The following is a 144,179-nucleotide window of genomic DNA, read 5'->3' on the forward strand; positions in this document are numbered from 1 at the left end:
GAAAAAAAGGAAAGAAAAACCCAAATCAATATCATCAACCATGAACCCCATAAAGTCATTTTACGTACACTGAAAAAGTTGCATTCAAAATGGCTTGGGTCTAAGTTGAAGATATTACAAAGAGCAATTTGTAAATTGGCAATATGGGCGTAATGCAGCCACAAGCGAGTTGGAATATGCATTTGTTGAGGTACTTTTTTTAGATTATTTTTTATTCTTGTTTTTTTATTCTTTCTAGTACTTCGGCAAAATGCTCTTTATTGTTTTGCAGTGCAAAAACTTAATTGCTGACGTTGGGGATATGATGAGCGTCCAAGTGATTGTTGAAGGATCAATGAATAGTTCGAACCCCTACTTCTCAAGCTCTTGGCGGCGGACTTCGCTGTAAGTGTTCTTCTAGTAAACAACCACAACACAATTTTTAAATATTATCTATGTTGTTTTCATTTTTTCCATCAAATCATGATTCATGATTGCCACTTTTACACTTTTTCATGGAAGAATATGATGTTCTTATTATAGATGGAACTATTGTATAATGGAATGCCCAATAACAAGACCTCTACATTTATATCTATGTTATCTCTCTCTCTCTTTTTGTTCTTTTTATCCCGATGATGTATTCTTAAATTTTATCTTTCATTGACAACATATGTCTTGTGTCAGGGGGTTTCATTCTGGATATGGGCGTACACTTCATTGCTGGATTACGGATGGTAACTGCCTTTGAAACATTTTTCCTGTGAGAAAAATATTTGAGTTCTATCCTAATGGCTATCACTTGCCCACAGATTAACCATTACCGTTTTTGCTCTTCTTTAAATCCAAAATGTTTATAATCTCAAAATTGACAAAACCTATAAAACCAGTACAAGTCTCAAGTACATAAGATGAGGTGGTGATGAATTACAAGCGTGACTGTCGCAAAGGCTCTGATTTGTGGAAGAAAAAAAAAAAACCACCTTTAGTCATGCATGGCATTTATGTTCCCTCCCCGATGGCACCATCCTTGATATGATATTTTTAATTTGGAAATGCTAGTTTCTTGTATTTGTAAACAACTTGTTGGATGTGAGGTGGTATCAGTTTCAGCGACTACCTCCTATGTGGATAAGTCTTTACCTCCGCCAGATAACATATCCTCGCTCTTGTAAGTTTCAATTGCTTACTGCTAATTAATGAGTCACCAACAAGTTTGAAAACCTAGAAATTAAGAATGATGACATTTTCCCCTCCTTTAGCCAACTGGAGAATGGATGTTCTGGTGTTTTCGTAATGGTGTTTCTACTTGATTTACATCGTAAGCAGTTTTCTTTTTTCCAGGTTAATCTTGTAAGAACTAAAGAAAACTTACCAATATCCGTTCTGCTTGCAAAGATGAAAATGTGAAGCTATCTCCACCTCGACTTGTACATTGAGTTCCAATTGTATATATTTTAGTGTTATTGTGAATTCGGTATCCAAGATGTAGAATTCAGCTCTAGAACGTCAAGACACGAGTAGGCTGAAAAACTTTATTAGCTTTTCCTAAGTATAATTACTCACAATAACATCTAATTTTAAACTTAAATGCAGAGATGAGTCTTGAAGAAGTGATAAGATATGTTGCATCTTGATGAACTTATTAAGGTAGTTTATGCTTTATTCATTCAAACTGTCTTTTCCATCTTCATTTTCTTTGGAAATTCTTGCCAATGTACTCAACTCGTAATATTCTGATGCAAAAACTACACACTTAATTATTGCATTGTGCCAAGACCATATTGAAAAAAAAATGCAGCAAAATAGAAAGGAAAAGAAATTTCAAGAGGTAACTTATGGAAGCTCATTTGGGACTTCCATGTCCATGAAATTACAACATTAGGTAGATGTCATTTATCTTGTTTGTTAATTTCCAATTTCTTTTCTTGGGGTTTGTAGGCTACTTTGGTTGATTCCTTTCTAGCAGATCTTGATGAACTCTCTGATGAAGACAAGTTTCAGGTTTGTAACGGCGTTTTACTTCTCCATGTAAATGAAGTAATAATTTTGTTGGTTGTATGTAAGTGAAGTCTTTAATTTGTTTGATTTAGTTTAGTGGCTTTAATTTGTTTTGTTAATTTGATGGCTTTAATGGTTGTAATGTTTTGCTTATTTCTTTTAGCCTCTCACTTTTAAAAAATTGTTTGTTTCATTTCCACCACTCAAGTCAGGTAAATGGATTGAGTTAAGTTACAAGACTCTGCACGAATTTCTCATAATACTTAGTTATCCAGATACAAAATTTAGGATACCTATATTATAGTGTACTTCAGGAAGCTAATGAAGCATTTAATTATTTATGTCTCTTTAGGAGTCTCACATGTAACTTAAGAATTGAGTAATTAGTCAGTTGACTTCCTTACTTGTTGATGATGCAAAAACTATACAACTTTTTCTTCTATTCCTTTCAATTTGTATTGAACAAATGGAGAATCTTACAAGGGTATTCTTTGTCACGTGCCACATAGGATAATGTTGGGCACTTCATTCCAGTAACAAGCTCTAGCCCTAAATTGTTGCAAGCCAGCAATGAATGGTACATTGATATATGTATGTTATGACACAAACCCCTTCAGTTGCCCAATCATCTGCATTCCACAAACTGGTATATATTCTCATTCATTGCTTGTTTGGAAAAGCTATTCCTTGAGTATCGTAGTTGCGCAAAACTCTGATTGAAGAGCAATTTGGCTAACTACATTTCAGGCTTTTTTTTTTAATCATGAACCTAAGTACTTGCTATAATCTTACTCTCTGTTTTAATAATCTGAGAGAATTGGTGCATAATTATTCATAGTTCATCTTTATTTGTGATGATTGCCTAATACAAACTCTTGAACTTTAAGGACTAGGAATTGTCTTAGCTTTTTTGTTGTAAGGACTAGGAATAAGGATATATTTGTGATATTGGCTTTCCATTTTTCACTCTTTGATGATTTGTTATTAATCAATTTTAGTGGTTATATATACTAAAACAAACTATTGAATTGCAATGATAGGTAATGCTCAATGTTGAAATTTTCTATAAGAGTTGTACTCTCTTGTCCTATCATGGATGCTTATATTCATGTTGTCTTTGTAGGTTCAACTGGAGTCGACAACTTCATGAGTTTTCTTTCAAAGAACATTTCCAGAGACGAACATTCTCGGTTGGTCGTTTATGCTTCTGCAGAAAATCTTGTTAGATGTATTCTAATGCTATTTAAAATATTTTTTGATTAAGGGCTAGGATTCCGTACATGTGGATTGTTGAAACTTGTATGGAGATGTACAAATATTATAAATTGTATTATAGTGTATATATATTAAAGTGTTGGCTATTTTTTTCTACATGGGTGTCAATATTATAAATTCAAAATTGTCATTCTCAGCTACATTATTGTCATTCAAATGGTTCGTGTAATGGTGGAGCGGCAAGGACAACAGGAAAAAACTGTAGTAAATTAGAGAAATGTGCAACAGGAAATAAATGACGTAATAAATGAATTTGTGACAGTTATTACTTGTTGTAAATTGGAGAACGATGACAGTTATTTAACAAAATAAATTGTCACGATTGCTCTATATGTGACAGGAATAAAATGTCGTCAATAGATAAACAATGACAATTTTTTTTTTAAAAGAACTGTCACGATTGCAATATATTTGACTGCAAAAAAATGTCGTCAATAGCAAAACAATGACATTTTTTTTTAAAAAAACTGTTGCGAATAACATATTCATGACAATTAAAAAATGTCACAATAAATGAATTCGTGACATTTATTTAATCGTCGTTAATACACAACTGATGATAGTTATTTGTTGTCATAAAATAAAATATGACAGATATTTGAAGTCGTTGAATGCTGATTAACGACATTTATTTCATGTCATAAAATAACCTATTGCGACAGTTTTTAAAAACTGTCGTCGAAGGACTTTCCATGACTCCCGCTTCTATGACTGAAAATAACTGTCGTGAAATTTGTTTACGACAGTAAATAACTGTCGTCGTAGACCACTTTTCTACTAGTGACTCTACCATAAGACGAGAAAGGAAATGAATTTGACATCTTGTAATATTATGTTTCCAGCTCTCAACTCAATTTTGTTTCCAGAATAATGTAGGCTAATATATTGAGTCAACGAACTGAGGCCACTCTCACTCATACAAATTAAAGAAAATTCTCTTGTGAACAGAAGTCCATCGTGTACTTAAGATTAAGACTAAGTCACCAAGGTCATCTATTGAAATATAGAAACTTAACTAATTAACATAGTTACATATAGTGGTTACTATTTCATATGGTCTGACTTTGTGCAAACTCATTGCATAAGATACCTCGATTCGCATGTCACCTACACGAACACATTGAATTATTGCATTTGTTTCAAATATAAAGTGAGTCATATCCATAATATTATAAAACTAAGTACTAGAATAAGGGTAAGTACCCAACCTCAAAATTTTATCACCATCCTCCTTTTATTTTAGATGTAGCTCATGATCCCATATGGTATTGTGCCATGTATATATAGGAGGGACATCACCTAAACTTGCATAGAGAAAGAGGAGTTTGAGAAATATGTAATCTTATAACAAGTAAGATATACAAGATTTATCTTTTTACACAATTGAATTTAAACTGAAAGTATATGAAATAAAATAGAATACATACAAAACTACACAAACCAAAATATCATTTTAACATACTGACCCTACCACTATATAAAAGCAATGTAATCTTTGATGTTTACCCAAGGTAAACTTTCATATATATAAAACAACTCATATTTGAATCTTTGAAATCCTATTCTAACTAAATCCAATAAAAAGAAAATTCCATTTTTTTTGGTTGTTGTTTATATTCCAACCTAGTTACACATTTTTTTGGCAATTGACTTGGTCAACCGAGTTTTATGGCTTCCATTACACCTATTCCATCTTAAAATATATAACAAAAATAAAATTAACTTTTAATCCCTAATTTTTGTGATTTTAACGGTTTAAGTCTCTTTTGATTCACATTAATTTTTTGTTTTGTTTTTTTTTATAAAAAAATTATGCATATTTCTTGCATCTTCATTTGCATATTTCTTAAGTATTAAACGTTGAATACTTCCTCAAATTTCATAAAAAAAAATAATTACTTTAATAACAATAAATATGTATATACATATATAAGAGTGGAAAAAAATAAAAATATATAGAGGTAGAAGTAAAAATTAATTATAGGCTTAATTTTGAAAAAACTTAATAAAATAAAAAAGTTGGTATTTAATCCATATACTAACATATGCATGTAGTTTAGTATGTGAATAGTTATATGTATGCTTCTAAATCTATAACAATTTAATCAATATATAATTGTAAAATTTGTTATATGGTAAAATTTGTTATATTGTAAAATTTGTTATATCAAAATTAGAGGATTAATTTTTATTATTTAACAATTTAAACTTTCCTAAACAATAAGTCGAGGGTAGGGTGAAAATATGCAAAAACAAAATTGTTATATATATATTAGTTTAGAAACAAAAACAATTATAGTTCAAAGATTAAGAGTACATGGATTAAATGGTTATATATAAAAAGTGAAGGGACTAACTAACTATTTAGCAAAAGTGTAGAATTCTCAACCTGAAAAAATTAAGTTGGCAATAAAATTTGCTATTTTTAAGCCTACACACAGATAGGTGGCTTGTAAATATATCCTTTTCCCCAAATTGCATCTTTCTATATTTTATAAACCAAAACAAAAAACCAACACCAAAAAGAAAGAACATAAAAAACATAACAAAAAAACGGTAAGAAGTACCATATTCTTGCATTGTTTGATCTTGTTATTGGATCTACGATTTTAGAATCAACATGGCGGAGTTGCAAAGGTCCGCCGTGTCGTTCCGGCGACAGGGTTCCTCCGGCTTGGTGTGGGACGACAGATTCTTGAGCGGCGAATTGAAACCGACCACGAAGCGCCTCCATGAAGACCAACACAACGTTGTTTTTCTTTCCGGTGAGTTGAGGCCTTCTCGAAGCGTCAGATCCGGCGGTGCCCCTACATTTGAACGACACCGATCTTCTGCCGCATATAAAATGGACACAATATCACCGTCGCCGTCGCCGTCGCCGAGCAGGGGAGATCCATCCTCACCAAAGTTCGCCGGCTGTGGATTCTGCGGCGTGTTTGGTCGCCCCGTCGGCGGAAATCGCCAACACAAATCTAACAAGCGTCGATCGGAGTAATTCTATTTTTATTAATTTTCTTCCAATTTTTCTTTTTGTTTTTTTGTTTTTGTTTTTCAACAATCGGAATTATGGAATGTTTATTTGGAAAAGAAGAAATTACCGGAAGAAACAAAATGGAATTGAATCTGAAAATGAAATGAAAAATCCAAATTTGTTTTGTTTTCTTTTTTTTTTCTCCATAATTTACATATAGTTTTTGCAGGAACAATTATAGCAGCATACAAGTTAAAAACTATTTACAAATTATAAAATAAAACTCAAATGTGTTAAAAGAAAATCTAATCATTTTACTATAGATATTTTCAATTTATTTGCTATATTTTGAAAATGTTCATTTTTATAATATATTTATTTGTTAATTGTTTTAAATGGTAAACTAATGTATTTTTAGATAAAGCTAAGCATTTTTTTTTATTCATGTTTTAATTCTTTTGGAAAAAACTAAAGAAATGTTTCTTTAAGAAAAATGTTCAATTAAATATAATTAATTCTCTACTTTGAGTCTTCATTTAAATGGATAAATTGATAACTTTTGTTGCAGTATTTTACATTTTTACATTTCATATTTTATATTTTGTTATATGCTTCATTTACTTAATTCTATGTATCGAAGAATGTCATAAACCTTATGATCAATGAAATAGCCTTCATTTCTATCTTCAATTTGTCAGTTTGAATCTTCATTAAACACTAATTAATTATTTTTATAATCTATAATTTTAAATTTAAGCTCATAAATACTAGTTTTATACGTGTGTTTTAGTTGCTATCTAATTAGTTTTTCAAAACAATTTTACAATCAAATTTGAAAAATGGAAAATGCTTACCAAAGTTAAACGAGCCTTGAAAGTTATAAAGTTGCCTTTACTACATTTATTCAAGTTTGGCATAGTAAACAAATGAATTGGATTCATCAAGTTTTTTTAACGATTGAGATAACCATTCACCTTTGTTGTATATATTAAATATTAATAGTGAACTGATAATAATAAGAAAAATATAAATAAAAAGAGAGATTATTTTACCTAAAATCAAGACTCTTAAAACCCTTCTTTGATTACTAATTTTGATTTTTAGATTCTTAAATTGTGTCAAAAGGAGAATAATATCAATTACCAACAACCTCAAGATAATAGATTTGATATCCACCACCCACTTTTTAGTTTTTAAAAACCAAGCTAAAAGTTTGAAACTTGAAAAAAACAATTTAAAGAAAAATATGAATTTTTGTTTTGAAGTTATGCATCTTCTAATATGAATTATAAACAAATTTAATAATACATAATGGTTTTTTAATAGGAAAATTTTCAAAATAAACAAACTATTTACGCATATTTGTATTTTTGTATTATTCTTGAAAAAAAAAACTCTTTTTAATATTTATATAATACCAATTAGTATTCACTAGTTATAGTTTCAAATATTCTGCAACAATCAATAGAAAGCTATGATACCAATTAATATATAATACCAAATGTAGTTATGACTTCTTTCATTACAGACAAAACTTGAGCAACATAATTATATGATGATCAGTTTTACTTTTAGAGTTATCCACCTATTTGTGTTCTGTGTTAAATTCACCTGTTTTTCAAAATTTTTAAAAAAATTAGCAAATTTATTGGATAAAAAATCTCATAAAAAGCTATGATATAATAAATTTGTAGGTTGGATTTTATTTTAGTGGATTCTAGCTAGCGGGCATATAATATATATATATATACGATATTCCTAGTCATGTTTGTTTAGTTCATCTCAACACTAACCATGCATATATTAGGAGAAGTCTATTATAAAAATCTCTCTCAAATTTGAAATTTGTAATGTTTCAAAAATCTATTTGAGATTTGAAAGGTTTCAAAACTATTTTTAAATTTAAAAACAAAACCCTAAAAATATTAAAATATTAGTTTCTGATAGAAATAACTAAAATTTTATTTAAAAAGGTTTCAAAAATATTATTTAACAAAATTTCAAAAATATCAATATTGTTGGTATTTGAGCATTAAAAGATTAAAAGTTATTGGTTGTGACAAAAATAACTTTAAAAATTGAAAAGAATAGTTAAAAATGTTTGTGAGTAATTTGTTTGAAGTTTTTTCTTAAGTTCGAACATAAGCAATTTTAAAAGAAATTATATAAATATCTTCATTTTTTTCTTAGATATACTTTCATATTTCTTTTAATTTTAAAACTTTTAGTTTATATATCAAATAAACTTTATTTCATATAATGAATTTGCCAAATGAGAGAAAAAATTATGTATATACTACAAGGAAATTGCAAGAATTCACCCTATCAAAAAATATTAAACAAATTCTTGTTCTAGTCCCTAAAATTTTCCATCTTTTCCCAACTTTCAAAATGCTTCCTACGAGATATATTCCAATCACATATAGCAGAAATGACCGATGAGTATTGGATAAATGAATATTAATTGATAAAATAATTTACAAAATACTAAATAGTTGGCTACGTTTTGGAAGCTCGATGACTAAAATGGATGTTTTGAAAGTTCTAAGGCTAAAATGGAATTTAAATCAACATAATAGTAAGTTCAAGATCAAAGACAAGCTAAATAATAAAATGTTGCGACCAGAAAACAATCTAATCATAATTAGAAACATGGATGTATGTATTTGTACACCAAATCATAAAAAATAACTCCAGATTTCGATCTAGAGACAATTAAAAACTTGAACAAATTTGATAATTAAAGAAACAAGGAGATGGCCATATGATGACCCCTTGTGCATAGACTTTTTACATTACATCCTCAATTCCTAGGATCAAAACAAACATAAATATTAAAGACTTAAGAAGCACATACAGTCAAGTTTGGCTAGTGTATCAATAAACAATATGTATGGAACACTCGGAGAACACGTGTTGAACACTAGTTAGTACAGTAGATGTGTTAGACAACAAGTATTCCAATGCAATAAAGGTCAAGATTGGTCACACACACATATTAAACTCTTGGCTTTGAATAAGTTTTGAGTGAAGGACAAGCTTATTTTTAAGCATATAAATACATAAACTTATTGACTTTGAATTTCTATATAAATATGATACATACTTTTTAAATTATATATATTAAAACTGTGTTCTAGCACTATCCTATATTTTTTAGAAAAAAATGACACGTCACCATGTCTATGATTTATTGACCCATGTCTAGAATTCGTATACGTGCTTGTTTGTTGAGAACTTCACGTCTTCATTAGATGGGAGGATAGCCATATTATAGTGGTTGTATATGTAATATAGAGAACCAAACCTAGTACTCGAGATTTGTATAATAACAGAGAACTTTCATTTCCACCGGCTGACTTGACTATCAGGGATAGAGTTTTAGGTGGTGGTTGAGCGTGAGCTGATATGCAAACATCATACCCTTCAAATAAAGCTCCAGGACATGCTTTTGCCCTGAGAACTGCAGCTTTTAGGCTGGCTCGATACTTCGATATGTAGTCATCATCATTTAGTATGTAAGGCAACTCGTCTGCAGATCAATAAGGAATTAATCAATCACAAAAATTAGGTAGGATGAAAAACATAAGTGGAAGAAAATACATTACGCTTTGATACTAGCAAGCCATTCGAACTTACCAACAAATCTGCCTTCCCGGTAGCTTTCCTTTAACCAACTGGAGGAGAAAATCCAAGCTCTGAGTAATTTGCAATTAACTTGCAATTTTAGTAACAAGATATAGTAAAAATTATGAGCAAGAGCACACTGACACGCTTGAAGCCACATGGTAATGCATATGCTCGATAATCATTGAGAACATTAACAGGAGAAAATAAAGTTAAGAACAGTAGCTTGAAGAACAAAAAACATTCTACAACATAAAATCTTCAAAAACACATTGCTTAAAATCAAGTTTACTAATATAAAAGGTAAGATATTACGTTCCACTCTCCACACTACTGAAGTTCAACATTTCACATGAAAGAAATGAAATACTACTCTCAAATATAACTGAAAAAAGCATAAATGGGTAAAGAAAAAGCATAGAGAAATGCAAAAGAATCCTTGGCTTTGATATATTGAAAGGTAAAGAATATCAACCATAGATGCTCGGGAGAAGAACTCCTACAAATACACACTTAACGCAGATTATCATTCGCTAACATGAGACCTTCTAGAGGAATTCTGTTAGGATACTTCCTAACAAGAACAAGATCTTAATTTATTATAATGAACTATAAGAAAATACAAGATAAAACCAAGTATAAGGCACTTGGAACCTCCCTCTTGAGTACTCTCACCCAAGCCCTAGATCACTCCCCAGAATTCTCCCCTCACTTACCCTCCCTCCATTTATAATAAGATGTAACCACACTTACATAATAACTACTAGTAACTTTCTAAATATCTAATTACCCTTATACCCCTAACCTTATACTAATCTAGGTATCTAACATTACCCGATCCTTCAAAACACCTTGTCCTCAAGGTGTGCTTACAAACATGATCAAGGCCCCTTTCTCTTTTTTTTTTTCTCTTTTTAATTGCAAACAATCCCCAACATTCTGCTCTTCAATGTTGAAAAAGAAATCCTCCCCTTCGGCTTTGAAAAACTCTCGATTCCAATAAGGTCCATTGACTTCAGCCCACAAAGCAGCCCAATGTACTTGAATTTTCCTTTTCCAAAACACATTGTCTTAGTTAACCCTTTGCATATCACCAACAAGTGTTTAATTTTCAAACTCTTCATCTCTAGTGGGCTAGGCCATAATCAAAGTGTTGCGTCAAGACCAAAATCATACTGCCGCCGGTTTCATTCCTAGGACCCACCTACATACACGTTTTTCTTCCCTCCTATTTTTGGAACTCTCCACCCACTTCATCTACAAAATGATGTGCCCCCAATGTTTTATTTAGAATAAGTTGAAGCTCATTTAGAGTAAGTTGAAGCCCACTTGAAATAGTAAAACCCAAGATTGTTACTTTTGTCCTAATCCTCTTGCCTACCAATTTCTACCACGTCATTGGCACCATCATGTGTGCAGCAACTTCTTCCTCGTCACGTGATTCACCCCTATTCCAGACCACCTTCTCGAGCCTCTGTAGACCGGTAACTGTCGGCTTCTTCTTTCTCCATTGCAACCAGGCATTTTGTGTTTCTTTGAGCAACAAATTTTTCTTCACTCGAGTCTTCATTTCGACCTCCTCTATAGTTTCTTCTTGGTCACTCTTTGCCATCCTCTTCACCTTCGTTGTATAACCGTTGCAATCGGGTTTTCCTCGATTCTTCTATGGATTCAGCAACTTCTTGGAATCCATCGATTTATGGACCTGAAGATTCCAATCCGTTCTAAATAAACACAATCCAGATCAGTGCCACTGAACACAGGCATTTCAACCTTATTGAATTTGCTATGATCGTTCGAGTTTTCATCCTTTTCAAACTTGTTTGTTTTACCTTCTACCTTGATTTCCTTCAATGTCTTACCTCCACCTTCGATGATACTCTCAATCGTTGGTCCTTTGCTCGACGATCCTTCCATTCTTCCGGAGATTGTCGAATTATCCTTCTGCTATTCCTTCGATGCATTTAGCAACCGTTCTTGTTTTTCCAACTAGATGACCAGTCTTTCGATGCTTTTTGGCAAGCATAACAAGTTTTCTTCAATTGCCAGCAACTTGTGTAACTCCACTTGTATCCCCGAGATTTCCTTATCAGAGGTCTCCAACTTCTCTTCGATCCGTTTTTGTGCTACTCTATCGTTCTCCCAAGTAAAAACACTCTGATACCAATTTGTTAAGATACTGTAAATATACGGCAAGTGTATCTTACTTTATTGAATTACCTCAATGAATTACAGTATAGAGAATAAAAAATCACTCACATCTACTTCCTAAAGGCACACTCCAGTGAGGATCACAACAAAGAACAAGAAAAACTAAGAACAAACCGCAACCATGAAAATGACCAAAACAAACAATAAAAAGAACTTGACTTGGACCCTCTACTTCTCCCGAGCACGAAAGACGGCAGCCTCTACTTCTTTGGAATATTTTGTCCCCTTTCTCCCTCCTCTTTCCTCCCTTTTATTTTGCTTTACTAACAAACTAATGGGAAAGATCTCCTCCGATATTCTCTCCTCCTATAATCTCTCCTATATTCTCGTGTGGGTCAATATTACCCTTTTTAATTCTTCTACTGTATTTAAATAATATTGGAGACATATACTTCCTAACAAGAACAAGATCTGAATTTATTATAATGTAACTATAAGAAAATACAAGATAAAACCAAGTATAAAGCACTTGGAACCCTCCCTCTTGAGTACTCTCACCCAAGCCTTATATCACTCCCCAGAATTCTCCCCACTTACCCTCCCTCCATTTATAATAACATGTAACCACCCTAGTTACCACACTTACATAATAACTACTAGTAACCACACTTACACAATAACTACTAGTAACTTCCTAAATATCTAATTACCCTTATACCCCAACCCTATACTAATCTAGGTATCTAACAAATTCCATAACATAATGTATTAGGGGAAGAAGGAAATCGAGGATAAAAACACTAGCTAGCCAACAAATATCTTTCATTAGTGAGCTTGAGCCATTTTACACGTAAAATGGGAAAAGTAAGCCTGAAACCCAAATTAGCCTAATGGTTGTCTTAACAACCACTACCCACCATCACGATAGAAACAACTGAAAAGGAAAGAGCATGATACAATCCAACTCAAACATAAGAATTGATTTTGATGTTTAACTAAAAGTAAACAGGCAGTAGAATAAGAAACTATGCCCTTTTAGATCTAGAAGGTTCACAACAATTTCCAGCCTAAGCACAACTACGAGGCAATGGAAGAATAACGGCAAAGGCCTTGTGTGCATGGAATCGCTAACTTTGGTGCAAATGAGATGATTATCGGTATTCAAAGGCCAAAAGGACACATAGAAGAGTGTTCGTCTAAGGTTGCAAGACTAACCCTGAAAAGAGAGCAATACAAAAATTTAGAGTTTTCCGCACTTTTCCTGTAATGACATGAGTGCTTGTACTCCCATCAGCAGTGAGAGAACCACCAAGCTCCTCAATCATCTAAATCAGAAAACAACTGCACATTAGAGCAGTCACAATTTGGAATAAATAGAACTTTTTATTGTTAGAATCTTAGAATATTTATGAAAAGTTTATGGGAATATTTTTCTTAATTCCTAAATATTTTCCTTTTTTATTCCTCTGTATATTCTATTTATTCTCCCTTGTACCTATTGTATTTTTCATCAGAAAATAATAAGAAGAAAAATATAGTGGTTTTTCTCCTGGTACACAGGTTTCCACGTAAAGTTGTGTGTTTGTTTGTCTCCCTTTCAATATGGTATCCGAGCAGGTGGTCCAAGAAGGTCTTGTGTTCAAGCCTCGCATTGTCGTTTCCTCCCCAATTAAAATCCATTTCCAGTTGTTGGGCCTTTCAAATATTTCAAGCCCACAAGTGAGGAGAGTGTTGGTGATATATAATTGAATTTTCTTTCTTTTTTTAAAAAAGGATACGTGTCTCACTATTATTAATATAAAGAAAGAGACAAAGCTCCATGTACATGATGATTATACAAAGAGCAAAAGGGGAGAGGGAAGATCAACAGGCGCATCCGGGCATCTCTGTAACGACCCAACTTTTCTGGGTAAGTCGAGGTCGTTAATTTTTGACAAAAGACTTTGGTTGATACAAATTGAAACATAAGTCAATTTAAAAACAAAACATGTCAGGCCTGATTTTCAAATATTCAAGAAAAAATTAACAATAACACTATTTACAAATAAAAGTTTGTAAACTAAGTTTTAGTACATCTTAAACCTTAAAAGAAATCATAAGCGGAAGCAAAATAACACATTCCCTATGGCAATCACGCTTCCTTCCTGCCCCTCGCCGGTTTGCCACCTTTATTTCCTTTGCCTGAAAATTAAACATAAGAAGGGTGAGTATAACAATACTCAGTAAGAGACCCTCTACTGGTCTCGTCAGGGGAAAATAAATTGTTAAAGTTCTATTGGGACACCCTGTACAGTCGCAGTCTTGTGATCCCGTAGGATACACATTTCAGTCTAACCGCCCGAGGGACATACATATCAGTCTGACGCCCCGAGGGACGTACATATCAGTCTGACGCCCCGAGGGACGTACATATCAGTCTGACGCCCCGAGGGACGTACATATCAGTCAAGTGTTCTGCAGAAACACATATCAGTCAAATGCTCCCCGAAGGTGCAAAATAAATTGGTGATCCCGTGGGACACCTACAAGGTAAACATCCCAATACAACCCTAACAATTTATCCCCTCATTCCATTCAACCCATCTTTCAGTTACTTCAAATCACAAAGTCCTTTCTTTCAACATCCTAACAGTCAACTTATTTTACTACAGTCATATGTCTGTCAATAATATGCTAATACATCAGTCAATCCACTATAGAGTCAATGCACCCCTCAGTTCACCAGCACACAGTCATACTTTAGCGTAATCATACACCCAATCTAAACGAGAATCTCATACAAACACAATCTACAATCTCCGTGCTGTCCACATACACACATTTATATATAGATTCCATGACAATCACGACATACATTCGACGTCAAGTCTACTTCAATTCATATACATTCATATATATTTTCAGTCAACCCCAGTATACATTCAACACACATACAGTTCACAATCACAGTTCACAATCACAATTGAGTCCAGTAGAAAATCCCTTACCTCAAGGTTATGTAAGTTTTTCAATCGGGCTAAATTCAATAAGTCAAATTCCAAGTAGAATGAAGCAACAATTCCAATGAAGCTCACGTTGGAACTTAGATATCTAAGCACGACCTCTTCAGTATCACCTTAAAATCAGCATTACCCAAATCAATTAACCAGTTTTTAAAACTTACTAGCCAAGAACAATATTACTATATCCACAATACCAATCAACTCACAACTTGGAGGTCAAATCCACGATTAGAAGGCAGAATTCACGCGCGGCGACGTTTTTGCAAACGAAGGCAGAAGGGTTTTGGACGTTCAACAGCAGTTACGCGCGGACGGGAGTAGCCCGGCAACGTAGCCGAACTCGTGCGATGCGGCGTGACCTGCATCGGCGAGGCTGTTCGTGACTGAGGCGTGCGACTTGCCTCGCGGACGGAGATAGAGACGGCGGAGACGGTTGCAGAACCGTGGCTTCGACAGAGACAGAACCGGCTGAGACGGTTGGGCAGCGGCGGAAGAGCAACGGCGCTGCAGATCTGGACTGGCAGCGGCGGCGGTCTTGCTTCGCGGCGGGGTTGCGGACGGAAGAAGAAAATGGAAGGAAAGGATCGGCGGCTGGCTGCGGTTGGCTGCGGTTGGCTGCGGCGGGACGGGAAGAAGAAGATAGAGGTGGTGGTTGTGGCTGGGCTGCGGCTGGCCACGAACAGAAGGAGAAGAGGACGGTTGGGGCGGTTGCTGCACGAACGGAGAGAAGGGGAAGAAAAGAAAAATGAGGGAGGGGTTGTGTGCGGCGCTCGCGCGAGAGGAAGAAGGAAGGAAAAATATATTATTTTCTTTTCTTTTATTTTCTTTTTTATTTACCTTTTCTTTATTTAATATAATAACTAATAATAATAATAATAAATATATAGTATTATTATTATTATATACATTTCTAATCCCCTTTCTCCCTTAGCTTACTTTTTTTTTAAAAAAATAAATCTTGAACAAATCGAATAAATTTTCTTAAAATAAAATACCTTCGAGTTTGGGCCGTTACATTCTTCCCTCCTTAAGGAACTTTCGTCCTCGAAAGTTTTAATCCTGAAATAACTATGGATAACGAGTCCTCATCTCTTCTTCTCGCTCCCATGTCGCCTCTTGAATTCGACGATTCCGCCACAAAACCTTTACTAATGGAATGCTTCTATTACGAAGCATCTTTACCTCTCTAGCCAAAATCTCCACAGGTTGTTCTACATAGCTCAAATGCTCATCAATCTCGAAGGGTTCATAGTCCACTACATGAGATGTATCAGCCGCATAGTTCCTCAACATCGAAACATGGAAAACATTATGAACTGCAGAGAGAGATGGTGGTAATGCCAAGCGATACGCCACAACACCAACCCTCTCTAAGATCTCAAATGGTCCAACAAAACGAGGAGTTAACTTTCCTTTCTTCTCAAAACGCATAACACCCTTCATAGGTGCTACCTTCAAGAATACCTTTTCTCCCACATCGAACTTAAGGTCTTTTCGCCGTACATCCGCATAACTCTTCTGTCTACTCTGCGCTGTTTGCATACGTGCTCTAATCTTTTGAATAGCCTCATTAGTAGACCGAACTAATTCAGGTCCCATCAACCCTATGTTCACCAACCTCACTCCAACAAACAGGGGTTCTACAACATTTGCCATACAAAGCCTCAAAATGGTGCCATACCGATGGTAGCCTGAAAACTGTTGTTATAAGCAAACTCCATCAAATGTAGATGAGAGTCCCAACTACCTGGAAACTCTATAACACAAGCTCGTAACATATCCTCTAAAACTTGGTTCAAAACGTTCAGTTTGACCATCAGTCTGTGGATGAAAGGCTGTACTAAAATCCAATCTCGTACCCATAGCAGTCTGAAGTCCCTTCCAAAACTTGGAAGTAAACCGTGCATCCCTATCAGAAACAATCGATACAGGCACTCCATGCAGTCTCACAATCTCAGTTAAATACAACTCTGCCCACTTACTAGCAGTATAGGTGGATTTCCCTGGTACAAAATGTGCCGATTTCGTAAGCCTATCGACAATAACCCAAATCACTGTGTAACCCTTCAGGGTTTTAGGGAATTATATAATAAAATCCATAGATACATTCTCCCACTTCCACTCTAATATACTCAAAGGTTGCAACAAACCTGTTGTTTTCTATCTTGGTGCTTTAACCTACTAGCACACTAAGCACTTACTAACAAGATTTTCCATTTCTCTCTTCATATTACGCTAGTAACAAACTCTTTTCAAATCCGGATACATTTTTGTGCTACTTGGATGCATGAGAAATGGGAAACTATGAGTCTCAACCAATAACCTTGTCTTAATTGCATTTTCTGTTGGCACACACAATTCTCTCTCAAACATAAGTTCATCATCAAAGGATATGGAAAACTCCTTAACTTGCCCTACTTCTACTAGGTGATGCTTCTCAATCAAATAAGGATCAATGAATTGAACCACAAGAATTCTTTGTCTCAAGGTCGGATGTACTGACAACTGAGCTAACTTTGAGGTGACTTCCCCCACTGAAACTACAATCTCAGCTCTCTCGTGGTTTTTGTCTAATGAAACCTGTCTGGTAATAAGTGCTGTCAAAATGTGATACTTTTCTACGAAGAGCACCAACTTCCACATTCGCCTTACTTAGATGGTACAAAATCTCACAATCATAGTCATTTACTAATTCAAACCATCTTTGCTATCTCATACTCAACTTCTTTGAGTGAAGAAGTATTTTATACTCTTTTGGTTAGAAAATATCTATATCTTTTCATCATACAAATAGTGCCTTCAAATCATTAATGTAAAAACCACAACTGTCAATTTCATATCATAAGTTGGATAATTTTCCTCATGACTCTTCAACTGACGAGGAGCACAAGCAACTACTTTAACTTGTTGAATCAGAATACCTTTTAAACTTTCCTAAAAGAATCACTATAAATTACAAAACTTTCTGAACCATCATGTACGGTAAGCACGGGAGTTGTACAAGCTTCTACCTAAGATCCTGAACACTATCCTCATAGGCTTGTCCCAAAAAAAAAACGGAGTCCCTTTTCTTAGTTAACTGAGTCAAAGGAGTAGCTATACGAGAAAATTCTTATACAAACCGTTAGTAATAACCTGCTAAACCCAAAAGACTATGAACCTCACTGACTATGAAAAGTCGAGGCCAACTAGTAACAACTTCAATCTTTTGTGAGATCCACATAAATGTCACCTCTAGATACCACATGGCTTGGAAAGATACTTGGCCTCATCCAAAACTCACATTTTGAAAACTTTGCATACAATTCGTTGACTCGAGCCCCTTTAAAACCATGTTAAATGCTCCTCATGCGCTGTCTCTATTTTGGAATAAATTAAGATATCGTCAATAAATACAATCATGAAAGTGTCTAAGAGATCGTTAAACACTTTGTTCATCAAGTCGTAAACATTGTTTGAGCATTTGCCCACTCAAAAGACATCATAATGAACTCGTGATGTCCATATCTCGAACGAAAATCTGCCTTAGGAATGTCACTGTTCTCTAATCCTCAACAAGTCATAACCTGAATGTAATTCAATCTTAAAGAACACGGACTTATTGCAGTTGATCAAACAAATCCTCATTCATTGGTAAAAGATATTTATTCTTAACCGACACCTTATTCAACTTTCTACAATCAAAACATAAGTGCATCGACCCATCTTTCTTCTTAATAAACAAAAATTGGTGCACCCCAAGATAACATACTTCGTCGAATGTAGTCCTTGTCAAACATTTCTTTCAATTGCACCTTCAAATCTTTCAACTCTGTTGGGCCATTTTGTATGAAGCTTTAGATATAGGAACGAGTCTAACTCTATCTCAATAACAAGACCAATTTCTGTTTAGCGCACGATAATCTTAGAAACTCTTCTAGAAAAATATCATAATACTTTTTCACCACTGATTCAAATAACAAAGAAACATCGACTTCTCTGGTGTCTACCACACTAGTCAAATACAACAGGTACCCTGGTCAAGCAACTTACTAACCTTCATAGCTGGGATAACTTTTAGCGAAACGATAGTTCCAACCTCTTTGTACTTGAAACTAACCTCTGGAGAAGGATTAGAAACTACATTTTCGCTGACACATTTTATGTTTACATGGTTAAACTACATTCCAATTTTCAAACTCCAAACTAGTAACTTTTCATTCACGAGAAAACTCAAAATTGTTTCTTAAAGTCACATCAAGACAACCATGCTCATCTTCCTTGTTTCTTTTCCAATACCTCCATTCTAAAACCATTTAATGTGTTTCGTATAAACTTGACCGTGTATTTAGTCCTCGTTAAAACCACCTATATAACTTATTTTTCTTAGATTTCCAATCACAAAACAAACAATTTCGCTAACAACGTCTTACTTTTCTACTACTCGACCACTCCTTTGAACACCTCTACATGGCAACATTTTTCCTAAATTTCACCATTAAATCCTTCACCATTAAATCATAACATTCATGTAATTCTAGTTTAACTTAGGCAAGGTCATATACATAAACCATACATATAAGCATAAAGCATACCTGACGAGAGACGAAGGGTCGCGTTTGCCATAGGGACACAAAAACATAGACTTACATCGTAAGTCAGTCTACAGAACCTAAAACTTAGGCTCTGATACCAACTGTAACGACCCAACTTTTCTGGGTAAGTCGAGGTCGTTAATTTTTGACAAAAGACTTTGGTTGATACAAATTGAAACATAAGTCAATTTAAAAACAAAACATGTCAGGCCTGATTTTCAAATATTCAAGAAAAATTAACAATAACACTATTTACAAATAAAAGTTTGTAAACTAAGTTTTAGTACATCTTAAACCTTAAAAGAAATCATAAGCGGAAGCAAAATAACACATTCCCTATGGCAATCACGCTTCCTTCCTGCCCCTCGCCGGTTTGCCACCTTTATTTCCTTTGCCTGAAAATTAAACATAAGAAGGGTGAGTATAACAATACTCAGTAAGAGACCCTCTACTGGTCTCGTCAGGGGAAAATAAATTGTTAAAGTTCTATTGGGACACCCTGTACAGTCGCAGTCTTGTGATCCCGTAGGATACACATTTCAGTCTAACGCCCCGAGGGACATACATATCAGTCTGACGCCCCGAGGGACGTACATATCAGTCTGACGCCCCGAGGGACGTACATATCAGTCTGACGCCCCGAGGGACGTACATATCAGTCAAGTGTTCTGCAGAAACACATATCAGTCAAATGCTCCCGAAGGTGCAAAATAAATTGGTGATCCCGTGGGACACCTACAAGGTAAACATCCCAATACAACCTAACAATTTATCCCCTCATTCCATTCAACCCATCTTTCAGTTACTTCAAATCACAAAGTCCTTTCTTTCAACATCCTAACAGTCAACTTATTTTACTACAGTCATATGTCTGTCAATAATATGCTAATACATCAGTCAATCCACTATAGAGTCAATGCACCCCTCAGTTCACCAGCACACAGTCATACTTTAGCGTAATCATACACCCAATCTAAACGAGAATCTCATACAAACACAATCTACAATCTCCGTGCTGTCCACATACACACATTTATATATAGATTCCATGACAATCACGACATACATTCGACGTCAAGTCTACTTCAATTCATATACATTCATATATATTTTCAGTCAACCCCAGTATACATTCAACACACATACAGTTCACAATCACAGTTCACAATCACAATTGAGTCCAGTAGAAAATCCCTTACCTCAAGGTTATGTAAGTTTTTCAATCGGGCTAAATTCAATAAGTCAAATTCCAAGTAGAATGAAGCAACAATTCCAATGAAGCTCACGTTGGAACTTAGATATCTAAGCACGACCTCTTCAGTATCACCTTAAAATCAGCATTACCCAAATCAATTAACCAGTTTTTAAAACTTACTAGCCAAGAACAATATTACTATATCCACAATACCAATCAACTCACAACTTGGAGGTCAAATCCACGATTAGAAGGCAGAATTCACGCCGCGACGTTTTGCAAACGAAGGCAGAAGGGTTTTGGACGTTCAACAGCAGTTACGCGCGGACGGGAGTAGCCCGGCAACGTAGCCGAACTCGTGCGATGCGGCGTGACCTGCATCGGCGAGGCTGTTCGTGACTGAGGCGTGCGACTTGCCTCGCGGACGGAGATAGAGACGGCGGAGACGGTTGCAGAACCGTGGCTTCGACAGAGACAGAACCGGCTGAGACGGTTGGGCAGCGGCGGAAGAGCAACGGCGCTGCAGATCTGGACTGGCAGCGGCGCGGTCTTGCTTCGCGGCGGGGTTGCGGACGGAAGAAGAAAATGGAAGGAAAGGATCGGCGGCTGGCTGCGGTTGGCTGCGGTTGGCTGCGCGGCGGGACGGGAAGAAGAAGATAGAGGTGGTGGTTGTGGCTGGGCTGCGGCTGGCCACGAACAGAAGGAGAAGAGGACGGTTGGGGCGGTTGCTGCACGAACGGAGAGAAGGGGAAGAAAAGAAAAATGAGGGAGGGGTTGTGTGCGGCGCTCGCGCGAGAGGAAGAAGGAAGGAAAAATATATTATTTTCTTTTCTTTTATTTTCTTTTTTATTTACCTTTTCTTTTATTTAATATAATAACTAATAATAATAATAATAAATATATAGTATTATTATTATTATAACATTTCTAATCCCCTTTCTCCCTTAGCTTACTTTTTTTTAAAAAAAATAAATCTTGAACAAATCGAATAAATTTTCTTAAAATAAAATACCTTCGAGTTTGGGCCGTTACAATCTCAAACTAGGTTGACACCTCCTTAGTGCCCTCAAAACATCCAAAAAGCGACAACACAAGATCAAAACAAAAAGCCACAAAAACAAAGACAAAAAAAATGATAAAAAGAATCTTTCCAAAGCAAAATCATAATCAAAGGCAGCATGCTGAGAACAAAGAAGAATAAGCCTTGATTGGTTGAGGAAAAACTGTTTGAAGCAGAGGGCTGATCCGGATGTCCTGATCATCAAAGACTTCAAAGTGGAGATGCTATAAAGGCTGGCCAATATAACACAATATCCTACGTCGAAGATCTTCTTTTGCATTACATTTTTTAAAATTTCCAATCCATTCTGTTAAAGGCCTTTTCAAGGTCTAATTTAATGATCCATCTTTTCTTTTTTCGGATACTATAGACCTCCACAGTTTCTTTTGCTATTAAATTAGGATCCAAGATTTGGCACTCTTCCAGAAAGCCACACTCGTTATTGATGTACATTTGATACACCTTATACACGTCTGATACACCTAATACCTCTTGATACATTAAGTCCATTTATGAGTTAGTTTGATTAGATTATGTCACATATACATGTATTACCATTAAGGGACACTTGCGAAAATGGCAAAATAAGTTATAATAATTAAGTCCATAAAACTCATACTTTATTATTTGAGAAATGACAAAAACAAAGACCAACTCACACATCAAGAGGTAAAATGTCACAAATGCCCTCGTTATTGATGTACATTTGATACACCTTATACACGTCTGATACACCTAATACCACTTGATACTTCTTACTGATACACTTGATACATTTGATAGATAGAATTCATGCACTCGGTACTCATTGATACACACGATACTTTTTGATACACACCTGAAACATCTTCATACATATAATACTTCTCGTTCCACATAATACTTCTCGTTACACTTGATTCTTCTTGATACACTTGATACCCCTGAGGCCTTGATACACTTGATTAGTTTGATACACTTAAAGACTTCACTTATAAGTTTGATACACTTGATATACCACTAATAAACTTGTTATATTTCATTGGTACACTTAACAAATTTGATATGTTTGATGTACATGCACTACAAGAAATTTACCCTTTGTCGATGACAAATATCGTCAGTAAATCTTCAAAAACTAATCGACTTTTCTTTTGCCAACGAAATTAAGCTGTCAACACACACCGTCACGTAGGTCTGTCGGAAGATCCTCCATCGATGGCAAAAAATAAACTGTCAGCAAAAATAGGAACTATCGATGAAATTGAACCATCAGTGTGCGTGTGTGCATGTCCACGTGTGCTTGGGTCTGTGTATGCGCACATACATGTGTACGTGAGTAGGTGTGTGCGTGTGCATTTTTGTGCGTGCGATTTGGTGTGTGTGTGCATGTGTGCACGCGTGTGTGTGTGCGTGTATGGGTGCACGCGCGTGCAAGTGTATGTATCTGTGTGCGCGTGTGATTGTGTGTGAATAAGTTGATAATTTTTAATGTTGAGTTTACCCCAATTTTAATTAAAACAATAATTTAATTATCTTGATATTCAAACCATTAATATTATTGTGAGATAAAGATAGTGAATAAGTTGATATTTTTTAATTTTGAAATTCAATTAAAGTTATTTTGATACAAAATCTATTGCTGAGATTATCAAATTCTGAAAAATAATAATTTTGTTATTTTGAAATTCAATTTGGTTATTTTGAAATTCAAATTCAATTAGGTTATTTTGAAATTAGTAAGATTAATAAAGTTAAAGTCTTGAATCCATTAGTTGAGTCCCGAGATATTAAGAAAAAAGTATGATATGAGTTTATGTATCTTTTTCAGGTAAAAAATAATTAAAATCTGATAAATGCATAATATAAATTAATTACAACATAGAAACAAAATAATTTTAGTTGGAGAATGTGGATATTTTGGTATTTTATAAAATATTATGCACGTGCAAAAAATGTTATTTGCTAAAATTAAAAAAAAATAGTTTTGCCATTTTTCAAAATGACCCATAAAAATGTTGTTATGTCTCTTATGATAGAGTGTATATCTACTGGTTCATATTCGACCTGTTTGTTGCTAATAGAATTGGATAAAATCGCATTATATTGAAATAATTACACGAATGACACTTTTAAGCCAATATTGATAGAAATTATAGTTTAATTAATGTTATTAAGTCAAATGAACATGGTTTAAAAGTCCTTCTAAACACAATTAATGTAGTTGTTTTTTAATTTTAACTCATTTATACATCTTTATGCATATGTGCGTGTGTACGTGTGCGCGTGTAGGTAGGTATGCGTATGTGTATGTGCGTGCGTTCGTGCGAGTGTCCATGTGCATGTGTTTGTGGGTGTGTGCATGTTTGTATGTGTTTGTGCGTGCGTGTGTGTGTGCGGGCTATTGCGTGTGTGCTTGGGTGTGTGGGTGTGCTCGCGCGTGCGTGTTTGTGCGCTTGTGCGTATGTGTTTACGTGTGTGCGTTTGTGAGTACGCGTGTGTGCGTTTGTGCATGTGTGTGTGCTTGTGCGAGTGTGGATAGGTGTGTGTGTGTGCATGCGTGCGCGTGTGCATGTGTGTGTGCGTTGAAATTCTAATACAAAGTCTATCGTTGAGACTCTCAAATTCCGAAAAATAATAATTTTGTTATTTTGAAATTCAATTTTGTTATTTTGAAATTCAAATTCAATTAGGTTATTTTGAAATTAGTATGATTGAATAAAGTTATTAATATGTTGAATTAATTAGTTGAGTCTCGAGATATTAAGAAAAATATTATGATATGAGTTGATGTATCTATTTCAAGTAAAAGATAATTAAAAGCTGATAAATGCATAACATAAATTAATTACAACGTAGAAACGAAATAATTACAGTTGAAGAATGTTGATATTTTAGTATTTTATAAAATACCATGCACGTGCAAAAAATGTTAGTTGCTAAAATTCAAAGGAAAAAGTAGTTTTGTCATTTTTTAAAATGACCCCTAAAAACGTTGTTATGTCTCTTATGACAAAGAGTGTAGATCTACTGATCCATATTCGATTTGTTTTTTGTTGGTAAAATTGGATAAGACCGCATTATATTGAAATAATTACACGAATGACACTTTTAAGCCAATATTGATAGAAATTATAATTTAATCAATGTTATTAAGTCAAATGAACATGGTTTAAAACTCTTTCTAAACATAATTAATGTATTTGTTTTTTAACTTTAATTAATTTACACATCTTTGTGCGTGTGTGCATATGTGCGCGTGCGTGTGCGTGTGTGGATGGGTGTGTGTGTGCGTGCGTGTGCGTGCGTTGTGCACGTGTGTGCGTGTGCTTGTGTGCGAACAAGTTGATATTTGTTAATGTAAAATTTCTCCCAATTTTAAAATAATAATTCAATTATCTTGATATTCAAGCCATTAATGTTATTTTGAGATAAAGATAGTGTACAAGTTGATATTTTTTAATTTTGAAATTCAATTAAAGTTATTTTGATACAAAATCTATCGTTGAGATTCTCAAATTTCGAAAAATAATAATTTTGTTATTTTGAAATTGAAATTTAATTAGGTTATTTTGAAATTAGTAAGATTGAATAAAATTAAAATCTTGAATCAATTAGTTGAGTCCAAGATATTAAGAAAAAGTTACGATATGGGTTGATGTATCTTTTTCAGGTAAAAAATAATTAAAAGCTAATAAATGCATAACATAAATTAATTACAACGTAGAAACAAAATAATTATTGTTTGAGAAGGTGAATATTTTGGTATTTTATAAAATATCATGCACACGTGCAAAAAGTTCTATTTGCTAAAATTTAATAGAAAAAGTAGTTTTGCCATTTTTCAAAATGACCCATAAAAACGTTGCTATATCTCTTATGACAAAGAGTGTGCATCTACTGGTACATATTCGACTTGTTTTTTGTTGCGTAAAATTGGATAAGACTGCATTATATTGAAATAATTACACTAATGACACTTTTAAACCAATATTGATAGAAATTATAATTTAATTAACGTTATTAAGTCAAATGAACATGATTTAAAAGTCTTTCTAAACACAATTATTGTAGTTATTTTTTAATTTTAATTCATTTATACATCTTTGTGCATATGTGCGTGGGTGTGTGTGTCTACGTGTGTGTGGGTGTGAGTGTCCACGTGTGCGTGTGGGTGTGTGTGCGTATACGCGCGCGTGCGTGTGTACGTGAGTGGGCGTGTGCGCTTTTTGTGCTTTTCTTCCAATTTTAAAATAATAATTTAATTATCTTGATATTCAAGTCATTAAAATTATTTTGAGATAAGGTTATTTTAATATAAAATCTATCGTTGAGATTCTCAAATTCTAAAAAAATAATAATTTTGAAATTTTGAAATTCAATTTGGTTATTTTGAAATTCAAATTCAATTAGGTTATTTTGAAATTAGTAAGATTGAATAATGTTATTAAAATGTTGAATCAATTAGTTGAGTCCCGAGATTTTAAGAGAAAAGTTATGATATGAGTTGATGTATCTATTTCAAGTAAAAATTAATTAAAAGTTGATAAATACATAACATAAATTAATTATAACGTAAAAAAACAAAATAATTATAGTTGGAGAAGGTGAATATTTTGGTATTTTATAAAATACCATGCACGTGCAAAAAATGTTGTTTGCTAAAATTGAAAAGAAAAAGTAGTTTTGCCATTTTTCAAATTGACACCCTAAAAACGTTGGATTTTTGTGTATTCCCTTGGGCTTTCTTGTTCAATATTTAGTCAAATTGCAGTATACATAAAATTTGTGTTTGTTACGTCACAAGATTTCATTCACTATTTGTGTCTGTATTATTTTATATTTTATACAAGAGACTCCGTTTGAGTGTTGAGCTAGTAATGGGAGGGACTACCATTGACCCCAAAATTACAAGGTTTCATGTTGCTTACTGGATCATTAATGATTCATCTCTATCTTTGGCTCATCGAGTGGTGGAGTTGGAACCCCCTGAAAGTGTAGATTTAGACTCTCTACCGTTTGTCAAGAGCTGTTAAGTATGCAAAAATGGCCTTAAGAAATCCTATAAACTCTCTGAACAGGAGACATTCTAGTGTAAGAAGAAATGCTCAAGTCCTTGAAGAAATTGAGGACACAACTCCAATTCCTAGCATGCTTTCTCCCTAAGACTATGCTGGTCCTAGGCGGGGAGTGGCATTTACATCCCAGAAAGACACACATGTATCACCTCGTGTTGGCCACTTCCATTGCAATGCACAACTCTGACATATATAGTGCCGACATTTCCTTCCTTAAGCTTGAAAAAAGGTGATTTGATGTCCATAAAAAATTAACTGAGCAGTTAGATATTTTCTAATAGGTATCTCACGTAATTTGATGCTCATTGATACTGCAGTACTGTGTCAGGAACGTATTGATGTAAAATCTTTCAGTTTTGATGGATCTTATTACAAGCTTTCAACTCTTCTTAGCACGACTTCTGACAGAAAAAAGGTTTGATATATCTTTACACGATCGCATATCACATATGAACGATCGCATATCCCATCTGAAATATCGATCACCCTTGGTAAAACAACCGCTTAGATATTCTACACGATTGTTTGCTTAAGGATACACGATCATTTTGTAACAATTTTTTTTTATTATCCTTTTTTCTTTCTATACTAGAATCAGAATCAATTGTTTGATGATATTAACAACATGTATGATGATCTTCGTGATGATTCTAGTCATCACAATCTGGACAAGAATGATGACCATCAAAATAACAAACATGTGATCATCCATGAGAATCCATCTGTTCAAGAGTCACATCTTCAAGAATCTACTGTAGAAACTCAACAGTTAGTTTTTAATTCATTATTTACTGCTTTATATTGTTTAAAATTGCTTAGATTATAAATAAACAACAATAATTTTTTTTCTTTTCTGTGTAGGGAACAAAAATGAACAACGCCTCAACATCAAGAGCAGTCAGGCAGTGATATTAGCATAGATGGCAGAGATGCACATTTGATATTAACTATAAGTAATATAGCAGAAAATATGGAAGGTCATACTCAAACAGAAAAGGGACTGCTAGAAATGATTGAAAATCTTCCGTTGGTAAGCCAACCACTTCCACTTTGTGAGATGCTACCATTAACTACTGTCAAAGGTCTTGCATTAGTTTAATTGGTATGTGTGCCCTAAAGGGATAAAAGCTCTTGGCAGTGAAAGACTTTACAAAACCATTCATCAATTTTAATTTGAAAATTCCAAAATACAGTACATTGACAATATTTAGAATCAAAGTTCTAAATAAAGAACTAAATATGCTTTTAAATTAAAAGATACATAGAACTTACTCTTGTTGACGTCTCTGAATCTATAATCCACCGAATTGGGGACACCACCCGTTGGAGACCTTCCTATCTTCGAAGATGAGATTGGTTTGTGGAAAACAATTGGAATGAAAAAAAAATTAGAGAGAAACTATGTAACACCCCCAATATCAAGGTATTTCTCTCAAGCTAAATTTTTTAAATTTTATTAAGATTTTAAGGAATTTGGTTGTGGTGTGGATTTAGCAGGAAGTGAAGGGGGCTTTTATGAAAAAATATACTAATACTAAAGGTTAAATAATAATAATATATAATAATAATAGAATTAATGTTATTATTAATTTAAAATATCAATTTTTTATTGATTCACGTGCAACCCCATCTCTTTCTCCTTCACTCTTCCTCTTCCCCGTGCCCGCCGCCGCCTGCCTCCCTTAGCCATTTTATATTACTCTTGGACGTCAGCCGGCACGCCGTGACCGATCACTTCGTCTTCGTTGAAGCCGAAGCACCGTTCGTCGTGAGTTCGAACTCTTGGCATCGCGTCTCACCTCTGTTTTCCAGCCAAGCTGTGATTCATTCTCGCGTAGCTCCTTCGACGTTCGCGCCACCACATTCTGCTCCAGGTGACGAGGAACGTCACCGATTGACCTATCATCTCACCGGCGTTGTTACTTAGTTGAAGCAGCCGTCGACCAGACCTGAGCCCGTCGTGTCTGTCGAAGTGCCGTCGCGTGGCTCTTCACCTTCCAGCCATGGGTTGTAAGCTGAAGTTTGTTTTTCGTTTGTTGATTAGATCTGATCTATTACACGCGTCGATTCCAGTTATTCGAAGTTGTTGCCCCCATTTTACTCTAATTTTTGGGATTTTTGTGGTAAGTTGTATTGGTGAGTGTGGTGGTTTTACATTGTAATTATCCTTGGGTTGTAGTTTTGGATAATTAGTTCAATTGTTAATTGATTCTTGAAGGTAGCGTTTGAGTTCTTTGGATTCACAACTAAATTGTAGATTTGTTGGAGTTCGATTCGCCAATACTTTGGTAAGCTAGAATTTACATTGAGGAAATTAAATGAAAGAAAGTATTGTGAAAGTAATTGAGTTCCATATTCTTATTATTAGGTTTCCTTCGTTCGAGAAATTTGAGTAACATTAAAGTAAGGGGTTTCTATTACTGGACTCTTTGAAAGTTTTGAAATGTGTTGACTGTTTGGATCTCTGGACTTAGTATGGTTTACCAATATATGTAGAAGTAGATATGATGACAAATGTATATTATGCCAGACTGGTATAGAAGTAGATACGATGGATAATGTATTTGTAAACTGAGAAAGGTGTTATGTATATATATATATCTTGACTGTCTGGTGTGTTGTTATAGTATCAACTGATTTTTGTGATGATAGATTGAATAGATTGAACGTAAGTGTGTTAAGTTGGATTGATGATATGATGGAGTAGTTTGACTATACTAGGAATGGATTGATTAAATGTTTATAACAGACTAAGGGAAAATTGTTAGCTTTGTCGATTGGGTAGTGTGCCTTGAAGGTGTCCTACGGGATCACCACCTGTTGTGTATTCTTCGAGAGAGACACTAGAATGACATGTGCATTCTTCGAGAGCACTAGACTGACATGTGCTTTCTGCAGAGCACTAGACTAATATTTGTGTCCTTTAGGGCATTGGACTGATTATGTGTATTCCTACATGATCACAAGACTTTTAAAGTGCAGGGTCCAATAGGAAGTTAACAATTTTATTTTTCTTCTAACAGGATCAGTAGTGAGTCTCTTAGTGGGTATGTTTATACTCACCCTTTTATGTTTAATCTTTTTCCGCGAAACTGCCATAAGGAAATGTCCTTCAAATTGCTTCTACTTTATATTTTTTTTATTTTGGTTTTCTTTAGTAATTGACACTGTTTTGGGTTTCATGATTGAACGACTTTTATGTTCTTGAACTTTCTTTATTATCGATACTTTTACACTTTCAAAATTTTATTTGAAATAGAGCCCGAATAAAAACTCTTTAATGTTGTTAAAAAATATATTTTTTTAAATTATAAAGTCTTATGGTTAAAGGACGAATCTAGTCTTAAAGTAATAACTTCAGCTTAATTCGAAAAATTAGGTCGTTACAATCTATTTTGCAGAAAAGAAAATCATCGATTTTATTTTGGTTAAGAAAAGATGTTTTTCTTCTACATATTTATAACTCTCTTTCTTTCATTGAGTAGGAGACGGGGTAGGAGAAAATCATAGGATTCTATTAACTTAAAAAATTAAATTAATAGAAGTTTCAAATCAACTAACTAATTAACCATTAATCAATTAGTTAATAATTAAATTAAATATTTCATTTAAATCTTATTGAATGAATATCTCTCCAATACCTTATAGTTTTATATATTAATTAAATCAAATTTAAAAATAATATATAAACTAAACTATTAATTAATTCTTCAATTAATTAATAACTAAATTAAATATTTTATATTTAACTTAAGTTAAATTTGAATCATATTCAAATATAACTTTATCTCATAATTAATAATTTTAATATGAAACAAATCCACATTAAATTAATATTTGAACTCATTCAAATATTTTATCTCTCATAAATTAATTTTGAACTTTATCTAAAATTAAATTTATATAATAAAGTTTCATTAACATATAAACTTTATATTATAATATATCACTATATATTATACTAATTATACTAATTTCCAAAGTAAATTTGAATATTTCAAATTAGAACCAATATAAATAAATCACATTATCATTTTGTATCATCCATTACTTTGTATTCAGTCATACTAATTGGATCAACCTAATACATAAAACAAATATAGAAAAATTAAAAAAAAAAAAAACATGCACAAATAGAGACAAATAGACATTGATAGCTATCTATCTCTATCTATCTGAAACAAGCACACATAAATTGTTATATTTCTCTATCGGATGGACAAAAATAGCAGTCTATTTATATCTACCTGAGATACAAACATTAAAAAAAAAAAAAAAAAACCTTACCAATAAAATTCTTGACTTTTCATGTTATTCTAAATGCAACACGTTCTCAGCCCAAGAAGTCAAACAACTCTTCATTGTAAAAGTAGCTTTACTTCTTTCATCAAACCACTTTTGCAATACATCTCTAATTGAACTAAGCATGGTAGCTACAGGTGGTTCTCTAAGATCTTTAAAAACTAAATTTACACTGTCTACACAATTTGATGTCATCATTCTATATATGAAACTCATTATACCTGAGATAGATTCAACCAATTTATCAAAGAACCTTGGAATCAACATGTATGATTTAACCGTGTCACCTTTTAATATCTTTACTATGTGTTCTTTCGCCCTCCAAGCTTTCTGCTAACTTATATTAACTCCAAGATTTGTACATGCCTTATGCACAATTGCTTTTGGAATGAAACGATCAGTAGACATGAACCTGAACTCATCTATCAAGCAACTGTCAATTACTGTTGAAGAAGCTTGCATGTGACAACTAGTATTCAATGAACAGTCATGTTCATAAATGTATTTTCATAGCATCCACAACTCGCTCTTCTTATAACGAGATGTCCTAATAAACCATTTGCACTCTTCTAGTAGGCATCTAAATTCAAGAGACCTCAAATTTGATATTGTAGTTCTAAATTGAAAGTTGTTATTCACTTCTATTATGCCAAAACACTTTGAAAGCATCTCTTTACTTTCAAATAAACTATTTTCCTTCAAATCACCATGATATGAGATGTATCTTATAATTTCATCATTTGAAACATAAGAAGAAGAACCTACATTCGTTATGATATATAAACTAAAAGTTTTAAAATTAAAAGAAATATGAAAGTATATCTAAGAAAAAAAATGAAGATATTTATATAATTTCTTTTAAAATTGCTTATGTTCGAACTTAAGAAAAAACTTCAAACAAATTACTCACAAACATTTTTAACTATTCTTTTCAATTTTTAAAGTTATTTTTGTCACAATGAATAACTTTTAATCTTTTAATGCTCAAATACCAACAATATTGATATTTTTGAAATTTTGTTAAATAATATTTTTGAAACCTTTTTAAATAAAATTTTAGTTATTTCTATCGGAAACTAATATTTTAATATTTTTAGGGTTTTGTTTTTAAATTTAAAAATAGTTTTGAAACTTTTGAAATCTCGAATAGATTTTTGAAACATTACAAATTTCAAATTTGAGAGAGATTTTTATAATAGACTTCTCCTAATATATGCATGGTTAGTGTTGAGATGAACTAAACAAACATGACTAGGAATATCATATATATATATATATTATATGCCCGCTAGCTAGAATCCACTAAAATAAAAGTTACGTATACACATGAATATTCTTTTATTTAAGCCACATAAGAATATGGAAAGAATGTGACTCATATATGTGTTTGAGAACAAATTTAGTGAATTGCATATTCATTTATCACTAAGAAAATTTAGTACCTTTTGAATATAAAATAAAACATCCAAATAATCCACCTTGATGTCTCTACAAAAGTGGTACAACTCCTTTCAAACCTAATTGCATTTTATTTATTGACAACGACATGATTTGAAAATAAATTAAATGATATTACAATTGCTTATTTGTCAATTGAAATCAATTCAAACTATACAAGATGTGGAAAACTTTAAGTTTACGTGGAATCACTCTTTAAAATACATTAAAAAAATTAGGAATAAGATGAAAAAGAACAAAATTGAAGCAGAGAAAGATCAACAAGGATGACTTAGTGAATTATGGATGATTAATTTCTTTTTTTAAAAAAATTGTTCAGATCTGGAAAAGATGAAGTGTTTAAAATGAGAGATGGAGCTAGGTGAAAACCAAATTCAATTTAGGCTGCTGGATATTGATAAAAGATGAAAATTGAAGGGTGGAAATTTATACTAGAACAAATGTGTCTTTGAATAGCATCCAACATAGCATGTATATTTCAATAGCATTTTAACCATAGCATGTTTTGTATTAACTTTTTTTTGCGTGTTACGCTTCTACGCAAACCCTTCCCCTTTCTCTCCATCTCCACGGAAAAAAAAATCCCAAAACCCCCATTTGCTCTCCATGGCCACAAAAGACACCTTTGTTTTCTTATCAGATGACGACGACCTAGGAACTTGACGGCGGACCATAATGTTTCGATCGGGAACACGGAAGTTCTTTAGTGATCCACGCAAACGATGACCCACACCAACGTGAACGTCGATTGTTGATGACTCACGACAAACAACAGTAGGTGTTCCACGGCGGTCGGATGTACTACCAATTGTGTAGTGCTAGTTACTTTCGGGCTTCCTTCATTCAAATTTGTACTTCACTTCTCATTAATATATCATCTTCATTTACTTAGAGCTTCCTTCAATTCCTTAATGGCCATTGTGAAAGACGATCCCAACTGGGATGGGTTGCTCAAATTGAGTCTCCCTTATTCCAACAGAACTTGCCTTAATCATAATCTCAGGTATTCTCTTTCTTTCCATCATTAAAATGTGTCGATTAATCAAGAACTAATGTCTATTACTCTCCTTTCATGTCTCATGTTTCTGTTACTATTAGATTATTTAAGCTATTGTGATGCTTTTGCATTCTATAACTGTTGTGGATGTTATTTTTATAGATTATTTTTGTTGCAATCAATAAGAATCATTAAGCTAAAGGGATGAAGGAGATGGTATTTTCTTAAGACCCATTTCAATAATCGAAATTGATTTGCTGGGTTTAACTAAATTTACATATACATATGGAACTAAATTAAATATATATGTTACATATATATTTATGTTGCAGATGGAATTTGAAGTTGGTGGATAAATAATATATATCTTAGAATTTGGCATTTTGTTCGGGTACTATTCTTGTTTGTACTCTTTTACTTGATGGATTACATTTTCTTCAATAATTAAGGTCTTTAAGGATAACTATTAGGAATAGAACTTTGCTTCACCGCATGTTTCTCATTTTCGAATTTAATTCCCTCAATTTAGGATATGGTCCCTTCAAGTTTTTTGGTTCTATCAAGTTGGGATATAATCTCGATATTAAGATTCAATTTCTTGGCTTTTGAAGACTTCATACTCTCTGTACTATCTTGGCTTAGAGGTGGCTTATGAGGTAAGAATTCTTCCATTTTTGAGCTAATACGAGGTACAGAGGTGAATTTTTTTCACCATTGTTGGAGGTTTTGATATTGAATTGTTGATCTGTGTCGTTCTTTGCTCAAGCTGGCTTTCTCTGCTCTGCTTTGAGGAATTCCTTTTCATCATTTTCTTAGATGTATCAATTCAGACTTTGATAAACTGAAAGCCACTCTCAAAGGTTCTATAAAATTAAGGTATAATTTTTTTCCAATGAAGATTCTACGGGTTGAATATGATAGCAAATTGTGTTTTTCATAATTAAAGTTGCTTAGATAAACAAGGATAGCCAGAAAAGTTTAGGCTAAATCATATATTTCTTTGTCCCCCTAAACCTATGTGCTAATTTAGTATATAGAAAGATTTAATCATTTAATATCCTTGGCTTTGTTCAAGTTTGGTTACTAAGTAAGGACAATCAAAATCCTTTTACTAAAAGTTAATTGCTTAATTTCTAATCCATTTGCATTATTCAGTTTGAATTTAGTGATGATCCTTTGGTTATGTTACTTATTGTACTTGGCGTTTAAAGTTGACTCCTGATGTGTTTTGAGTTTCAATTGATAGTTTAAAACGAGTTTAGAATAAGCTAGGCGATAAGACCAATTACAAAGTTTTAAGTTAAATAGCGTCCTATCTGCACTACTTCCTACGTTTTAGTTGTCTTGTGGATCAAGGTGTGACACCCCTGCTATACCGGACATTGTCAGTTGTCCTCCCCAAATTCAATTTCTAAAACCAAACAGATTCAAGTAAGAAAATAGCTTTACAGTGCAGCTCACAGGTGATATTGCTGATAGATAACAAACTGTAAGAAAGGTTAGACACATAAAAAACCTTCTGAAGAGTGAACCTGTCTAAGAGAACTATTTGTCATTTTGTTAGCAATCAGGGATAAAGAGCCATCTACTGTTCTGATTTTCTCATTACTGGCACAAGGGGTAGAAGAGACAAAGTGCTTCGAAGAATCTATCAAGTGGTATGTGGTCCTCAAGTCCAAAATCCAGAAATTCTTCCCATCAACACTAATGACCAAGGGACTGAGGCATACCTGACAAAGCAATGGCACAAAGAGTAGGAGGATCGGTCTGGCTAGTAGTAGGGCCAGTTGACTGACAGGTGCTGGCAATCTTCCTAACATCGGTACGCCCTGAGTGCTGGTTGGAGGAACGTTTGTTACCTCTTGGGGCCCAACCATGGAGTTTCCAACACTCATCCTTGGTGTGCCCATTATTTCAGCTTGCAGTGCTCACATACTAGGAGAATCGAGCACTAAGGGCAACATAGTTAGTTATATAATTTGAAGGTACATTGGGGAGCAAAGTTACCAGGTTTTTTGAATACATTGGTAGATCGGTCGATTTAGATGATGCACTAACTTCAAAAACAAATCTACTGTAGGTTTGGTTAATCCCAGGACCACAAACATATGGTTGTCCATAACCGAAGGGTGCCAATGACTTCTCCACTTCAATCCTTGATCTTTTATGGATTTGGTTAGCTCTGATCCCATAGAAGAAAGGTTGAGGGTCGACAGATAGATTTGCATTGTTGTACAAATTTGACGGTTGCTATCTGGTGGTAATGGGTGGCGCATGCGATTGCGAATGATCGAAAGGGTGGGATGGTTGGACAGGCAACGACGTGTAGAAATGGATGGGATGGGCAGTAAGATGAACGAACGACGGTGTGTGGTCCCATGCGCCTAACAGAAGCGACACAATGGGGTAGTTTCTAGCCAAAAGGTTGCATGGACGGCGGCGGGGGTTGGCCCACTATGTAGATCGACGGCTTCTGAATCCGGTGGAGTAGTTTTTCCATAGCGGTGTCCACGGCGGCGACGATTGCAACTTCTGTTTTAGTTTTGGTGTTTCCTAAATTTTATTCTAGGGTTTCATTATTGCTTCTCTCTTATACCATATTGAAAGCAATAAACACGAAACCAAGGCTTAGGTGGAAACCCGAGAACCAGGAGAAAAATCATTATGTTTTTAGTTTTATTATTTTTATGATGAATAATACAATAGGTACAAGGGAGAATAAATAGAATATACAATAAAAGAAAAAAAAAGAAAAAAATTTAGCTAGGAATTAGAAAAATTATTCCCGTAATCTTTTCATAAATATTCTAAGATTCTAACCGGCAATCAAGTTTCATAGTCAGTTAAAATCTTATTGTACCCTGCTATTCATGAGTTACACATATTCATAATTTCATTTGAACTAATAATTAGAAGCTTCATTGATTTTACCATACAGGTAAGCTAGCAAGGCGCACACACACCAATAATATATATTACAAAGTTACAAAATTGGTAAACCAAACTAGGTCTTTATTAGTGAATTAATTAGTTTTCTTTCTGATCTTTAAATGCACAAGATATCTAAATAATAATAACAAAAAAGAATCAGTTGATTGCAATCAAATTCATAATTTTCCCTTTTATCATTTTAAATAAACGTAACCAGGATGATAATGATTTGATGAACATGTAAAACAACATACAAAATAATAAAGGAAGACAATATATATAGTTTAGTTTTCATGTCCAGGCGTTGCATGGGATGTTGATGAGAAGTTGCTGGAGTTGCATCCTTTGAACGGTGGCGCTTTGAATTTGTTTTAGCTTTTGTTGTTCCTCTGCTTGTTGAATACTGCAGAAACGAGCTGCGTTGGTGGCCGTGGTAGGGGAGTCACCACCTCCTGACACCGGTAAGATGGGGAGGTTCTCACAGTTGCAAATTTCGATCATTAGGCCATCGGGGTCGTGGAAGAAGAGCTGGTCAACGAAGATCCCCTCGTCTTCCACCTCACACTTTACGTACTCGATTCTCATCTCTTTCAATTGCTTCTCTGTTGTGGACATGTTTTCACTCTGTCATTCATGATAGAAACTACGTTGAGATGACATATATGTGTGTATAGTCGAGTGGTTAAGACATCTCTATATTTTCCTTCTCTAAAAGTTTATTGGTTTAAACTCCAATTGTCATGATCATAGTTTAGTGATCAAAAAATTATAAAATGAAATGTTTCAACTTGGTGAATTGTGTAAAAAATATAATACCCCTAAACTTAATTATAAAAGTTTGGTAAAATGCCCTTCCTCTTGTCAAAATAATGTAAAAGTATTTTTAGCTGCTGGTTAAAAGTTTTATTTAAAAAATACTTTCAACCTTTCATAAATACCCTCCCACTTAAAAGATGTTAAAAAAATACTCACATTAATCCAATTTTACACCAAAGTTTTTAACACAAAAAATAAAAATTAAAGTTTTAGGTTAAAACCACAATTTAATTTTACATCGAATGTATTGATATTTTTACATTTTCATGTGTCCGATGTTGATAAAATGAGTGAATTGTTATTTTATTTACAAATTTCTTTTTTGAATTTTTTGTTTATATAATATTTCTAGAAATATCAATCAAAATCAAAGTTTACTTAAAATTAAGACTTCAATATATCCATCAACATCGATATTTTAAATATGGGTTAAAACATAAAATTTCACAAAATCTCATAAAATTTGAAACAATAATTAGTCAAATAAAAAAAATCTCATAATGATAGATCTATCAAACTACCCACTCTGTGTTAATTAATAATCAAAGACATTTTTAATTTGACATTTCACTTACAATCACACATAAGTTAAAATTTTGGTTGGTGAGAAAATGATTGTAAAATTGGAATGAATGAAAGTATTTTTTTTATAAAAATAATTAAGCTCAAAGGTATTTATGAAATATTTTAATAGTTTAGGAGTATTTTTAAACAAATTAAAACGATTTTCATCACAAACTAAACGTGAGAGTATTTTCGAATCATCTTTAGATTAAATTTAAAGGCATTTTTAAAACTTTTAAAGTTTAGAATTAGGAATATTTATGACAAAAACTAGAAGGTTTAAGCGCATTTGGTGTAATTTAGCCGTAAAAAGAATAGAATGAGTTCTTCATCGTGCATGTAAGGGTTAAGTCTTAACAATAGATTGTTTTTTATTATTGTTAGTTAAAAAGAACAAAAAATTATAAGCACTACTTCATCAATATTTTAATTTCATTTTTTATTATAAATTTAATATTGATATTTTAATAAATCAAACTACAGTTAGTAACTTTACAAAATTTGACTCGTTGCTTAGCTAGGGAACTGAGTAATAATATTTCTTTCAAATATAGGTGAAAACTATATAATAGGGAAAAAAAAAAAACTAAAAGCAAAATTGGTTTATGTCAAATACTTTCTTTTAAGCTTTTCTCTTAATTGAGAATTGCTGTGAAAGTTATAAGAAAAAAGAAAGAGAAAATAGAGAGGGACCTGAAATGAAAGATGATTGTCTTTAGGGTTGATGACTCTTTTCTTGGGTATGTTATCAGGTTCATCAGATTGAAGAAGATGTATTCCCATCCCATAGCTGTACAACCTATTTCATTGATCATCAAAATAAATATAAATATAAATATAAACAAACACAAAAACTTATATTTAGTTTTTTCTTCATATAAAATACCATGCACCATGGAAGGTAAAGGAGGCAGGTCTTTTAACAGGATAAAACCCAAGAACTTTCTGATAAAATTCCAAAGATTTCTCCACTGAATTGCAAACTATTGAAATGTGATTCATAGACTTTAGAAGAAGAGGATTGTTCTTCATCCTTCTTTACAACAAAAATAAAATAAAATATATCAAAGAAATTCAAACTCAAAATGTTGCTTTTGTAATCAAAAACCCAAAAAGAGGAAATTTAAGAATAAATGGAATTTGTTGTTGGATTGAAATTTCTGCACTTCCTTGGGGGTTTATATATATTGGATTGAGTTAGAGAGAAGCTTTAATTTGTTTTTATTTTGATTACTTACTTACTTAGTTAATTATTATCCAATTTGCATAAGTTTTTGTATTGTTTATGAACTCCAAGCTAAGTCAACAAAAGAGCTGGAAGAGAGATGCAATTATTTAATTTAATGTCATATTTCTTTAATCTTGACTTTGTCAAAAAGTATGATGAATTTGTTTGCTTTTAGTTTTGGGTTTGGAGTGGCAAATGCAATTTTTTTGGGGATAAAGTTTCATAATTAAAGGGAAAGAAAAGTCTGAGTTTCTTCATTTCTTCATTTCTCATTTCTCATCATTCATTATATATCAATATCATCTAAAACCATGTAAGCAGCACATGTATATATATAATATATTGTTGAAATGTCTTAAATTCAATATGTATTATGTGTGGTGATATGAATAATCAAGTACAAAAATTTTGTTGTCGATGAGACTTTTAAATTTTGTAATTTAGCATAAATAGTTATTTACGATTTTTATCCTAAAACTTAAATATACATTTTTTTAATGTAATTATGGTTAATTAAGATTTGAAGTCATTTAAAAAAATAAAATTATAAAAAAGAAGTTGGGGAATAAGGTTAAGAAGGTGAATTTAAAATAAAATAAAATAAAAAATTAGTGAAGAAACTCAGTCAAGAATTAATTGGTCAAACTTAGTTCAATGGATTGTTTAAAAAATGTCAATTAAATTTTTTTTCTTCTAAATATTTAGGTTTTGGATTTTTCTAAATGTTGTTCTTGTTTTGTCCATTCTCCGTTCGTATCATCCCTTGGAAGTTTATGTTTCCATAGTTTTCTCAGATTATTTTTCTAACTTACTTTTGCAATCAAAATTTTTTTTTTTTTTTAGTTTATTCATTTGTTTGTTATTTCCATTTGGTGATATTCTGTTGTGAATTATTATATTTATAATTTACATTATTAAATAGATTTTTTTAAATAATAAAATAAAATGTCTAAAATGTCTTTATCATCTTTTTTATTGGTTGTCCCCAATCCACGATTCTACAAAATAAAAATATGAAAAAATTTCTTATCTATTCATGTAAAATTAGGGAGACAATCTCAATTTAAATTCACTTACTCATATTTCATGTTGAATTGATCAACAGAATTAGACTTCAACAACGGAAGTGTAACTAAATTCATCGAAAAATTCAAACGATGAGTAAACGATCTTCCAAGACTAGATATATCACATTTCTTCTTAGATATATTATTCTTGGTCTCCTCCTTTTAAAGGAAAAGAGAAAGAAATTCTCTTGAAAAGAAATGAACAACAAAAATGACTTAATAATATCTATCAAAATAGTTCTTTGTAACCTATCAAATTAGTAAAGTTGCTAAGAACTTGTTTAGTAGTCATTTTATTTTTTTAAAAAAATCATCTTTATAAACAGTAATTCTTCTCAAATTTTGAAGAATAAAAAAAAGTTACTTTCAAATAGTTGTATTTATTTTTTATAATTTGATTAAGAATTTTGTTAACGTAGTTATTTAAGAAAGATGCAAATCATTATAATATATAAGAAGGAAATAGACTTTAATTTTTTTAAAAAAACCAAATGGTTATTAAACGAGATCTAAACGACCCGGCTAAATTAAAATTAGAATTAGTACAATATTAATTCATATATGTTTGTGTTTATATATAGTTCATATTTCTTTCCTAAGTGTGTTATACTATCTTACTCTTCCTTCTCATGAATTGAGATAGGCAAAGTACCAATAAAATCAAAACGGACATGTGTTTCCCAAAAAGAAATTTTCAACACTTTCTCTCTTTGGTTACAAAAATGGTCCTTCCCATGTGATATCATGATAACAGGTTAAGAATTTTGTTTACGTTCCCATTTTATGAATTTGTCTTTTTACGGTGACGATGAACTATCTCTGTTATGTGGACTATTTTCAATAAGATGATAGTTAATTTCGTGTCTAAAACCAATAATGATATGTTAAATTTTTCTCTCTTACAACCAAATGTAAGCATTGTGGTTGTAAGCATTGAGAAAGGTTTTCTCGGTAAGCCAAAATCAAATAATATAGAGACTTTGTGAATTATAAATTTGAACGCATAGTTGTTTTTATGGGTGTGAAAATTATACAAAGAAGGTGGGTGAATGTGGATGTAATGAAAAAGACATTATGTTTATAGCAAACGGAGAATAAATATATATATGTTGAAGCCCAAACAAATTCACTTTTCACTGAGCAATGTTTACAAGCACTCATGTTTCAGTCTTTAATTAAGACATGGCTACTTCTTTGAGCTTAAATGTTACCTGTATTTGTATCTCTAGTCTCTAGATATACATGTTGAGGTTCAAACCAAAGACTCAACTTTATTTCTAAACCTTCTAAGCCACTTACTCTCTCGAGTAATTAACTACCAATGCTTAATTTAGTTTCTCAATTAGAATAGGCATTGAAATAATAAGCTCGAACTAAACCAAATAAACTTTCTATTCATATGTGTTAATTTTTCAAAGCGTTGTTTAGTTTTCTTTTTTCACTTCATATTAAACACATTGATTGTACTCATAATGGTGCTAAAAGAATAAATATTAATGAATGAACTGGAAATGTATTTAGATTGATCATATGGAACATTTTATTTTCACTAGATATCTAAATTCAAAATACAAATATACGAGCTAAACTGAACTAAATTATTGGCATAAGATAATTGGATTTTTTTAAAAATATAACATGGTAAAATATTTACATTGTATAGGATAATTTTGAAAACGAAAAGAGTCCACAAGTCCACAATGGAAAATACCAAAAAAATTCCAATCAACACACGGTTAATCAGCCACACACTCGCACAAACAATCTTCTTCTGAATGATCGTGTACTATATAGTCATGATACACGATCGTGTAGTTCTTTTTTCACGATGGAGAAAAAAACTTCAAATTTAACCATCGTGTTGACCACGCTAAATGATCGCGTTGATCATGGCAAATGATTGACAACACAATTGTGTTGATCATGGAAAACATTTGTATTGATTATGGCAAATGATCATATACTCCAATGTAAATGACGTTGAAAACTCCAAATCTAACAATCGACCATGCTAAACAATTGTGTTGACTATGGTAAACGGTCATTTAGATCATATCAATATGATAGTGTAGTTCTTTTTAAACGATGAAAAAAAGATTTCAAATTTAAACGATCGTGTTGACCATGACAAATGATTGTTTAGATCATGTCAAAATGATATTTAAACGATCTTGATATTCTTGAATATGAGAAAGATGAAGTAACTTCAAAGAATATATATTGTCAGAAATGGTGAAGATTAAATAGAAGATTTAAAGAGTAGAATAAATCATTAAAAAATATAAGAAAAAAAACCTGAAACTTTTTTTAAATAATATGATTTTTAAAAGATATATCAAATATAGGTTAGATGCCACGTCCACGACTATATATATATTACATGGGGCTCATAATTTATTCTATTTCATTACTTATATATTATTTGTGGATCTCACATCTTCTCACTAGTACAAAAGTGGTCTACGACGGCAGTTATTTACTGTCGTAAATGAATTTCGCGACAGTTATTTTCAGTCATATAAGCGGGAGTCATGGAAAGTCCTTCGACGACAGTGTTCCAAAACTGCCGCAATAGGTTATTTTATGACATGAAATAAATGTCGTTAATCAACATTCAACGACTTCAAATAACTGTCATATTCTATTTTATGACAGTTAATAACTATCATCATTTCTTTATTAACGACGGTTAAATAAATGTCACGAATTCATTTATTGTAACATTTATTAATTATCATGAATATGTTATTCGCGACAGTTTTTTTTAAAAAAAATGTCATTGTTTAGTTATTGACAACATTTTTTTCCAGTCAACGATTGTGCAATCGTGACAGTTTTTCGATAACGTTAAATGTCATTGTTTGATATTGATGACATTTTTTTGCAGTCAAATATATTGCAATCGTGACAGTTTTTTTTGAAAAAAAAATTGTCATTGTTTATCTATTGACGACATGTTATTCCTGTCACATATAGAGCAATCGTGACAATTTATTTTGTTAAATAACTGTCATCGTTCTCCAATTTACAACAAGTAATAACTATCACAAATTTGTTTATTACGTCATTTATTTCCTGTTGCACATTTCTCAATTTACTATAGTTTTTTCCTGTTCTCCTTGCCGCTCCACCATTACACGAACCATTTGAATGACAATAATGTAGCTAAGAATAACAAATTTGAATTTATACAAGTTTCACACCAATGTACAAAAAAATAACCAACACTTTAATATATATACACTATAATACGATTTATAATATTTGTACATCTCAATACAAGTTTCAATAATCCACATGTACGGAATCCTAGCCCTTAATCAAAAAATATTTTAAATAGCATTAGAATACATCTAACAAGATTTACTGCAGAAGCATAAACGACCAACCGAGAATGTTCGTCTCTGGAAATGTTCTTTGAAAGAAAACTCATGAAGTTGTCGACTCCAGTTGAACCTACAAAGACAACATGAATATAAGTATCCATAACACATTCATTTGTGTACCAACATTACCACAACAAAGAAGAAAATGGAGGATTACCATGTAGTAATTTGAATGTAAAAGAACCATTATATATATCAAGAACTTATTTCCAAACCATATACTTGATGAGTGTTTTTAGAATTTAATATCAGCAACCAAAAGCTATAAACTAATTCAAGAGCGAGCTTATGTTGTAAAATAATGGCTTAGAATAAATATAACAGAGGAACGTATGAATTTCATTTGCCACATGGTCAAAAACATTCCTTGACAAAGTTTTGCTTATGTTTCAAAATAAACTAAGCTTGGGAAGATCCACAAATTGCTTAGGAGCAAAGTATTTTTAGTTGCAATGGACTAAACCATTGCATATTCGATATCAATATCGTACGTTTTAAATTATACGTACAGTCAATGAGTAACTAAATCAATGTCTCAACAAAATACAGAACACAAACAAGAACTTCAACACTTGATTCCATGAAATGAAAAGAAGCACGTGAGGACTACATTAGGCAAACACAGCAAACAACAAGTTGAAAAATGGAAGAAAAAACCCGTGGATTTAAAGTTGCCTTGGAAAGATTGGTAGTTTTGGGTGATTCCTTTGCGTTGCATGAAGATAAATGGACTTCTCTGCTTGGTCTTGATCTTTTGTTGGTATATTTTCAAAATTTCTTTATAAGGGTATATTCAAGAGATGATATGCTTACTTTTGTTTTAGAATTGGCTTATCAAAGATAGTCAGTTGAAGTGGAAATAATAGTTTTTGAGCAAATCCTGTATTGTGAAGTGATGCAGAGTTCTAGTGTGTTACTCAAGTAATAGGATCAACAATTTTGGGTGTGTTGTGAAGTGTGTTGTGATGGAATACCAGATTTTGTTGTGTTGTGTTGTGAACTTTTTTAGCAATTCATAGATGATGGAATACCAGATTTTGGAAGACCAGGCAAGTGATGGAATATCTTTGAAGGGTCTATCTGCTACCCTTTCTCTCCAGAATACACATACCAAAAACATACCCCCTCTCACTCTCCCCTTCTCTATTCATTTTACTACCCCACTCATGGCGGTCCCTCTTCATATTCTGCAAACGTGTTTTTCTGTTTTCATTGTGTATTGGGTCTTGTATTTAGTTTTCATTTTGGGTGTGTTGGGAAATAATAGGCTTTCGTGAATGGAAGCTAATTTAAGGTCAAGACATGTTTGCAAGCTCTGTAATAAGAGTTTTGCTTGTGGGAGATCCTTGGGATGTGATATGAGTTCTCACTTGACCAATAATATAGCTGATAATGATAAGAAACAAATGGTCACTACAAGAAGAAGTGGAAGAACCAGATTATCATATTACAGATGCCGAACAGAATATGGTAATGGACATCAAATCTGATAATGAAAATGAAGTTCCTAAGAAGAAGAGAAAGAGATCAAGGAGAAGAAGAACGTCCAACCAAATGGCCACTGCAAATTGAACAACTTCTTGGGTCGTTCCTAGTCCTTAGAACAAAAAAGCTACGACAATACATGTACGACAATTTGTAATCCTTAGAGTTGAACAGTTTGTATTAGGCAATCATCGCAAATAAAGATGAACTATGAATAATCATGTACCAGTTCTCTCAAATTATTAAAACAAATAGGAAGATTACAGCAACTACTCAGGTTCATGAACAAAAAAACTCCTACAGGGAATGAAGGGTTCATGTGAAAACATACATGTATCGACGTACCATTCATTGTTGATTTGCGGCAATGTAGGTCTATAGCGTCTTACTTGAATGAAGTGCCCAGCATTATCCCATGTGTATGACAAAGCTGTCCATATTTTGGAAAACCGCAGTACTGAATTACAAAAACCAATTAGACAGCACAATGCAAAAACATACATCTCTAATCCCCAATCCATATATTAAACATTCAAAGCTAGTGAACCTAGGACACAAGCAAATAATCACCTTCGACAATTATTTGATTGCAAGAAGATTCATATCCCAATGCAGTATGGCACCAAATAACAAAATTCCATGAGCCAGTCACATATATATCGAACTCTTCCTAAGAAACAAAAAAGCAAACACACATTCATATCCACTTACTTAAAAGCAAGTCACATATACTTAGATGTGATAAAATAACCATTCACTTACCCCTTTCATGCTTAAGTTGTTCAAAACAATGTGCTTAACATTTTCTTGTGTGTCGTTCGGGTTTAACAAAATTATTAAAAAAAATCCCCACAAAATACTTCAAAAAATGTTGTTTCCTAATCTGGTGCTAAGCACGATGTACGTGCTTAGAAAGGAACTCCGCCAATTCCGATCTAACTTCATCGATTTCATCTTGAGAGTACGTAGGAGGTAAACTTTTCATCTGTAAATAATAAAGTGGTTAAGAATTATTTTCATTCCAAACAATGACATAAAGTGGTTTTAAAACTCTAATACTTACGACATCTACAATCGAAGTACTCCTCGCAGAAATTATGTCCCGCATGAATCGCATAACATAGTACCGCATTCTACCACCCCATTTTGTTTGGGACACTGGATGTAGAATACAAAAAATATGTATGAAACGTTTAAATTAATAACTTATTTACGACTACCCTACTGGTTAATGCCACATACCTTAACAACCTTCCAATTTGGTTTTTTTTTCTTTGATATATTGAATGACCTACCACATAATATAAGATTGTTACATAATTAAAATAGTTGCACACATAATAAAGACATTAACGACAATAATATGACCTACATTTGAAGCACTTCACTCATGTCTCCGTCAATCCGATTCTTCAACGGGTCAATCCAATATGCAGCACCCTTTGTAGGATTAACAACGACCAATGTCCAGTGATTGCTAAGAACACATTTCCACCATTATAAATTAATATTTTAATAGTGAATTCAAATCGTGAATGTTAATGAAAATGTCATTATCATGCGCTTACCCAGAGTTGTATGGGAACAATACTACTTGGTCATACTCGGCTCCGAGAAGTCGAGCATTCAACAACTGCGCACGCGATTGTTTGTAACTCGAGTAACTTACAGATCCGGCATCCATGAACTTGAACAAGCTTGAACTTCGTCCTTGTACCATAATTGTGTGAAGGTACCTACACAATGAAATGACATTACAATTAAAAGGAGACCGCAACCATCAATGACGTATATATATTAAAAGGAAATCTTACATCATGTAAGCATCTAGGCATGATGTGCATATTGGCTGCATTGACGAGAAATCCCTCAGTGACTCAACCATAATGCAACATTTTCTCTTCACACCGAATAGCTCTGAAGGCGTGTTTAGTTGAATCGATGACCCCATATGTTCAACGAGTCTAACCAAACACCGGAGTGCCACTGGAGCACGTAGATATGCTGCACTAGAGAATGTGGACGGATCCGTATTGAAGCCCACAGTTTCCTTCTATCACAAAAAGTTCAACTACTGTTAGTATAATTTGATGCATAAAAACTCCAACACAATAAGACAGACAATTACCTTATCATTCCTAGTAAGAACAAGATGTCGTGGCCACATTAAATGTGATCCGACTTCATGCGTCAGTTTGGTGACTCCTTCCTTTGTCGGTTTCGGAATCACACATTGGCCATCGAGGACAACATCCACTGATACCTTGATGTTCTCACCGTCACCTTCAGCATCAAATATTGTCCCATGTGCAATGATAGTATCTTCAGTTTCAAACGCAAGCATACACGGAGTTCCAACCTACGTAGAATTATATGTTAAATATGTGCACGTAAAGTTAGTCAATACGTTTTCAGGGTTATGTCTAACTTCTTACAAGATTAAACACGTATATAGAATTGTTGTGGAGCAGTGTGCCTTAATTAGTAAAGTATACTTTAAACTAACCTTCAAGTCACTTGATCTTGTGTCCCCCACATTTTCTTCTTTGTTCACTTCTGTCACAACGTCAGCCGCTTTATCTGGTACTGAATCAGAGGCTACGTCTTCAGTCTCATCATCTGAAACCCCTTCAATTGATGGTGTTCCTTTCGAACACATACTAGGGTCTTGTTCTTCTTCATCTCCTTTCGCACACTCATCTTTTTTCATTCTATGCAACTCCGCTTCTAGCTCGATAATTCATTTGGCCATTTGATCACGTTCCTCATACACTGTCCTCTCCTCATTACCTTCTTTAGATTCCATTGAGGTATGGAAATATTTTTTCTTAGTCACGTACTTCCCCACGCCTCGAGTATGCCCGGACAATCTTTCCCTCCCAACGCTTGGGTGAGAACATCGTCACCATCAGATAAACTACGTCCCTTCTGGTTGCCCATTAGATCGTCCTAAAATATTGCACGAAATGGAAATTAAAATATGTGAAACCATAGTAACAAAAGAAAAATGGAAATTATAAGTTGCCAAATTTTCTCAACTTGTTAACTTACAATGAGATTGGCAACGTCCATCGTCTCTTTATCTGGGAACTCTCCCTTACGATCCAACCGTGCATGTTTCCATACTATCGATCGATCTATTTGATCTGACGAAGAAGATGCACGCTACATAAACAGTATATGTTATATTTGGAATCTAACATCATGAAAACAAAGAACATCTTTAAGGGCAGTTACTTACCAACTCCTCAACCAAATTTGCATACCCCTTGCGAGATGTTCTATGGTTGTATTTGTATAGCTTCCTTTTCAGTTCACCATCTTCACTTTTTTTCTGTAGAAAAAGTTGTATAACCTCAATTAAATTAACATATTTGTGTAACAAATTGTACATAAAAATGTTCTTTGGTACATAAAGTATAAGAAAATGTTTGGATATCCATACGTACTTCAAAATCTTCCTTCAACCGTGAAGCCACAAATTCATCCCAATGGTCTTGATCGATGAATGATTAATCCGCTGGTGGGTGTTTTAATTTCTCCACATCGTCCTTAAATGGAAGTACGTACGTAGTTGTTAATCTCGACTTGAACCCATGATAGCATACTCCCGCATTTTGAAGTATGCTTCTCTTCGACTTGGGTCAAGAATGAAGCCGGCCTACAAAAAAAAAAATCAAATGTATTAAATCTGTTGAAGTTGGTAGTTTAACCTAAAAACACTCAATAAGAAGCATTTTTACCTCAATCAATTCATAAATTTTCTCTTCATCTCTATTGGAACAGCATGCCAAGTAGAGTACGTGATAGGAACGTGAAACCTTACGGTCGTTCCAATAAAACTCTTCAACTTCGTTGCATTCGGTCCAATCGGTTGACCTAGTTCATTGTACTGAATAACCATTCTCGTCCCTCACTACTAAAACGTGTTATATCTTTCATTCCCGTAGGGCCACGTTTCTTTTTCTGGCTACTAGTTTCCCCTCTTTGAATGGGTGTAGCAACCTCATCATCATCTGAATGAACCATTACTGCAAACATACATGTGATTTAAAACATAACCCAACACACTGTTAGTAACAATACTCATTTAATATTTCATAACACTTATAACAATTAATTGTAAATGTGAAATATGAAATAACCAAAAAAGTGTTAACATAACTAAACATTAATAAACCCTTGGTTCTCAAAGAAAATAGAAAACGATTCATACAAACTTAATTAGGCAAAATTCACACTAAATAAGGTAACGCACATAACACTTTCAAATTAGAACATCTACTACATAAAATTCTCCGAAATTTGAAAACAAAGAAAGTATTGAACATGAAAAGAAAACTTGATAAAGGTACATTCTGAAGTAGTCATCTCTGAAAATGGAATAGTCCTACAAAGAAGAAAAAACAACAATGATTAACTCATTTGTGGGGATAGTCAATTGGTAACCCATGTGTCTTCACAGTCAGGTCTAGCACATGTTTCACCACCTTCGTCAAAATCAAAAGTTGTGTGGTAAGAAGAGAGTGGGGGATAGTGAGGTAAGATGTCACTTATGTCATCATCAACACATTTGTGGGGAAAGTCCTTCTCGGGTGGCATCACAACAACGACCATCTTGCATCAACAGGATCTGTGACATAGAATACTTGTCTTCCGTGTGTGGCAATAATGAACGAATCTGAAGAGTGGCCAATTCGACTAAGGTCCACCAGTGTGTAGTTCAGATCGTCCTTCCGAACACCAGCATTATTTTCAACCCAATTGCATTTGAAAAGAACAACCTTAAACATATTGTAGTTGACTTCCCAAATCTCTTGAATGGTGCCATAGAAAGACATGTCACAGACGACCGGGTTTTTGTCCTTCGCACTTGACACTTGCATTGTTGTTGCGACTAACATAATCCCACTGTTTTGCACCGTTCAATAGTCATCACGAGATTTTGTGTGGTAAGACGTTCCATTAATTATGTATCCGTCGTACATCATTAAAGAAGGGTGGGGTCCATGTACAAGCCAACGTATGGTGTTCAAGAGAACCTTCCCTTCCTGTAGTTCACTCATCACCTATTGAATAGAACAATTAGTCGTTCTAAATATTGAACAATTAGATTAAACGAAAATAAATTTTGATTGTGTACGTACCCGATCCCTAAACCATGCACTGAAGGATCGATTATGTTCAACTTGTAGCCACTGTTCATTTTTGCTCTTCTGCGATTTTCCATCTTTAATTGATTGAAATGTTGCCTACGAAATGTTTCATACATTAAATTGGTGGCTTGAGGGTAAATTAATGGCAGTATATACTCATACGAATGCTTACTCAACGTATGGGTGCACTTCTCCAATGTTCTGTAAGACATGAAGATGTGCTTGCTTGAGTTGTTGGACATCGGGTCGAACGTATGTTCCTGCTGATAGCGGTCGATCGCTTTGTATTTCTGTCCTTGAATTGAGTGACCCAAGTCCAATAGGATCTAATCCAAAAAGAAAATCTGAACAGAATTCAACTGCCTCCTCGCATATGTTTGCTTCTGCAATGCATCCTTCCGGCCGAGCTCTACTACGAACATAACTTTTCAACACTTTCATGCATCGTTCAAATGGGTACATCCGTCGCAAATATACTGGTCAACAAAGCTTTACTTCTCTAACGAGATGAACGACAAGGTGAACCATGATTGTAAAAAACAAGGGTGGAAAATACTTCTCAAGATTGCATAAAGTCAGAACTATATCTTCTTGAAGTGCATCAAGATCTGAGACAGAAAAACTTTTGGCACAAATCGCATTGAAGAAGAAGCACAATCTACTAATAGCGTACCTCACATTCTTCGGTAGGACTGAACGTATTGCAATTAGAAGCAGTTGCTGCATTAAAACATGACAGTCGTGTGACTTAAGGCCGGTCAGTTTTAAGTCATCCAAAGAGACACAACTACTAATATTTGCTGAATAACCTTTTGGAACTTTAATTTCTGACAAAGTCTTGCAAAATCGATACTTCTCTTCTTTTGACATTGTATAACATGCCGCAGGGATATAAGTTCTATTACTAGTAAACGTTGGTGTCAATTCTGGTCTAATTTTCATTCAACCAAGTCAAGTCTAGTATTCATCCCATCCTTACTTTTTCCTGGTATATCAAGTAAGGTGCCCACTATGTTCATGCATACATTTTTTTCAATATGCATTATGTCTAAACAGTGTCGAACATGCAAGTGTTTCCAATATGGTAGTTAAAAAAAAACAGGTCTTCTTTTCCAATAGTCATTGCCACCTTCATTATGCACGGTCTTCCCACACTTCTTTCCACATGAAAATATCATGTCTTTCATCTTAAGGTACATGGCCTCCCTCGACAAGAGTTATGGAGGAATTCCATGCTCTTGCTTCCCATTAAATTTTTTTTTTTTTTTGTAATTTGTATGGATGATGTCTTGGCAAATACTTCCTATGTCCCATGTATGACATTTTTTTTCCATGTGGCAATCTTATTGAAGTAGTCTCCTATCCACATATTGGACAAGCCTTATATCCTTTCACACTAAAACCACATAGATTACCGTATGCTGGAAAATCGTTGATGGTCCATAATAAGACAGCCCGCAGTGTGAAATATTCTTCCTTATATGCATCGAAACAACGAACTCCATCCGTCCACAACATTTGTGGATCATCAATTAAAGGTGCTAAGTACGTAATGATATCGTAGCCCGGTTGCTTTGGACCTAATATTAACATTGTCAACATCAAATGTTTTCTTCTCATACACAGCCATGGTGGAAGGTTGTATATTGTAGTGATGATGGGCCAACAACTGTACGTCGTCGACATATCTCCAAATGGGTTAATTCCATCAGTAGACAAACCCAAACGGAGATTTCTCGGTTCTGACCCAAAGGTTGGCCACATGTGGTCTATCAACCTCCATGATGGAGTGTGAGCCGGGTGTCTCAAAATACCATCAACTTGTCTATTTATCGCATGCCAACGCAAGTTCTTAGCATTTTCAGATCTCTTGAACATTCTTATAAATCTTGGAATTATTGGAAAGTACCACATCTGCTTAGCAGCCACACCACTTTTTTCTTTTTTTGAGTTCTTAGCGATCTTCCACCTTGACAAACCACACTTAGGGCATTTGGTCAACTTTTCATATTCTTTTATGTACAAGCAACAATCATTAGGGCATGCATCAATCTTTTGGTAACTCAGTCCTAGGGCACCAAGTGTTTTCTTCGCTTCGTACAAAGAACATAGAATTTCATTGTTATCAGGTAATAGATCACTTATTATTGACAGCAATTCAAAGAAGCTAATATTCGTCCAACCATACCTAACCTTCAGGTTATACAATCTCACGAGGGCTGATAACTTTGTGAATTTCTTACATCCTGGGTACAAGGGTTTCTTAAGCATAGAAATCAAGCCACAAGAACTACCTATAAGAATAGACTCATTAACTATTGACCAACTAGTTATTTTCTCACGAGGGCTGATAACTTTGTGAATTTCTTACATCCTGGGTACAATGAATCGTATCTAAAAATAGATACAAAAAGTATAAATTGTAGTGAGTCTATACACGTCCAACAACCAGCATCTTATTATAACAAACTAATATACTTTGTGCTAGAAAGAAGTACTATGCCTAGCAAAAAGATATTGTGCAATCAAATGATCTTCGAAGCACAATATTGAATTCATTTAAGTGTCAAACATTCTTTCAAGTGTTTAGTGTGTGAACTTCTTGATCCCAATAGTTTTTATTTGAATTGGTTGACAAGGCCTGAGAACCTTCTTCCATGACATTGTTTATTCTTTCTGTGATTAGTATAAAATAGCCTGTTACCAAAGAAAAGCTTTGACCAATATAATAGAACTAGCTACAAAAAGAATATTATGAAATCATACACTCGCGAATAGCTACAACGTTTACAATAATACATCATTTGTATGAAACAATTTTGCTAGAAGTAAGGGTTAATAATGACATGAGAAAAAAATTGAACTGAAAATTTAGAAAAGAAAAAAGAAGAGTGTAACTTTTACCTTGGGAATGACATCAAGTCTTTTCAACTGCACTGCTTTCTGAAAAAAGTCAATAGGTGTACAATATAAAATCAAATAAAATTTGCTTTATTTTAAAATTTTACCATGCATAGAACTCGAGAAGAAGTTACAAACCAAAAGATTACATAATGAGTGCATTCCAATATCAACCACCTAATCACAATAGCCAACAATAATACAAGGGAAGATAAGATCATGGTTGATTGAACAAACAAACAACAAAGTTCAAGAACTCTATTAGATTTTCAGCACCCACGGTCTAAGTCATTAATAATATCAACATGAACAAGACTATTCAATGCATCTTTGATGAAAACTAGTAAAGAATTGTGTGTGCAGTTCAAAAAAAACCAAAGCCTATTCGACATTAGGTTTTTCAACAAATACTTAGTGAACTAAAATCAGTTGAAAAATTATGTTGAGATGATTGGTGTACAATCAACTCTAACAGTGAGTAAAAACAAAATGTGAAAAGACAGAAGTGTGTAAAATATGGAAGTAAGAACTCATGTGAGAAAGAATTGTAATATTCTCCAAGTAAGTAATAAAATTTCCTCAAATCTTCCTGTGGACGTAGGTCTTTGACCGAACCACGTAATTAATCATCTTGTGTTTCATCTTCTCTTCTCTATATTTCTTCATAATCTTCATAGATCTTGTAATTTCCTCATCACTGTGCGTGTGGTTTTTTCTTCTGCCGAGAGCACCTTCTCCGTTTTTTTCTTTGTATAATTGTTCTTGATTGCAAAACGGAAAGTGCCTTCAAACCTGCATGTTACAAAGGTAAAGTTAGTGAATAGTAAAGTTGAGGTGTTACCTTCAATTGAAACCACATGGAAACCACTAATAAATTGGCATCAGAGCTAGTAAACTTTTAAGAAACTAATAAAGATTCATGTTCTTGATCTTGATCTTGTTTTTCAAAGAAAATGTCAGTCACACGATATGACATAGAAATTTGATGGGAAAGGGGACTTTTCATGGTGGAGAGCAAAAATTAATGCAATCTTGGATCAACAGAAATCAATGAAGCCCCTGACAGATCCTACCGAACTTCCTGCCAATAAATATTGCCGAAGAAAAGGAGAATATGGAAACTATTAATGCCTATGGAAACTTGATATTAAATCTTACTGACAATGTTCTGGAAGAAGTCATTGATAAAGATACAATCTGGAGGAAGCTAGATGAGTTCTATCATGTTAAAGATCTCTCAAACAGGGCTTTTGTGAGGGAAAGATTATTTACTTACAAGATGGTAGGATGCAAGAAATGTTTGACGGACAACTTTAATGACTTCAAAAAATCTCCTCGAAATGCAAAAGTGTTGTTACAATTTCGCCAAGAAGGAGTTGTAAGTTGAGAAGGTTTAACGCCTAGACAGAACGTACCTGTGTACCCTTTCCTTGTATCGCACATAAGGTACTAGTATCTTGCCTGATCAAGTGGCCTAATGATCACCTAGCCAACTGATCTTGCCTATTGTTGGGCCTAATTAAAGTTTTGGGCCTCAGTGCACGAACTGTTAAAGAATGCTTGGAGGGATAGGAGGACAGCCACGTTGGTGGCTTTAGAACCGTACACGCGTGAGGGTAGGGTTTTTAACCCTGTACGATGAAGAAAAGAAAAAAAGGGAAGGAAGAAAGAGAAGTGTAATTACCTTTTCTTTATTCTTCTTCTTCTTTGTATTCTCTCTATTGTTCAAACCCTAATTAGTTTTCTTTATGGCCATTTGAGTAGATGATGCACACACAAAATGAAGTTTTTGGAGAGGAGAAGAGATGAAAAACACAGTTTACGTGGTTCGGCAAATAGAAGCATCCACGGGGAAGGATCAAACGTTTATTGAAGATGAGTATACAATATTTTCTTTCTCTTGCTTGATAGATTTTTCTTTTTGAATAAGAGATTAGATTTTGATTAAACCACACCTTTATATTTATAGGTGTTTACATTGACAAGTTAGTTAGAGAAAGAAAGGCATAAAAAAAGTTATGTTAGAGTTGCTTATTTGTTGGATTTCACTGTGTTTTACACCTACTGATCATCTTTCCAACTGATCTTGCCTACTGATTACCTCACCAATTGATCAGAACGCCAACAAATCAAGACGCCTAGTGGTTAAAACCCCTGGTCAAAATGCAAACTGCAAAACAGAAACTGGTTAGGAGATGAGTGAGTCACGAATCTCACTCTCTTTAAGGCGTTATGGAGATCTACTCCTTTGCGCAAAATAGTTTTGATTGCCTCGTTATCCCCGGATAAAACAACCTTGTTCTTCGATTAGTTTTGCATTGGAACTAATCGGAATTAACAACATTGGTAACAGACACTCTATTGCTCGGTATACTGAAAGAGAATTTCGGGAGGTATACTGAAAGAGAAATTTATGAGAGGTATACTGAAAGAGAAATTTATGAGAATGAAATCGTTGTGAAGTTTTCTATGTAACTTGAAGAGAAAAATGAAACCATGTATATAGTAAGCATGGAATGACTCCAACGGTCATATTATTTATGACGGGACAAAATTGATTGAAATAAAATAACATTTATTTTGAAACGGTTTCAATTTTGGAAAGTTTAATTTACCAAAAACTTTTATAATAAGAAAACGGTTTAGCAAAAAATATACTATTACTCCTCTCCTCACCCCGTGGAGGGTGGCACATGTGGAAAAATATCGATAAATCTACTTTTGCCTATCTTCTCACTCCTCTCAAAACTTGGGTGTCCTTAGGGATCAAACTTAATCCTCTCAAAACTTGGGTGTCCTTAGGAACCAAACTTAATTCGTCCTTAATTCGGCTTATTCGAGTTGGCAATCCAAGCAACACAAAAATATGGGTTGGGTTGAGAATGTCAACCCAACTCGTTTATACCCCTATAATGAAGAGCTTAAACTAACATACCTTAATGGGTCTTTAACTCATATAGCCTAAATTGTTATATGATATTATATGTAAAAACAAAATTACTAATAAATTTCACAAAAGTCCTAAATGTGTCATGGGATACGGTTTAATTGATATAGTTTTGGAAAGAAGTGAAGCCCAAATTAATTTAATATCAATTTCTATTATTTAATTGATTTATAACAAATATCTAAATGGAAAAAATCATGGGATACGGTTTTGGAAAGAAGTGGAAAACCTTTCCTGCTTTCCTTCTACGAAAATGATTATCTACTCATTCCAACGTACATAACGATTTTTACTTCGAAATTTTAGAGAGTTCGGAGGTGGAGAAGAAGGCATTCGACGACCGACAGATACAAAACTTCTCGAACATAATCTAATTAAAAATTTCGAGATTAGTATTGTATATATTCAACACATATGAAACATTGGGTATATTAGGTATATTTTAGATATTCAATTAAATAGGCAATCAAATGAAAATGTAGTTTTGAATGTGATACATTTTAGGGTTTATTGAGATTTTGACGGTGAAGAAGAAAGCTTTCGATGGCCGACAAATACAAAACTTATCCGACATAATCTGGCTAGAAATTTTGAGCTTAGTATTGTATATATTCAAAACATATGAAACATTTGGTATATTAGGTATATTTTAAATATTCGATTAAATAGACAAACATACGAAAATCTAGTTTTGAATGTGATACATTCTAGATTTCATTAAGAGTTCAACGGTGAAGAAGAACTACATTTTGGTCATCCTACCAAAAAATAATATAATTATATGTCAGTATATAGTATTATTGTATATAATAAGGGGTATATATATACTAAAACACAAAACATAACTATTATAGATTGCATATATATTAAAGTATAATATAATCAAATACATGCATATTTTTTCTTTATAAATGTATTTGCATGTATAAATACATTTATAAAGAAAAAATATGCATGTATTATCATGTCGTTTACTACTGTTTTAGTAATATTTACTATATAAACAAATAATGTAAACATAAATTCTGTAGAAATTATGTATAAGGTATTATTGTATATAATATGAGGTATATATACAAAATAACATATATAAATTCGGACTTCTTACCGTACATAATTATGTATGTCATATTGTATATATAATGTGGTATATTATATGTGTAAGGACTGCCGACGATGGATGAAATTTTTCAGATTGTTCACGTGATGGAGATGAAAGATTGTTAACCGTTATAATTAATTAACATAAAATTTTATATTAGAAAAGATTTTGTGTTATACTTTATTAAAACAATATTTTCAAACTTTTACCATAATGAAATATACAAATTTATATAAGGAAGTTATGAAAATAATAATGACACTCAAATATTTCTCTACGACGGCACTCAAATATTTCTCTAGGATGACACTCAAATACTTCATTAAAACAATATTTTCAATTTATTATCATAATAAAGATACAAATTTATATAAAGAATAATGGAAATCATAATAAATTGAAAGTACCCTGAACAAGAAAATAATTTAAATATAATTACGAATATAATATATAATTAATAATGATTAAAATGTTAGTATTGTCCAAATACTATACGGATTCCTAGGTAAGAAAATAAATTACACTTTAGGACATTTGTGAAAAATCATAGTTAATTTAGGTCTTTCGTCTAAATCTTTCTACCTTAATAAAAGACAGGCCCCAACGCCCCACACATGGCCCAAACGAAAACGTTGTTGATGCTGAAGAACTAGTCAAAGTTAACGTTGAAGAATGGTCACTACTATAAAATTGGTTTTACTTGACGCTTAAAAACTGTCAAGTATCTATTTACTTGACGCTTTTCAATGCATCAAGTAATCCAGTGTCAAGAATAAGGGAGGTTTACATGACAGTTTTTAAACGCCAATTAAAGCCAGTTTACTATGCAGGTAAAAGACGTCAAGTATATGAGATTACTTGACGCGTTTTACACGTCAAATAATCTAGTGTCAAGAATAAGAGGGTTTTTGTTTGACGGTTTTTACGAGTCAAGTAAAATTATACTTGACAGTTTATAAACGTCAAGTATATAAAATTTGTTTGACATTTTCTACATGTCAAAAATTTGTTTACTCTTGACACGTTTTGTATGTCAAGTTTTTTTTAAAAAAATAAAAAATTATATATTTTTAAATATCCTCATAATTTATCTTGCACCTGTTTTCAAGTTCAATAATGTCGAATGTATACAAGTAAAGCAAGACAGTGCACGTACAAATGTGCTAAAAAGTACCATTGAGCATATACATATATATAATTGGTCATTACGTACTTACAACATAGAAACATATCGTTCTTATTCATATTACAAAACGAGTGATGAACATCATTCTTAATCATAAAACACAAAGCATGTGTAATAACAAGAAATATATACATACCCTTCTCCAAGCACCACAATACTTGTAGATGACTCAAAACTAATCAAAGTCTCACCGATTATCAACTCCTTGAAATCTACAAACAAAATAAGAATAGAATTAAAACGAAGAACTTTAACTTCTAATTTTAAGAATTTGATAATAGACTTATGAACGAAATCTACAAACAAAATAAGAATAGAATTAAAACGAAGAACTTTAACTTCTAATTAATTCTAAAAATTTGATAATAGAATTATGTTCATGAAATAGAAACAAAAACGTAGTATCTCTAACCAAATCAACCCAACACACCATGGTTTCTATATGGAGCTATAAAAATTAATACAACCAAAACAATGTCTGAATACCAAATTTGATAACTAGCTGTACCCTAACACAAATCTTAATCTACTTGCTAATATTATTATTATGGTTATTATAATGAAAACTCTCAAACAATAATCTTTCAATTTCCCCAACTAAACCATCCACTCCATAATTACTACAAACTATACCACTCCACAATCCATTTCAAATCCCCAACATAAACCACTACTACTCCTCTATTATTCTCATAATGATCAAATCAAATGGTTAATCAAATCAAGATAAGATGTTGTCACTTGTGAGTTGATGTTGCTTCTACTATCTGACATCTCATATAAAGTTGGTACATATTTGATCAGCCAAAGAAAAAAACAAGTTGTTGGTATCTAAATATAGACTGATACTACATATTTGAAATCCTTTTCGATTGGTATCTAAATATGGACTAATACTACATATATTTGGAGTCCTTATGAAGTGGGTAACTAAAAAATAACAATGTTGAAATACAATAGATCAAAACTCACCAACAAAAAAAATAGTGAAAACACTAAAAACAAGTTGTTGGAAGCTAAGAATTTATTGTAGTTAGAGGAGGAAAGCGTTGTGGTTATTTTGGTATAGGTTGAAATCACACCGGTTTGGTTCTTCCACCATCACGCACAAGTGAAACCGATGCACTACTTGAGGTTTGAAGCTGATTAACAGAAGCTTGAAGGAGAATGGTTGTGTGGGATTATGATTTAGATTGAATAGTACTTTTTATTAAAACAGAAGAATAGTCCTTTTTAATAAAAGAAGTTAAATTACTCTCATATTTGAAAATATTGCAAAACACACAACTTTTGAGAATTATAGCTAATGGCATGATATATGTGAATTTATTTTCTCTTGATCCTAAGTTACCTTAACTACTTCTTTTATTACATTGTATTTAATCACCAACTTTATTAATTAATCCGTAATTAATTTCTCAAAATTATATAATTTTCCCTCTTTTTATTTCCTTAAAAGATACTCAGCGTGAATTAAATTAAGTTCCTCCTTCATGCATATATATTTGCATAAATTTTGTCTCTTGATTTGAAACTCTCCAAAATTTTATCTAAAGAATCTTTTGCTTTCAAATTTTGATTTGAATTTTCTAAACTCATATTTTATCACATTTTTAGATATTTTATATATCTTTTTTCTGCTAAATCTAACTAAATCATATGATTTTTAAATTATTTTTATCATTATCTCTCTTATAATTTTATTCTAAACATAAAAGTAGAAGAAGAATACATCCCATTTTTGTCATTATATTCTTCTTATTTTTAAATTGGGAATCGTTATTATCTATTTTAATTCTTCTTTAAACTTGAAATATAGAGTCTAGTTCATAATTCTTGTCTTTACGTCGTAATCAGGATCAAAACATTGATGAATGAGTTAAACTTTGTAGATTTTATAAACTTTAATTTGCCTTCAAATCCCTAATACATTTGTTTCGATGTTTAGAAGGTTGGGTAAAGCTTTTTCTTCAAAAGAACAATTGAAGCACCACTAATTGAAGATCTCACTCTTCGATAATATTAATGGAGTAGCTTGATAATATAAAGAAAAACTTTTTAAAATATGTTTTGTGGTCGAAGTGAGGAAATGGAGAGAGTTTGGTTCTATTTTGGGATTAAAGGTAGCAGAGAGCTTTTGGTTATTCCTTCAAGGTTGAAAGTATGGATTGATGCGGGAAAGGTTTTTGCTTTGGGAGAAGATGAATTGGCTACCGAAGATTCTAAATTTTAAAATTTATTCACACATATTGGGCCAAAACCTCTCATTTCTGGTAAGCGAAAATTAAAAGAGAAGTTAAAAAGAGAAATCAATAAAAAAAAATTTACGTACAAAACTTTCAACTTGAAGAAAAACTACGAACAAAGAAATAACGAATGAAAAATTAAAAAATAATAAATAATTTTGTCATCCGATTTCAATTACATGAATATTCTCTCATATAACTTTCCTAAATCTTTTTATGTTTGACAGCTCCATTTTTAATATTTTGCTAAAAAAAACTCAACAACACTGCTCCAACCCATTAAAAATATATGTAGCTAATTTTAGGCGATTTTAATTAACGTGTAATTAATAGTCTTTCTTAATAAGGTAATAACATATCATTTGCTTAGTTGGAGATGATTTGGATTTGTATACATTCATAATCATTGAAATTTTCATTGGTTTTTGTCACTTTCACAAAAAGAAAAAGTTTGTAGTTAAAATTTTGATACTCCTCTGCTCAACCTAAAAATTAATTAAACGCTCGTCTCAGAGAATTCTTTTAAAACCTTTACCATCGATTTGTCTTCAAATAAATAAATAAAAGATAAAAGGTGTATGGTTTTACTTAAAATTTTAGTTCAATTTAAAGTTTACAAACTTGAAAGCACCAAAGAGTGCTTATGTTTGTGGATGAATATGTGCGTAATCATAATAAAATTATATGGGCAGATCAACTGTAATAAATGACGATTACAAATTTAATTGGATTACATTTAGTTGGGTTTATCCAAAACTACACATTTTATTAATTTAATTTTTACTAAATCAAAATCATGAGGTTAACGATAAATGTGTCAAAATTCATAACTTTTTCTCTAAAATTGTAATAATAATAGTGACCATAACCCCAAACCATAACAGTAACGATAATCATATGACGTTATTTTCAAACACAATAATAGAATTGATCATCTTTTGTTCGTCAATAGTATTGCAACTTTTGTTTATTCGCAAATGAACAACACTAAACATAGTCATACGTGATTTAGTGCTTAAACTACCAACCATATTGATTCATTCATTTCGATTGAATTGAGATAAACATGGTCTAGTTTTGAAATTAATATTATAATTGTAAGAGATAACCATCCCTTGAAATCTAATTCAAAAGCTCATGTGGTGGTTTGTGCATTGATGATGTTTGCATAACATTCACTCAACTCAATATAATCTTATAAAAAAAACAAAATTACATTACAATCATTCTCTCTAGAGGGAAAAAAACATAAAAAAGTTTATACAATAAATAGGAGCTTCCAACTTCCACAGAAGAGTACAGATTAAATATCATTGAATTATATATATGTATGATCATAGGAGAATTAATATATGGAGTGGTCCTAGTGTGTTATTAATTAATTAAAATCATATTGCTCTTTTGTCAAATAAACATCTTTATTTCTACAATATGACAAATTTGTTATTTAGGGGGACAAATTCCTCTTCTTCTTTTTCTTCTTTTGCCTATATATATATGTGTGTGTGTGTGCGCTATATAATTAATGTCATGTTGTTTAGCAACTTAATTACGTGTTTTGGAATTTATAAATTGAAAGTGACCAATTGGAAAGAGTAGACTATAAACAACCAGTTATATCTTAGCCATTAAAAATTGGTCACGTCATAAAACATGATTAGTATGTTATTAATTGTCAATATATTTTCTAATACTAAAAAGCTATTAAATTTAACGAGTTTTTTTCCGTTCCAACAATATTATGAGTTGGAGATTGAACATCTAGCTTTAAAAATAAAAAGTCATATCAACGTACTAAGTCTAACAAATTAATTATATATAAATATATATAAAAGATGTTCTTAAATATCGTAAAATGAAGGGACATTTTTAAAAATAGCAAATAAAATAAAATATTTACAAGCTGTAGTAAAATTTTGGATTTTAGCACTCAGTCTTCTATCATTATAGCATATGAATAACTATAAGTGATAAAATTTGTTATAGGTTGTAAATATATTTTGTAAAATCTACCGTTTTAAAAATTTCTCTAAAATGAACCAAATATTTATAAATATAACACAAATTTTTTGTTGAATACTAATATATTATGTTTTTTTGTATTTGTAAATATATTTTTAGTATTGTCATTTAAAATAATTATCATACATAACATAACATGTCTGTGTAATTATCTATAAATATGTGACAATATAAATTAGCTTTACTAATTAGTATATTAATTTAAATCTTTTATTTGAATGATATGCCATATAGACTTTAAATGTCATATTAACCAAATGTAATTTTTTTTTTTTTGAACATTTAACATACCAATATTAAGAAAATTGATTGCTTTATCCATAGAGCAAAGCAATCCATATGCAAGCAAGTGTTTATGTTATTGGCATCCATCCAAACTATTGTTGGTTTCCAAATTTATAAGAAAGAAAAAAAACTTTTGACCTTAATCCACAATATTATAAGAAATTTTATGCGTTAAATGCCCACATTTCATTCCACTAATAAGTATTTGACAAAATTGTTTCCATTTAGAATTGAATTAACATATAATTTGGAAATTAGAAGCCAATTAGCATTTAGGCAATGTGATTTTATTCCTTATTGTTGACTTTTATTATTGGTAATAAGTCCTCAATTACGGAAACAATTAAAGTTGGCAATTTCCCATTAGAATTTAGAACGGCAAAAAGAGGGAGAAAACGAAAAAGAAATCGAAGTGTGCTAAAAGGAAAGGCATTTTAGAAGAATTATCTCGCACGATTCAAAACCCATATTCTTTAGTTTCTTCCTTTCACGCAACGAATAACCCCTTCACTCATCATCCCCATCAAAATCCTAACATTCTGTTTGACAGATCTTCATCATCGTCATCACCCCAAGAAGAAGAAGAAGAAGAAGAAGAAAGCAAGCTCGCAGTGAATTGGGAATATCTTGTATTACCCTTTCTTGCTTTCTTCTATTGCACAGGCTGCTCGGTTTTATCTTCATTCAATACTAGAAATTACAAAACGAAGGAAATTGCATTGTGGGTATTGAAGCTTTAACTCTAATCGTGGGTTATAGAGAATTTGAAGCCTTTGTTTTTGTAGAGGGGTTGGAATACGAAGAACCCCAGGTGGGGTTTGTAGCACATATTCATTTCGAGGATCTTTGATTCTTTTCAGGGACATTAACTCGATTGGAATTGGTACTTTTTCCATAGTCTTATGTCAATCAATTCATGAGTTCTTTGATTTGAAGTGACAGTTCTTTGGCTTTTAATTTTGGTACATTTGAATCTCGGAGGTCATAGGTGGAGTTAATCCGAGTGGTAATGGTGTAAAGTTATGTGGGGGATTGGAATTTGATCGATTTCGAGTTGGAAGAGCTGTTTTTTTTTTTTTTCTTTTCTCTATGTCTTTTGCTTAACTTTAATTTGTGTATCACTATGTCTGGGGGAACACCCGTGGCGGGTGGTTATATGAGGCAGAGGCATAGCCAGGGATATGCTTCTAGTGGTGATGATATTGAGGATGATGCATGTTCGAGGTTTCAAACTATGTCATTTCATACTCCAAAGAGTCGGACGTGGATTGAAGTTGTAGAGAATGTCCTTTGGCTTGTTTCTGCTGCTTTCATTGTATACTACGGCGATAGGCATTCCAATATGATATATCTCTTATGGCATGATGGCCGAGTAAGAAGGTGAGCACTCAACCGTATGCACAATTATGATTGCTGCTTCATCATTCCACTTAACTACTTCAGTAATTTGTCAATGCACTATATCTAATTACTTACATTACTGGATTGATGGTTATTTCGTTTACTTCTCAACTGTAACTTTGGTTTGTGATTACACAAAGCCCTCTTCTCATGGTTTCATAAACATGCACCGGGGAAGAGATGGTTTGGAATGCAAAATGTGAGATTTGTATGAGATGAGTTGATCACCTGACCAATTTGGAATAACATATTGAGAGTTGTTGACTGGCCATGCCATAAGCTTATCATACTTCCAAAATGGAATCTAGTATGGAGAATCATATTTAGCATTAGGATAAGCTTGTAGTTATATCGATTTATGTATTTTTGTTCCAAGAGCAGGTGAATGGGTGGGTCAGATTTATTTTCTCTAATTATTTATAGTGCTGGAGTGGTTCTAAGCTACACATTAAATCTCTGGATGCTGTTTAGTGAGGATGCCTTGTGAGGCGCGTGCCTCAAAATCAAGAATCTTGATTGCTTGCTAATTTTATGCATATTTTTATAAGGTTTTTATAGAAAATCTTCTGATCAATCTTTGGCATATTCATTATCAACGTTCTCAGAATAGTGCATGTTGCTTGATAGGCTCTTGTACAGAACATCTTAATCAGATTGCATTTACTCAAAGTTCTTTGTGTTTAAATATAAAAGAGAAAGAAGACACATTAAATAGCTATTATTTAAGATTGATAATGCCTTCTAGATTGCATCTTTCTCTGGTATTAATCCTAGAAATCGAATGAATGGTTCGTATTGAGACTGCTTTGGTAGATTACAATCCTTAAGTTTGTTTGTAGAGCTTTTTCCAAGTTCTGGTGTGCCCATGTTTTTTACCAGAGACCAATTCTGGTCGTTCTATGTTTGAAGAAGTTTTCCTTCACCTCTTTTTTCCAAACAAGGTGAATTTCATTAGCATTTGTAATTCTTGGTAGTTCATAGAATATCTAGCTAGAAAGGAATCCGAGGATTTTAAGAGGTCAGAGGAGTCTTGAGAGCTTGGAGTTTGGCTTCTAATGCCATTTGCTTGGGCTGTCAGGTCTTGTTTTTTGTTGCAATATTCCTTTATTGATTCTCAATAGTTGGGGTTTCTTCTTGTAATGTTTTAATGCCTTCTCCTTGCTTGGGCTTATGTTGTTTGTTGGACCCTTTTTTGTAATCTTTCATTATTATTACTGAAATTGGTTTCTTTTCATTAAAGAACATCAGTATTCTTGGATTCGCTTACATCACTTGAATCTGATTCTCTTGAGCAGACTTCCATTATACCTTGGAATGGTGGGGATTGGTTTAAACATTGTCATCTTCATTTACACCAGTATGTCAGCCTGGAGCATTAGAAGGTTTGATGAAAAATGGGAATTAGCAAGCTTATCGGTTTTACCAATTGTAACACTTCTTGGGCTTATCTCATTTTGCTTGTAAGATAACCCCCCAACATTTTATGATATTGCAGTCGATTAACACTCATCATTCCTTTCTTCTCTAATATTTAAACACTTCATTTCTGATTTGTAGGTTGTCATTTGCTCTTTGGCCAATATGGGGTTTCCTGACCCTTCCTCTTCTGGTACTTATCACATGCTTTTGGTTTTGGCATTTATCTATTACTAGACTTACAATATGGCATACAATGACTACTACTCCTATTTGGTGTTGCTGCACAGTTCACAATGTTCATGGCATGCATGGTTGTATTTCCCAATATTATGATCGGGAAATTTAGGCCTCAGAGTGATTTTCTCCGTACAGATTAACGAACTTGATCAACATGATGCATAGATGAAAAGATTGATTTTAAACCACAGATTGCTTGAACTGGGTTGAGATAAGAAGAGAAGGTTCTGATTTGGATTGCATAATTCATCCCTATCATAACTCTCCATAAGCCAACTGCCTTCTCCTCAATCGATTCAAATTCAGACATTGCCAGAATTCTGGTATTAGCTATTTTGGTATGACCACAACCGGAGCACTATTCTTATATCGTTACATCTTCCATTGGTGAAGTACATTTACTTTGTCATGTAGTTTAGCTGCCTCATTTTTTTTCCATTGGAAAGTAGGCGTGTGGCGTGCCTTATTATTCTTGTAGGTGATTCATTTCATTTTAGCATCTTCTTTTGTGTTTTGTGCTTGTAAGCTAACATAACTTCACTGGCATTCTTAGCACAAGGAAAGGGAAAAAGATGAAGTCTCATTAGACAATATGAAGTGGTTGAGTTTGGTAGGACTGTAAAGTTTTGGGAAATACTGTTTCAGTGAAGTTAGTTGAATGAATGATCTCTTTATCATTTTTATGCTTTTTTTTTTTTTTTTTGCTCATTTCTGCTATTGCTAATATTCATTTTGGGGGTCATTTGATATTTGTTACTCAGAAAACTGAATAAAGAGCTTCTTAGTTGTTTTTAGTATTGGCAAAACTTCCATATCCAGCCACTTCAAGCTTGTCTTTACCCTTGATTGACATCCATTACTTTTATGACCAAATTTGATCAAATTGAGTGTACTAGAAAAGCTAAAGCAAACCCCACTTCTTTCCACTTTTCTTGATCCTTATATGGCCTCAACCATGCGTTGTTCCCCTTGTTGGAAGCTTTATCTTTTAGTATCATACACTCCAAAAGGGAAAAGGCAAAGCAACCTTCATCTCCCATTTTCTTCTTGCCTTGAATTTCTACTATTTTATTCGATATCTGGGCGCCCAAGCAGCAGGGGTTTCACTCCTTACATTAAGCTTATGATCAATGTTCCTAATCTAGGAAGGCGTCACCAACCACACGCTAGCTCTTGAACTTTTCAATTCCAGACTTAAACTCGTCACACACTAAGGATATCTTTGGTCCATGGAGTAGGAGATTGAGGGAGCGGAGTTGTTAAACTCCATTTGTTTAGCCCTAGGAGTTCTTAAACCAATTGTGAGCTCCTTGACTGAACTGCTCTCCAAACTAAACACCCCAGCTCTGTCCCAAACGCTCCCAGAATGAAGAATATCCTTAAACATCCGACGAACAATCTCTACCTACCCTCAAATTTGAAAAGAACGCAAAACCCGTCAATTGTATTTGGATGAAGAACAGGAAAACGAATAATAATTAAAACAAGAGCAAACTTTTTGTTCGAGAAATTAGGAATGGCATGTGCATATTTGAAACGTGTTGCTAGAGAAATGACAATGAGAAAGAAGCGGAGAGATTCAATCAACATTTCACCTAATTGTTGTATGGTTTATTGTTTTGATGTAGGATTTTTGACAAGGATGCAGATGACCTTATACGACCTTTCATATTCTCCCTTTGTTTATATATTTGGTAAAGGAATCATGAATAAGTTGGATTACTACCAGACAAAATTACTATTAAAAATTTGTAATCTTTTCTAAAAATTTATTTGCTTATAAGCATTGTCTTGAAACCAACCAAAATACAAAGGTGTCTTCCTATGCTTCATTTTATGATCTTGTGTTATATGTCATGTTTTTTTCCTTCAAGAACGTTAAATTTTGCTATGCAGGTCAGTCAAGCAAGCGTTTGGTAATCACCGTAACACAAAATTTTTCTTTTTCATGTTTGGTTCAGTTTCATTTCTTTTTTTCTTATAAAGATTTCGAGTTGATATTTGGGAAAATTTATTTCATGAATTGTATGTATCGAAGAAGTGGAAGATTTTTTTACATTGTGATACCAACCTTTTTAATAATGTTCTTATATGAACCTTTGTAATCTGTAATGTAACTAGGACATACTAATGTTAAGCTTTTTTTTCTAATAAAAAAAGCAAATGTGAAATTGAGAAGTATATAGAATTTATTTGATAAATTCCCCCCTTCTTGGTAACATTCTCTATGTTGTATTTCTAACTCATAAAAAAAAGTTATAGACTAGTTTGCTTGGTTTTTTACTAATAAAGCTTTGTTTATTTACCACTTTTTTCTTTTATCAATGTGCAATGGCTAAGATATTTTGATTTTTCTTAAAATGTTCTTTTAAGCTAAGATATCAAAAGGGCTTTAAAAATAGAGGACTGTCTCTTTTTAAAAAGTATAAATGGAGGGAAAAAACTTCAAAATTTTTGTTGGACATTTCCTAACCAAGGTCTTATATACTCCACTCTAAAATCTTTATACTAAAGAAGAAACTATAAATAAGTTTGACCAAAATTCATGTAGCAACATGATAGGAATGTTCAAAAGGCAAGATGAGGACATGAAGATGATTTTTCCTTTTTTCACTTAATCTTCATCCCTGCAAAGTTCTTTTTTCATTTAATCATCAATTCATTTTAGTTTTTAGTTTTATAGATATTATTATCTTAATTATTATTGAATAAAATAAAATAAGTTCATTTAAAAGTATCTCCTTCTAAACGAATAATTCTTAATATAAGTTCTAATATATTTAAAGTGGAGATGTGTATTATACCTTTACCTCCCATTTAACTAATTGATAAAAGTGTCCCTTACACATTGTTATTCTCATAAGGTAACATAACATCACAGTAAGGTATTGGTGTATTTAAAAAAAAGTTGTATTTGAATTATCCCTCTAATGTGATGCTTTGATGAAAAAAGGAAATAAAGAATAAGAAGAAAATGGGCAGTATGAGTTGGAAGAATTTACAAAAGGAGAGAAGAAGTAAGATGAGATGAGAGAAAAGAAAGAAAGAAAGAAAAGGAAAGAGGAGGGAAGAATTGAAATGAATTGATGATTGAAAGAGTTATAAGAAACACATGGTTTGTTTCAATAACTTTTGTGAGACAATGATCTTCTTTCCACCCTTTCTTTCTACAACAAGAAGATCAAGATGTGGACTTTCACCACCCACAAACAAACTATATGTTAAGGACACGTTGTTTTTTTTATTTTTTCTGTTCTTCCTTTGAAGTTGACAATTTTTAATTGAAGAATATGAAAAATGCATGAAACTAAAAATGAAAAATATTGGCCTCAACTTTTAAAATATTAAAAAAAATGATGATGAAATGGAGTTTTAAACGAAAACTATTCCGGATATGGACCATGTCACTCTTTTTCTTACAACACACCCGAAAAGAAAAACAAAACAAAACAAAAGAATGTAGACTTTGAATAGCTTTGTTATTAACTTATGATATAAATATAATGCAATGACACTCCATTTTCAAAGAATCCACACCATTCATGACCCTTTTGTAATGAGGAATGAGAGGTTTGTCCCCTCAAATGACGAAAATACCCTTTGTGGAGTAGGAATTGGGAAAAGTTGTGATGTGTTGGTGGGTCAACTCGTAAAAAGTCTTCCTGTAATTTGAAAGATGTGCTTGAGAGATTGTGGGGGCTATCGATTTCACTTTTCTTTTTTTTTTGGAGTGTCTGTCTTTTGAGTATTTGACCCAGCTGAAAATTTTCACATTTTTCCATACTTTTGCCCCTTCTGATCCATAGTCTTCTTTCTCAACTTCTTTGCAAGAACAGCTATCAATCTTCCAAGAACTCACCCATTTGAGGTTTTTCTTCAGCATTTCTTCAATACAACAACAAACCCAAGTTTGCAATCATTCATGGCCTCTACTTCTTCATCCCCTTTAATGGTTTAGGTTTGCTTTTTTCAGTCTCTCTCTTCTTGAACCCACTCTTGTGCTTGGTAGGTTGTGCCGCTGAGGAGATGGGCCCTAAACTCCACTGAGGTTTAATGGCGACAGGGGTCTCTTTCTTCTCCTTCAGTGGCCTCTTTGCTCCCATTTTTCAGCTGTCTCGCATTTAATTTTTCCATGAGAGTGTTTTTTTGAGCTAGATAAGATTTGGGGTTTCTGATTTTTTGTCTGTAAACCTTGTGGGACGAGCTTTACACGAGGTTTCTCTGGTAGATCTCTGATTTCTGAAATGGGTCTTTGAGATAATGCCCAAATTATGCTGGGTCTTTATCTTCTACTTTAATTTACTGTGTTTCTGATGGGCTTTTTGTCTGCATTTTTTTCGCCTTCGTAATCCCTAGGATGATTTGTGAATGTGGAGGTGGATTTTGGATGTGACAGGTGATGATCTCTTGAGTTCAATGATTAATTATGTTAAAAGAAGTTTTTCTCTACTTGAAGCCTGAATTGTGGATTTGCCAAAGTGGGATATAGAAGTTTGAAGAGTCAACCTGCTGTGACTAATCTGTATCGGACTATTTGTGATGCATTTCTTGTTTTGGAACGGTTGTTGTACTGTTAGATAAATGTAAGGTTGGCTAGTGGTTGGACTTTGAAAATTCATCCGGTGCTGCAATTCCCCCAAGGAAAGAGATGGAGAGAATGATCCAACCTCCATTGGTAAGTTCTTTATATCTGTAAATTGGCTCAATTGGTTGATTTTGCTGCTTTCTTGTTACACTTTCTGGCTCGTTTCTGTTGATTATTATGTATTCGCAATGGATATGTTAATGTAGTATGATCCTATCTGCAGTGAAATTTTCGAGAATGTTCATGATTTGATTTCTTAATCTCCTATTTTGCTTTTTATCATATTTGCTGGTTGATCCCGAATTCTTCAGCAGTTATAGTCAGTAACTTTCATGTTAGCATAGTAGAATTATCGAAGGATTAATGGTGTTTTTCTTTGGGAAATTGCAAGCTCTCATTTGTTACCGATTACCATACTGGTCCTAGCATTTCTTTCTTAGGCAGCAGACGTTTGAAGCTAATGTAAACAAACTCATGAAGTCTCCTAATTTGTACTTTGAGGAGTAGTTCAGTTCAGGTAGAAATTAGAATAAGTGGAAAAAATAACAACTCACATTTCGAAGTTTTTGTGTTTAACTGCTACAATCATCATATACATCAATCTTTTAGAATTAAGGTTAAAGTTTTTTTGTCTTGTATTCATGTTATTGTGTTTCCTACATCTGTTAGGAGAGGAAGTTAGAAGAAAAGGATTAGACTCAAATCCAGCCGGAAAGACAGCTTACACCAAAAGCCAAAATTGATTAGATGTAGATTATCTCAAAACTGTACCAATTTGCTCCTATTTGAGTTTTTTGAGAAAGGGGACTTATGAAAGAATGAAATGTCCTTAAGAGCTAGTGTTTGCAAATCCACCCCAAGGTTATGAAAGTTGATATGTTCCAGATTAACTTTCATGACCATATGAGGACTTCTTCATATATAGACCTTCTTTCTAGCTATTTCTTTAATTCTAAATAATGGTTGTCACTCTGATTCTCAAAGACTTCTTCTACTCTTTCCTTCAAACTGATTTCTACCCAAAACTTGGTATATTGGAAGGTCTAGTCTAACCAGGGAGCAATTGGAAGGATTTATTTCACATTATCGAAAGAGAAAAAATCAATCATCTTTGTCTACCAAGTCACTTTTAGCTTGGGTGTCAGATATACTTTTTATAAGGAAGATTTTCATTATATAATGAATATATGAAAGATTACAGAAGGCAACAGATAAAGCGATTCCCTTAGAAGTTCGGACGCAAGTTACAAAAAGAGCTCGCAGTTTTCTGGGATTGAAGGAAGAGTTTTTGTAGTCTGAGTTATTACATTTCTTTGTTAATTTATTATAGCTTTATGCATTTACTTTTTCAAACTGTCACTAGTTATATGGATCTCTGACGCTGCTTCATTTCAATATGGCATCTTTAGCTACCTGTAGGTTTTTGCAACTATCCTTAGTCTTTATTCTCAAACAATTGGAAAAGCTGTTCTCATAATTTTCTCCGCTTTTTGCAAATTTGTTTGCCTATACGGGTTGTTTGTGTAGTCCCTCCTTTTCATACAATGATTTTTGTTAAAATTTAGTATGTTTTAATCATTGTCACCAATATGTTTTCACAAAATACTTACAGTTTCTTTCTTCAAAACGTTCTGAAAAATCTTTTTGTGATTGGATCTAGATTGATCAAAATGTTTGAAGGTTGGATTGGTATCCTTTGAAAATTCTATTAAGATGAATAACCATAAGTTTTTTTGGAAATGGAAGCTGTAAGTTATGTGTTTGTTCCATAGAATCAATATGATGCTCGTAATACATTTTGGAAACCATGCTATCTGATAAATAAGATTCATTAAGATGACTAGAAAAGTTGGAAGTTCATGCAAAATTAGGTATAATACTGGTATTGGTGAAGCTGCAAAATACTGCGCTTAATTGTTCACATGGATTCCGGTACTATATGTTCTATTATCTTTTGTAGGGTTAAAAAGCACAACGATTTACTTTCACTTATTGATGGTTTCAGGTTGATACAACAGCTTGTTTATGTAGAGTAGATGCAGGCCTCAAGACCGTTGCCGGGGCTAAAAAGTTTGTACCTGGCTCAAAGCTTTGTCTACAACCTAGCATCAAACCATCAATACACCCAACTAGACCAAAGCCGGCTCGCAGTGACAGGAGCAGGAACCAATCCCCCCTGCTTCCTGGACTACCTGACGATCTTGCAATAGCTTGCCTAATCCGTGTCCCTAGGGTTGAACACCGTAAACTTCGATTAGTTTGCAAAAGGTGGTATCGTCTTTTGGCTGGAAACTTTTTTTACTCGCTCCGTAAGAGTCTAGGAGTTGCAGAGGAATGGATTTATGTCATTAAGAGAGACCGAGATAATAAGATCTCATGGCATGCCTTTGACCCCGTATATCAGCTTTGGCAACCCCTTCCTCCTGTCCCTAAAGAATATTCTGAAGCTCTTGGGTTTGGCTGTGCGGTTCTTAGTGGTTGCCACCTCTATGTGTTTGGTGGCAGAGACCCAATAAAAGGAACAATGAGGCGAGTCATTTTTTACAGTGCCAGAACAAATAAATGGCACCGAGCCCCGGACATGCTTCGTAGGCGACATGTCTTTGGGTCATGTGTGATAAACAACTGTTTGTATGTTGCAGGTGGGGAAAATGAAGGTGGCCACCGATCTTTGAAATCTGCTGAAGTATATGACCCAAATAAGAATAGATGGACATTCATTTCTGATATGAGCACACCCATGGTGCCCATAATTGGAGTTGTTTATGAGGGCAAATGGTATTTGAAGGGTTTTGGGGCTCAACGTCAGGTTCTAAGCGATGTTTACCAGCCCGAAACAGACAGTTGGTGTTCTGTTTATGATGGAATGGTTGCAGGTTGGAGGAACCCAAGTGTCTCCTTAAACGGACATCTTTATTCTGTCGACTGCAAGGACGGCTGCAAACTTAGAGTCTACGACGAAGTATCCAACTCCTGGAACAAGAGTATAGATAGCAAGCTGCATCTGGGCAATTCTAAGGCGTTGGAGGCAGCTGCTCTTGTTCCACTCAATGGAAAGTTGTGCATTATTCGCAATAATATGAGCATTTCTCTTGTCGATGTTTCAAAGTGCGAAGATGCTGATGGTGCTCCTGGTGAACATTTATGGGAAACCTTAGCAGGAAAAGGGCAACTCATAACTTTGGTCACAAATCTGTGGTCCAGTCTTTCGGGTCGAAGTCGCCTTAAAAGCCACATTGTTCACTGCCAGGTGCTTCAAGCCTGAAAATTTTCTTTCTTAGGCTTCTGGTGTTTATATGTTCTATTTTTGGTTTTCCTCTTTACATATCTTATAATCATGCTTAGATGTCAGACATGGAGAATCAATGCTAGTAATCAATCAATACTACTTCAAATAGTTTTGTCATATGGACAATTTTATCCTCTCTGTCTTAATTCTTTTTTTCTTGTCATTTGTGAGAAAGAAAAGGGTAACAAAATTGTCCATTCACTATAAAATTATTTGTAGTAGTATTGAACTTGTTAGAGAATACTATTATAGAACTTGAAATATTTCTGCAATACAGTATCAAGTGATTCAGATTGTGACAGGCAATGAGCCTTTCTTGATAAATGTAGGTACATACCGTATACAGATCATGTGCATTAGAGAGTTCCCAACTTCTCTGGAGATTCTGCTCTTGTAAACTGCTGTTACTTGAATTTAATATGAAACATTACAATCTCGTTGTCGGAAATCTGGTCTACCTTTTATATCATGACTAGATTACAGATATAGACTGAATGGATAAGATTATAGTCAATAGGTCACAACACACAATCACATTTCATCTGTAATGTGTGTCATGATCTCATTTGCTCCGTCCTCGATGTTTTTTTTAATGGTATGGGCTCGTTTTTGTTGACAAGAGGTTTTTTTGTAGTTTGTGTCAAAAACCCTGTTTAGTTTTTATCCTTTGTATGCTATTGTATTCTTTCAGTTTTTCAATGAAAGTTAGGTTTCTTAGATAAAAGTACATTCATATTTGAACGGTACTAACCAGAAAAGTACAATAGTAGAGGAGGGGCATCAAAATATACCTAGAAGACTTCAAGATGAGTTGAATTTTTTCTTATTTTTATAGATAAAATGGGTTGTTCATGTATGGTTGGATGAACTGGCTAGGATGAGTAGCCCAACTTATTAGCCGTTGAGTGGAGAGAGCCCTTAGTTGTCCTTAAAGATATATTACTTCGAAATAAGTTTTGGTTATAAACAATTATTTGGCTTTTGAATTATTGTTGATCATATATTTAAAAACATGAAAAAGTTAAAATGCTTTTACTTGATTCATTTGTTTCCAAATTGGTTATTTTAATTTTCAGTAAAACCAACGCTATACCTACTCCGTTAGTCTGTCATGCAGATACTAAGTGTACAATAGTCATATGGAACAATTTCTATTATCGAGTTGACTATGATTGATTTAGTAAATGTTCAAATTGATCTCAACTGTCGAAGAATACAAACAAATCATTGGTTGGTTTATTTGATCTTCGATCCAGCTCATATTTTTCAGTCTACCATGCCCATCCTTAATAAATATAAGTACAGATGTCTGTTTAACCCACAGGATTGGGAGACTCGGCTCGAACAGGGTGGGGAATCCTTTCGCAAGGGGAATGGGAAGGGAGTGGGGAAATTTTTTTTTCCTTTGGCAACATGGGGCCAGGCACGAGGAATACATTCCCTACCTCGGCCCCAGCCTCGCCCCGATTAAAAATATAATTAATTAAATATAATATAAATATTTATTTATTTAATAATATGTAAAATAGTAAAAAAAACTTATTTTGATATTCTTCGTTTTCCTTATTTTCTTTATTTTTTTCTCAATTCCAATTTTTATGTTGTAACCTTGTGTGTATATATATATATATATGTTGTGGGTTGACTTGTGATTTGTAAATTTTTCATAAAAAAGTATATTGTTGTGTCTTAAGATATAATTGAAAGCTTTGTTAGAATACTCATAGATTGATCTTTGAATATTTTTTTTTTATAGATTTTTGAATTTTATGGATGAATTTCTAAATGTATCTTTTAATAGTTGAAATTTTATTTTTATAAATAGCAGCTAGAATTTGACATTTGATTTTAAATAAGAAAATTGATAATATTCTATAGAAAATAAAACAACATTAAAAATGTATATACATTTCGAGTTGTTGATTGAAAAATGAGATTAAACTTAAAAAAGAAGAAAAACGGTGAAGGAAATCTCCGCCCTCGTTCCTCACAAAAAAGATTGGTGGATATGGAAAATGTGATAAAGCGGTAGGGAGGGAGATAGGGAGTGGCATCCCGACCCCGCCCTACCTTGTGGACATCTCTATATATAAGCTCTTCTTTCCATCCATCTAACCACAATTACATTTATAGTTTGATCCTTTACAGGAACTATAATTAGATAACCACAATTAGATATAAGCACTCCTTTGTATGATTTGACCGATAGTTACGTTTATAGTTCGATCATTTGCAGGAACAACTTATAATAATAAACTTACAAAATAAATTTGCTTGCCATAAAAAGTTTTGTTATTCCTGCCTGTGTTTTACCTTAATTGTTACCTGAACATAGAGGTAAGCATCAACACTCAACATTCGAACAATCGTAACAAAACAAACTAATACTTAGTGGTTAGTTTTATGAAAAAGTAATCGGTTTAAGGAAGAGAGTTCGAAAAACCGAACAAAGCCGATTGAATTTATATCATCGCCGATCGAACCCAACTGAAATTAAAAAATATTTAAATATATAATATAAGAAAAATTGTCAAAAATGGCCAAATATACAAGTGTAATGCAATTTTGTCCTTTAGTGATTTCTTTTTTCTATAAAATATAGTTTGTATTTTTTTATTATTCTTGAAAAAACTCCTATACATAAATATATATTATTATATTATTAAAAAAATTAAATTGAAAGACTAGTAGTACCAGATTAGCTAGAGAACTCAATCTTTAAAGCTTTATGTCCTTCATCTTGGTCGGAAAACATCAAGATTAGCCTCGGAATTCTACTTTCTTCATCTTGATTGGAAAAAATCAAACTGATTGGTTTAAACGGTTGGCGGCTGATGGTCGGTTTCATCTCTTGTAAACCAACCGAGTTGGTTGTCGATGGCGGTTTTTGTAAGAAATGACCTCTGCCGAATCGATGATGACTCCTACTTGAACAAATAAAAGCTATGTCTTGGTATCGGTAAGGACAAAACAGTTCTCTTACACCTCTCTCTTACCTTTTGCTTGGCTTACTCTGAAGGAAACAACAAAGAATTGAAAATCCATACTGTCTCAGAGAATTATCAACACAATTTAGCCTTTTGAAAATTATCTCTTAGACGGGATCTGTCTTGTAGTGGTCAACAATTGTCACATAATTTTTTTAAAGTTAAAGTTCAAATTTTCATTCATTTTCTATGGTTTTTTCTTTTTTGAGAAATTCATATATCTAATTTTAATGGTTAAAAAGCAATGATTACAACCCCTTTCCTTTACTCACAGCAAGAAAAGTTAAAAAAAATAAAATTGAACAACCTAATATAGTTCCAACTTAGGTTAGATTAAAGTAATTTCAAAAGGTTTGGTGGTGGGTGTTTTGGAAGAGTTAATATCTAAACATAAAAAAATTAAATATAAATCAAGAATGAAACTGAAAATTTTGTCTAATAGATATGTAATTTTAAAATGGTCTAAAAAGTATTAAATTGAAAAACAATATAATATAGAGTTTAAGAAAGTCCCCAGAAATTAAATGTGTGTATATATATAATTTATATAATATATATATTCCGCTAACAATTAAAAAGAAAAGGAAAAAATAAGGCATCGATGCCGTCCGTACACAAATAGCCTAGCTTTACCGAAATTGAAGCCTTTTCTTCACTTTGCACTTCCCGTTCTCAAAGTCGCACTTCCAGAGCGTGAGTTTTAGGGTTAGGGTTTTAGGTTTCACTAAAAGCTCAATGGAGGAGATAACCGAGGGTGTCAACTCTATCACATTGACAGCTGATTCCCAGAAGAAGAATCGAATTCAAGTCTCCAACACCAAGAAACCCTTATTCTTCTATGTTAATCTCGCCAAGGTTCCTTCCCTTTTTTCTTTCTCTCCTCTTCCAATTCACTTTCCCTCTTCTGGGTTTTTTTTTTTCTTTTTACTGTTGGTTCAGATTCTTAACACTTTTATCATTTTAGGGTTTTATTTGGTTTTGCTTCTCTGGTTACCGATTTTTTATTTTTATTTTTATTTCCCCCAATTTATGTAGAGGTATATGCAGCAGTACAATGAGGTCGAGCTTTCTGCGCTTGGAATGGGTAGGTTTTCTTCAATGGTTTTTGGCTTAATATGAAGGCTTTCCATCTCTGAGAAGTGCGGATTTGCTTCCTAGTGTTTGTTCTTTTTTGTTTATTATCGTTAGCCCTGCTCTGGCTGTTTAATTTGTTCTACTGGTTGACATTGGATTATAATTTATGCATTACATGACGGGGTAGACTTAAATTTTGCTTTGTTTCCGGTGTTTTCTTTATTTGGGTTTTGCGTTGTCTTTATAATGAAACAGTTTGTGCCTTTCCCACTTTCTTTAATTTCTCCTCGTGTTTAGTTGTGGCTTATTAATGTATATGTGGTGCATTTATTTTCGTTTGGTTTACGAGTAATAGAATTAAATTTATTAGTTCGTTTCATCAACTTTTAGAACTAAATATTCAAATTCTTCTATGGTTTCAATGTGATATTTGACAAAAAGAATTGGCTACTCTAACTTATGAAAGCTTGTGAAGAATATTCAGTTTAAGAGCCTGGGTTAGTGAATTTTTTCATGTGACATGCTTCATAGTCTTACATATTTGTTCAAGTTTGCTGCTGAGGCATGTGAATACTCTGCATTAATGAAAGTCTTTTCTAATTTTCTCATGTGGAAACTCAAACTCATTGTTTTTTATGCAACTAATCGGACATTTTTCCTATTTTCATTTCAGTGCAGTCTATTGATCCTTTGCTATGGTGATTTGGGTTACTAACATGTTAATAATCTATGTCTACCTTTGCAGCCATTGCAACTGTTGTTACGGTTGCGGAAATTCTGAAAAACAACGGATTGGCTTTAGAAAAGAGTAAATATCGTCTTCCCTTTTTCTCTAAGAAAATGTCATTGGGGCTATTTCGAACTCTCACAAAATTTCTTTATATTCTGTAGAGATTATGACTTCTACTGTTGATATCAAGGATGATTCTCGGGGGAGACCAGTTCAAAAGGCTAAGGTATACATCATCCTGCTTTCTTGCTTTGTTGGAAAATTTTCGCTCATGTATTTAGGCATATAAAAGTACAATTTCGTGATTTCCATCCCAATGTATCAGATCATTGACACTCATATTTGGACCCTAGAAATTGAATAGCCGTTTATTCACTGAGCATGCAAATGAACGATTGAAAGTGTGCAAAATTGCTTGTGTTTTCATTTGACTAGACAAGTCTAACATTTTTCATGACTGATTTCCACCTTCCAGATTGAGATTGTGCTGGGAAAAACTGAAAACTTTGATGAACTGATGGCTGCTGCTGCAGAGGAAAGGGAAAACGAAGATGGTGAAGAGCAGAGTTGAAAAGCTTTTTTTTTTTTCTCTTTTCTTTTCTGTTCTTATCCTGCTTGTGGATGAGGCTAGTTCTTTCCTTTATATCTGATATCTCTGTTCTTAATTACGTTAGTAAACAAGTGGTTCATTTACTGATGTAGGCTTTTTAGTTGTGGGGAACCGTTGACTTTTTTACCATGGGACATCTTTATTTAAGAGAGTGGAAACATAATCTGAGTTACCCTTCAAAATTAAGTTGATAGTCTTTATTTTCATGCTTCAATCTTTGGTAAATATGCATTTGTGATGGGTCATCTGCTTTTGCTATTCAAACTACATAGAAGTATGGTCTCTTTAAACGTATTATCATTGAGCTTAGTTCCCCAAAACCTGTTAACCACTTAGGACCAACCGCATATGTTCATATCATGAGTCTTATTTAGACATGTAAGATCTAAAGAGAGTACTTTTGTGAAACATGTTTTGTCAATATGTTCTCACATAGAGTTCCTACAATAGATCGATTGAGACTCCCACCTTGGTACTATGAAGATCCAGTTCAGTACAACAGGGATCTTTCCGACGCTGTGCAAAAGAGCTTATTTCTTCATAGTGTTCTCGGTGTGGAGTGAAGTTGTGAATCGTAAGACCTAAAGTGTAAGGATGTGATATAATATAAATTTGATTTTCTTTTACCCCTTGTGGTCACAATTTGTCGTGGTGTTTACTTGAACTGATTAAAAAAAAATTCATAATTAGGTTTCAGCTTGAATTTTTTTGATATTTTAACCTTTTTGATTTATTCTCTCATCAATCAATTTAGTTTAACGGTAAAGCCTTGGCTTTCTATGCTAGTGTGTGAGAAACTTTCTATTCAATTTTGTGAGTGATTCTTTTAGTCTATCATATTTATGATATGTATTAAAAATTTAACTCAGAAGTGGAGGATGTTGGAAAAAAATAATCGCTTGTACACTTGGGTTTTGGTAGTAAACCAAGCACTTTGTCTAGAGTCTAATGTTTGGCAATAGAAGTATAAAAGGTCGTGGAAAAGTGATTAATCGAAAATTACGATATTATTTTATATAGTTTTTAGCAGTATGATTTTCAAAATAGTATTTTTCGTAAATTTGATAGTTTTAAAATTACATTGCCATGAAAGATTGAAAATCAAGCTTTAGGTAATTGAAGACGATAGTCCCGTCGTCCCTAGGATAAAAAGGACATCTCCATTTTCAATTGCTTACCTCTTCCCTCCTTTCAAAACTTGGGTGCACTAAGGGTCTAAACCAATGAATCAGACAAAGGATATATGAAGAGATCTTCACATTGGTAATTAAGCAATGTGGGTGGAATGCAATGAGAGAATAAAATAATATGTTTTACAAATTTTTCATCCAATAATCGCTCACTTGAATTTTTTTCTTCATCGATGAGTGTGTGTCTCTATAATATTGTGTTTAAGTACATGTGTATGGTGACTTGAACCTTTACGTAGTGACAATAGTTTATAGTATTGTAAAGTAACTCATAGTTTTGAACTTTACTTCTAACGTTATTGCACACACAACATTATTCGAATGAAGTTCTAAAATAGCTCGTGCTTTATGGCCTTGCATGTATATCCCAATTTAGTGAACGCTTTAGGAATTTTGCCAATATTTCATAGGAAGAGTCCCTCACTTCCACATTCACAAAGTAATCTATCAAGAGTACTCTTGTAGCTAGGCACCCTACTTGATATCAAGTATATATTTTATTAAGAACAAAGTTCAACTTCCTTATACGCTTCAGGATGTCATGTTAATCACTGAATCATGAGAATGAAACTTCTAATTAAATAAGCATGATTCTCGTCATATTATTTTGATCAATTATTACCCATTGAACTTGTTTCTTGGGATCTCTAGTCTTTCAAGTTGGGTTTACTTCACAAACAATTCATTTTTCTACAACCTTAAGTCCCATTCTTTCTAAGGTTTTAAAAACCTTCTCTCTTGCTAGTCCTTTCGTCAAAGGATCAACCCAGTTGTCATCAGATAGGACATAATCCACTATCACAACACTAGTAGTGAGAAATTCTCTAATGGTATTGTGCTTACAACGTCTTTGTCGTCTCTTACGGTTCTAATAACGATTCTAAACTTTTACGATAGCTGCAATACTATCACAATGGTTAGTATGGTTGGTATCGATCTTTCCCATGTGAGAATCTTTGATAGCAAGCTTCGAAACTAGCTTGTTTCTCCACTAGCCGTAGCTAGTGCTATCATCTCTGACTCCATTGTTGACTGGACTAAAATTTTATGTTTCTTGGATTTCCATGCAACAACTCCTCCTACTATATTAAAAATATAGCCACTTGTAGCTTTTGAGTCATCTGAGAGGGAGTTCCTGTAAGACCCGAATTTTAGATATCTTAGATTTTTCAAAGAAACTTGAAATGTTTAGTTTTGAGAAAATTTAAGACAAAGAAGTAGGCTTGAGAAGTGTTTTGGTAAGTATGTTGTGATGGGTGAAAAGAAGGAAGATCATGTTGTTGAAGTTTAAGAGTTAAGAGGTTAGAAAGAAGGAAAATTTATGGTTAGAAAGGGTTTTTAAGTGTTTAAGGTTTGTGAGAAAGAATGATCATAGAGGTTGGGCGTTTTAGCTAACTTCAGAAAAGAGTTTCTCCCAACTTACTTGGACATTTTTACTCAAATTGGTCTTTAAAGTTCAGAAATTGAGTCTAGTTTATTAAGGAAGACTGTTGGGCATTTTAGATATGATAAAGTTGGTGTTTTGGATAAGAGAAGACGAGAAGGTCAGTTCACGAGTGAATCTGAGTAAGATGCACTCTCAGAGGGTCACATAATGCATAGTTTGACGTTTTTCTCTGAGTAACGAAAGTTTTATTAACTTTGTAGAAGGAAGTTTTATTAAAAGAGTAACAGAAGCATTATTGATTTTCACCACTTTTAAAGCTTTCGTTTTGTGAAGTTTTCCCTCTATAATAATCATTTGTGATTTTCTTGAAATACAAAATTTATAGTTACTTATTTTCTCTGTCTTGGCCATGACCACAACCACGACCTCAACCTCGACCATATTGTTTGAAAATACAACATTCGCTTCAGGAAAAGGTGTGTTGCTCCAATTGGTCGAAATTCATTGTTTTTCATTAATAACTCATTATTTTGTTCAATCACAAGAATGCATTATATAACTTTAGAATGCTTTTTAAAACCCCCCTTTCTCAATATTGCTACCGCTAGAGCATTGCATATCCGAGACATAAAGTGTGGAAAATGTTTTCTCTAATATATCTTTAGTAATTTTTTCTCCGCATAATAATAATTTTGAACAAATTTTAAATAATGTGAAATTATAATCACTAATTAATTTAAAATCTTGCACCTTAGGTGCATTCAATCATATCGAGCTTTAGGAAGAATCATGCTTTTTTTATAATCATATATTTCTTTTAAACTTTGTCATAGTTTATAGAAATTTTTTAACGTAAGGTATTCAATCTTTAGTCCTCCATGAAGACGATGTCAAAGGAGAATCATAACTTTCGTCTTTTCTTGACTTGAAGTCACTTTTCCTTCTTTAATCGTTTCTTCAAAATTCATGGCATCAAAATGAATTTTAGCATCAAGCACTTGTGACAAATAATTATCACCATTGATATCAAGAGCTAGAAATTCTAATTTGGTAAGACTTTTCAAAACAAAACTTTTGCAAATGATCAAGGTGTAGAGAATTGTGTTGATAACATATTAAAATAAAAACAATGAAACTAAACAAGAATAATGAAACAATACAAAAGAGAAGAATAGGTCAGAAGAGAGAAAGTATAGAAAATAATTGAATGAATTTTAAAATCTGGAAATGAATGAAAGCTATAATGATAATTAGTAACCGATGTAAGTTATGATATCTACACATTTATAATAGATAATTATATTTACAATAAAAATGAAATTATTAATAAGTCTCTTCGATCTTAAAAACTTTGATATATTGAAAAAGTGCTTTCTTGAATGGTGCTATCAAACTGAAGAAGTCTATGTTGCTCAGCCAAAAGGTTTCGAGGATCTTGCCCATCCTGACTATAATTATTAACTTCATAAAGTTTTGTATGGTCGATGAATAAGTTATTTCTTATCAGCATCATTTATGCACTTCAGTTTTTGACCTGATCACTAAGACATGCCTTCTTCCTACCATTACTGAGGTTGGTCCCTTTTATCCTTGGCTAGTTTGAGAATTTATTGTCAATTTACCTACTGATCTTAATGACCTTGGGGCTGTGGAGAATAAAAAAGTTCATGTTTGTGGTCTCTGCTTCAATATCTCTCTGACCCTTCTTAATTCCTTTTTGAAGATGACTCTGACTGTTGGTTTTTTAGTGACTCTTTCTACCCTTGAACAATTAGCATTGGAGCTATCTGCGGGTACTGTTCGTTCATGGCCTACTGATGGTTAACTGTCTGTCATTAAGTTGAGTATTAAGTATGCTATTTTGCACAACATTGGCATTGCAAATTGTATCCGTATTCACATGACTCCACTATCTAACACTCTGGCATAATATTTTTTAATTGGTACTGGTTCCAAGGTTAATGTTAGTGATTTTGTCTTTCGGCATGTTGTGTGACATGTTGATATGTTTGGTATCAACATTCCTATATGGTTCCCTCGTCTGCTATGTGGCTTTTTGTTGTCACATCATTACTGATCCATCCATCCTCACTGAAGCTGATGTTGTTGTCCCTGCTCTCAAAGTTTTGCCTATCAACTATTGGTTGTTTCAAGAGTCTCATGTGTCAAATCTTCCTGCTAGTTTTTGGTCTCCTCTTTCTTGCCCTCAATCTTTTGCTGCTAATATGAGGATTTCGTCGAATGTATCATTATCTTTTGATTTGGGAACTTGGTTGGTTCAGTCATTGTTTGAGGAATCACATTCTTTGAGTGTTTTCATTCAAGACTTGCAAGGGATAGTCTTTGGTCTGACTAGTCGTCGTGTTGCTATTGATTATGTACTATAAGCTCAAACGGGTATTCAATCCAAGATAGGTGAACCTAAAAGAGGGAATGTTAAGATGTTGAGAGTCCCACATTGAAAAATCCAAGGAGACCCACAGTCCATAAAAGATAGATGAACGACACCTCTCATTACCAATTGGTTTTGAGATGGAATCCCATACATCAAACATGCACTTTTGCCATCCAAGTTTTTTTATAGTATTGTTTTTCAATAGAGTTGGTCATTGGAGATGAACAAAAAAGTTAGTGGTTGGAGTTAGTTGCTCAAGGTGATCATGAGAGTTGCCCGCCAATGTGATCTTTGCTAAAGTTGGTCGTTAGCAGTGATCTTTGTTGTTGGTATTGATCGTTGTAGGTGGTTGTCAATGAAGTTGATCATCAAAGGCGATTTTCGTTGAATTTTATCATCAAAGGTAGTTGTTGGAGCTTGCAGTTGAAGACGATCGTTGAAGTTGATTATGAAAGATGATTTTTGCCGGAGTTTGTAAACATAAGTGGTTGTCGAGGCAGAAGTTGTCGCACGAATTGTTTTTGAAGTTGGTTGTGAGAGTTTGTTTGTTGAAGTTTGGAATTGTTCATGGGAAGGTGGTTATTTGTTGGTTTTTGTTTGAGTCTGCTATAGGAGATGGTTACCGGAGCCTAAAATTATTCATTGAAGTTGGTCAGGTTAAGGTGGTTGTTGAAGGTGGTTATTGAAGTTTGTCATAGGAGGGGTTGTTGAAATTTTTTGTCGGAGGTGGTTACCAAAAGTTATCATCAAAGGTGATTGTCGAAGCTTGAAATTGGTCGTCATAGTTGAATATTGTGTGAAAGTGGTCATCGACGTTGGTTCTTGGAGTGTGACAATGGTAATCATCGACGATGACTGATAAGTAAACTCATTGAAAACATGAAAGAAGAGAGAATTATGGTGAGTTGATATAATATACCAACTCAACTTCACTAACATTAAAGTTGGTGGACAAAACAATGAGTTGATATATTATACTAACTCAACTCTAGTGTGCTAAACACCTCTGGCAGTTCTAGAACGATAACAAATATAATAATAAATGTGACAGATTCATAATTTATATTATTGGGATTTTAAGTGTGTTAGTAACGAAAAGTTATTGAGTGATGGGTAATAAATAAATATAAATGTTAATGCATCACGTTTGTTGATTACAAATTTTAGAGTGGAACCTACCTTTGTTCACATTATTGAAGAATTGTGGTGAAATTTGATTAAGAAAAGGTTTGGAATGAAAATTAATTTACCCTCAAATTGAAATATAAAGGTAAGAACAATTTAAAATTTGGTGAAACGATGTGGTGATAGAGTTACATTCTATGGACTCAGCTAAAAAATGGCCTATAAAATGCCACTTTAATCAGTTCCAAACGCGTCCATCGACTTAAATACGGTTCTCAATTTCCCAAAATTTCTCCTTCCATGAAGCTCTACAATCCCTAGATTTCTCAATTCGGAGCCATCCATTTCCATGCGGTTTCATTGACGACATCTTACAGTTTTTCAATCGTCTTCTTCACCACCATCTGTAAGTCCAATTCCTCTTTATAGATTCTTGTACTCATTGAATTTCAAACTGTAGATCAGTTATGTAATTAATTACTCTTCTTCAATTTCTTTTCCCCAATCTCAATATATAGTCTCCGATTAGAGATGTAATTATTTTTCCCCCCTTCTTCTTGAAGGGAATTGCGTTTAGGTCTTTACGATTTTTGTGATGGAAGGTAATAAAGATGATGCTTTGAAATGTTTGAAAATTGGGAAAGAATCTTTGGAAGCTGGGAATCGTACCCGTGCCCTAAAATTTGTGAATAAAGCTCTTCGTCTTGATCCAACGCTTTCCGTAGACGATCTCTTATCGGAACTTCAGAACGGTTCCAGTGAGGATTTAGGTGGGGATGCTGGTGAATCTAGGAATAGATCGTCTGATAACTTTTCTTCCAAACCATCCGATCAGCCTTCGATTCGTCGGAGAGTTCCTGCATCCGGGTCTTCTGAATCTTCGACGTCGGCAATTTATACAGAGGAGCAGATTGAGATTGTGAGGAAAATTAAAAAGAAGAAGGATTATTATGAGATTTTGGGATTGGAGAAGAGTTGTAGCACTGAGGATGTTCGAAAGGCGTATAGGAAATTGTCTTTAAAGGTTCATCCAGATAAAAACAGTGCTCCTGGTGCTGAAGAAGCGTTTAAGGCTGTATCGAAAGCGTTTCAGTGTCTAAGTAATGAGGAGAGTCGGAAAAAGTACGATGTTGTTGGGTCTGATGAGCCAGTTTATGAGAGACGGACTACAAGACATGGTGCACATGGATTTAATGGGTTTTATGAAGGTGATGTTGATGCAGAGGAGATATTTAGAAACTTTTTCTTCGGTGGAATGGCGCCTACGACAACACATTTCCGTACTTTCAATTTTGGTACTGGAATGGGAAACAGGACAGCTGATCAGGGCTCAGGTGGTGGTTTTAGAACTCTGATTCAATTGCTTCCTGTGCTGTTAATATTGCTTTTGAACTTCTTGCCATCCTCAGAACCTATATATGCTCTTTCCCGTTCCTACCCTTATGAATTCCAGTTTACCACTCAAAAGGGTGTCAATTTTTTTGTGAAATCAACAAATTTTGAGGAAAAGTATCCACCTGGTAGCCCGGATCGTATAGCAATTGATCGTCACATAGAGAGGGATTATTTTAACATTCTTGCTCAGAATTGTCGTGTTGAGATGCAGCGTCAGCAATGGGGATTTATAAGAGAAACTCCATATTGTGATATGTTACAGAAGTTTCAGACAGCTGCTTCGTGAATGAACTAAAGGTTCATTCCATCCCTATGTTTATGTTTTTTTTTTTATCAGTTATAGATGTATAATCATAATTGCCTGAGAATGTTTATCAAGTTTCTATTACCGAATCAATTAACTTGTTCTTCCTTGGTACCTCTCTATTTGTTTGGAATCTAAAAGCCATTTGCAACATGACATTATTTATTTACTATGCTAATACTTGACCTAACAATTCATATTTGTATATGGCTGGATATCGTTTCAATGATTCATTTCGACTACTGGGAACCAAAGCTTTCTATGTAGCATGGTGGTAAGCTGCTAGTGATTAGTGAATGTAGCTGCTTTAATTATTTGCCACAGTTTGAATGTGTTTCTTGCTATATGTCAGCCTTTTCTTTTATTCGAGATGAAACAATTGCAGATTTTCAAATGTAAGTTCTTTCTCCTGAGTTGCGCATTTCTTCAAAAACGGGCATAAACAGCTTACACGTTTGTATAAAAATATTTTTTTATTGTCATCATGAATGAGGTTGATGGATATGAATGGTAATTTGTTTCTTATGTCTTTATAAGCTTCACTTCCATTATTTTTGATGAGTTGTTCTACAGGGAATTTCTCTTTGAAATTCTTTAGTTGACTTTACATTTGATATATATGTTAGCTGTTTTTTTTTTTTTTTTTTTTTTTTTTTTGTGTATTTTAACTGACACTTCTTGTCCATTGGGTGTTGAGAAAACTAGTTAATGTTATTGTATGTTAATGTTCTTAACACTCAACATATATCTCTTCTGCAGATGGCTTCTACTGTTGAGTTGTAACTTCAAAGGCGATATTGCTTTGTCTGCCATTAACTCAATCAATGTGTACAAAAAAGTGAGCGTTTTATTTCAAATGTTTTGCTTCTGCATCGGAAGTTACCATCAAATGTCAGTCTGATAGCTTACGGATTAAGATGGTTGAGTAAAACACCTGGAGACCATGCTTTAGATAGTGTGATAAATTTTACAGTATTGAATTAATACTACTAAGGTGTTGTGGTGATATAATTTATTGTCTCAACTTTGAACTTTTGTTATATCAATGTCGTCTATTTTATTTATTTTTCAGTTTATTTGGATGGATAACAACAATTGTTAAAAGGCAATTGTTGGAATAAAACTGAAGAACTTCATTGAGTAATCATTCAAATGTGTAATTCTCAGACGTAGTAGTAAATCAAAATACTAAACGAACTCTTTTATTATATCCACTAAGTTCTTTAGTTTTCTATTTTGGGTCTAATAGAGCTTTGGTGGACTAAGACCTTACAACTAGAAAAGGGGGCAAAATCAGAGGATGTGTCTAGAGAATTGAGATCTACTTGATCTTCTTTATGTCACATAGGAGTAGAAGATTAGTTAGAAATTTCATCTAGTAGGCGTGTGAATATTGGAGTTGGGTAACAGATACCCATGTCTTGATGAATATAAGCGCAATTGAAATTCTTGGGGAGTTATACATTTGTGTATTGAGAAGACCATTTACGAAGCTCGATCTCTTCTCCGGATGAACCATATAGCCAAGACAAACCATGAACCAGAATAGAAGAACTTGCCCCACCCATGAGTAAATATTTCGTTTTGAGATATTTCGTTTTGAGATATCAGATGTCGAAGAAGAAGGGATTGATATATTCAACATGTTTTATTATGAATCAGTAGTTTATGAATTTACTTAACACAAAATTAAAATTTTAATGTTAACGTAATTGTAATTTTATATTAAAAAGATTCCCACTGTGTTGTTGTTGCTACTTATTAAACACAAGTTCGAAAGATTAAGGATTTAACTTACATTGTTGTATGTGTATTTATTAGAGATTGTTTTAAAAGTTCAAACATTTATTTTATATTTCTAAGTCCATTATACACATGATTAAAAGCTCAAGTATCTATTGGTTAGTTTTTAAGATTTAGACACTGAAGGACTTAATCATAATCATTTTTGGGGTGTTTGAGTCATTGATATGAGTTAGTTTTGGTTGAGTTTTTAACTCAATTTAATGTTTGATCTACCAAACGGTAAGAACAAACAAAAACTTATAAGATAGAGGGATTTGTCAATTGATTTCCAGCACGAAATACAATAACACTTAGCCTAACAAGAAGGTTGTACTAAAATACTAACATTCTTCTGCTATGTCATCTCCAAGGACCATAGCCAACTACTCTTATGGTGAAGTGTAAGGTTTGCTTGGCCACTTCTCTTGTAAACCTTAATAGGAGGCGAATGATGTTGGTGTTAAATAACTTCTAACTTCACCAATTTCAATGTTTTCAATGATTCTTTTTGTCGACCATCACCAATGTCTAACTCTTATGACGATTATCATCAAGGATATGCTTCAACAACCATTTTCAACGGCCAATTCCAACAATCATAACTCCACAAGGGACTCCACTACCTCTAACAATCATTGCTTGGATGCAACTACCACTTTTGGGGACTAACTAATGTAAGACTTTGATTGCTTTTCAATACCAATATGCACGATAATTTCTAACCTACAATGTGATGTAAAATGCCATAAAAATTCCAAACTCCTTGATAGTCTACTTTTTATTTTTTATGTTACACTTATATGTCTCATGACAAACGTCACAAGTACAAATTTTTGTCATAAGTACAAATTTGTAAAGTGATTGCTAAAAAGTTATAGGAAAATGCATTATTTCAAAGTAAAACCTATTATTTGAAACTCCCAACCAACAAAACATGCCTACTTCTAAAAGAAAAAAAGCAATTTATACCTTGTTAAAGTTGTGCAGAATTATTGAAGAAAAGTATTTTGAAAGAATTAGACAAAAAAACATGAATTGACTATGAATTATCTCAAATGTACTAAACTATAAATTATTTTTTAATTAGAAATTTGTATAATTTTTTAACAATACAAACTTTATAATCATTATTAATTATATATTATATTCATAATAATGTTTAAATTATTTTCTTATTCAAAATACTTTCAATTTATTATGATTTTTATAACTTCCTTATATAAATGTGTATATTTATTATGATAATAATCTGAGAATATTTTGTAGTGAAGTATAAAACAAAATCTATTCTAACATGGAAAATTATGGAAATTAATTAATAGCCATGAACAATCTTTCATCTCCATCACAAATTTTTACCTAGTATTCAATCGTCGCTGACAACCCTTTATCTCCATCACAAATTTCTACCCAGTTTTCAATCGTCGCCAACAACCCTTTATTTCTAGCACGTTAACCTTCTAACCTTTCCTTCATAAATTTCTAATTTTCGACACTGTTTACTTCATCCTTCACATTAACCTTTCTTTTTTCCATAGATTTCATAGCCTTCAATATCATTGTTCATCTTTTCATATTTGGTCAGAGTTTTATTATATCATTTCATTCTCACTAAACTTTTGGTTAGTATACTTTTTCATTTTTTGTTATTATTCTACATTCCATTAATTACAAGAACACATATATAATACACATGTATAATGCACATATTATACAGTAAGTCATCCGAAATTTTCGCACTGGTAAATTTTCATTATTATATTCTATACTGCATAATTAAAGCAATAGTAAACTATAATATATAGTGATAATATATCAAAAAACTGAGTCTGGGTATCACCGTTCGACTTTTGAGGGTAAAAAGCTTTAATCTTACTCAAAATGAGACCACCCAGTAGTTAGGTGTGAACTTTCGAGACCTTTGACACTGTTCTAAGTTGGGTTGTTTCTTTTTGGACCATAGCATTGACCTTTTTTTCGACGTTCGGGGATGAAACAAAAAAACTGAGTCTAGGGCACCACCGTTCGGCTTTTGAGGGCAAAAAACTTTAATATCACTCAAATTGAGACCACCTAGTAGTTAGATGTGAACTCTCGAGACCTTTGACATTGTTCTAAGTTGGGTCGTTTATTTCTAGGCCATAACATTGACCATTTTTTCGTCGTTTTGGAGTGGAACCAAAAAACTGAGCCTGGAGCACCACCGTTCGGATTTTGTGTGCAAAAAACTTTAATATTACTCAAAATGAGACCACCCAGTAGTTAAATGTGAACTTTCGAGATCTTTGACACTGTTCTAAGTTGAGTCGTTTTTTTCTAGGCCATAACATTGGCCATTTTTTCAACGTTCTGGGACGAAACCAAAAAACTGAGTCTATGACACCACCGTTCGAATTTTGTTGGCAAAAAACTTTAATATTACTCAAAATGAGTCCACCTAGTAGTTAAATGTGAACTTTTGAGACATTTGACACTGTTCTAAGTTGGGTCGTTTCTTTCGAGGCTATAACATTGGTCCTTTTTTCGACGTTCTGGGACGAAACCAAAAAACTAAGTCTGGAGCATCACCGTTCGAATTTTGTGGGCAAAAACTTTTAATATTACTCAAAATGAGACCACCCAGTAGTTAGATGTGAACTTTCAAGACCTTTGACACTGTTCTAAGTTGGGTCGTTTCTTTCTAGGCCATAACATTGGCCCTTTTTTCGATGTTCTGGAACGAAACCAAAAAACTGAGCCTGTGGATCATTGTTTGGCTTTTGTAGGCAAAAAACTTTAATATTACTCAAAATGAGACCACCCAGTTGTTAGATGTGAACTCTCGAGACCTTTGACATTATTTTAAGTTCGGTCGTTTCTTTCTAGGCCATAGCATTGACCATTTTTTCGACGTTCTGGGACGGAACCAAAAAACTGAGTGTGAGGCATCACTGTTCGGCTTTTGTACGCAAAAGAATTTAATATAGGAGAATGTGTATTAACTATTGTATATTTGATTAACAGAACTCCATCATGACTGTTAAATTGGAAATCTCTATTCCAACTACTCAACAACAGTCTACCTGACTACAAGACCCTAAAGGTGTTCAAATCTCTATGTATGCTTCCACTCTACCACACAATCATTCTAAGTTCCAACCATGGGCAATACCAACTATATTTATAGGCTATCCGCAAGGCATGAAGGCATACAAACTGTACAATATTGATCAACAGATGCTTTTTGTCTCAAGAGATGTAATTTTTCATGAAGAAGTCTTTCCATTCAAAGACTCGTCCACTCCCTAGCCATGGAAGATCCATTACTAGATTTTTCTCTACCAAAGGCTTTCCATGAATCTCTAAATATTATTAATTCTCCACCAAATATACCCACTACTTCTGCTTCACCAATCATGAGCCATGACAATACCTCAGAAGCCATAGTTCAACCCACACAGTTCATCCTCATTAACCCAACAACCTGAGAAAAATACTTCAGAAATTTCCAGTAATTCCGCTGTAAGAAGATACATCCGAATCACCAAACAACCTTCTTATCTCCAAGCCTACCATTGCAATCTTCTTACCTCGCAACCTTGCCACTAAACCTCCACAAAATATCCTCTAAACCAATACATATCATACCAAGCCCTTTCTCATTCCTTCAAAACATTCCATACTTCAAGTCTCTACCCTACATGAATCAACCTTTTACCATGAGGTTGTCATATATAATGCTTGGAGAAAGGTCATGGAAGTTGAACTTAAAGCCATGGAAACTAATAACACATGGAGCATAGTTTCTTTACCAGTCGACAAGAACACTGTAAGGTGCCAATGGATATACAAAATTAAATATAAAGCTAATGGCACACTGTTGAACGCTACAAAGCGAGACTTGTTGCAAAATGATATACACAAAAAGAAGGTCTTGATTACTTTGAAACTTTCTCACTGGTAGCCAAGGTGGTTATTGTTAAAGCTTTATTGACCATAGTTGTATCAAAGAACTGGCACTTAATTCAACTGGATGTGAATAATGCTTTTCTTTATGGAGACTTGTTTGAAGAAGTATACATGAATTTTTCTCTTGGTCATAAACCAAACCTCACCATTCATGGGGAGAAAATGGTGTGCAAACTTCACAAGTCAATATATGGATTAAAACAGGCTTCTCTCTAATGGTTTGCCAAGTTCTCTCAATTCCTTATGTTAAATAGGTTTTCAACAATCAATGACAGATTATTGACGTTTTGTAAAAGGTCGAGGTAACAGTTTTCTTGCACTACTTGTCTATGTTGACGATATTATAATCACTAGAGTAAATTTTGATCTTATTCGAAGTTTACAAATTGTGCTCAATCGTGAATTTCTACTCAAGGACTTGAGATCTCTTAGATTTTTTTTCTTGGTCTTGAACTAGCTCGTTCTTCAACATGTATCTTCTTATCACAAAGACATTATGCATTATGTTTATTAGAAGAAGCTGACATACTTGGTGCCAAACAAGCATCGATACCTATGGATTCCACAGTAAAATTAAAGAGTTCAGAGAAAGACCTTATTCAAGATCCAACTACTTATTGTAGATTAGTTGGGAAGCTTCTATACTTGACCATTTCAAAGCCTGATATCAAGTTTACTGTTCAGCCCAACCAATTCATGACACAACCAGACATGACACACATGGATGCAACAAATCATCTCTTGAGATACATCAATGGTTCACTTGGTCAACAAATTTTTTTGTTCAAAACAGATGATCTATCCCTAAAGGCTTTTGCAAACACGAATTAGCGATCATGCTCTGACACACGTCGTTCAGTTATTGTTTCTTGTGTCTTTCTTGGCAAGTATCTAGTATCATGGAAATCAAAGAAACAACAAACAGTTTCACGGTCAACAGCTGAAGCAGAGTACCGAGCGCTAGCCACAGTTTCTTGTGAGGTCATATGGCTTAAAAGTCTCCTCAAAGAGCTTCACCTTTCAGTAGACACCCCATGTTTCACAAGAGAACCAAACACATAGAGCGTGACTACCCTTTTGTTCGAGATAGGATTGTTGATGCTTCTACAAGTTACTTCCTGTACGTTCTTCACATCAACTTGTCGATGCTCTCACTAAGCCTCTTAATGCTATAACTTTATCTTTTCACTTATGCAATATGGGAGTCAAATATATATTCTCTCCATCTGGAGGGGGAGTATTAGAACTAATGATAGTTAATAATGTTTGTTAAAAGTTAGTTGGTCTTCATCTTGTTGAGTTTGTTTTCTTTTCTGTTATATCTCTTCTTTAACTACCTGTGTAAATATCTCTACAAATAGCCCTCTTTGTTCATAAATAAAGCGAGTGAAAGTTTCTATAAAACTATGTTTAATAAAACTTGAAATTTGTTTTGATAATCTTACGGTGCTTGTAGAAATGGAGAAATGATATATGTTTAAGAGAAGGGGTCTTGATATTGATTCAATCAAGAGTATCTTCTTTTTTGGATTATGATAATTTTTATGTTATATCCCCAAGGTCTGTGGGCACTTGTTGTGCTAGTTGTCCAAGGCCCCACTACACCTTACATTCCATCTAGGATTGAATTTGGAAGCTTGATGGGAATACAATGACATTAGATGGGTTTTTTTGGAATAACGACGGTTGGTGAGGTTCTTGGAGGTCACAAGTTTACTAGCAAGAATTTGGGCACTAGCCTAACTCCTTGAAACTAAAACTTTGTGAAAGACTTGAAATTATTCAAAGCTTGAGATTGAGTCTAATGCTTTGGAGGCTATTAAACTCCTTAATAGAGAAGAGCGATTTCCTTATTTGAATTGGAGAAACTTATTGAAGACATTCTTTTTCTGGGACTTTTGTTAATATTTTGTATTTTTGTCTCATTCTAGAAAGAACAAATTGTTTATTCTATTGCAACTTTGACATCATCTCAAAGTTGGTTTTTTATCTAAAAAATATTTTTCATGATAATATTCTCCTCTCATTCTTGAAGAGGAGTGTCGATGTAGTAGGTTGTATTTCTAAGTTTGCTTTGTCTAAAACAAAAAGTAGTAGGTTGTATTTCTAACTCGAAGTAGTAGGTTTGCTCTTCCTCCCACCACCACACCCACACCCACACCTTTGTGATGCCAAAGTTTTTTAGTTTTTCCTTGTTGCTGTCTTAGATGATGCATAATGTTTATTATTGTTTTTTTTTATGTATGTTACATTGCATGTGCTTTCTTTTTTCTGATTAACTCGTGCCTTGCACAAACATTGACTATTTAAATCTATCATAGGTGGAATGATGTCGTTGATGGTGAAGTCTAAGATAGAAGATTTTGTCTTGTGTGAAGTTATTGATAGAGGAGAACTTAAGTCCATGAGACATTTAAATGTTCGAGGGAAAAGTGCTACACTGCCTTCAATTACTGGTTGGATTGAATAAGCATATCCTATATAGATTTCACATTTTAATGAAGTTTCTTCTTTTCAGAATATATATACGTGTGATATTTTGTTGATATACTTGGAAGTAGCTAGGTGAATTTGTTTAGTTTATATTTTTGTTGATACACTTATGGTTAGGCTACACATAAATGGAAGGTTTAGGCTCTTGTTAGAAAAGTTAGGCTAACTACATGTATGTATATGATTAATTGATATATGTTAAAATATTATTAGTTCATTGATGGAAAATGTTTTGTCATTCAATTGTTCAATTAGTGTGTACTTTAGCACATTTATACGTGTACTTTCTTGATTTACTTATATACGTTCTGCTTCAAAACAAGTGCACGAAAGATTATGAAGATATTTTAAAATATATAATTCTTTTTTAAAAAAACATGACATGTAAAACGTTTCAAGTGTAACACATATTCTTGACATGTAAAACATGTCAAGAAATCTAATATACTTGACGTTTATAAACTGTCAAGTATAATTCTACTTGACGCTTAAAATCTGTCAAACAAAAGAACTCTTATTCTTGACACTGGATTACTTGACAAGTAAAAATCGTCAAGTAATCTCATATACTTGACGTTTTTTACCTATCAAGTAAACTAGTCTTACTTGACGCTTAAAAACAGTTAAGTATACCTTCTTTAGTCATGACATTGGATTACTTGACACTTTTAAAAGCGTCAAGTAAAGCCAGTTTTGTAGTAGTGTTAAAATAAATAAAAGTTAATTTTGTATGATTGTCACAATATATTTATAAACCACATAAATATTTGTAACTTGCTACCACTTACAAGCTACCTATACTATATTTGGTTGAATCTTATCTCCATAGATTTTTATGTTTAGTACCAAAACATTTAAATTTGTCTTTTTTATCTCTAAATTTTTACTAGTTTAAGTCTTCACGACATTTTAATTTTATGTTTAATAGATACATGATCTTTATTTTAAAAAAATTATATGTTGAATAGGTCAAAGGGACATTCAGTGCCAAATTGAACAAAATTAGGAATGTATTAAACACAAAATTGAAAGTTTAAATTTTAAAAATACGCCTTTTAAGGTTTAACAACTTACCACACAAAAATTTGAAAATTTAAGAATATATATTGACACTCTTTAAGACTGGATGAAACCTATTAAACATTTGAAAAATAAAGGTAAAGTAAAATTTCCACTAATATATAATTTATAATACATTATTTTGTAGTTGTTTTAGTTTAAAGAAAAATGAAATTGAGTCGTTCTCACAAAATATTATACTTTTTACTATGGGTGTAAATGGGTTGGACGACATTCCCAACCCAACCCATATTTTTGGGTTGGTTGGATTGACTTGTATTTCCAACCTAACCCTTAAAATATGAATTCAATGTTTGTAAAGTTTAAAATAGTTGTACTTGCAATATTGATCATAAATACATACATCCAAAAATTCAAACATCTATAAATTCAAAGTTTTAAACAATATTCATAAATATTAAATAAATAATATATATATTATTATTATTAATTCAGATTGGGTTGGGTTGAACCCAACTTTTCAATATCCAAACTCCTCAAAATCCTTCTTCTCTGCTTGCTTAATCTTTGTATGAACGATGGTACTCTATCACACCCCAACCCACAAGACAACCAAAACGTAAAAAGTAGAGCAGATAGGATGCGAATTAGCTTAAACTTTGCAATTGATCTTTTCACTAAGCTTACTCTCAACTCCTTATAAACTATCAACAAAACTCAAGACGCAACAGTAGTCAATCTTAAACACCAAAAATGATCAATAACATAACTAAAACGTACATTTCATTAATAACAAGCGTTTGGTAAGATTATACAATTACAACCTCTCGAAAGAAAAACACTCATAGAACTTTGAAAGAAAAGCACTCATCACACTTCACCAAAGATCCTCCTCTTCCTTTTCTTTTCACGGAGCTTTCTCGCAAAACAAACCGTATCACTTAACACTTGATTTTTCTTTTTCTTGTCAAAGCAAAACAGCAGCATTTTAGCCTTTTGTTTTAATAAAATCTTTTATACTTACTTAATGACCAAGTCCTCTTACTTATAGAGCCCTTAAACCAACTTAGTCATGCATCAACCCTTCTCAGTTTGTCAACTTCTGCTTAAAACTTTACTCGTGTAAATTTAATATTTAACCTAGTCATGCTTAAATCATTCATCTTACACGTTAACCCATGTCAAATTAGATTTGATATTTTCTTTGTAGACCTTTCTTCTTGCCTAACTTCATACTGCGAATAACTTCAACCACTTAACAATTCTCGTGAATAACCTTATCATGTGGTTACATTTTTACTCCAAGAAATCTTCCTTGCAAACTAACCAACTTTTACTTGCATATAACTCTTATCGGAAACTTAAACTTCAAGGCGTCCTCGCAAACTTCTTCTCCATGAAACACTTGGTTCTTCTCGCAAAGACTACCCAAAACACCGTCTAACACTTAGTAAAAAATTTTCACTTGTTAACCTACGCGAAAAATCTTTCTCTTGAGAGCGTTTAGACTTATAGATGCTACCGCAAATCCTTCTTTTCTCAAAATTTTCTCGCGAATTAACTCTTAAATCACAAAACTTATACTTAACCATACAAGGTTTTTTGCTTAATCCTTTACGCAGATCAACTTCTTAATACTTAGCCGAATTTTACTTCTTAACGCTAAGTCTTATTTCAAAATGCCTACTCTATTCTAAAACACAAAATTTCAAAACGATCTTAACCAGATTTTAAATTCTTATACTCAAATTAGAATGAGGCCTTACATACTCTCTCTTTTTTTTTTTTTTCTGTTTAATATTCGGTGTGAATTTATGTATTTGTGATGTAAATTATTCGCCTGAAGAGCAAGTAGGTGTATCCTTTGGCCGAGGCTCAAATTATAATAACCATTATTGATCTTGTTCAACAAGCTACTAACTACGAGCAAATCAAGAAGAGCGTCAATGAAGGTTTGACTAAAGACACATTCTAGAGTTTCACAATACATGACTTGTTTCTATTTTGTATGTTATGTGGAATGATTCTTTATTTTGTGTGATTTTTCAGCAACCAAGATGCTTAACAGAGGTATATCTGAGTTTGTCGTAATGGTTGCGGATATGAAGCCTCTTGAAATCCTCCTATATCTTCCTCTGCTAGCTGAGGATAAGGTATAGTCTAAATCCTCAACAGAAGATTTTTTTTCCGTTCCGTTTGGTATCTTTATGTTTTTTCTGCTTGATGTGTTATCTAGGTTTTGAGGGTACATGTACCAAGATAATTGTGTGAAAATATAATTGATACCCTTGTTAATGATCTGCGAAAGCAGTTGTACCTAAATCAAATTTGAGAAGTTAACTGGTCGGTTGTTGTTATCTGTCAACAAATCTGTTTACCGATCTTTTTACATTTTTCTTACCTTTCCTTAATAAGATCAAAGATTTTTATTTATATTTCTTCCTTTAAATGACTAAACTAAATATTATATGGAGAGAAGTGGGTAACTGCATGGAGTTTTACCTTCTCTGAAATTTCTACATATTTTAGAGAAGTTGCACTTGGTTTTCAGTAGTTTGAATCTACTGTTGTCTGTTTCTGTCATGGTGTCGATCAGTAGTTCAACTAACTCCTTCAACTGTGATCTCCAACCCTCCTCTAGTCTCTCTAATTGACATACCCCAATAAACTGCTCTCAAACTTTATATATCTTTTAAAGCATCTTAGTGGTGCTTATTTATTGGCAGCTTTTTCATTCTCTCTCTCTATGTCCGCACGTGTGTATGTAATATTGGTAAGGATTTCAATAATTGAAACCTTCAAAAGCCAAAGATCAATCCCCCATTATAGCTGACAACCCCTCCAATTTGTGTTGATTACAAAAGGGGATTATGATATAAAAATGTATCAACAGATATTGTCTATTTTTTCCTATTGCATGGTTTTCTTGGCATACTATTTTCAATTATATTAATACATCATGAATTGGGATTAGAAAACTTTAGTTGGAAGCAGTTGGCCTTTCTGCTGATTGGTATTTTATCCGGTCATGGTTTGTTGCCAGGACCAACCTTACTTGAACAAGATCTATTTTATAGGTTCTACAATTGTGTCCATCAGTTCTGAAGTTTTTGATTTCTTAACATTGCTTCAATATACTACTTTTAGTATGAAAACAGGACTGTGTCAAAATTAGGTTGTTGGATGTTTCTATTCTAAATTTTGATGTCTACTTCGTAGTAATAATGCAAACAATGTTCTATTTGATTTTAGAGAATGTGCCCTATATGTTCATCTCATCTAAGCAAGCACTCGACCGAGCCTGCGGAGTTACAGACCTATTATAGCTTGTTCTGTGACAACAAACGAAGGAAGCCAATTGAAGTCGTCGCAAATACACAGCAACTGAAAGGTAATTGTGTTAGTATTGATTGACACTAGTAAATTTCCCTTTTCTTTTCTAAATGACCCTCCTTATAATATGTTATTGCTATTCTATTTTGATATTTATTTGGGATGCGATTGAGAAGCTTTTCATTTGAAGATGTAGGGAATTGTGATTTGAGTATGATGGGCTTCTTGGTTCAAAGTGGTTTGCTCCCTTAGAGGCTCTGATGTGAGTTGTGCAAGTAGAGGAATATGTGTAACAAACATTACAATTTTATTTTTCAAGAGATACCATATATTGATTTAAAAAATGATAACATGATCCTTCATTCTGTTTGCCATATCTTGATGTTAGCCATCTTGTTTCTTTCAGCAAAATTTGGTTAGATATTTGACATTAAGTTTTTCTAAGGCTATACTTTCAATAGAGTTTAAATTTAGGTAGAGGGGACAAATTATTTGAAATATTTACACTTGAAATCAACTATAGTGGGTTTGTTATTTATTAGTTTATTTGTTATTATTCTTAAAAAACTAATTTTCAAGGCTAGTTTATTGTTTTTTTTTTTAAAAAAAAGCCTTTTGTTTTTTAACTAATAGCATTTTTATTTTCAATTTTAAAAACAGTCATTTTTTTCTATTATCATATAACAAAATTATAGTAAATATTAATTTTGAGAAAGTAAATTTAAGATGGATTTGTTGGGAGTATGAGGATTAAATTGGAGAAGTGTAACTAAAATTAAACAAATTTCATATTATAGAGAATAAAGTGGTATTTTTTAGTTCCTGAAGTGTTGCGAACACTGAATACGAGATTAGATCACTTTTATTTGAGTGTGATGATTTAACAATTGTTTGTGAAATGTGTTCGATAATAATTTTTGTCGCACTCTCTCTAGGATCACTTACTCTTGATCCAAGAGACGACGTGAAGCCAATTAATACTCTCTCTTACCTCAACAATACTTGTGGATCCTAACTACTTAATCCTATTCAAAATTCAACGAAAGAACTCATTTTGATTTTAAGGAAAGTCAAGTGCAACTCATCTTATTACAATCTTATATAAAACATATTACTTACAAAGTTTTGATTTGTCTAGACCCTTTATACAATCCTCTACCTACAACAATATTATAAATTATAACAATGTTGCAACTACTTCTAAAAGACTGATTGGCATGGTAGCGATAAGCTCAGCTTAGGGCAACATGATCCTTACTTGAAAAGTGAGAAAACATTTTGAAAGAATGAGCTGAAAATGCTCAGTAGATAATATTTTTAAAACATAATTTTCAATTAGTTATGATCAATGTTTTAGCTTTAAACATAGAAATCATTGAAAACATAGTCAGTAGAACTTCACAAACTTTTCATAAGATTCCTCACCACATCCATAAATAACTTAAGCTATTGATCAATTTCCTACTATATATCCATAACATACCATAGGTCATTTTGAAATGAACCTTTCCCACATAGGCACTAAGTCTTTCACTGATGTAATCGTCTTAGACCCCTCTAAAAAGCCTTCATATCAGTAATTGGGAATTATATATGCACATTCAAAGGTAATTTGTATAGTATTAGCATAGCACCATGAGAACATTCATATTCAACTTGCATAACTTGAAACTCAAATTAGAAATCATAAACTAGGGGTGTAGGAATAACCCGAATAACCTGACAAACTGGACTTCCCAACCCATATTATAAGTGTTAGGTTGGGTTAAATTTTTTTTTTTATTCGGGTTGATAAATTCAGTACAATCCAACCCAACCCGAATTAATGATATATATTTATATTTATATTATATATATTTTATTATTAATTGAAGAAATTGGGGTAAAAGAAAAAGTTGGTTGATACTTAGGGGTGGCAACTTAACAACCCAATCAAACCCAGGTTGGGTTGGAAATATTATTTGGGTTGCTAACCCAACCAAAATGAAAATATAGGTCGAGTTGGGAATGTCCTCTAACCCAACCCAACCCAATCTATTTACCCCTATCCTAAACATTTAAGTAAATAATTTAATGCAATGTCTCACACAAACTATTGCTTGATGTTTTCTTCCTTGGCTTGAAACATTCACCAAATTTCATTTTTTATGAAAATACTCCATTTAATTCTTAGTAATTAGAAACTATCCAAACTTCAAGCAAAAATTGCTAAAACATCCAAAAATGCCTAAAATGTATGGTTGATGCACATACATGGGCGCAGACTTGATGCACTTGTGCAATGGCCATGGGCCGCTTGCTAACCTTGCATATTGTACGCCTTGTGCGTGCAACACACTGTGATATCACGCACATGAAGCCGTGTGCATGGCGCAACACACACATGGCACGTCTCTCACCAACACCCTCTGTGTGCAATCCCACCCTGATGCTCAGCCACTTAGTGTATTGTCCAGAAACTAGGTGTTTTAGCCAGAAACATAACTCGACTTTGGAGCTTAATAACTTAAAACTAGAACTCTGATTAAGAAACTTTTTTCTAAAAACTTGCTTAGAAATATGTTAACTAGCTTATCTCAAAATTTCAGCATCTATTTCAAGAGATGTGTTATGTAGCTCTTAAAAAATGTACACTATCTAATTGACTCGCAAGATGACCTTTCCCCCTTTCTTGACTCCTAACTCAACCTTCCTTGCCTCACTTTTCTGACAACCCTTCCCATAATACTAGACACAAATATGGAAATTTTGCAAGTGGAATGAAGCAAATGACACAGCTAGTTTGGTACCATTCCTTCTTTAAAGTTTCCTTGTTTAGAGAGGTCTTAGCAAGCGTTGGTGATGACATCTCCTACTCACACTTTCCACTCATACTTAACCAACACTTGACACCTTACCCACTTTACACCTCATACTAACCTCTTTATACATCCACCTCTTATAAATGAAAGGCCTTGTATGTTATACAATTCATGCTTATTACCAGCAAAATTTGTTTGTCTTGACATTGGCCTTCCTTGGTGACAACCCCTTTCTTGGTCAATCCTTCCTTCTTTTATTAGTTCAAGCTTTTCATAAGGCTCAAACCCTAACATAGTTATGATCGCACCTACTATGTCACTAGAAACATAACATTTTTTTTCCAACTTTTCCTTTTATGTTAAATCTTAAACTCAATCCAAATCATCTCTTTGAGTTTCTTAAAAGATTTGGAAATTCTTGGGATTTTAGAGTTTACAGTTTGAGTGTTTAATGATTTAACAACTGGTTGTGAAACATGTTCAATAACAACTGGTTGTGAAACATGTTCAATAACATATTTATAAATTATAAAATGAGTCGTAGTTACACTAAATTTGAATATAAACTAAAACTAATATTAAGCCCCAATGTAGCTTCCAAAATAAAAAGTATAAATAAAAACCAAATTTGAATATAAACTAAAACTAATATTAAGCCCCAATGTAGCTTCCAAAATAAAAAGTATAAATAAAAACCAAATTTGAATATAAACTAAAACTAATATTAAGCCCCAATGTAGCTTCCAAAATAAAAAGTATAAATAATTTGGTTTTTTTAAAATTATTATACTAAAAAAACGATCAAACTAATCCCTCTTGAATGATTTTGATTTACACATAGCCCAGAAATTGCAGAAATAATTGGGTTTTGCTGAACTTGCAAAAGTGAAACATATATTATTTTAATATTAATTACGTTCTAATTGTTGCACCATCAAGTGGGCGTGCCGGAGTGGTTATCGGGCATGACTAGAAATCATGTGGGCTTTGCCCGCGCAGGTTCGAATCCTGCCGCTCACGTTTTTATTCTTTTTGTTTTTATTATTTTTCAACAACCCTTTTTTTTTTAACTTTTTTTTCTAAAAAATGCATTTTCATTAAAATATTTATTCTAAAAACTCTTTCAAAGAAAAATAAACGGATGTTTGATAACTTTTGTAATAGAGTAAAACATTTATATATATATATATATATATATATATATATATATATTGGAGATCTCGATAGAAGTTCGACAACGATCATTGAGGATGTTGGTTTGAGGTGGTCGAAAATCGTTACTGTAAAATGATAATCAGATATTGGCGACAGTAGTCAATGAAAGTCAAATGATGACAGTCACAAAATAATAGTTGTTGGCAGTTGGCCAATAATAATCATACAAAAACGATTGACAAAAGTTAACCGGTAATGGTTACCATAAAATAATTGACAAAAATAAGCCAACAACCGTAAAAAAGAAAAAAAGACCAACAAAAGTTTGACTTACAATAGTTGACATAGATGATGATTGTTTGAAGGTTGATTGGTGAGAATAGTTGAAGGTGTTGGTCAGATTGTTTCCGACAAATTAGGGAGATTAACCATTAAAAACACTAAATTTATTTTTCTAAAAGTTGGTTTTAGGTGTTTATTCTAAACCACGTTATTTTATAAATTCAATTTTTCAAAATTTATTTTTGGTAGTTACTAAGCACATAGTCTTTTCTCCAAAAACAACTTATTTTTTTAATTTAATCACTTGAAAATGCAATCCAAAAACACTCATAATCTTCAAAATTGTAATTATTTTAATTCTATTTTTAGTTTAAAATTTTATGAATTTAATTTTAATAGTAATAAAAATAATAATCAAATATTAGAGTTGTATTATTTGAAAATTGAGGAACTAAATTTGAGACAAAACTTTAGTTAAATGTGTAACCTTTTAAAACTTATACACCAAATCAAAGCTAAATCCAAAGCTCCTGTCCACATATTTTTCCCTAAAAAGAAACGTAAAAACGGTGCTTTTTTGTTATATAATTTTATCTACTTGACTCTTACTCTGATTGTTGAATGGTGTGTAAAGGGTCTGAAACAGAAACACCAAAGAAAAATATGACCGATAAATAAATTTCTCTCTTACATCATCCATCAAGTACAAATAAATCTGTCAGATTTAATTCACCGATAACACTAATATGGCACTCTCTCTCCCTATCTTTTAGAAACTTCATTTCTGCTCCCATATATTTTGCCATTCTAAATATCTCTTCTGATTGTGGGTGAGATACATCTCCAGATGAAAAGCCATGCAAGTATAAATTAGAAGCACCAAAATTACCCACATCTACCCAACTGAATCCAATCTCTTTCATCACTCCTCTTTCTCTCATTTCCTTCCTCACTTTAGCAACTTTTTCCCAATCTCCTTTCTGAGCATACAGATTCGACATCAACACATATGGTCCCGACTCCAATGGCTCCTTTTTCATCAAATCATTTGCTATTCTCTCCGCCATCTCCACATTCCCATGTGTCCTACATGCTCCAAGCAAGCTCTGTAATGCAGATACTCCCGGCCCTCCTGGTATGCGTGCTAGAATTTCCTCGGCCTCTTCCAATCGCCCTGCACGCCCCAGCATATCAACCATACAGGAGTAGTGCTCTCCTTCTGGCTCAATCATATGATCTTTGATCATCATGTTGAAAAATTGACGACCCATGTCTACCATTCTATTCCTGCTACATGCTGTCAAGACAGATAGGAAGATAACTGCATCAGGCTTTATCCTTTCCTTTTCCATTTCTTCAAACAGTTTGATCACTGACTCATAGTCCCCGTGTTGTGCGTAACCCGAGATCAACGCAGTCCAAGCGAATTGACTTTCTTTGGATGTTTCATTGAATACTCTTTGGGACTCTTGAATGCTCCCACGCTTTGCATACATGTCTAGGAGGGCACCTGAAATTATAGGGTCGACGTTTAATCCAACTTTAATCAAATGAGAATGACAACGTTGGCCATGCTTTAAAGATATGTCTTCGCCGGCACTGATTGCATTCAGGACACTCCCAAAGGTGTATTCGTTTGGCTTATATTCCATTATTGCATAAAGAAATGCCTCTAAAGCTTCTTGGCATAACGCATTTTGAGCATACCCAGAAATTAAGGCATTCCATGATATTATCTCTCTGTATGGAAGTTCGATGAACACTCTCGACGCATCTTGCATAAACTCAAATTTAGCATACATGGTGATTAAACTATTGCCAACAGTTAATTCTGATACAAAGTCAGCTTTGATACACAATCCATGAACCATTAGTCCTTGTTCCACCATATTCCTTATTGTAATGGCATGAAGTAATCCAATAAATGTAACGTCATTCGGATATACTCCATCTAATCTCATCTTATTGAACAAAGAAACTGCACCTTCTTCATACAACGATATCATAGTCGTCCATGAAATCACATTGCGGTCATTGATTAACTCGAACACTGCCTTTGCATCTTCAATGATCTCACACTTGGAGTATGTCGAGATCAAAACATTACCGACAGAAGTATGAGTCTCATGTCCTGTTTTCACAGCTACACAATGGATCTGTTTTCCAAGCTCGAGGTTTCTTTCATGACCACAGACAGAAAGTGCTCCAGTAATTGGTACATTGTCAAACTTCACTCCTTCTCTCACCATTTGAACGAACACCAAAATGGCTTGTAACCCATTATCTCCCTCTTGTGCATAACCAGTAATCATTGCACTCCAGGACACTCGATCTCGGCTCGGCATTTCATCAAACACTTTTCTAGCATCTACAAGATGTTCCCATCTCGAGTACATTGTAACCAGAGCATTTCCAACAAAAACATCACCTTTGAATCCACATTTCAGGGCAAGAGTATGCAACTGCCAACCAAAAAGAAATTCTTCTCCATCTAAGCAAAAGGAAAGTGCGGTAGTATAAGTCACAGAATCAAACTTAACCCCATTTAAATTCATCCTCAGAGCAAAACTCAAAGCGTTCTCACTCTTCTCGAACCCGGAAAGAATCGTATTCCACGAAACAATATCTGGGTCATGTAAATTCTGGAAGACACTAAAAGCCCTCTCAAGCTGCCCAGATTTACAGTACATATTCATCAAAGAGTTAGAGACTGTAATATGGGAAACAAACCCAGAAGAAATAACAAATCCATGAATTTGTCTACCTAGTTTAGGAAACCCACAACAGGCCTTCAGAGCAAGAACCAAAGTGAACTCATCGGCATTACCATCAAGACCCCATCGAAAATTGTTCTTAAAAAAGCGAAGGGATTGAAATGCTCCGTCTCTGGGCAAGTAATTGAGCAAAACGCGGTTGAAAGAGGCTGCATTTGGAGGAGGACTTTGATCAAACAGGTTGTGATCATGTCGAAAAGAGCGGAAGAAATTGAATGTTGGGAATCGTTGTTTGGATTTGAAATTCAGATGGCGAGTAAGCATGAGAACGGCAGGTAAGTTGATGGTTGAAATCAAGTGGCGACGGCCAATCAGCCACGTCGAAGCTTTTTTTTTTTTTCCTTTTTTGGCTCCAAATTTAAAACTCTCTTATGTTATCGACTAAAATTCTGAGCTTCCTTTTTATTTATCAAATTAGCTTAAAATGTGAACCTAAAAGAGATTCATGCAGCTTCTCTTCTACCCACACTGACCCTATTATACCCCAATCCACATTATCATATATTTCACGTAATTATAGTATATATTGAATATGTGGTGTATATTTTATGAATAGAAGATTCTTATATCAATTTGTTTATGTATTTTATTTAAATACTCATATCTTACGTAATAAATACTATGTTACGTTTGAAACAATAGTGATTATGTATGAAAGTTGTTTATATTGAAGAAAAAATTATGTTGAGTATATGTAATATATGTCATTCAAACATTAGTAATACATGTCATTAAAACATAGTTAATATATGTCATTAAAATATTAGTTGTTCTTTGGTATATGTAATGTTAAAGAAAACTCAATATATTTGCGATGTAGGAACTTTGATGAAAGAATAAAAGATCTAGGGACTTGTATGAAAAAGTGGTTGAATGTTAAATTAGTTTAGGAATAGTATATATGAAACAATACATTGTATATTTTATGAATGAAAGGTTATGTTATCAAATTGTTAAATTGGTTTATGTATTTTATTTCAAATATTCATATTATATGTAATAAATACTAAGTTATATTTCACACAATTCTTTATAGCTATTTACTATATAAATATATATTTTAAACTCAAATTCTATCGAAATTATGTAGTTTACAATATATTTAAAATATAAATGTTTATATGACTAACAACTTAATATTATTATATGATAAACAAAATAACAAAAAAATTATCGAAGGAAAAAGTTCGGATGTCTTACTCTATATCATTATATATGTGTTATTGTATATATGAAGTAGTAGATATGTGTAACCAATCACTAGTACAAAAGTGGTCTACAACGACAGTTATTTACTGTCGTAAACGAATTTCGCGACAGTTATTTTCAGTCATAGAAGCGGGAGTCATGGAAAGTCGTTCGACGACAGTTTTCGAAAACTATCGCAATAGGTTATTTTATGACATGAAATAAATGTCGTTAATCAACATTCAACGACTTCAAATAACTGTCATAATCTATTTTATGACATTCGATAACTATCATCATTTCTTTATTAACGACAGTTAAATAAATGTCACGAATTCATTTATTGTGACATGTATTATATTGTCATGAATATGTTATTCGCGACAGTTTTTTTTTTTTTTGTAAAAATGTCATTGTTTAGGTATTGAGGACATTTTTTTCCAGTCAACGATTGTGCAATCGTGACAGTTTTTCGATAACATTAAATGTCATTGTTTTGCTATTGACGACATTTTTTTGCAGTCAAATATATTGCAATCGTGGCAGTTTTTTTTGAAAAAAAATTGTCATTGTTTACCTATTGACGACATGTTATTCCTGTCACATATAGAGCAATCGTGACAATTTATTTTGTTAAATAACTGTCATCGTTCTCCAATTTACAACAACTAATAACTATCACATTTCTCAATTTCCTATAGTTTTATCATGTTCTCCATGCAGCTCCACCATTACACGAACCATTAGAATGACAATAATGTAGCTGAGAATGACAAATTTGAAATTATACAAGTTTCACACCAATGTACAAGAAAATAGCCAACACTTTAATATATATACACTATAATACGATTTATAATATTTGTACATCTTAATACAAGTTTCAATAATCCACATGTACGAAATACTAGCCCTTAATCAAAAAATATCTTAAATAGCATTCGAATATATTTGACTGGACCAATCGAGAATGTTCGTTTCTGGAAATGATATTTGAAACAAAACTCATGAACTTGTCGACTCCAGTTGAACCTACAAAGAATCCATAACACATACGTACAGTCAATGAATAACTAAATCAACGTCTCAACAAAATACAGAACACAAACAAGAACTTCAACACTTGATTCCATGAAATGAAAAGAGAAGACCATGAGGACTATATTAGGCAAACACAAACAAACAAAAACATATTGCTACTCTTTCTCTCTAGAATACACATACCAAAAACATACCCAGCTCACTCTCCCATTCTCTATTCATTTTACTACCCCACTCATGGTGGTCCCTCTTCAAATCTGATAATGAAAATGAAGTTCCTAAGAAGAGGAGAAAGAGATCAAGGAGAAGAAGAACGTCCAACCAAATGGCCACTGCAAATTGAACAACTTCTTGGGTTGTTCCTAGTCCTTAGAACAAAACAGCCTACGACAATACATGTACGACAATTTGTAATCCTTAGAGTTAAACAGTTTGTATTATGCAATCATCGCCAATAAAGATGAACTATGAATAATCATGTACCAATTCTCTCAAATTATTAAAACGAATAGGAAGATTACAGCAACTACTCAGGTTCAGGAACAAAAAAAGTGCTACAGCGATTGAAGGGTTCATGTGCAAGCCATACATGTATTGACATACCATTCATTGTTGGTTTGCGACAATGTAGGTCTATAGCGTCTTACTTGAATGAAGTGCCCAGCATTATCCCATGTGTATGACAAAGCTGTCCATATTTTGGAAGACCGCAGTTCTGAATTACAAAAACCAATTAGACAGCACATTGCAAAAACATACATCTCTAATCCCCAATCCATATATTAAACATTCAAAGGTAGTGAACCAAGGACACAAGCAAATAATCACCTTCTGCAGTTATTTGATTGCAAGAAGATTCATATCCCAATGCAGTATGGCACCAAATACCATAATTCCATGAGCCAGTCACATATATATCGAACTCTTCCTAAGAAACCTATAAGCAAACACACATTCATATCCACTTACTCAAAGGCAAGTCACATATACTTAGATGTGATAAAATAACCATTCACTTACCCCTTTCATGCTTAAGTCTGTTCAAAAGAATGCGCTTAACATTTTCTTGTGTGTCGTTCGGGTTTAACAAAATTATATTAACAAAAAAAAAACCCACAAAATACTTCAAAAAATGTTGTTTCCTAATCCGGTGCTAAGCACGATGTACGTGCTTAGAAAGGAACTCCGCCAATTCCGATCTAACTTCATCGATTTCATCTTGACAGTACGTACGAGGTAAACTTTTCATCTGTAAATAATAAAGTGGTTAAGAATTATTTTCATTCCAAACAATGACATAAAGTGGTTCGAAAACTCTAATACTTACGACATCTACAATCGAAGTACTCCTCGCAGAAATTATGTCCCGCATGAATCGCATAACATAGTACCCGCATTCTACCACCCTATTTTGTTTGGGACACTGGATGTAGAATACAAAAAATACATGTGAAACGTTTAAATTAATAACTTATTTACGACTACCCTACTGGTCAATGCCACATACCTTAACAACCTTCCAACTCGGTTTTTTCTTCTTTGATATATCGAATGACCTACCACATAATATAAGATTGTTACATAATTACATAATAGGGTCTTCTTCTTCCTCATCTCCTTTTGTACACTCATCTTTTTTCATTCTATGCAACTCCGCTTCTAGCTCGATAATTCGTTTGACCATTTGATCACGTTCCTCATACACTGTCCTCTCCTCATTACCTTCTTTACATTCCTTTGGGGTATGGAAATATTGTTTCTTAGTCACGTACTTCCCCACGCCTCGGAGTATGCCCGGACGATCTTTCCCTCCCAATGCCTGGGTGAGAACATCGTCACCACCAGATAAACTACGTCCCTTCTGGTTGCCCATTAGATCATCCTAAAATAGTGCATGAAATTGAAATTAAAAGATGTGAAACCATAGTAACAAAAAAACATGGAAATCATAAGTTGCCAAATTTTCTCAACTTGTTAACTTACAATGAGATTGGCAACGTCCATCGTCTCTTTATCTGGGAACTCTCCCTTACGATCCAACCGTGCATGTTTCCATACTATCGATCGATCTATTTGATCTGACGAAGAAGATGCACGCTACATAAACAATATATGTTATATTTGGAATCTAACATCATGAAAACAAAGAACATCTTTAAGGGCAGTTACTTACCAACTCCTCAACCAAATTTGCATACCCCTTGCGAGATGTTCTATGGTTGTATTTGTACAGGCTCCTTTTCAGTTTACCGTCTTCACTTTTTTTCTGTGGAAAAAGTTGTATAACCTTTATTAAATTAACATATTTGTGTAACAAATTGTACATAAAGTATAAGAAAATGTTTGGATATCCATACGTACTTCAAAATCTTCCTTCAACCGTGAAGCCACAAATTCATCCCAATGGTCTTGATCGATGAATGAGTATTCCGCTGGTGGGTGTTTTAATTTCTTCACATCGTCCTTAAATGGAAGTACGTACGTAGTTGTCAATCTCGACTTGAACCCACGATAGCATACTCCCGCGTTTTGAAGTATGCTTTTCTTCGACTTGGGGTCAAGAATGAAGCCGGCCTACAAAAAAAAAAAAGAAAATCAAATGTATTAAATCTGTTGAAGTTCGTAGTTTAACCTAAAAACAGTCAGTAAGAAGCATTTTTACCTCAATCAATTCATAAATTTTATCCTTTATCTCTATTGGAACAGCATGCCAAGTAGAGTACGTGATAGGAACGTGAAACCTTACGGTCGTTCCAATAAAACTCTTCAACTTCGTTGCATTCGGTCCAATCGGTTGACCTAGTTCATTGTACTGAATAACCATTCTCCGTCCCTCACTACTAAAACGTGTTATATCTTTCATTCCCGTAGGGCCACGTTTCTTTTTCTCGCTACTAGTTTCCCCTCTTTTAATGGGTGTAGCAACCTCATCATCATCTGAATGAACCATTACTGCAAACATACATGTGATTTAAAACATAATAGATGTGATTTAATTGTAAATGTGAAATATGAAATAACCAAAAAAGTGTTAACATAACTAAACATTAATAAACCCTTGGTTCTCAAAGAAAATAGGAAACAATTCAGATAAACTTAATTAGGCAAAATTCACACTAAATATGGTAAAGCACATAACACTTTCAAATTAGAACATCTACTACATAAAATTCTCCGAAATTTGAAAACAAAGAAAGTATTGAACATGAAAAGAAAACTTGATAACGGTACATTCTGAAGTAGTCATCTCTGAAAATGGAATAGTCCTACAAAGAAGAATAAAACAACAATAATTAACTCATTTGTGGGGATAGTCAATTGGTAACCCATGTGCCTTCACAGTCAGGTCTAGCATATGTTTCACCACCTTCGTCATAATCAAAAGTTGTGTGGTAAGAAGAGAGTGGGGGATAGTGAGGCAAGATGTCACTTATGTCATCATCAACACATTTGTGGGGAAAGTCCTTCTCGGGTGGCATCACAACAACCGACCATCTTGGATCAACAGGATCTGTGACATAGAATACTTGTCTTCCGTGTGTGGCAATAATGAACGAATCTGAAGAGTGGCCAATTCGACTAAGGTCCACCAGTGTGTAGTTCAGATCGTCCTTTCGAACACCAGCATTATTTTCAACCCAATTGCATTTGAAAAGAACAACCTTAAACATATTGTAGTTGACTTCCCAAATCTCTTGAATGGTGCCATAGAAAGACATGTCACAGACGACCGGGTTTTTGTCCTTCGCACTTGACACTTGCATTGTTGTTGCGACTAACATAATCCCACTGTTTTGCACCGTTCGGTAGTCATCACGAGATTTTGTGTGGTAAGACGTTCCATTAATTATGTATCCGTCGTACATCATTAAAGCAGGGTGGGGTCCATGTGCAAGCCAACGTATGGTGTTCGAGAGAACCTTCCCTTCCTGTAGTTCACTCATCACCTATTGAATAGAACAATTAGTCGTTCTAAATATTGAACAATTAGATTAAACGAAAATAAATTTTTGATTGTGTATGTACCCGATCCCTAAACCATGCACTGAAGGATCGATTATGTTCAACTTGTAGCCACTGTTCATTTTTTGCTCTTCTGCGATTTTCCATCTTTAATTGATTGAAATGTTGCCTACGAAATGTTTCATACATTAAATTGGTGGCTTGAGGGTAAATTAATGGCAGTATATACTCATATGAATGCTTACTCAACGTATGGGTGCACTTCTCCAATGTTCTGTAAGACGTGAAGATGTGCTTGCTTGAGTTGTTGGACATCGGGTCGAACGTATGTTCCTGCTGATAGCGGTCGATCGCTTTGTATTTCTGTCCTTGAATTGAGTGACCCAAGTCCAATAGGATCTAATCCAGAAAGAAAATCTGAACAGAATTCAACTGCCTCCTCGCATATGCTTGCTTCTGCAATGCATCCTTCCGGTCGAGCTCTACTGCGAACATAACTTTTCAACACTTTCATGCATCGTTCAAATGGGTACATCCATCGCAAATATACTGGTCCACAAAGCTTTACTTCTCTAACGAGATGAACGACAAGGTGAACCATGATTGTAAAAAACGAGGGTGGGAAATACTTCTCAAGATTGCATAAAGTCAGAACTATATCTTCTTGAAGTGCATCAAGATCTGAGACAGAAAAACTTTTGGCACAAATCGCATTGAAGAAGAAGCACAATCTACTAATAGTGTACCTCACATTCTTCGGTAGGACTGAACGTATTGCAATTGGAAGCAGTTGCTGCATTAAAACATGACAGTCGTGCGACTTAAGGCCGGTCAGTTTTAAGTCATCCAAAGAGACACGACTACTAATATTTGCTGAATAACCTTCTGGAACTTTAATTTCTGACAAAGTCTTGCAAAATCGATACTTCTCTTCTTTTGACAGTGTATAACATGCTGCAGGGATATAAGTTCTATTACCAGTAAACGTTGGTGCCAATTATGGTCTAATCTTCATCTCAACCAAGTCAAGTCTAGTATTCATCCAATCCTTACTTTTTCCTGGTATATCAAGTAAGGTGCCCACTATGTTCATGCATACATTTTTTTCAATATGCATTATGTCTAAACAGTGTCGAACATGCAAGTGTTTCCAATATGGTAGTTGAAAAAAAGCAGGTCTTCTTTTCCAATAGTCATTGCCACCTTCATTATGCACAGTCTTCCCACACTTCTTCCCACATGAAAATATCATGTCTTTCATCTTAAGGTACATGGCCTCGCCCGACAAGGGTTGTGGAGGAATTCCATGCTCTTGCTTCCCATTAAATTTTTTTTTTTTGTAATCTGTATGGATGATGTCTTGGCAAATACTTCCTGTGTCCCATGTATGACATTTTCTTTCCATGTTGCAATCTTATAGAAGTAGTCTCCTCTCCACATATTGGACAAGCCTTATATCCTTTCACACTAAAACCGCATAGATTACCGTATGCTGGAAAATCGTTGATGGTCCATAATAAGACAGCCCGCAGTGTGAAATATTCTTCCTTATATGCATCGAAACAACGAACTCCATCCGTCCACAACGTTTGTAGATCATCAATTAAAGGTGCTAAGTACGTATTGATATCGTACCCCGGTTGCTTTGGACCTGATATTAACATTGTCAGCATCAAATGTTTTCTTCTCATACACAGCCATGGTGGAAGGTTGTATATTGTAGTGATGATGGGCCAACAACTGTACGTCGTCGACATATCTCCAAATGGGTTAATTCCATCAGTAGACAAACCCAAACGGAGATTTCTCGGTTCTGACCCAAAGGTTGGCCACATGTGGTCTATCAACCTCCATGATGGAGTGTCAGCCGGGTGTCTCAAAACACCATCAACTTGTCTATCTATCGCATGCCAACGCTTAGCATTTTCAGATCTCTTGAACATTCTTATAAATCTTGGAATTATTGGAAAGTACCACATCTGCTTAGCAGCAGCCACACCACTTTTTTCCTTTTTTGAGTTCTTAGCGATCTTCCACCTTGACAAACCACACTTAGGGCACTTGGTCAACTTTTCATATTCTTTTCTGTACAAGCAACAATCATTAGGGCATGCATCAATCTTTTGGTAACTCAGTCCTAGGGCACCAAGTGTTTTCTTCGCTTCGTACAAAGAACATGGAATTTCATTGTTATCAGGTAATAGATCACTTATTATGGACAGCAATTCAGAGAAGCTAGTATTCGTCCAACCATACCTAACCTTCAGGTTATACAATCTCACGAGGGCTGATAACTTTGTGAATTTCTTACATCCTGGGTATAAGGGTTTCTTCGCGTCATCAAACATAGTGTCGAAGGTATTTGATGCATTAAAAGATTGTTCTTGAACAGATTGAACCATATTAATTGTATTAAATAAATCGTCGTTTTCATCAGTTTCATCCACTGTAGTTTCCATCGTGTTGGCAACGTTATCTGAGTTCAATTCTTCACCATGCCAGAACCATACCTTGTAACTCTTATCAATTCCATTGGCATACAGATGATACCGAACTGTTGAGACATCCTTAAGTAAACGATTGCCGCAATTCAAACATGGACATCTAATTGAATTAAGACCTTTGGCATGACTCAACCCAAATTTAATGAACCTTTCGACTCCTAAATCATATTCTCTTGACATCCTATTTTGGGTCATCCATGACTTGTCCATTGTGTAGAGGTCTAAGTTGGCCTCGAAATAAACCTGATTACAAAAGAGATTATAGGCAACAACTTTTAAAACTCAAACTTTCAAAACGGTAGATAATCCTCAAAGTACTTAATAATTACTTTCATACCATTTAGGAATTTTCTTGAAGGAAACTTATGGACTAGGTTCAACAACCCCCAATTATTCTAAAACATTTCAAGGACAATTTCCTTTACAGACATGATGAATGATGAAGGGAATTAGTTGACAAATAATTATAACAAGAGTTTGTCTTTAGTTAGTTGATTAGGGTAGGTTTGTATAAGTAGTTTGGCTTACATTGTACAAGTAATTAGACTAATAAGCTAACTCAGAAATTAAAATTGAAGAGAAACTAACCGTTAGAAAACACAAATTGAGCATAACTCAAATTCACAAAATAAGCTCATGTGGTTGCAAGAACGAATTAAGGTCATATAACAGAAAATCAAAGATTAATGACTGAAATTGGGATAAACTGAAACTCAAGAAACAATCCAATGGAGACAAGGAAGAACTTCATAGAGAGAGAGAGAGAGAAAGAGATAAGGAAGAGAAGCTTACCGGCGGAGGGGAGGGGTGAGGACCGACGCCCACGATTTGAAGGTTCGGGTTGATTGGAGACGTTTGGAGAAGACGGGGGTGGTGGCGACGGGTTGGTGGAGAAGGTTTCGACGGACGGGCAGGAGGGGGGTGGTGGTGGCGACGGGACTTCAGACGGTCAGAAATGGGAAAACGCCGACGGGACTTCACGCGGAGGGGAGGAAGAAATTGGGGGAAATTTGGGGGAAAGTTAGGGCACGCGAATGGGAGGAAGATTTTGGGGAAAATTTTGGGGATTTTGGGGAAAAATTTGGGGAATTTGGGTTTTTTTTAAAATATAAATATGTAATTTTAATTTTTTAAATATAAAATAATAAAATTTTTAACCCTAACATTCTATGACATTAAATAACTGTCGCTAAAAGTGTTTTCCGAAAAATTCCGTCTTTTCCCACCAAAAACGCGAAATTTTCTATTTTGTGACAGTTTTTTTTTCTTCCATTCATTTTTTGAGATATATAACTGTCATTGTAGACAGGTTTTCTTCTAGTGTTTAGTAGTAGTTTTGAACTTTGGGATCCTAGATACTAACTAGTTTTTTTAAAAGTAATTTTTAGGTTAAAAATAGGGGCGCTTGTGAAAATAGCAAAAAAGAAATTATGATAATAGGTATCACTACATTTTCTAAATTGCAAAAGTAGCAAATTTAAAAGTCGATGATTCTATGATAGCCATTTGATAACACTCTGATAGAACTTTAATAGTTGTCTTATGACCGTCTGATATTACTAATTACTTGTTACATTTGTCATATTCGCAATATACAAAAAAGATGTGTTTATGAACTGTTTTTTTTTATAAAATAATTCAATCTAAAGTTTCTCCACTTTTGAATATACACATTCTCGGTTGACATTGTATCATAATGTCCCCAACAATCCTAATGTTATAATTAGAATCGTCGAAGACAAGATGTATTATGATTATAGTTCTTTGTTTAAGATTTCTTCTCTAATGATGTTTGTGTTGTCAACCATGTCTCATCTTGTTAGCAACAATAGTTACACTGTAATTATCAATACTTGATGTGTTTGTATATTCCTTTGTTACAATATATTGCTTTTTAAGGGTTGGTTTTATCATATTGTTTGTGCAACTAAGTACTAAGTAATAACAATTGTTGATCAATATTCTCTATATGTGTATAGTGTTTTTTTTCCAATGGTTCATGTTTTTGCTCATTAATTTAATAATTTCATTCATCAATTCTATTTCCACATAATCTTAAAGTGTTGTGCAATACTGCAATGTTATAAAATGGTTAGAACTATAATAAAACATTGTTTGAATAAGATTATTTAGTTTAATAATTACTTTTTACCTAGTTTTTTTTTTAAAAAAATTCAAGTTAACTTCTTGCCAACATAATATTGCCTAGAAATATACATAAAATTACATGCTTCAATTTGATTCATTCATTCGATATTAAAACGAAATAAAATTAATTGTAACGCTCCAAAATTAAGTTAATATTAAATTTGATTATCTTAATTTTATTTAATTATGTAAGAATTATTGGGCATTAGTTTGAAATATTTGGTTTAGAATGGATGGTTTTATGGATTTATAATTAATAAGTAAATACTTGTTGGTTGAATATTTAATTATTTAGTAGAATTTGATTTATGGTGTTGTTGAGATTGAATTTAATTAAATAATTGGAAAATTGTATTAAATGACAAAAATGTTTAGAAAAAAATAGTTGATTACACCGAGTTTTTTTCATATTGCGAATATGGCAACATTAATGATATCAGATGGTAAATTGAAAAGAAAAGGATAAAGAAAAGGTTCTTCATCTTCTTCACTAAGATAACTGTCTACTGCTACCTCACTGATTTTGGTTAAGATTGGTGACTTAGGTGAGTATTTTGGATCTTTATTGAAGAATTTTAATACTCATTAAAGGTTAATTAATTGAGACTTTAAATTAAGTTATTATTGGAATTAATTTTGGTTTATTGCCTTTGGAAGGTCCATTTGGCAATTCTTGAAGATTTAAATGATGAACTTTTTCCATTAAAGTTGAATTGATTTCAACCTCAACTTTTGAGATCGATTTAATTGAAGAATTTTTACGGTCAAATAGGGAGTATTTTGTTTGGCTAATCTCTCAGATAAAATGTTCTACTACTAGACTTTGAACATAAAATTAAGAGTTTGCATGTATTTTTCATTATATATTGATGTAGCTAAGATGCGTAATGTTGACGACTGATATTGATGACTGATATGTTATGACGCATGATCAAATGATAAGGACGTTATGATTGATATTCATGCCATGTTATGATATTTATGATATGGTACATGATATGGACTATGTTGTTTTGTTAACTTTTTCTATTAGGGTTGTACCTACATATGAGTGTCCTATGGGATCACTACCAGCTTTCACAGATTTATGATTGTGTGTTTCAACGAGACGACCAGTCTGTCATGAATGTGATTATGAGTGGTTCAATTTGATCACTTACAGCCAGACATTATAGGTGTTCCTTCGGATTCACCAACAGATGAGAGTGTTCGTACAAGTTCACTAGATTATATATGTTTGGGAGCACAATAATTTTGGAAATAGTGTATTTATCAACTATCACATTGCAGACTCAAGTGAAGATAAAAGGATGAAGCATTCTTGTGTCCACAGTTTCTTTAGATTCATTCGACAGTTTGCCTCTCATTGCATTAATCCATATATCACTCATTGGTTACTTTTGTAACTTCCCTTAATGGTTCTGATTTTGTAGCTCTACACTCATTATTTTTTCCTCTTTATCTCCTCTAACTCTTCTATACTTATACCTAATTGTTAACAAGTAATAATTAATTTAGTTAGTAATATATTGTTAATTTTTCACGTGCATCAGTTCTATACATTTATACATTAATAATAAAGACTTACAGGTTGAAAGATGATTTGTGTTGATCATATCCAACTTTCTTTTGGTGATCTTTGATTTTCAACAAATGTGAAATAATATATGTTAGTACTGTACACAATTTACAAGCTTAATTAAGTGTTCCAATTATGTATTACTGGTTTTTTCTTCTTTGTTATCTTCAGTTGTGCCGCTATCAACGGTCGAACTCTTCACGCTCCATAGGATTGTTGTCCAATGGTTGCATCATATTAGTATGTAAATTGAATCATTTTATTAATTATAAATTTAGTAACAAGTTTAACCATCCACTTTAAAATCAAAATCTTTCGATGCCTTCACAATAGAGTTTTTTTTTTATTTTTGCTTTTGTCTCTTTTGTTTGGAAAACTCTTATATATCTCATTCTCATATCTATTGAACTTATTACATTGTCAATTGCATCATCTGGATCTTCAATAATGCTACTACATGTCATAAACATATTACCTCATAGCATGTGTTTCCACTCCCTTCTGTCTTTGATTCAGTTTGTTGTTTTTCTTTGGAATACTGAGGTTGTTGCACTACAAGAAATTATGGAGCTTCTGATGCCGCTTTGAATCGTCGGGAGATAGAAAGAAACTGCCTACGCATTACTTATTGCATCTGTAGTTTGGAGATAACTCCTGACTCCTTTTGGACGACATCCGGAGTTATCCTTTAAAACCCAAGTTCTGCAATGAGATAGAAAAGAAGAAGTAGAAAAAAAAGGTTATCGTCTCTTAGCGCCTCCTCCTTCTAACTTCTCTGCAGATCCATCAGTTGCTACCAAAAGGGGTTTAAGGAATTTTCATCTTTCCTTCTGTGTCATCCTTACTTTTTGCCTTTAATGACTTCTATTTGATTTCAATTGACTTACTGTCACTAGAAATATATTATCCAAATAACCCTCTGAACTAATTTTTAAAATAAAATTCATTTTTAACCAAAGTCACTACACTTACCATAAAATCCGAGGGTTTTATGGGTTCTTTGATCCATGTGACAGGTGTAACCACCATCAACCGTAGTGAGTTTTTTCCAACTTTTCCTTTTAAGATAAATCTTAAATTCAAACCATAATCATCTGTTTGAGTTTCTTACAAATTTTGGAAATTCTTGGAATTTAAGGGTTTACAATTTCAATGTTCAATGATTTAAAAATTGTTTGTGAAATGCTATATTAGAAAATTAATTGTAGTTACACTAAATTTGAGTATAAACTAAAACCCATATTAAGCTGAATGTAGCTTCCAAAATAAAAAAAGTATAAATAATTTGTTTTTTTTTAAATATTATTATACTTAAAAAAAAAAAAAGCCGATCAAACTAATCCCTCCTGAATGATGTTGATTCATACATACACCAGAAATGGTAGAAATCAGTGAAGAAGTTGCAAAAGTGAAACAAATATTTATTTGATATTATTATGCTAATATCTATGTAATATCAAACAGTGGGCGTGCCGGAGTGGTTATCGGGCATGACTAGAAATCATGTGGGCTCTGCCCGCGCAGGTTCGAATCCTGCCGCTCACGTTTTGTTTTTCTTTCTATTATTTTTCAACCACCTCTCCCCTTAACCATAGTCTTCAGATTTCAAATTGTAATTATTTTACTTTTATCTTTAGTTTTAAGTAAAATTTTATGAATTTAATTTTAATAGCAATAAAAATAATAATCAAACATTAGCCTGGTAATAGTTGTATTTTTTGAAAACTGAGGAACTAAATTTGAAATAAAACTTTTAACTAAATGTCTAACCTTTTGAAATTTATAGACTAAATGAAAGTTAAATCCAAAATTTTGGAACACATATTTTTCTATAAAAGAAACATAAAAATATAGTCCCCCGTGTTGTGCGTAGTCAAAGATCAGCACAGTCCAAGCCAATTGACTTTGTTTGGATGTTTTATTAAATACTCTTTGGGACTCTTGAATGCTCCCACGCTTTGCATACATGTCTAGGAGGGCACCTGAAATTATAGGGTCGAAGTTCAGTCCAACTTTAATCAAATGAGAATGGCAACGTTGGCCATGCTTTAAAGGTATGTCTTCTTCGCCGGCACTGATTGCATTCAGGACACTCCCAAAGGTGTATTCGTTTGGCTTATATTCCATTACTGCATAAAGAAATGCCTCTAAAGCTTCTTGGCATAAAGCATTTTGAGCATACCCAGAAATTAAGGCATTCCATGATATTATCTCTCTGTATGGAAGTTCGATGAACACTCTTGACGCATCTTGCATAAACTCAAATTTAGCATACATGGTGATTAAACTATTGCCAACACTTAAATTCTGATACAAAGTCAGCTTTGATACACAATTCATGGACCATTAGTCCTTGTTCCACCATATTCCTTATTGTAATGGCATGAAGTAATCCAATAAATGTAACGTCCTTTGGATACACTCCATCTAATCTCATCTTATTGAACAAAAATACTGCACCTTCTTCATACAACAATATCATAGTCGTCCATGAAATCACATTGTTGTCATTGATTAACTCGAACACTGGCTTTGCATCTTCAACCATGTCACACTTGGAGTATGTCGAGATCAAAACATTACCGACAGAAGTATGAGTCTCATGTCCTGTTCTCACAGCTAAACAATGTAGTTTTCCAAGCTCCAGGTTTCTTTCATGACCACAGACAGAAAGTGCTCCGGTAATTGGTACATTGTCAAACTTCACTCCTCACACCATTTTGAACGAACACAAAAATGGCTTGTAACCCATTATTTACCTCTTGTGCATAATCAGTGATCATCGCACTCCAGAGCACCCGGTCTCGGCTCGGCATGTCATCAAACACTTTTCTAGCATCTACAAGATGTTCCCATCTCCAATACATTGTAACCAGAGCATTTCCAACAAAAACATCACCTTTGAATCCACATTTCAGGGCAAGAGTATGCAACAGCCAACTAAAAAGAAAATTTTTTCCATCAAAACAAAAGGAAAATGCTGTAGAGTAAGTTACAGAATCAAACTCAACCCCATTTAAATTTATCCTCCGAGCAAAACTCAAAGCGTTCTCACTCTTCTCGAACCCGGAAAGAATCGTATTCCACGAAACAATATCTGGGTCATGTAAATTCTCGAATACACTAAAAGCCCTCTCAAGCAGCCCAGATTTACAGTACATATTCATCAAAGAGTTAGAGATGTAATATGGGAAACAAACCCAGAAGAAATAACAAATCCATGAATTTGTCTATCTAGTTTAGGAAGCCCGCAACAGGGTTTCAGAGCAAGAACCAAAGTGAACTCATCGGCATTACCATCAAGACCCCACTGAAAATAGTTCTTAAAAAAGTGAAGGGATTGAAATGCTCCTCTGGGCAAGTAATTGATCAAAACGCGGTTGAAAGGGGCTGGCATTTGGAGGAGGAGTTTGATGAAACAGGTTGTGGTCATGTTGAAACTTGGGAATCGTTGTTTGGATTTGACATGAAAGGATTTGAAATTCAGATGGCGGGTAAGCATGAGAAGGGCAGGAAAGTTGATGGTTGAAATCAAGTGGCGACGGCCAATCAGCCATGTCGAAGCTTTTTTTCTTTTTCCTTTTTTTGGCTCCAAATTTAAGACTCTAATGTTATTTGACTAAAACTGTTAGCTTCTTTTTTATTTAGAGATTTTAGAATGGGTAAAACCCATTTGGCATAAAATATTAAGCATGTACCTACTTCTTGAATAATATGGAAAATAGATCGCATGATTTTCTTCCATTTTGACGATTGTTTTTCCGTTCTCTACTGCGATTGTTTTCTCTTTTATAAGATACTTTTCTTATTCTTTTGTATCATCTTCTCTATTCTCTCCAACCAAACTAATTTTTTTTTTCATTTTTCACGATTCGTCCTCTCACTTTTCCTTTTGTGATTTTGTCTCAGCCTCCAATGACTCGATTTTCCATTTGATTCTCTCCTCCAACCAATCGTCCTGCATTCAATAATTTTCGATTCTCTCCACCAACCAATCGTCCTGTGTTCAACAATTTACGACATTTAGCAATTTTTTATTTGCTTTTACTTTGTTTGGTCAATGTTAGGGTTTTGATATCAATTTTATTCGTATGTAATTAAATTTTCTTTAAAAAACTAAGATTTGTTTTTCAGTTTTTTCATCCAATTTAGGTTCATCATCTCAGTTTTATTTTTTCCTTTGTTTCATCCAAATTTTACAACTTGATTTTCATTTTTGTAGGTTGATTTTGTTTAATTCAATTAGTTGATTTTACTATTATTTTATAAAAAGAAAATGTATTTATTTTACTTGTATTGCACTGAGCATATTATGTATTTTTCTATCAATTTTAGGTTTTTATGTTAAAAGAAATTGAGTTTTCTTTTTCTTTTTGTGAAAACATTGATGATTACGAATACATAATTGATAGACTATTAATTAGACAAAATATACAACAAACTCCCCCTTTTTGTCAAAAAGAGAAGAATTATTTTTATGTTCAACCAGATGTCCCTTAATAATATATCACCAATTTTGAAGTCATAAACGATAATAATAATAATGAGTCATCTTGAAAAGTAAAGTCTTCCACAAGATTATATCAAGCAGGAATCAATAAGAATCACTAATAAGAAAGTTATACCACAAGCCATATCATATTCCCACAAAAGCAACCAAAACATCAAAACAGAGGTACACCTCATTAGACAAAACATATTGTCCCTTTGATCCATAGTTAAGATAGAAGTCATAACTACATAACAAAATAATCACAACTACAAAACTCTCCCCCTTTGAACACAAAAAGAGGTCATTCTGAAGACAAAATAATCATATCAAAATTTTGTTGGATTCCTAGTGATAGAAGTTATCAATTTGCTGAATTCCTAGTGATAGAAGTTATCAATTTGCTGAATTCCTTTTATAAAAACAGTATTGTTCTTATCTGTCACAATGCATCATTCTTTGCAGAAATTTACTGTATAAACTTGGTCATAACTGGCTAATACTAACTAAATTTGCAGTAAGTCCTTCTACATACCTGACGTCATGAAGTCTAGGAAGATTTGTATTAATTATATCTCCTCTTGTCAAAATTCTTCCTTATCCGTATGAACTTTTTTTCTTCTCACTTGTTTTCTTATTTAGTCTTGTTATGAAAATCGACGACGCACATAGAAGAAGCTTAAAATATTAATCTACTTGTCGTCCTGACTTTTGTCATCTAAACTCGAGATGTAGTATAGCCTTAAGAAATCCACCAAATGTTTAGGGTCAAACTCAGACCAAATAATTCTTTCACCAAGTTGTACATAATTTTCTACCCACCCACAACCAAGAATCTCTTATGTGAGTTTTAGAAAGGAGATGGTGGAAAATTCATTATCTAGGATTAAAGACTCGGGGTTGTTTTCTTCTAGTATTAGCTCAAACAAACATTGAAGAAGGAAGAAAGGAAGTTGATTTTCGAGTTTTATCAAGTCAAGATATATATACATAAGGAATTATCCTTGATAAAATAGAAGGTCAACATTTGGATCAATTTGAGGGAACTTATGATCATCAGAACTAGTATATATATTGGTTATGAACAAGTATAAAGAATTCTACTATGAAACAACCATTCACAAGCATCATCTTAACAAACTCGTGATCGTCCATGTCTATATGATCGACATAACAACTATAGGCTTCTTCTACCCAAGATTAGCCTAAGATTGAGTGACTTTCACAAGCTCCTCCAATGATTTTTCCTTATGATCATAGAGACAACTTAGAAAGTTACGAAGACCTTGAAGCTTATAACCTTTTGTTGTATTCAAATAATTAGAATCATGATGAGAAGGACCAATGGGAATGATTTGAGGGACATACGGTGCCTTATTCATTTGGCATAGCAATTTGGGAACTCTATAAATGTTGCATTCTGTGTTAACAATAGGCAGTTGTTCCAACTTGCTCTTTATTGATATCACAATATCACCAGAATGCTTTCGTTTAACCTCACTAATTAGTGCTTCATATTAAACTTTATCATTATTCTCACAATTTCTCATTTCCACGGTTTCAAATCTCCTTTACAACGAACTCACATCCAAATATATATATTTTAATAATACTTAATGAAAAAACACACACCAATAATGCTTGACCCTTCCAAACAAAACTCAAGATCCAATTTAGGCTTAATTAATCAAAGTCAATATTTTTCTTAAGAATATTGTTTTAAACAACAAAATTGTCAAAAATATATCAACCTCAATATAAACAAGAATTTAGCATAAATGATAGTAATCTATCAATATCTCTATCAGCTTCTATCAATGCTATATACTGATAAATATTTAGATTGGTCATGGTGTATTTGAAAACAAAGAGAAAAAAGAAGTGTGAAAATACTATTTGTACGTATCTATCTATTGCTTTTACAAATATTTTGAAGCACTTCATTCAACGTATTATTTTCAATTTAAACTTAAATACATTTATGTTTCCAATCTCTCCTTAAAAACAAAGACATGCGAGAAAAAGGTAATCATTTTCAAAAATCAGTTAATAATTAACCAAGTTGAGAGACCTGGAAAAGAAACACATCTTTATAAGTTATAATATTGTAATAACCATTGATTATTTTTTTTCCAAATTATTCTAATTTAAAGCATTGTTGGTTAAAGGGACATTTTTAAAAATAGCAAAATAAATTAAAATATTTACAAATTATAGCAAAATTTTGAATTCTATCAAAAATAGTTTTCTATCACTATAACATATCAGTAACTATAAGTGATGGAATTTGCTAAAGGTTGTACATATTTTCTAAAATTTGCTATTTTTGAAAATTCTTCTTTGTAAAATTTCATAAACAAATAAAAGGGGCTCTCGCAAATATAGCAAAATTAGTTTTAGAAATTAGGCTAATGACACGGTGCTTTTGAATTTGCAAAAATGACAAAATTCAAGCCCAACCCACATTTGAAAAATGCAAAATTATAAACATACCCTCTAGAATTACAAACATTTTCACGCATTAATTGATATGTTGTTGATATACTTGATGTGTTTTTGATATAATTGTTATGCTTGTTGATACACTCGATGAATTAAATAACACTTGATACACATAATTGGTTTGATACACTTGATATGTTGTTGATACATTTGTTAAACTTTGCAAATACACTTAATTAATTAAATACATTGATGCACTAAGTATAATACTTTTGTTGTATTGTCCATACATTTATTAAAGGGGCACTTGCAAATATGACAAAATAAGTTATAATAATTAAGTAGCACATACACTTTATTATTTGTGAAAATGGCAAAAACAAAGCTCAGTCCACAGTAAAAGGTAAAATGTCACAAATGTCTTCATTACTAATGTTGCCACGTGTCCGAGACCATGCGGAGCAACCGACGTCTTCAAAAGAGCTATTTTTAAAAGAAAATAGGAGTTGCCACCAATCTTTTATATGGTGTGATTGGACACCGAAATAAAGTAAACAATTAAAAAAAATGGTCTACGAAAAAACAGAATTGAGTTCGAGAGTCATTTGTGTGTGGGGAAGGTATTAGCACCCCGCAACACCCATTTAGATAAACGGTGGCCAAATTTCAAATCTTGAATTGAAAATATTTTTACATTTATTTTTAAACTGATGTTTGATTTCACCCCTCATTACTCCAATATTTGAAGCAATGGTCTCCTAAAATAAGTAGAATAATATTTCATTAATTAAGACTACTTATTTAAAGGAAGTTTATCACCCAAATAAAATGAGAAATCATTACAATTTCTCAAAATCTATCCTAGGCTAGTTTTTGAATAATTTTTTTTAAACATTAATTAAATTCATTTTTTCTTGGGATTAAATCTCGGACTTCTAAAGATATTGATCTCTCACCTCAAGAATCTAAAAATAACATACTCTCAAAAAGTTCTAGATTCCATAGTATGACATTTTTTTTTAAGGAAAACGGTATAAGTTTTTAGAAAAGATTGGTTTAGGAAACCCTATGAAATCATATGTTAAATTTTGAAGGTTTTAAAAAAACATAAAACGTTTATAGCATTAGAGACAAATTTGCTAAATGATTTTTTTAAAAAAACTTTATTTTAAAACATAAAAAAATTTTAATTGAAAGGATTTTAAAACATGAAAAAATTTAAATACAAAGAGTTACATTTCTAACAATAATTATTATAATAACGTGAATAAGTAAAAGAAAGGAAAACATAATCAAGTAAATAAAATAAGGAGAGAAACAAAAAAAAAATAGTGATACAAACAAATATATATACATATAAAGTAATAATAATAAGATAATTAATAGAGAATAAATAGTAAATAAAAAAAATATCGACAACAATAACAAGTATAGTAATAATGGAAAGAAAACACTGATAAATAGAAATATGAGTACAATAACAATAATATATATATTTTTAATAATAATGACATAATTCTCTATTACTCATTTATTCTATCCATATTTTTGGAGAGAAGAAAATAAAGATCTAAGAGTTAAAAAAATCTTATGCCTTTTCTTTTTCTCTATTATTTAAGGAGAAGAAAAAGACTAAGGTTATATATATATATATATATATATATATATATATAAATAACAATAAAATTAAAGGAAAGCCAAAAAATATTTTAAAAAATCTTATACAATTTTTTCTCTGTCTCTATCCTTAAAGAACAAAAAAAGAAGAAAAAAAAGATCAAATCTCAAAGAAAATTACTCGTCGATGAGGTGCGGATCCTTGGGAGTAAAACCCTACCACATGCAACCTCTAACAAAATCTATTTCAACACAAAATTTGATTTGGTAAATAGAAATAAAAAAAACTATCGTAATTCCAATTCGGAGAGATTCTCCCAAAAAAATTTCTGTAACAACTTTTCTCTAAAGATTTTTATGTAAGAACTTTTTTCATCCAAATAATTTTTTGTTTAAAAAAACTCTTCTCCCTTTTTTTTCTAATGACAAGGGTCTCTATTTATAGACGCCGAGTGTACCACAAATTAGAATAAAAATAATAAGAGTAAAATCAAATTTTAATATTATACTAATAAAACAAATATTTATTTTCCTAAAATAAATTAAATGAGATATTTTGAGATTTTGTGAAAAATAAATTAATACATCAAATGGATATTAAAATACTTTTATTTCAAATTGATTTTTTTCCTAAAATGATTTAAGTAAGTCAAAATTAATATTAGAAGATTTTATTTTTAAAAAAATTATTTATTTTTTCCTAAAATAGTACAAATAAGATAAATGTGATATTAAATATTTTATTTAAAATAAATTGATTTATTTTTATTTGTGAAAATAATAAGAAATAAAAATAAGATATTATGTTATTACTTGTTTTTTTTACTTTTTTTCAAAATAAATAAAAGTTTAGTCATTGTTACTAATATTATTTTTAAAGAAAAATATTGGTAGGATAAAAATAGGTGGTTACAGCATGCCACCCTTCGTGCATCCTTGTAGAATTAGAAGGTGGACGAAGGTGTAGCCACTAACTCATCAAACTAAGATATTTTAAATAAATTACCAACGTCAAGAACCAAAAATAAGATAAACATCTCATGACAGGAAAAATAAGTTGGAGGTTAGGGATAAAACAAGCATCATCATAGCAACATAGTGTTTAGGGCCAGAGATAGAACAAACGTCTTATAAATAAGCTGGAGGTGAAAGATGAAACAAGTGCCACCACAACAACATGGTGTCAAGGGCCAGGGATAAAACAAGCACCTCATGACAAAAGAATAAATAAGCTGGAGACCAGGGATAAAACAAGCGTCACCGCAGCAATACGGTGTCAAGGGCTAGGGATAAAACAAGTGCCTCATGACAAAAATAAATAAGCTGGAGATCATGGATAAAACAAGTGCCATCACAACTAAAATCAAATTGATAAATGTCATTCAAGAATGCTTGCATGCATGTATATGCTTCCTAAGACATGCTTATTTTAATAGTTTTCTTTTTCCAAACATTCTCTAGATTTCTTTCCAAAAGAAGATAACGAGTCAGAGCATACAAAATAGATGGTTTACCTTTTCACAAAAATTAATAACTGGGTATCATGATCTTGAGCTGTAATTTGACTGCTAATTTGACTTGAAAATCAACTTGGAGTGATTATTTACCAAATAAAACACCAACTTCAATCCTTGAGACCGATGGTAATAAGTAGGTCGATAAAAGGCAGCGATCATGTAACTTAGATCTTGATCTTAAAGTCCTTCCTTAAACTTTAATTTTTTCATAAATGATGAAAATTAAAGGCTCTTATTGTCTCTAAAGCGAGGGAAACTTCTTCGAAATTGGCTCTCTCTTGCAAATAATGATGACAAATGTCTTGTGCTTTGCAATGCAGTCTTACTCAGATGGATGATACTTGGACTTCGACAAAAAAAAAAGCCAGTTTCACCTTAGATATCAAATAAGGGGAGACTGCCCTCAAATGATCTTTGATAAAACTAGAAAAACTTCTACAACCCATTTTATGAACATCGACAATGATTATCAGATATATTGCAACATAGTCATTTAAAGATTTTGGCTTACTAGCTCAACAACCCTCTTGTTCTCTATTTCAACATCTCAAGGCACAACATATTTTAGTTCTTCTCCTCATGATTAAGAGATGAAAAATTGAATCAAACATTCATGTTGATTTCATTTATGAAGTCTTTATTGATATTATTTTATTTTCACGACAACCAAAAAGAATATACTTGAAAAAAAAATGGAAGCCAACAATTCATTTTTATTATGGAAAAATAGGATACATATGGTCATGACGATGTCATCCAATTCAACAAAAGATTAAAAGGTGCCCCTATTCCAAAGGTGTTGCCTTGATCTTGAGGGTAGCCAATAACCTTCAATTTCTCTAGTGATCTTAGGCAGTTCTTTATTTCCAATTGAGAGGCTCCAAATTTTGCAAGCATGGAGAAATCAACTCATCATATGGAATTGCACTACTAAAGATGATGGAAACAAGTGCTTTGTTGTCATTCTTTGCTTTATTTGTTTGACTTTTTCTCTTGGTAGTTCACTTGTTTAAATGATGGTAGTGACACATGACTGCTAATGCTCTGCCCCGAGCTAATCTTATGCACTTCATCTTTTCTTTTAGTGGGATCGTACTTGAATGATGTTAACTTTTACTTCTGCATCATTTGTAATCTCTTTCCTTTAAACATCATTATCATAATGTAAGAGACATTTTATCACAGTATGGAGCAGCCATAACACTAGTGACATTTCCTTACTCACTCAAAAGTGGTTACTCACTCAAAAGTGGTTGCCTCCGATCGACTTTTTTTTTACATCTTTAAGCATATTTCTTAAAAGTGGTTAATGTTTCCTTTTTTATACACTGAAGATTTAAATGGTATGAGGCCAAACTAATAATGTCCTTGTAATGTTTCAATACTTGCACACTTGAGAGATATCCAACTACATATACCAAAGAGCAGTTGAGCCCAATTAGGCTATCTTCTTATTAACAAATAATTAAAAGAAAAGGTGGGATCAGTAGGCGCACCAGAGCATCTCAACTATGTTGACACCTTCGTAGCACCTTCGTCATACCACATACTTAATAAAAAATATGTTCCTTATCATAAGATCAAATAGTGTCAAAACGAACGTTCTTGGAACGGGTGAAAAGAAATTGTCATTGTGGAAATGGATTGATATCCTTTAATCGTATATGATGAAATGGCTTTCATTAAACTTTCCAAATTCTAGCCTCTTGAACTTAGGCGTTGTAATGATAATGTCCAAGACTAGATACAATTGTGTCGCCCTAATTTCTTCATAAATATTGTTGTCCTCTATTACACCCAATATCTCTTCTAGAAATTTTGATATAATCTTCCTTTGAGATTTGTCTTCAAAGGTCTTCATGTCGGTTGTCTCATTCGCCGTAGAAACTAAGTCATTCAAATGGCACATTTGTTGTGAAGCTCGACCACACTCTTTGTGTCAAGTATGCCCTCAAGTTGAACTAATGATGAATCTAATAGCTTTTTTGAAGTAAGAGCATGTGGGTAAGGAGAAACATCGTTTCAAGGTTGGTTCTATACCAATTTCACTTGTTTGAATGTCCCTGCTACTACTGGTCTATCCTTAATTTAAGCGAGAGATTTTAAAACCATTGCCACTTGTCCTTTTAACACTTTGACACATCTTTCCTGATTACTTGCACTTGGTTGGTAAACTCTTCCATGATCTCGACCAATAATGAATGAGGGGGTTGAAATCTTTTCAATTATTTGTAAAAACTTTGACTCTTTTGATCTTTCTAAAGAGAGAGAATTGTTAAGTATTTGAAGTTATTTACTAGCGTGAGATTTATGCATGTGAAATTTCATCAACAATGCAACAATCATCATTCTAAAGTGAATACAAAAAATTACTAATATAAAAAGTTAAATACAATGACTAGTTAATGAGATTTTTAAATAAAATACTAGTTAACGGTTTATAACATACATACAAGTACGTGTTTGTAATCATATGATTATAATGCATGATAATGAAATGACTCTTGATGCTAGATCATGCAAGTAAAAGATATAATGATGAAATAATAGCATAGTATAACACTATCCATAATATATTTCTTTTCTAAAAAAAACTTTTTTTTTTTGGCAAATATTTTCACTCTTTAAGTTTATATTTCCAAAAAAAAAAAAAATCATTAACATTAAAACGTTATTAGTTATTTATAAAATGAGACCAACAAAAATGCATTGGTAAAAGTGTGACTTCTTACCAAGAAATCAAAATTTACTTAATCCAATTTTTAACAAGATAAAATGGATAACAATTTGGTTACCTGAGATGAAAAAGTTAATAGATAAAACTCAACCCAAAAGTTTTATAAACTGTCAAAATTAATCATTTATTCTAAGCATATATTGATTTAAGAGTTTCTCTCCTTCTATTAATTAGTCAAATTTGTTTGATGGCTATTAAGTAAAATGTCTAAATTTATTTTAAGAAAATTAAAAAATTAAAAACTTTCATTATTTTATTGGATTAATTTTTTTTTCTTTGGAAATATTTGCTCTTCTCAAAATAACTTTCAAAATATTCGCACTTTAATAAATATGCATGTTATTTCACAAAAATAAAATGAAGAAACAAAAATGAAAGTTACACAATAGGTTTTCCTTTTCATTTCTTCTCTTTTCTTTTTCTTACAAATTCTTCTTATATGATCATATTTTTTAGTATTTCAAAAAATCGTTTTTAGTATTTCAAATAATCGTCCTCAAAAATTTAGTTTTTAATGCTAATGTTATTTAATTCTGGCATGAATTTTTTGTTTAGATTTAAATAGTTAATATATTAAAAAAAATTATTAAATGATACTAAATTACTTAATATATATTCTTTTTAGGAAAAAAAAGTTGGATAAATATGTTTTTCAACAACTTTTTTTTTAAAAAAAAATTAGTGTGCAACCTTTTAAATATATGAAGAAAAGTTGTTGAATTCTCTCTAAAATATTTTTTTTGAAATATGAAAAAAAAAACTATATAAAACTTCAACAAATTATTAATATGTCAATTTATTAAGAAAAATGGAAATTGGCAAATGAAATATTGTAAACCTATATAAAAAAAATTTATGCAACTGTGATAATTGAACAAACATAAAGAAAAATAAATCAATCAATGAAATTAAAAAGAAATACATGTGTAAATGCAAGTTGTAATACACTAATATAATATATACAAGATTTAAAAGTGAGGTTAATTCTAAAATTCCTAAATGACAAAGGTTCCCAATTTGGTCAAAGTCATACATGATGAATTGACCAAGTTGAGTGAGAATTTTTCGTGTGCCTGCACGGAAGCATAAGCTTCTCGAAGGTCAACACTACTCCGTTCTCAATTGTAATCTTATGAAGGTAAAGCCTAGGTAGAAGGCTCGTGATTCTGTGTGTAATAATTAAATGCACAATAACTACACATAATAAATTTAGAATAAAATTAAAGAATAAAATAATTCAAGATAAAAGAGATAATGACCAAACTCTCGAGGTAAATCCTCATATCCCCAGTGGAGTAATATTTAATTAATTAAGACTACATATTTAAGGAAAGTTTCTAAGAAAATGAGAAATTATTACAATTTCTCAAAATCTATCCTAGGGCTAGTCGTTGAATAAAGATTTTTTTAAACATTAATTAAATTCATTTTTTCTTGGGATTAAATCTCGAACTTCCAAAGATATTGATCAATCGCCTCAAGAATCTAGAAATAACGGACTCCCAAAAAGTTCTAAATTCCATCGTAAGATTTTTTTTTTAAAAGAAAAACTGTATAAGTTTTTAGAAAAGATTGGTTTAGGAAACCTTATGAAATCATAGGTTAAATTTTGAAGGTTTTAAAAAAACATAAAACATTTATAGCATTAGACACAAATTTGTTAAATGATTTTTTTTTAAAAAAAAAAGTCTTTATTTTAAAACATAACGAATTTTAATTTGGAAGAGTTTTAAAACATGAAAAAATTTAAATACAAAGAGTTACATTTAAGTGCATCTAACAATAATTATTATAGTAATGTGAATAAGTAAAAGAAAGGAAAACATAATCGAGTGAATAAAATAAGAAAGAAACAAAAAAAAAAAAAGAAACTAGTGATACAAAGAAATATATATATATAAAGTAATAATAATAAGATAATTAATAGAGAATAAATAGTAATATAAAAGGAATATCCACAACAATAACAAGTATAATAATAATAGAAAGAAAACACTACTAAATATAAATATGAGTACAATAACAATAATAAATATATATATATATATATATATATATATAATAATAATAATGACATAATTCTCTATTACTCATTCATTTTCTCCATATTTCTAGGGAGAAGAAAATAAAGATCCAAGAGTTGAAAAAATCTTATGCCTTTTTCTTTTTCTCTATTATTTAGGGAGAAGAAAAAGAATAAGATTTATATATATATATAATAATAATAATAATAAAAGTAAAAGAAAGCCAAAAAAAACATTTTAAAAAATCTTATACAATTTTTTCTTTCTAAATCTTTAAAGAAAAAAAGAGGAGAAAAAAAGATCAAATCCTTAAGAAAATTACTCGTCGATGAGGTGCGGATTCTTGGAAGTAAAACCCTACCACATGCAACCTCTAATAAAGTCTATTTCAACACGAAATTTGATTTGGTAAAGAGAAATAAAAAAAAAAGTATCAAAACAAAAAAAAAAGTAACAATACTATCATAATGAAATGAATAAAAAGTATCAAAACAAAAAAAAAGTAACAATACTATCATAATGAAATGAATAAAAAAAACCTACCTTTTTGGAGAAACTTTTCTTCCAATTCGGAGAGATTCTCCCAAAATAGATTTCTCTAACTTTTCTCTAAAGATTTTTTTGTAAGAACTTTTTTCATCCAAAGAATTCTTTGTTTCAAAAAACTCTCTTATTTCCAAATGAAAAAGGTCTCTATTTATAGATGTGAGTGTAACACAAATTAGGAAAAAAACAATAAGAATAAAGTAAATTTCAACTTTTCCTAAAACAAAATAAATGAAATATTACACGATTTTGTAAAAATAAAAATGATTTATTTTTTCCTAAAATGAAATATTAGATTTTTCTTAAAACAAATTAATTTTAAAAAGAATATTTTATTATTTTTTTAAAATACAAATAAGTTAAATATGGAATGTAACGATCTAACTTTTCTAGCTAAGTCGAAGTCATTAATTTTGACAAAGAGACCTTGATTGACACAAAATATAGTAAAATTCATTTGAAATCATACGATCAAAGAAAAACAAACTTAAGTTGAGGCCCTATTTCAAATAAATAAAACTTTAAAAATATTGTTCACAAAATAACATTTCGTAAACTCAGTTTCATCACAAAATATTTTAAACAAACTCATGTACTAAGGGAAGAAAGAAAAACATAAAGCAAAAGAAAATTAAAATATTCCCTATGACAATCACACTTCCTTCCTACCCCTCGTCGGTTTGCCACCATTGTTACTTTTGCCTGAAAAAGTTAAACAAAAAAAGGATGAGTATAAACATACTCAGTAAGAGACTCGATCTCGTTAGGGGAAAATAAACTATTAGTTCCCTATGGAGTATCCTACACAGTCACAATCTTGTGATCCTGTAGGATACACGCAGTCAGTCTAACGCCCCAAAGGACGCATAATCAGTCTAGTGTTCTATAGAAACACATATCAGTCTAGTGCTCTCGAATGATGCACAAAAAGGTGGTGATCCCGTAGGACACCGACAAGGTAACTACCCAATAGGAAACTAATAATTTTTCTCTCAATCGATTCTAAACATCTTAACAGTCATTCACAGTTCAGTTAAATATCCTCATCACATAAACTCCTCATTTAACCCCAAACAGTCGTCTTACTCTAATTTAGCCCAAGTCCAGTCAGAAACATAATGGTACATCAGTCAACAAACTAAATATTCATAATATCCTCCTCAGTCTATAAGAGCAAAACTATGACGTCTCCTCAGTTCACAAGAACACAACCATAACAACATCATACATTTAGTCTAAACCACAACCCACCAGTTCAAAACTACCCCTATATAAGAAACATCTACGAGTTTCAGTCATTCCACATCCACATCAATCCATACATATATATATAAACTTCTCAAACTCAACACAATAGACATTACACATTAAGTTCACATCCAAACATACATCATAATCCTCATCACAATTCAGTTTAGATATAACATTACAATACATAGAGTCGATACATCTTAATTTTTATTGTTGAGTCCAGTAGAAAATCCCTTACCTCAAAGTTACTCAGGTCTCCCGAGCAACTATATCCAACAAAAAACACCTAACCATAAGGATATGAAACTCAATTATTTCCACAATAAATACTCCCACTTAATTTCTCCTCGAGGTAGATTCTAGCTTACCAAGTATTGGCGAGCCGAACTCCAAAAATTCACAAATTGGTTATGAATACAAGGACAAAACGTTACTTTCAACACCTTAAAAAATAAGTTAACAATTTAGCCAATTATCCCAAACGTAACGTTTGAACAACTTGTAATAATCATAACCCAAACTTAATTTGTTACCAACAAAACAATTTCGACATTACAGTGGGAATGAGGCAGTAATTATCGAACCTAAACGAAAGATCGTGCAACAAAGTGGAGTGAAAGCCGGCTTGGACAAACGACGTGCGACTCACGGGTGGTTTCTATGGGGAACGAATGGCTCGGCTGTAGGACTATGCGCACGAAGGAGTCGCGGCTCGGCTGTGCAAACTGGACGGACGATGACTTCAGGCGAACGGTGCAGCGGCGATGGGACGATGATAAGAGATCGGACGTCGGTGTGCTTGCGTGGACGAAGCTTGGACTCGACGGGATCTTGGCTTCGTCGGAAGTAGAGACAGTCGGCAGTGGTTTGAACGAAAGAGAAAACTGAAAGAGAAGGAAGAAAAATAGGGGCATTGACCGTGGATCGGAGAAGAAAAGAAGGAGAAGAGCGATGGTGGTCGGCTGGAGGGTACGGCTAGAGGTAGGGCACGGTAAAGAGGAGGAGAAAAAGATGGGGGAGGGGGCACACGTGAAGGAAGGGAGAGAGAAAAATATTTTCTCCTTTTTTTAAAAAAAAATTAAAATATAATAATAATAATAATAATAGTAATAACAATAATATATCATTATTATTATTACATCCCCAAATTCCTTTTTCCTCCTTTAACTTGTTTTCTTTTCCGTAAGATAAATTCATTCTTTGAACTAATGCAATTAAAATAAAGTACCTTAGAGTTTGGAGTGTTACATGGAATTACTAATGTGATTTTCTTTTTTTTTTCTAAAAGAAATAAAAAATATTATTATATAAAAAATTCTTTTTTTTTAGAAAATAATAAAAATACGTAGGATAAAATTAGGTGACTACAACTAATATACGTTTGATACACCTAATACCCTTTGATACACTTGATACTTGTTGATACATCGTATACATTTGATCGATACACTTGATGCACCTTATACTTTTTGATACACTTGATACCTTTTGATAGACACACTTGAAACATTATGTTTGATACACCTGATGCAGTGCATATACATTTAGTATTCTTCACTTATACAATTGATTGATAAAATGTACTTTGATATACTTGAAGTCCTACTTATACACTTGATAATGATACACTGAGTTACATCATTCATATACTTAATAATACTCTAATGAACTACATAAAATTTGAAAAAATGAAAAATCACGTAATAAGTATATTAACTAACTAATACATATAATATAAGTATATCAGAACACTGATATATAAAATTGAGACAAAGTAAAACCAAAATAAAATTAATGTAAAAAAATAAAACAAAATAATTTAGAATCAAATTCAACTCAAAACACACATCGAAGATAGTAAAAAAAAAATCACAAATGAAGTTAAATTACTCCGATCAACAACCACTATATTTTATATTGCAATTATTGTACTATTGATATTCTAAAATTAAGATTAAGATAGAAAGAATAAATGATTTTTATAGTATAAGAATAAACAAATAATTAGGGTCTTAAAAAGTGAAAGAATAAATAAATAATGAGTAGGGCTTAAAAAGAGGAAGATAAATAAGTTATTGAAGGGTAGTTTAGGAATAATAACAAATTTAAGATGAAGAAGTGAGAATTTTTCCATATTTGCAAAATTCTAAAACAATATGCTATAATTGCTATATCATATTGTGAAAATGCTATCCTATGCAATTTTTCCAAATAAAACACTGATTGATTTATATTTCTTTGTATTTTTTTAATCATAAATTTACAAGATCTCTTAAAATTTTGTAAATACGGATAAAAAATAGTTAATTTAAAAAAAAAAAAAACAAAATAGACGTTTTAAATTAGAGGAACTAAACCCAATAAAAGTTGAAATACCTAAATAAAAGTAAATATTTTTAAAGGGAAAAAACAAAAATGAACTAAAACAAAAATAATATATATAAATATATATGTGGATACATATGTTAAATAGATTGTGTGGAAATTGAAATGGAAGAAAAAGTTGGTAGCAAATGAGACGGAGGGAACGTAGGAAAGGAAGAGACATAGAGAATTCAGTTTACGTAGAATGTGGTAAGTAACAATTATCAGAAATAATCTTGAAGTTAGCTTAGATGGATCTCTTTTTTAATGTATTGCTGAAATGGTTGGTTCTGGAGCCAACTATGATTGGGTTGATGACGTGATGAAACTGATGAAACTTTTAGTTTCTTCCACAAAGTCTTTGTGTATGACGGCCTGTCTTGTTTTAAATTTGCACATCACATAACTCAACCTGTGATTATTTTGATGATATTTATAGGGTTAGAGTGATCCTCAGCTTAATTGCAACTTTGGGAGGAAATTTTATTTGTTTTAGATAATTAACATGCATTATTTAAAGAAAAAGGTAAACAATATTTTAGAAGCAGCCTAGCTACCAATAATTTTATCTTCCCCAAATACCAACATTCTTCTCTCACAATAACAATAGATTTTGTTTTAAATATCTTTTGATAGTTTGATTTCTGGTAGGGATATATATCTATACACCTATATATTTAATTAATAAATTTATTCATTAATTAGCTATTCTTGCAAAGATGAAAAAGAAAACCATGCTTACCTATTTTTACAATATTTCTATCTAATTCAGGGTTAGTTGCATAAATGATAAAATAAAACTTAAAATAATAGCATATCTGGTACAAAAATAAAATAAATTCATATATAGCATAAAAATCACCAAAATACTAAAATACTCATGTGCAACCACCATTTTAAACGCTTCTTTCCAAAATATTTAAATTAAAAGTTATCATTGATACTAGCTATTTTGTCACCACTATGAATGTTTCTTCTTAATTTTTTCAAAATTGAAAATGTATCGATATTGTTGATAGCGTTATCAATAATAGTGATTATAATGTGATAAATAGTTAACAAATGACAATTTTTAATTTGAGAAATGTGCTATATCACAGTTGATATCATTGATGACGACGAGTTTGAGTTCAAGTTGTTGAAAAGTCTCTTACAATTATTACAAAAACATGTAGACCGAAAGTGGTAGCTGAAATTATGGACGAGCTTGTTGTTTAAACGAAACAAAAGAGACAAACAAAATCAACCAAGACAATCTTATATAATGAAAGAAAAATCCAAAAAATACCAACAAAAAAAAAAAGTGTTCAACCAAAGCTATAAGGCATACTCAAAGGTGAAATATGACAATACTCCAAATTCCGATATTAATAAACATCACATATGTAATAATGAGATGTTTTGTTAGACATTTGATAGGCTTTTGTTTGACAAAAGATTGTTATGTCTATGCTTACATTTGACATTTAATTGTAATGGTTAAAGCTTATAACGTGAGAGAGAAAGAAATGAATTGTGAGGAAATTGATATGAAAAACTATGTTTGTAGCAAAAATGAAATTGAGGGAACAAAAGAAAGGTACAAACGACGGAGTGTTTATATAATAATCGTCATTTCGTGTAAATGATACAGCTGAAATACTGTCTACATTGTCAACGTTTTGAGGTAAACTCCAATCTAAACATCCTTGCATGAAGATGAAGATCATTTTTTTTTTTATTAAGTTGCAATTGTAACATTAAATTTGTCATTTTGATCAATGGTTGGTTTAAATTTATAAAGTATGTTACCTGATGTTGTTTTCAATCTTTCTTCCACAGTGGTGTGTGTATGAGATGATCTAATATTAAATTTGCATATATTGAAACATACGCAACTTAATAAACTAGGTACGCCGGAGATTATTGGATGATCAATTTCTTAATGGGATTGTTTTTATTACATCTATAGTGGTTGCTCGGCTTAATTACAACTTTTAATTTGCAGATTTGAATGGGATAAAATTATTGCTTGGTTGACCTTTCTTTTCTTTTCTTTTTAATTTTAGAATGCGATTATTTCACATATAATATATTTTTGTTTCACACACAAAATTTATTCTGTATTTTATTGAATAATTTCCAGTAATACAAAATGTAAATATACACAAAATAATTTAACATATAAGAAAAGATTAAATACAACAATATACTCCAACATTATGACCAAATTGCTTTAATTACTGTAATAATTAATACTAATAAAAATAATTATTTGTCACACTTATACACTACAAACCTCTTTATACATTAACCAATGTGAGACGACCAAGTTTGCACCTAAAAATTTTTCCTTCAAAAAAAGTACCACACTAGGCATCCCTATGAACATATCAGCTCACTTCTAGTCACAAGAGCTTTGGTTTTCATCTTGCAACACATCTCTAGTTCATCTTGAGTTAACTTCTTGCTCATCAACACGAGACACACATATCCCGTTTATTTTAAGTCAACTTGCTCTTTATCTGGAGACTAATCTTGTTCATCATAGGTCAACATCTAAATAGATCATGAGTATTATCCCATATGATCACATCGCGAAATAATGTTATTTGAGCTAGATTCCCCGCTTGTTGCACCTTTAACGTCCTCTCCTAAAATAAATAAAAAAATTATTCTTTTTAAGTAGACTATCTAACTTGATAGATCTACTTTCCACCCAAATACATTTTATTTGATAAAGAGAACTCTACTTAGTTAAAGAGATAATCTCTACTTAGTTGCTTGGTAGCTCCTACACTTTTATTTTGTCTTATATGGAAATTCATTCACAAGCCTCACAAATTTTGATGAAAATGACCAAATCAAAATTTGTAACAAATTTGTTAGTATACTGAATTATATATTGGATCAAAATAGATGATAACACACGTTACATTAATAACTACCTAGTCTTATATATCTCTCATTTTCCTTCATTAAACTCGACTATTATACCATATTTCGTATGCATGCATGTGTGTATATATATATATATATATTTTGTCAAAGACTTTTTTTTTTTTTTTTTTTGTTATTTTCATATTTTCCTTTGTAGTATTTTTCCTTTTAAGCTATTCTTTTATTGTTTTTTCTTTGTCTGTTTAACCCATAATTCAGAGTATTGTTATTAAGTTAAATATTCAGTCACTTAGTCATAATAATAAACTAGCAACGAAACATAAGAGAGAACCATTATTACTTTCTATATATTATATGATTGAACTTGAAAGAGTATTGACCATAATACTCCTATATATATATATATAAAGAACATGTAATAGTCCCACAACAAAATAATAATAACTCAATACATCAAAATAAAAACTCCTACACATCGAAATTTTCCATCCCAAATATTTAACCTAATACTCAACATTTTCATCCAAAGCCACGTAAAAGTATGTACTCTAATATTATCTTCTTCTTCTTTTTTTTTCGTTTTTCTTTTTTAAATACCACACAATATAATATGGAATAATAATTGTAAACTTTTTGTAAACATTGATCTTTTACTTTCTTCTCATAATTTCAAAAAAATTTGAACTTTAATTGACTTGATTTATTTTTTAAATTTGTTATAGCTATACCCTGTGAAAGTCAAGATGCCAGAGGCAACCCTTTTTATAAGCAATTGACTTTGTACAAGATAAATTTCTAATGATAAGACACCAAAATTGTTGTATTTGACACCATATTTAGCCTATAATTGAAGTCTTTATATAGCTACCTCGAATAATACCTATATGGTATATTGATAAGGGAGACTTGATGATTAATTTTGTCCCTACATTGCTTTATCTTCTTGTTGAAAAAATGAAAGAAAGAATCTCCGTCAACTTTCCAACAGTTCGAATGAACTATGCTCGTAGAATTCAACTTTGTGCAAGAAATATAATTGAAATTTGCAAAATAAAATATTTTGAAGTTTTTAATAAAACCATATAAACTTAAGAATTGTTTTTCAATATATTTGTTGGCTTCGATGATTTCCAGCATGTAGGAGCGAGAAGAAAAAAACTGGAAAACCTGAAAAAACCAAACCAATTCAAATAATCAGTTTAGTACAAAATTGGATATATTGATTTGTATTTAAAGAAAACCAAGATTATGGATTCATAGCGGTCTTTTATTGGAAACACGAATCCAAATTTAGGATATATACCATTACAAAATAAACACTGATAACTTTTGATATATTTTAATAGGGCTAGTTGCATAAATGAGGATATTCATGGCCAAAAGAATAGAATATATGTTGTCCAAAAGATAAAAATAATCACATATATAAAACCAAAATTAATTTAAAAAATTAAAAACCCATGCACCACCCACTATTTTCACCGGCTTCTTCCCAATAATTTTATCAAATTGAAAGCTATTATCGTTAATTTGCTATCCTGAATAACTTTCATTAGTTGTTGGTAGTATAAGTAACAAATTACAGCTATAAGTCGTATTACCCATATCTTTAATATATCACTAATTAATTAATATATCCTTTAAGTCTAGTATACTGATATCACTAACTTCTATATATTAGTAGCTATCAACCATACTTTTGTCAGAAGCTTTCATTCATAGTAATCAACAATACTTTTATAAGAAGGTTTCATTGATAGTTTCTAAAAGTGGTTATCACTAACAAAACTTAATTAACTTTTGTATCATTGATATCATCAATATATATGTCTAAGTCATATCATCGATAACACTCAATATTATTGAAAAACATTACGCAATAAAAATAGATATAGAAGATAGGTCTATTATCAAAGTTGATTGCTGAAATATCCTTATAGAAGTGCATTCAATAAAATTCATGCACTGATTGAAGTCTGATAAACTTCAATATTTAACTTATATATAATTTACCAGTGAAATATAATTGTCATTGATGAACTTTAATATTTAACTAAATTGTCTCACTTGATAAATGGATATCACTCATGCTACCTATCCATGATATGTGTATCACTACTTGATAAATGGATATCACTCATGTAATCAGTAAGCTCACCTAATATCATGCTATTAATGATGATGGCTTCAATGATATTACATGCTATTTATGTACTTAACTTCTATCACTAACAATATTTTATCAGTAAGCTCACTCATATCATGCTATCCATGATATCTTCCATCACTGAATTTAGAAAAAACTTGACCTTTTATGTCAGTAAAAGAAAACATGACACTACAACTTCTATCTTCTATCACTAAAATTAAACAATATGCAATATGTGTAGCTTCTATCATTGATGGTTTGCTATTAGTGATATCACTCGACAACTTTCTTCATCTAGTTAACCACGTTAAGAAATTTGACTTATTACTTTTGAAGTTAATCACTCGACAACTTGCTTCATATATATTTTCTTCATATAATAAGTGATATCGGTGATATACTTCTATAAATGGTTATTAACTTTGAAAGAAATCCAACTTATCGAAAGATTAAGCTACAGAAAACTATGAGTACATATTATTAATAGTCTTTCGTTAGTGGCTATGAACTCTGAGAGTTTAGTACTCAAAACTATATATATGAGATACTATTATTGATAAATTTCTATCAAGACTATTATTGATAGACTCCTATCAATAATATCATTGATATATACTTAAGGCTATGTTTACCGATTTGCAATTAAAATTATTGGTATAATCGTAATGAAATTTTATTGATAGATTGATCGTAATGGATTGCAATTGCAAATGTGATTGAACTACTTTTCATTACATTTATCTAGAAAGATGAATTTGTTAAATTTAGCATTGGTATGGTTTGGATTGGTAACAATAACACTAAATATGTCAAAATTAATAAGTTTTTTTCTCTTCTAAAAGAGTAATAATAATGGTAACCACAACCCAAACCCAAACCATAACAGTAATAGTAACTATACAACGTAATTTTTGGATGCAATAAGTGATTGATCACCCTCTACTTGTCAAGCATACATATTGCAGTTTTTGTTTTAATACAGATTTGGAAAAGGGTCTCATGTGTTAGTGTGAATACAGAGAACACAAGTAAAGAACACCAAACGTAATC

The 144,179-nt window shown here is 32.6% G+C and overlaps 10 protein-coding genes, 8 long non-coding RNA genes, 3 other non-coding genes and 1 pseudogene across 31 annotated transcripts; 12 read left to right on the forward strand and 10 right to left on the reverse strand.

Annotated features, from left to right (window-relative positions):
• Nucleotides 1-1,060: 1,060 nt before the first annotated feature.
• On the forward strand, nucleotides 1,061-1,609 carry LOC116401785. The gene is made up of 3 exons (XR_004214146.1): nucleotides 1,061-1,150; nucleotides 1,242-1,409; nucleotides 1,576-1,609. It is a non-coding gene; the product is annotated as an uncharacterized LOC116401785 (long non-coding RNA).
• Nucleotides 1,610-5,875: 4,266 nt separating this feature from the next.
• Nucleotides 5,876-6,250, forward strand: LOC101223226 (uncharacterized protein At1g15400). The gene has a single exon (XM_004151559.1). The coding sequence runs from the start codon at nucleotides 5,876-5,878 to the stop codon at nucleotides 6,248-6,250; it is 375 nt and encodes a 124-aa protein (XP_004151607.1).
• Nucleotides 6,251-9,090: 2,840 nt separating this feature from the next.
• Nucleotides 9,091-10,117, reverse strand: LOC116401705 (mediator of DNA damage checkpoint protein 1-like). Its single transcript, XM_031880143.1, has 2 exons — nucleotides 9,866-10,117; nucleotides 9,091-9,758 (listed from the first exon to the last, which is right to left on the reverse strand). Exons 1-2 carry the CDS (start codon nucleotides 10,011-10,013, stop codon nucleotides 9,466-9,468), a joined length of 441 nt encoding a protein of 146 aa, XP_031736003.1. The 5' UTR covers nucleotides 10,014-10,117; the 3' UTR covers nucleotides 9,091-9,465.
• A 4,004-nt stretch (nucleotides 10,118-14,121) lies between these two features.
• LOC116406425 lies at nucleotides 14,122-15,254 on the reverse strand. Its single transcript, XR_004219442.1, has 3 exons — nucleotides 15,213-15,254; nucleotides 14,992-15,119; nucleotides 14,122-14,185 (listed from the first exon to the last, which is right to left on the reverse strand). It is a non-coding gene; the product is annotated as an uncharacterized LOC116406425 (long non-coding RNA).
• A 4,657-nt stretch (nucleotides 15,255-19,911) lies between these two features.
• Nucleotides 19,912-21,407, reverse strand: LOC116402756. Its single transcript, XR_004215366.1, has 3 exons — nucleotides 21,001-21,407; nucleotides 20,780-20,907; nucleotides 19,912-19,975 (listed from the first exon to the last, which is right to left on the reverse strand). It is a non-coding gene; the product is annotated as an uncharacterized LOC116402756 (long non-coding RNA).
• Nucleotides 21,408-32,887: 11,480 nt separating this feature from the next.
• LOC116402702 lies at nucleotides 32,888-36,655 on the forward strand. 2 transcript variants are annotated; one of them, XR_004215230.1, is made up of 3 exons: nucleotides 32,888-33,655; nucleotides 34,179-35,634; nucleotides 35,730-36,655. It is a non-coding gene; the product is annotated as an uncharacterized LOC116402702 (long non-coding RNA). The 2 variants fall into 2 exon arrangements; XR_004215232.1 differs by having other exon boundaries at nucleotides 32,888-34,305; nucleotides 34,416-35,634; nucleotides 35,730-36,648.
• A 68-nt stretch (nucleotides 36,656-36,723) lies between these two features.
• Nucleotides 36,724-39,019, reverse strand: LOC101203188. The gene is made up of 3 exons (XM_004151163.2): nucleotides 38,847-39,019; nucleotides 38,654-38,759; nucleotides 36,724-37,204 (listed from the first exon to the last, which is right to left on the reverse strand). The coding sequence occupies exons 1-3, from the start codon at nucleotides 38,990-38,992 to the stop codon at nucleotides 36,872-36,874; spliced, it is 585 nt and encodes a 194-aa protein (XP_004151211.1). The 5' UTR covers nucleotides 38,993-39,019; the 3' UTR covers nucleotides 36,724-36,871.
• A 4,444-nt stretch (nucleotides 39,020-43,463) lies between these two features.
• On the reverse strand, nucleotides 43,464-45,915 carry LOC116402502. 2 transcript variants are annotated; one of them, XM_031881858.1, is made up of 4 exons: nucleotides 45,889-45,915; nucleotides 45,697-45,796; nucleotides 45,458-45,583; nucleotides 43,464-43,711 (listed from the first exon to the last, which is right to left on the reverse strand). In XM_031881858.1, exons 1-4 carry the CDS (start codon nucleotides 45,895-45,897, stop codon nucleotides 43,572-43,574), a joined length of 375 nt encoding a protein of 124 aa, XP_031737718.1. In that variant the 5' UTR covers nucleotides 45,898-45,915; the 3' UTR covers nucleotides 43,464-43,571. The 2 variants fall into 2 exon arrangements, 1 of the variants encoding a protein (XP_031737718.1); XR_004214902.1 differs by lacking the exon at nucleotides 45,889-45,915 and having other exon boundaries at nucleotides 45,472-45,583; nucleotides 45,697-45,882.
• A 57-nt stretch (nucleotides 45,916-45,972) lies between these two features.
• Nucleotides 45,973-48,787, reverse strand: LOC116402500. 2 transcript variants are annotated; one of them, XM_031881854.1, is made up of 11 exons: nucleotides 48,576-48,787; nucleotides 48,368-48,460; nucleotides 48,178-48,291; nucleotides 47,633-48,075; nucleotides 47,255-47,485; nucleotides 46,941-47,176; nucleotides 46,695-46,862; nucleotides 46,499-46,603; nucleotides 46,369-46,417; nucleotides 46,190-46,284; nucleotides 45,973-46,111 (listed from the first exon to the last, which is right to left on the reverse strand). In XM_031881854.1, the coding sequence occupies exons 4-10, from the start codon at nucleotides 47,834-47,836 to the stop codon at nucleotides 46,222-46,224; spliced, it is 1,056 nt and encodes a 351-aa protein (XP_031737714.1). In that variant the 5' UTR covers nucleotides 47,837-48,075; nucleotides 48,178-48,291; nucleotides 48,368-48,460; nucleotides 48,576-48,787; the 3' UTR covers nucleotides 45,973-46,111; nucleotides 46,190-46,221. The 2 variants fall into 2 exon arrangements, with proteins under 2 accessions (XP_031737714.1, XP_031737712.1); XM_031881852.1 differs by having other exon boundaries at nucleotides 46,941-47,179.
• A 236-nt stretch (nucleotides 48,788-49,023) lies between these two features.
• On the reverse strand, nucleotides 49,024-54,952 carry LOC116402209. Its single transcript, XR_004214665.1, has 3 exons — nucleotides 54,460-54,952; nucleotides 53,187-53,975; nucleotides 49,024-49,157 (listed from the first exon to the last, which is right to left on the reverse strand). It is a non-coding gene; the product is annotated as an uncharacterized LOC116402209 (long non-coding RNA).
• LOC116402211 lies at nucleotides 54,768-55,769 on the forward strand. The gene is made up of 2 exons (XR_004214671.1): nucleotides 54,768-54,859; nucleotides 54,948-55,769. It is a non-coding gene; the product is annotated as an uncharacterized LOC116402211 (long non-coding RNA).
• Nucleotides 55,770-63,361: 7,592 nt separating this feature from the next.
• On the forward strand, nucleotides 63,362-66,711 carry LOC101212505. The gene is made up of 4 exons (XM_004149969.3): nucleotides 63,362-64,351; nucleotides 65,668-65,832; nucleotides 65,930-65,981; nucleotides 66,079-66,711. The coding sequence occupies exons 1-4, from the start codon at nucleotides 64,095-64,097 to the stop codon at nucleotides 66,166-66,168; spliced, it is 564 nt and encodes a 187-aa protein (XP_004150017.1). The 5' UTR covers nucleotides 63,362-64,094; the 3' UTR covers nucleotides 66,169-66,711.
• Nucleotides 66,712-69,728: 3,017 nt separating this feature from the next.
• On the forward strand, nucleotides 69,729-74,335 carry LOC101212742 (F-box/kelch-repeat protein At1g55270). 4 transcript variants are annotated; one of them, XM_031888411.1, is made up of 3 exons: nucleotides 69,729-70,252; nucleotides 70,385-70,703; nucleotides 72,619-74,335. In XM_031888411.1, exons 2-3 carry the CDS (start codon nucleotides 70,677-70,679, stop codon nucleotides 73,876-73,878), a joined length of 1,287 nt encoding a protein of 428 aa, XP_031744271.1. In that variant the 5' UTR covers nucleotides 69,729-70,252; nucleotides 70,385-70,676; the 3' UTR covers nucleotides 73,879-74,335. The 4 variants fall into 4 exon arrangements, with proteins under 4 accessions (XP_031744271.1, XP_031744274.1, XP_031744276.1 ...); XM_031888414.1 differs by having other exon boundaries at nucleotides 70,425-70,703; XM_031888416.1 differs by having other exon boundaries at nucleotides 69,729-69,986; nucleotides 70,425-70,703.
• Nucleotides 74,336-77,474: 3,139 nt separating this feature from the next.
• LOC101212984 (uncharacterized protein At2g34160) lies at nucleotides 77,475-79,517 on the forward strand. Its single transcript, XM_004149971.3, has 5 exons — nucleotides 77,475-77,744; nucleotides 77,925-77,973; nucleotides 78,709-78,771; nucleotides 78,855-78,919; nucleotides 79,169-79,517. The coding sequence occupies exons 1-5, from the start codon at nucleotides 77,625-77,627 to the stop codon at nucleotides 79,262-79,264; spliced, it is 393 nt and encodes a 130-aa protein (XP_004150019.1). The 5' UTR covers nucleotides 77,475-77,624; the 3' UTR covers nucleotides 79,265-79,517.
• Nucleotides 79,518-85,622: 6,105 nt separating this feature from the next.
• Nucleotides 85,623-88,307, forward strand: LOC101213223 (chaperone protein dnaJ 49). 3 transcript variants are annotated; one of them, XR_004219151.1, is made up of 4 exons: nucleotides 85,623-85,806; nucleotides 85,964-87,092; nucleotides 87,355-87,494; nucleotides 87,859-88,307. XR_004219151.1 is itself a non-coding variant. In XM_011657988.2 (3 exons), the coding sequence occupies exon 2, from the start codon at nucleotides 85,996-85,998 to the stop codon at nucleotides 87,079-87,081; it is 1,086 nt and encodes a 361-aa protein (XP_011656290.1). In that variant the 5' UTR covers nucleotides 85,624-85,806; nucleotides 85,978-85,995; the 3' UTR covers nucleotides 87,082-87,092; nucleotides 87,859-88,307. The 3 variants fall into 3 exon arrangements, 2 of the variants coding, with proteins under 2 accessions (XP_011656290.1, XP_004150020.1); XM_011657988.2 differs by lacking the exon at nucleotides 87,355-87,494 and having other exon boundaries at nucleotides 85,624-85,806; nucleotides 85,978-87,092; XM_004149972.3 differs by lacking the exon at nucleotides 87,355-87,494 and having other exon boundaries at nucleotides 85,626-85,806.
• A 5,080-nt stretch (nucleotides 88,308-93,387) lies between these two features.
• LOC116404161 lies at nucleotides 93,388-100,022 on the forward strand (annotated as a pseudogene).
• LOC116401866 lies at nucleotides 98,654-98,739 on the forward strand. The gene has a single exon (XR_004214269.1). It is a non-coding gene; the product is annotated as a small nucleolar RNA snoR109 (small nucleolar RNA).
• Nucleotides 100,023-103,417: 3,395 nt separating the features above from the next.
• TRNAS-AGA lies at nucleotides 103,418-103,499 on the forward strand. The gene has a single exon. It is a non-coding gene; the product is annotated as a tRNA-Ser (tRNA).
• Nucleotides 103,500-104,561: 1,062 nt separating this feature from the next.
• LOC101214187 (pentatricopeptide repeat-containing protein At4g32430, mitochondrial) lies at nucleotides 104,562-107,137 on the reverse strand. Its single transcript, XM_004149976.3, has one exon. The coding sequence runs from the start codon at nucleotides 106,952-106,954 to the stop codon at nucleotides 104,609-104,611; it is 2,346 nt and encodes a 781-aa protein (XP_004150024.3). The 5' UTR covers nucleotides 106,955-107,137; the 3' UTR covers nucleotides 104,562-104,608.
• Nucleotides 107,138-108,636: 1,499 nt separating this feature from the next.
• LOC116402761 lies at nucleotides 108,637-109,863 on the reverse strand. Of its 3 annotated transcripts, none has more exons than XR_004215385.1 (3): nucleotides 109,748-109,863; nucleotides 109,567-109,634; nucleotides 108,637-108,910 (listed from the first exon to the last, which is right to left on the reverse strand). It is a non-coding gene; the product is annotated as an uncharacterized LOC116402761 (long non-coding RNA). The 3 variants fall into 3 exon arrangements; XR_004215383.1 differs by having other exon boundaries at nucleotides 109,523-109,634; XR_004215384.1 differs by having other exon boundaries at nucleotides 109,509-109,634.
• Nucleotides 109,864-120,576: 10,713 nt separating this feature from the next.
• TRNAS-AGA lies at nucleotides 120,577-120,658 on the forward strand. The gene has a single exon. It is a non-coding gene; the product is annotated as a tRNA-Ser (tRNA).
• A 14,314-nt stretch (nucleotides 120,659-134,972) lies between these two features.
• LOC116402955 lies at nucleotides 134,973-136,782 on the reverse strand. Its single transcript, XR_004215676.1, has 2 exons — nucleotides 135,975-136,782; nucleotides 134,973-135,187 (listed from the first exon to the last, which is right to left on the reverse strand). It is a non-coding gene; the product is annotated as an uncharacterized LOC116402955 (long non-coding RNA).
• Nucleotides 136,783-144,179: the final 7,397 nt, after the last annotated feature.

This window comes from Cucumis sativus, chromosome 1 (genome assembly GCF_000004075.3).
Source record: "Cucumis sativus cultivar 9930 chromosome 1, Cucumber_9930_V3, whole genome shotgun sequence".
Lineage (NCBI taxonomy): Eukaryota > Viridiplantae > Streptophyta > Magnoliopsida > Cucurbitales > Cucurbitaceae > Cucumis > Cucumis sativus.

Excerpts from the sequence above, each read along its gene's own strand:
- LOC101203188 (XM_004151163.2), bottom strand. The coding sequence starts at position 38,992 with ATGAAGAACAATCCTCTTCTTCTAAAGTCTATGAATCACATTTCAATA. Across the intron at positions 38,760-38,846 it reads TTTACCTTCCATGGTGCATG|GTTGTACAGCTATGGGATGG; the intron begins GTATTTTATATG and ends TCAATGAAATAG. Across the intron at positions 37,205-38,653 it reads ACAATCATCTTTCATTTCAG|AGTGAAAACATGTCCACAAC; the intron begins GTCCCTCTCTAT and ends CATGAATGACAG.
- LOC101223226 (XM_004151559.1), top strand. The coding sequence starts at position 5,876 with ATGGCGGAGTTGCAAAGGTCCGCCGTGTCGTTCCGGCGACAGGGTTCC.
- LOC101212742 (XM_004149970.3), top strand. The coding sequence starts at position 70,677 with ATGGAGAGAATGATCCAACCTCCATTG. Across the intron at positions 70,704-72,618 it reads GAATGATCCAACCTCCATTG|GTTGATACAACAGCTTGTTT; the intron begins GTAAGTTCTTTA and ends TGATGGTTTCAG.
- LOC116402500 (XM_031881852.1), bottom strand. The coding sequence starts at position 47,836 with ATGAAAAAAGATGAGTGTGCGAAAGGAGATGAAGAAGAACAAGACCCT. Across the intron at positions 46,418-46,498 it reads ATGAGTGAAGTGCTTCAAAT|GTCATTCAATATATCAAAGA; the intron begins GTAGGTCATATT and ends ATTATGTGGTAG. Across the intron at positions 46,285-46,368 it reads CAAATTGGAAGGTTGTTAAG|TGTCCCAAACAAAATGGGGT; the intron begins GTATGTGGCATT and ends TTCTACATCCAG.
- LOC101212984 (XM_004149971.3), top strand. The coding sequence starts at position 77,625 with ATGGAGGAGATAACCGAGGGTGTCAACTCTATCACATTGACAGCTGAT. Across the intron at positions 77,974-78,708 it reads GCTTTCTGCGCTTGGAATGG|CCATTGCAACTGTTGTTACG; the intron begins GTAGGTTTTCTT and ends CTACCTTTGCAG. Across the intron at positions 78,772-78,854 it reads CGGATTGGCTTTAGAAAAGA|AGATTATGACTTCTACTGTT; the intron begins GTAAATATCGTC and ends TATATTCTGTAG.
- LOC101213223 (XM_011657988.2), top strand. The coding sequence starts at position 85,996 with ATGGAAGGTAATAAAGATGATGCTTTGAAATGTTTGAAAATTGGGAAA.
- LOC101212505 (XM_004149969.3), top strand. The coding sequence starts at position 64,095 with ATGTCTGGGGGAACACCCGTGGCGGGTGGTTATATGAGGCAGAGGCAT. Across the intron at positions 65,833-65,929 it reads GGGCTTATCTCATTTTGCTT|GTTGTCATTTGCTCTTTGGC; the intron begins GTAAGATAACCC and ends TCTGATTTGTAG. Across the intron at positions 65,982-66,078 it reads TCCTGACCCTTCCTCTTCTG|TTCACAATGTTCATGGCATG; the intron begins GTACTTATCACA and ends GTTGCTGCACAG.
- LOC116402502 (XM_031881858.1), bottom strand. Across the intron at positions 45,584-45,696 it reads CAATCAAATAATTGTCGAAG|TACTGCGGTTTTCCAAAATA; the intron begins GTGATTATTTGC and ends TTTGTAATTCAG. Across the intron at positions 43,712-45,457 it reads TGAATGGTACGTCGATACAT|GTTCAACTGGAGTCGACAAC; the intron begins GTATGTTTTCAC and ends TTGTCTTTGTAG.
- LOC116401705 (XM_031880143.1), bottom strand. The coding sequence starts at position 10,013 with ATGTGGCTTCAAGCGTGTCAGTGTGCTCTTGCTCATAATTTTTACTAT. Across the intron at positions 9,759-9,865 it reads CCGGGAAGGCAGATTTGTTG|ACGAGTTGCCTTACATACTA; the intron begins GTAAGTTCGAAT and ends ATTGATCTGCAG.
- LOC101214187 (XM_004149976.3), bottom strand. The coding sequence starts at position 106,954 with ATGCTTACTCGCCATCTGAATTTCAAATCCAAACAACGATTCCCAACA.